Source organism: Microplitis demolitor, chromosome 3, assembly GCF_026212275.2.
Source record: "Microplitis demolitor isolate Queensland-Clemson2020A chromosome 3, iyMicDemo2.1a, whole genome shotgun sequence".
Lineage (NCBI taxonomy): Eukaryota > Metazoa > Arthropoda > Insecta > Hymenoptera > Braconidae > Microplitis > Microplitis demolitor.
In genome coordinates this window covers 16711100-16840509 of record NC_068547.1, presented here as the reverse complement: position 1 = coordinate 16840509, position 129410 = coordinate 16711100, and the positions used below count along the sequence as shown (strand labels likewise).

The window sequence follows — 129410 nt, the reverse complement described above, 5'->3', positions numbered from 1 at the left end:
CCCTCTTCATCTCATCCAGCTTCCATAGTATCCCTTCTCCATCAGCTCTGACACACTCACCACTACTATGACCAACAGTACAACGAATGTGTGCATGAGCACCAACACTGAACCAACGGCAACGCCAACGCAAGTAAAAGAATTCACGAGCTTCGTTCCTCTGTCGCTTCTCTTTCAGTGCGCTATCTGATGTGCTCTGTCTCTGTCGGTGTGCATGTGTGTGTGTGTGTGGTAATTTTGGTGGGGATGCTGTTGCAAATAGTGGGGATAAGTTAGCCACTCCTATTGGTGGTGATACCCGACGAGGATTTAAGTATAAAAGGTAATGGTGTAGTCAGCCCCACTGTAGGTGATATGCATCACACAGCCACTCGATCTCTGTGTATAGTTTTTTGTATTTTGGTAGTGTATATTCAAGTACTCGCCGCTTCAACGCAGAGCTTTTCTGGGTGATGTGTGATATACTTTTTCTATTCCATGATACACCTTTTCTACACAGGTTATATATATTTGTATAAGTTACTTGTGTAGGTATTGAGATTCTCTTATTTTTTTTTTTTTATTTCTTTATCAAGTGTTGAGACAAGGATATGCTGAGGAAAAAAAATATATATATATATATGTATATCTATAATAATATTTTACATATTGTATGTTTATTGTACATGAGGGTAAATATTTTAAAATTGGAAAATAAACTACGAGTGGATTTATTTTTAAAATTGCTTTTATATTTATTTGTTCTTAGAGTTACATATTTCATTTTTAATTTATTTTGAAGCTGAGAAACACTTAAATTGTTATCGAAAATAAATATTCAATGTTTTATTTGATGGTTAAAATTATAAGGGAGGTGTGGAAAAAATATAGAAATGAAAAAATAAATACAATAGTTTAAGTTAAAGGTAAAGGAGATAAAAGATATAAAAATAAAAAGTAAAAAGTAGTGAATGTAAAGGTCGCAGGAAAGCACTCAGTTCAGAACGTGGATTGAGGTAGTACATACGTCAACTCTGAACGTTGACGGTATGGTTGTAGAAGATGAACAAGTACAAAAAGAAGTAACGAGGAAGTAGAGGAAGAAAAGGTTGTAGGAATAAGAAGAAAGTAAGCAAGGTTCACGAGAGACAAATGACAGTAAAGCCACGCCTACAAACCTGCGGGGGCGTTGTTTAACGTCCTCACTGTGTGGACAATTGAGCATGTGTAATATTGTGGGCTTGTGAGGAGTATGTGTGTGTGTGTGTGTGTGTGTGTGTGTGGTGTGACTGAGGTAGGAGAAATACGTGAAGAGGGGAATCGTTGATTTTTTAACAGAGAACAAACTCTAGCCTCGACGTGCTCGTCACTGTATCCAATGTATACCGGGTAGGGTATTTCTTCAATCAATTGTGTGTGTATGTGTGTGTGTGTGTATGGATAGATGTGTATATGGGTATGAGAAAGAGACAGTAACATAACAAGCAAGAGAGATCGTGAGTATGAAGTAGTAAATGTGGGAACGTGCAGAAATGTTCGGTTAACATTGGATTGATGTAGATGATATATATAGTATCAACTAGAGTATATATAGTTATTGTAATTTGATAATTGGAGGATTATGGATTACCTGTATTGGCTTCGTGGTCGTTGATTATTATTGGCTCTTTTGATTCATCTGATCTCTCAAATGTATATATATATATATATATATATTATAATATCAACTGTTTATCAATAGATTAATGTATTATGAATTATGACTACAGTTGTAAAATAATATTTTTAAAACAAACATCAATAAAACAATTAAAATTTAATATATACAATTTTTTATCAAAAAGTTATTTATATATTTATTTTTTTATGATAAATTATGGAAATGTAATTTTTAATTGAAAATTAATTTTAAAAATATGCAAAAAAAAATTTTGTTTTATTATATATCATTTATTTGTTATTAATATCAGCAATCATGTAATTTCTTTGGACAAGTAAACATGTCGGCGAAATGTAGTATCATAAAAGAGTATGTATGTCTATCACCGTCAGCTACAGAAGGTTGTAGATATAGATAGATGTAGATATAGATATAGATATATAGATGTGTATACCTGAAGATCAATTGATGCCGACATGCTCAATTGTGTTTTATTAATGATAGTAGACGAGTATGGAGCAAACAGTATATGCTTTTTTCTTGTAAAACCGCTTTTTTTAGACTCCTATCGAACACTAGCGAAGATAACGTTTTCTTTGTGTCTGTCCACTGTACGATAAAATAGGACAAAGAACTCAAGTACGGATCTCATCGATTGTTTTTTTTTATTATTTATTTATTGTTATATTTATTTATTTATTGTTCAATTGACGGAAATAACGAAGCAATTATTGGCTCTGACACATCGTTTAATATTATTTATCAGCGATCGTATATCATTTTTCATTTTTATTACTTTTTAATTTTTGTTTCCAATAAATATCTATATCGATGTTGACATTTTTTTATTTTAAATATATAGTGTACGCTTTTAAAGATGAAATATTAAACTGAGGCAAGATGGAACCTAGAAATTTTTATAAAATAAATAATAAAAAAATAAAAAACTACAATTGTTTCAGATCAAAAAAGAAAAGGACATTCTGAGAGTACTTATAATTTATATAGAAAAACAACTCCGATATAAATCCTATGAATATCAGCTACGGGAAAAAATGGCATGTTTAGTCGTTATACACGGAGAGAAAATTATGGTAATAGTTCCTAGTACGTTTATGAAATATCATCCTATACCGTTATGGTAATGATTACTTGGGATTATGGGATATAGACCCATACTTTCTGGGAAAAGTTTCCATAAGTATGGGAACAATTCCTATCATTATGGTAACAGTTTCCATATCGCATGTGAAAGAATCATGGTAATGATTACCATACTCATAGGAATAGTTCCCATAAGCAAATAGTAACCGATCCTATAACTACATTGTAATGGTTCCTAAGTGTATATGGGAATAAGCCCTATATATTATGGTAACTATTCCTATAATATTATTGTAAACATAACCATCATATTATGGTAATGGTTACCATAATGTTATGGTAATCATTACCATAATGTATGGAAATTATTACCATGATATTATGGTTACGATTACCATAATATTATGAGAATAGTTACCATAAGAGTATGGGAATGGTTACCATAATATCATGGTAATAATTCCCATAATATTTAGAAATTATAATAATTTTTTTTTTTGTAAGAAGCGTTTTTTTTTGTATATTACAAATTTTAAGTATACAGAAAATACGCTTGTTACAAAAAAAAAATTTTGTTATAATTTCTAAATATTATGGTAACCATTACCATAGTTACATGGTAACGATTACCATGATTCCATAGGAACTATTCCGATACAAAATGGGAATTATACCCATAATTATAGGAATGATTACCATAATATATATGAGTGCGGTTCCTATAATCAACATTTGAAAAAAACCGGTTACTATGCAGTATGGGAACAATTCCCATAACATATTGTAACTGTTACCATAATTTTCTCTCCGTGTATATAGGCGTTAAAATTTAAAATTATTAATACTTATCAGAGCCTAAATACACTATACGAAAGCTTATTTAGGCCTAGAAATTCTACACTATTTATTAGGATATAGTAGATCCTTAGTTTTACCATATTTATTTAAACACTCTAATCATAAATGTGTAGTCGAAATTAACACACTTGCCAAATAACATTGAAACACCATAAACAAAATCTATAGATATTTAATGCACCCTCAAACATGTTTTAAGCGACTACAAAAAATTATACTTTTGCTTATGATCTTAAACATGGAACGCATTTGATGTGTGTTAAAACAATACACTTGTAACACACTTGGTTTTAGAGTGAAACCTATCAATTTAAATTTAAAAAGAAAGATAATGTTTTTCTAATATAGAATCATTTTGTTACACAGTTGAAAATTTTGTGTTCTTGTGTATAAAAATTCAGTGGTTAAATATTTTGTGTCAATTATTTGACACCATCAAGTGTCAATTTAACTAAAGTTGAATGTGTTATCTCATATTAACAAGTTTTAAACCTGTATTATTGCCTGACACAAGTATAATGTGTTAAACTAACACAAAAAATTGAGTGGACCGTTTGGGACATCTGATTTGGGTTAAATTTAACACAAATTTTTCAACTGTGTACTAAGCGTACAGAGTGCTAATAGAGCTTCGTTAGGTCTACCAAAATATTATAAATGAAAGAACAAAGTAAATTAGAATTTAAAGGACTAAATATAGCCGGGTCAAAGATAAAACTTTAGTTAGACTTAGTCGTCTTAAATTGTGACTGAGTACGATCAAGTCTAAATCAAGTTTTATTTTTGACCAAGGTAGGAGTTAGGAATTGGTGATACATAGAATGCTTAGGCTTAATCAGAAATTTACTCTCTAAATCTGAAACAGTAAAAACTACTGATAAATAGTGTATACAAACTATTTCACAGCTATAAGTATATACTTGGTATACTTATAGCTGTGAAACAGTGACTACACTGTTTCAGATTTACAGAGTAAGAATTTATCCTACCAAATGAGAATGAATAGTTTTTGTAGGTTCTAAAAAGATATTAAATTTTGATTTTTTAGAATCCATAAGAGCTAATAAGAGTATAAAGTATGAAAAATACTTATTTAGGTCCACTTAAGAATGTCAAGTACTCAAATTGGTATATTCAAGGATATTGAGTACTCAAAGCGAAGTTATATTTCGACTCGGGATGATATTGAAGGGGTATTTATCTTTCTTAAATTATTTGTCATTTAATTTTGAACCAAATATCATTTTCTTTACGAATTTTTATTATCTCCTTGGAATTTCAGATCGTAATTTCGCCAATTTCACGCGCTCAAAATTCGAATGATACCCATGACTTTACGATCGGACACGATACTAAAATGTGATACGTTTGAATATAAAATTGTTCTATATAATATATATAACACATAATATATTTTATTCTCTGCTGAATGCAATATACTTCATAATAGTAAATGTATTTATTACAGACTGAAAAAATAAAAGAGGTGAGTTAAGACTTTATGACTTATGTAGATGAAACTTTTCGGGAAAAAAAGTGTTTTATTTTTTTAAATCACAACTTTTTTGACCAAGTTAAATAGATTTTATTAAGAATATATTTTGTTGTAATTAATCAACTAAAATTATTAAGAAAATTCAAATAAAGAAAAACGAAGTCAATAGAATTTTTTTTTCTAGTCTATTGACTAAAAATTAAATTTTTCTTAGTCATGTTTTTGAAAAGTCTTGATTAGAAATATTAAGAATTTTAATAAATAATGTCATGAATTTTCTTCTACTGTGATTGAAACAGTTGGTGTCTCTCTTGTTTTCTAGTGTGTCATATCTCGAAAAGTTTTTTCTTTTAGTTATACTGTACATACACAGTAGTAACACAGTAACGTCAGTAGAGTTTTTCCGACCCTCATCTACTCTATATACAGGCAAGCCGCTAGGTCGTTACGACGCTCCGTCTTTACAAATTTTATATCATTTTTATGAGGCATAAAGTCGTCCAGAAGCCGACATTGGGAGAGAAGAAAAAAGGAGTCAAAAAGTATGGGAGAGAGAAACTGAAGCAAGGAGCTGGAATCTGGAATATAAGAGGCGATGAGGGGGTGGGTGATGAAAAAAATGAGAGCTGAGAGAAAAGAAATCTAAAGAGAGAAAAAATTACCAGCAGACAAAGAAAGCCAGTACTTGTTCTGCGCTCTGAAGTCACGTGGCTGGGCGGAGCGGATTTTCATCCCTTCGATGTTACCTTCTAAGGGTATACACACTTTATAAGAGGGTGGAAAACGAAATAGTAGTGGGGTAAACTGTAAGAGTGCAAACTTTTATATACACATATATATTGTATTTTTAAAAATCTTGAATATAATTCTGTGTATCTAACATCAAAAGACAATACATTTATTTGATTAAATTAATTTTTTTGTTCAATTTTTGACAATTCTTTTTCTCAAAAATTTTTAATTTTACTACCCAAGCAAAATTTTTGGTTTAAAAAAAAATATGTTTTTCTTTGCAGAATCTTCGTTATTCAAGACAAATAAACTCTTGAAAAAATAAATGCCAAGTAATCAAGGTTAACTTTTATCATTTTTTAAATAATAATATAAAGATTAAGTCTTAAATTAATTAAATACTTCTGTTATGTTTTACGCGCAATTTCAAAATATATAAACCAACAATAAGTTTTACGTCTGTTTATGAACTACGTCACTTTTAGTTTTATTATTATCTATATATAAATAAACTTGAAACTTTTATGAGCTATTTCTTTAGTTAATATAATCCAGGATGAATTTTCTGAAAGTATTAAACTATTTATTATAGAGCGACTGAAGTAGTCAGTCCAAATAACTCTAGAGTGTTTTTGCCGTATAGTAAAGAACATTATTTTCATTTTTTATGTTACAACAATTTTGTGTTAATTTTTTAAAATCAACCAACACAGAAAAAAAATAATCGATGCTAAAAATGGCAATTTACGGAACTTTGAAATTTCAACTTTTGAATAGACGTCACAATAAAAAGAAATTTAGATTCTAGTACATCGATTTAAATAGATTTATATAAATCTACAAAAGTCAACGAATATCTAATTTAATCGGGCTAGATATCTAAAGTATTTGTTGCTAGCCATAATGTTTTATTGGGCTTACACCAGATTTAATACAATATTCCAAATTTTTAAAATTCAATTGTCAATCAAGTTGTAGAATTTTCACGATTATTCAATTTTGCTAAATACACTGTAAAAAATTGGGAGTGAATTTGAAGTGGTTACGGATTTTACTCCAATCCGAATTCACTCCGTCACTCGAAGTTCAAGAGTTTAAAAAAGAATCACTGTTTTGCATACGGGGTATCTCGAGTCAAAAAAAAAATTTGGATTTAAGTCTCAAAGTTTTCAATGAGATTTTTAAGGATCGATTTAGAATTTTAAGATTGACAACAGTATAAAAAGTTATTCGAGTTTGGTCCTCAAAGAAGTAGTTACGACCCATTTTACCACTTTGAGGACTAAACTGAAATAACATAATCTGGATTAGAGCCTCAAAATACTCAAAACAGGAATAATTTTATCCACATTTGAACTCAAAAGTCTTATTCGACGTATTCTCTCCCTTCCTTTTTTTTATCTAAAGTTTTTCAAAGTCCGAATTACAATGGAGTTTCTCTAACTTTGACTGAGACGAATCGAAAGTTCCAAGAATTAAAATTGTAGAAGTAACCCTTCTTTTTACTAGAAGGCGTGACTTAAAAACAGTGAGTCAGTCGAAACGACCCACGAGTTTTTGAATTTTAAAGGTTAGGATTTTTCCAACATTAATATGTCAATTTTATTGTTGTTAAACTTCTTAAATAGAAAATCGATTCTTCCAGTGAAACTCATTTTCCATCACGTAATATGTTTTTTTTCTTTTTTATAGATTTTCACAATATTAAAGCTTACTTAACTTAAATGTTTATTTACGTACACAAATTTAGGGTTAGAATACTCAGTTTATGCGCAACGCCTATACGCAGAACCGCGCTTTACCTTTGAGCATGTGCAGTTGAGTGATGGTGGGAGAACACTTCCCCTGCTGTCGGAGGAGAAATTAAGGGAAGTCAAAGTTACAGAACGAAAAAGTTATAGAGACTCCACTGTATAACGTTTTATTCGTTGAAGATTTTGAGGTCTTAGTTATAACTTAAAATCGATAAATTATTAGCGTTTAGACCTCATAGTTCTCATTGAAGATTTTAAGTACTCAAGTCGAGATATTTTCTGGGCGGCAAATAAAACATCAAAGGAATTTGAGGATTAAACTATAATTTGTTTTTTGACTCGGGACTAAACTTCTCTTCGGAGTGAATTTTACTCCGAGGGGATTAAATAAGTAAACAGTCACCCACTTCAGATTTACTCCGGGTTCACTCCGCTCATTTTTTACAGTATATATAATTTTTCATACCATAACTATTGCCATGAGGATCAAAAAGTAATTTGAACAATTTTTACAAAAAATAATTTCAAAAATTAGTCTTATCAGCGTAAAAAAAACTGTTCGATGTCATAAATTTGTAATAAAAACTATTTCTAATTTATAATAAACCTTATTTACATATTTTTAGACTTTTATCATAATTTAAAATTTTTTTACGGTTATGAGAAAGTATGAAATAATTATCTTGAGTTTTTAATTAAAATAGAAAAACATTAAATTTTTTTAAAGTCATAACTGCACTATTTTCTTATCATTTTTTTTATTTAGCTGTACTTCCTTAGATATTGGATTATTTTAAGGTGATGCTATAATTTAAGAGACATGTAATACATATTTTGTATCGATATGTAGACTTAAGAACCGCCTGAGAGAGTTGGCTGTTCGAATTTATTCGTAGTTTAACCTGTAATCCTGTTTAAGATGGAAAAGTGGGTGAAAACTTAGCGTGTTTCGCAGTAGACTTGTGGCGATGGAGATGGCTTAGTAGTATTAAACTTAACGATGTTAACGAGTCTTTGATTCTTTGAGATTTATTTGTATTACTTTAACACGCGTTATGTCTAAATACTTAAATATTTACATAAAAACTTAATCTTAAAACTTAAATTATTAATTAAATGCCTACTCAACATCAGTTCAAAAAAAAAAATAATTTTTTTTCTTATTTTAAATTCAAGATATTTTTAGATTATTATAAATGAACCCGAGAAACCATTCCCGTGTCTTACTTGCTTTATTCTCAGCCCCGTTGATTCCACTCCATCAATTTTCAATCACAAAGGCTAACTTTTCCCTATTCCGCGAACTTCTCCTTTACAGGTAATATATACTTGTATATATATATATATATATATATATGTCCCTGTAGAAGTGTGTGTCTATCTGTCTACTTTTTTCTCTTACACTCAGGCCAAAAATAAGGGTAGAGTTTTTTTTTATTATTCTAGCATACCTTTGAAAAAATATATCCTTGAATAATATTTTTTACACGCACACGCTCTAAATTATCATTTCTTCTGACAATAAAACAACTCACGTCCAACAAAAAAAAATTTTTTTTTATTACTTTATTTATTCTTTTTTACTTAGACATAAAAAGTAATTTTTATAAATACAAGATATTTTTTATTGCTTGAGTTATTTCAGCTCCACGTGTTTTAATTTTTCAAACACACAAATAATAATAATAAATTTAAAAATAAAAAGAATTTAATTAAAATAAACTAAAATACTTTACTTGCAATAAGACTATTAAAAAATTTTTTTTTACTGCATACAAAATTAATTCAAATATTTGTTGTATTTTATTTATTTTGAAAAAAAAAAATTACGATAAAAATGTGTAGAGAAGAATTCTTTAAAAAAAAAAAATGAACGCACATTAAAAATTTTTTTTTTTTTTTCAATATTAATTGATCAAGAATATCAATGGAATCTTTAAATAAAATTAACAAATCCCATTAAAATTAAAAATAATTGTTTAGTTGTTGACAAAGTCATTGGATAATACTCTCGGGTTAGAAAACATCTATAGAGAATAACAGATCCGTGTGTTATGATTTGGTGTAAGAGTGTTACGTGTTTAGGTGTGTGTTAGCCCCCGCGAGCCCTCGCATCCGTGAGGCAGTGACGTCACCGCCAATGGAGTCGCGGCTTCGGGGCGGCGCCTTTGACTCAGCCAACATGGCAGCTCGCGACGCCGCCGTCCACCCCGCGGAGCTTGATCACTTACTACTTCTTCACTGGACTTCTCCTATGTTCTATAAACAACCAACCGACGACATTGCATTTCTGTCGTGATCCTGCCGCAGTTATTCAATTCAAATATATATAGATATATGTTCCCTTTTCATACACATATTTTCATTTTTACTATTTATCATTTACTTATTCTACTTTTTATTTTTCATTATAGTTTCTATAAAATAATCCTAATTTAGTACTTTATTTTTAAAATAATACTGACAATTAAGAAATTTATTTAGCAATTAAATTTTGTCGTTTTAAATAATTATTAGTTTTTGGCTGTCTTTATATTCCATTAAGTAAAACGAACAACCTGCAGTCATTATGTGACTGTCCAAGAATTATTGCAAAATTAATTGAATATGATTTGAATTTAGATTATTATTTAAATATATACTCTAAGAATCTTTTGTTCATTTCTGTTATCATTAAATTTTAATGAGAACAATCTCATCATCGACTAGCAAACTGATTGATTTCAATGATCGTATAAAATCAAGTGATTTAAAAAAAAATCTACGCGTTAAATTTTTTGTCATTAGTCATCTAATATATTTTTTTTCACTCAAATTAAATTAAATCTGTTTAATTTTTATAATCATAGGAGACATGGCATAGAGCAATTTTTTTTTATTTTCTTTCAATTATATATACATAACAATTTCATATATTCAATCATATTTAGTGACAGACTAATGAAATATTAATTTATTAAAAATAAATAAATCTGTATTTTTTCCCGCGTAATTTAAATATTATTTGAATGATGAAGATGAGTTGATTTATCTTGATCCTTAGCAACAAAAAAGTGTTTAAGCTATGAAAAGGCACATTTGAATTAGTGACATACTTTTCACTAAAGTAAAGAGTAGGTAAAGAGTGAATAATCACTATTTTCACTATTTCAAATTTAAGAGAGTACACATCTCATTGCTTCGCAATTGGGTTGTGCAATAAATTTCGTATCACAATAAATTTGGTTGAGTTGGTAAATAGGCCCAACATAACTTAACAGATCTGGCTTAATACGATATTACAAATTATTTTCCCACAGTTGGTTTACTAAGCCTACAGTGTTGGGATTTTCTCAGAGTAATTACCCATTCTCATTGATTATAAATTATTACATAATAATTTTAATCAAACAACACTTTTGTGCTGAAATTCAATGAAACCTATTTTAATTATTCATCAATTAATTTTTTCTTAAATTGATAGATAAAAAATTTAATGCGCCATTATGGTCATAAATTTTAGTTGAAGATAATTTAAAAAAAAAATATTGTATGGATAAAATAAAGAAAGTACTTTTTATAGAAATAATAAAATTATTCAGCGCATGACACCTGATTAATCATCATGAATTTAAAATTTTAAAGAGCAGAAAAGTTTGTCTACATTGAGGACAGTTGAGGTCTATGGCGAGCTACAGCGGCAGGAGCAACGAGCCGGCGAGGACGACGAAGATAAGTTAGTTTTACAAAGACAGAGAAGATGATGAAGATTGTATGAAGGTGTGAAATGAGCCACGTGCTCTGGCACCGTAATATATCACAGCCCCTTCCATTCTGTGGGCTCTTTTACAAAAGACTGCGACCACCGCATATCAGCTCACCAATGCTGCCGCTACACTAACAGAAAATGCTCGCTCTATGCTAAATATACCGGGGTGGAGAGTAGTCATATACATATACATATACATATATAACAGGGGGTAGTCTATGAATATTCTCGCGCCTGCCAGGGCAATAGAATGATGAACGACGATCTCGCCTCTCAACCCACTATTATACCCTCTATAGTATACCTCATGTCAGATAACTTCAGCTTCATTGCTGAAAGAATATTTTCCCATTTACTACCACTATACATATATCATATATCATATATTTTTACGCTAATATATAGCTCTTATATATTTTGACACACCTCAATTCATCGTTTAACCATGCGAAACTTAACATCGGTTTCTTAAACTATTACGTAGTCGTTATCGTCATCCTTCTCATAAACTTATTTCTCATATATATGTATATATTTATCCAGTCATTTATCATAATTAAGCTTATACGAATAAGTTTATTCATGAAGCTTTTTGAATTCAACTTCATTTCACGGTAACTTATTTATTATTATTATTATTATTATTATTATTATTATTATTTGAATTACAGTTGGATCAGTATTGTTATTTACATAGTTTATAGTATATATATATATAGTTTATAGTATATTGTAGAGATGAAAATGATGTAATAGCATTGAGCTAATTAATAATAAACATTACATTATTATTACACTTTAAAAAATTAGTGGAGAGAACGTGGAGTAAATCCGGAACGGATGACTGTTTATTTATTTGATCTCCTCGGAGTAAAATTCACTCCGAAGAGGAGTTTAACTTAATATTGGAAATCCGGTTCGGAGTGAAATTTATTCGAAAATAATATTTTATTTTTTAATTGATAACAATTCAATTTAAAAAAAAAAAAAAAATCTAATTTTTTGGAGGGGGGCCTCTCTGTCCCACAAAAAAATTTTTTTCTCCCTTCGTATCCACCAATGATGTGAAATGGAATTTTTCTATATGTATTTTACATAAAAAAAAAATTTAATTTAATGACATTTGATCAACTTTCAGAAATTTTTTTTTTCAGCTTTTTTAAAGAGTACCCCATTTTGCCCGCCAGAAAAGAAATTTTTAATTATTAACGACAGCTAAAAATTTTGTCTATTTACCTTGGATATCATTAAAAACAAAAAGATTTGGCGTATTTTAGTTATTGACAACTTAGTATTTCCATAGGTTCCTCTTTTGCCCCTCCCTTCCCTATAAGCAACAAATATTATAAATAACTGTTCAATATTAATAATATAATATGTTAATTAATAGATCATTGGTCTGAAGATGCTGATACATGTAATCATTGAAATATTACCAATAAAAAAAATTTTTTAAAAGAATCGGATGTGCCAATTTTAATTATTATTATTATTATTTTTATTTTCGTTTTTTTTTTTTAATTCAATTATTGCTATTCATAGATATTAGTATAAGATTATTTTTTTATGTTTTAACTCAACAGAAAAAAAAATTTTATGATTAAACAAATATAATCTATATTGCTCAAGTTATCTTAACAATGTGTTGATATCGTTGGAAAATTCACAAATTTTACTGCGTCGTAAAATGCATTTTTTTTTTTTTTAATTTTTTTGTTATTATTAAGCAAATTGTTAACGCGATTAAGGAAGGTTTGTCTAAAAAATCTAAAGTTTGCTATAGTCTTTGCGCAATAGCTATTATATTAGCAGAATGATACGTTTATATAAATGGTGAAACACACATGTAATGCAAAGCACATGTTACACTAGTAACAATAAATATAAATGCATATAATGATATAAGTTTAAGTTTATGATAAGTAATAGGAGTGATGGGTAATAAAACGTTATCTTTTTGTTCTCAAGTTACAGGCGTGAGTAAACGATACACTTTATAATATATATATGCATACTAATAAATATCACAAATTAAATTTAAAGACAATGATTTTTCCATCAAGTTCAAATTTTTACTAATTAATTATTTATTAATTAATTAAATTAGTCATTTGAAAAGTGGATTAATAAGATGTAACTATAGTATTTTATCAGTGACAATTTAATCATACATTTTCATTGCATCCTGTAGAAGTGGCAATCGAAAATGAAATCCATCTCGGTTCCCTGTCGCTATTCGAGACAGACATTGCAGTTTTATCGCCGTATTATTTTAGTTACCCGCACTTATTCACTCACTCTAGCAAAATATATACAATAATATATACATATATAGTTAAACATGATACCCTAAATTTGTGCCTCATGAAGCACATAATCTTTGATAACGAACGACTGGGATGTAAAAAAAAACTGTGAGCCAAGAGCCAGCGAATATTGTGTGGCACTCTCAGATATGAGACTGTGAGTTACAGTATAGTCTAGTATACGTTATTATTCGATTCACGTGTCTACTATACACCATCATTTTTCTGTCATAATTGTTGTATATGTGCTACACTACCATGCGATACACAGTATCCCCAGCCGAAAAATCTTATGCTTGTGCGAGCAAGCAGTTGAGCATGAGATATTTACGTCACTGATCTAAAGATTATTCTATATAATACTGTCAATCAATTGTCATAATATTTTATTTATTATTATTATGATATTTTTTCTATTTTCAATCCTCTATTCAAACTTACACGAAAAAAAGAGTTTCGTTGTCCTATCAAACGACAAAATAACGAAATTTTTTGCTATAGTAACAGATGAAATTGCATCGTAATTAAGAAGTGAATATGGTATAAGAATACATGATAAAAATTATAAAAATATTGTCGTATTTCAAAACCGGTATTTTTTACTAAGTAATCTTAGCTTATGATTACAACAAATTTTTCCGTATACACTTTATTTTTTTTTAGACAAAAGTAAAGTACGAATTAATATTTGTCACATTTTTATTACCAATTTTACCTAAAAAAAAAAATATATAGAATAGAAATAGCATTTGTAGCCAGTGCTTCATTTTTGGGCATTTAATACTTTATGTAAATTAATGAAAAAATTAAAAAAAAAATTTTATTTTTAAAGGGGGATAGAAGTATCTTTGAACACATTTTCAAAATTGATTATATCATTGCGTCTTTTACAAATTATTTTATTTAAGCTCTTAAGTGTCCAAAACTGGCTCTGAAGTGGCCAAAACCCGTACCTTTATTCTATTTTTTAAATTTTTCAATTGCACTTCAGTTTTTCCGCAATACTCAAAAATTGACTTATTTATAAAAACTGTTTTTATTTATTCTTACAAGTGTCTCGGTGTATTCCAGGTACTTGTTATAATGATAAAAAAAAATTATTTTTTGCCAAATTTTTCGGTCTTCTTCGTGCCCGATTTTCTTTGAATTATATAAAAAATTTGATATCTAAAAAAAAAATGTTTTGGATACTTAAATTTTGAGATTACTGTTGAAAGTACGAATAAAATATTAGTATTATATTTTTCGTTATATATGATAGTTAAACTAATCTTTTTTAAAACTTTTTGTAATAAATTATTGAGTTGACATTTATATTTTTTGAGAGTTGTTAAAAAATAATCAGTGTGCTATGTCATGACGTGTAGATTATACGGTTAGTGACACAAGAATGTATACAGTTAGGTGTAAAAATAAAAATAGAAAAATAGGATGGGATTATAATGTGTAAGAAATATCGACGGGATTATGTTTTTTTAGTGAAATATGTATAAATGTAAAGATAGTAGGGTGTTATTTTAAGTAATCTCAAAACGGCAATGGGAATGCTCGTTGCTTGTTTAGTTATACATACTAACTATACTACTGCGGATGTCGCAGGTTAAGTTGAGCCTAGGAAACAGTGCTACAGATTTACAAGTATAATGTATATAGAAAGCCCTCAAGGTAATCTCTTCTTCTCATTGAAGGGCTGCATTTTGATCCTCTGAGCTTCTGTTACAGCACGCTTTCAAACATTTCATGTCACGATCATCTATTTACTTTATTATTATTATTATTATTTTCCTTTTTTACTCGAGTGTTTGCTCTAATTACATATTATCATTTCCGCTCTATTTTAAATGTCATAATCTTGTGAAAAAATATTTTTAATATAATTATTGAATATATTAGAAGAATTCGGGGTAAAATAGACAAGATTTTTAGGGTTAGTTTTTTTAACCGAGTTTATTGTTATCTGGATTCAAATTAATATTGCTAGTATATCTATACTTAAATAATACACCACAGAAAATTTTTGGTGTGAAAATGGTCCCCGAAGACTTTACACAGTCTGCTTGGTGTGAAATTTTTTTGGTGTAAAATATCAAGACTTTGAACACGGCATGAGTATTTTCTTTTACACTGTTCATTATTATTAGCTCCAAACATTGTCCGATAATATAATCTGTGTCTAAAAATTATAAATTAACTTATAGGTTGTAGCACTAGTATATTATTATTATTAACGTAGAATATTTCAAAATAAAAATTATATATCAAGTGTCGAAGTAACCAAGAGTTTTAAATGAAGAACTTATACTTTTTGCATCATTGGTGTAACTGTGAATGTTAATTCACACAGTTCAAAAATTTAATACCATGTGTTATCTAACTTTCACACTGGCAGTGTTGAACACTTTTACACCAAATTATTTATACCACACAGTGTACTCATAATTTTTTACAATGTATATATATATACCAGCAATAATAATTTAAACCATGTCTAAAAATAAACCCGGTTTGAAAAACTGGTCCTTAGTTAGAAGTTTTTTTTTTTTAATTGAATTATTTTTTTGAATCATAGAAGACTAGAACAGAAAAAAATTTTGAGGTTAACTGAATTATAATAAAAGAAAGAAAAACCCTCTCTTAGGCCGTGTAAATAAAAATTTTAAAAGAAAACAATTTTTTTTCTCCAAATCAATGAGACTTACTTTGGCCCGGATTTTATAATATTATTACATTTTAATTTAATTTTAAAACGACAAATAAAGTTATTCACTGGTAAAGTGGTTTATTGATATGAAAGCCTGATATTAAGATATTATTTTTTTAATGTAGAATTTTGTTTTTGAATACACGTTCAAAGGTTTACTTTAAATTCAATGTAACGAAGCTGCACAAACACTTGAGTGTCAGTCAGTCGGCCGACTGGGTGTGTATTGTGTGGAAAAAAAAAATTAAAACATAAGCCAGAAAAGCTACTTGTGTGAAGGGTAGCTTGATTTTGGTAACATCTGAGGATGATAATAAAAATCACTACCAGTGACTACTCAAAGACTACTTGCTCGTTAGGCGCTCTGAGCTTTTCAAATAAACTTTTATAGACTATATATTCCATTACTTTTAACACTGCAGAATTTATTTAAATTTTTAATTGAAAATAAAATAAAAAATAATCTAGATAATTAATAAACGTTTTTTATGTTAACTTTTGGTAATAAAATAAAAAAATTCAAAATTATAAAATTAATGATAATTATGTCTTTACCCAGCTGACGTTTTACTTCCTGAAGTCAGCTGGACCAATGTCTGAAAATAAAGTGTAAGAAGAGCACTTTAATATTTTACTTGCTAGTAGATAGAATCGAATACTTATTTAAAAACTAAAAATTATTAGACCCGACAACTCCTTAAATCATACACTGATAAAAAAGTTGACTTGATTCAAGAGAAAACATCTTGAACCAAGAATACCATTTTGAAGAAAATAATTTTTTTGAGTCAAGAGAAAAAATTCTTGAGCCAAGAAATTATTCTTGGTTTAAGTAAATTTCTCTTGATTCAAGAAGTTTTTCTCTGACTCAAGAAAATTATTTTCTTCAAAATAGTATTCTTGGTTCAAGATGTTTTCTCTTGAATCAAGTCAACTTTTTTATCAGTGTATAATACGGACGGTTACATTCTAAAACCAAGTGTGTTACAAACGTATTATTTTAACACATATTAAATGTGTTTTATGTTTAAAGCCATAAGCGAAACTATTGTTTTTTGTAGTCATTTAAAACACGTTTCTCGGTGCATTAAATATCTATAGATTGCTTATGGCGTTTCAGTGTTATTTGGTAAGTATGTAAATTCTGACTACACACTTGGTTTTACAGTGTAATAATAATTATAATTGATATAATAAGAGGAAGGGTTAGAATGGCTAGATGACGTCACTTTGGGTCTTCTCGGAGAGTCCCGTCGGAATTCCTCTCCATCCGCCTCAATGTCATTCTTTAGTGGGGGTGAACCTTGTCACAGGCTGAGAGTAGCTCTCGACAAGTAAACGCTCGGTATTGAAGAAAGAGTAGCTTACAAAAGAGTATATTCTTACTTGTCAAGATGGACACATTGTGTATGGTAGGTAACCAATATTTTGAGACGCTGATGTATCAGTTGTCAGCATGTCCTGTGGTAGCTAGAAATGTATATACATTCAGCGTCATAATGCTACTCTGCAAGTATTTTATCACAGCCTTTATCATACATACGGTATCGATAAAACACTATTGCTGCCTTACCTGTCAGAAGATACTCCGCAAGTTGTTGAGAATGTTCGTTGCCATATTTATTGGAATGTGGCATTCGCAACAACTCGGAAAATTGACCACAACAAACCTGATATTGTGCTCTTCAATAAAACCACTCGTAACATTTATTTAAAGAAGAGCACGAAAAACAGATGTATCAGGATCTCCTGTTTGAAATTGGCATACTTCGCCCAGGCTACCGTGTTAGACTTGTTGTTTTCATTGTTGGCGTCGTTGGAAGGATAAAACAGTCTTTTTGGAAAACTAACTTGTTCGTCGATGTAGAAGGCTGTAATCCTCGGATCCCTTGATCTACATAGGCAACGGAACTTGGCCTGCTGCGTTTGCTAACCATCTTGTTGATGGAGCAACGTAGCAGTAATAGAAGGCACTCAGAAGCAGCCTTCGGTAAAGTCGGACTAATGGGGATAACCTCCTGAGCATTTAAACAAACATAAATAATAACAATAATAATAATAATAAAAAGTAATAAGTCCTGAAGAAAATGACCAAATGTGAATGTCATATATATGGAAGACAGTATAATAAAAAAGAAAAAAGTGAAGCTACCCCCAAGAGACTGACGGCGTGCTGCTCGGTGCTGATAAATATAACGTAACAAGTTCAGTAGAATAGCAACTTCATCCCGAAAGGATCAACGCGTCTTTCCAACTACTCGGTTCTATTCTCCTCTATTCTTTTTTCTCCAACACGTCTCTTGTCTCTTTATACACACTACACACTTTACCATTACTATTTTTATACTTATTTCTTTCTGTCTTTCTTTATTTATTTATTATTATTTTTATTTGGATTTATACTTTACTTCTGTGTCCTTTACCGATTTTTTTAATGCAATCCAACTATAGTATAAACTCTTGAGTCTAGACGAACAAGTAAAAGAAAATATGCGGAAAATTCTTGAGGATAGCCAGAATATTGGAACATACAACGCAACCAATCACTCGCTCCCTAACACACCTAAACCCGTTTCTATTTATTTTGGGAATATAGACAGCTATCTTTGTAAAGCCCTCAAAACAGAAGTGAATCTACTCAATCGTTTTTCTTATTTATACTTATAAATATATGTATATATATTTATATCACTACTCTACTGTATAAATAAAAAAATTATTTATATAGGTGTTCGTAACAACAAAAATATATATAAATAAGTGTATAATTTACCGAAAAAAAAAACTCAATCATTACATTTTTTTCTCATCCATGAAAAAATTTGTAATATTATTATTAATTTTCTAAAAATATAATAAATAATTTTTTTTCGATAACTAAATTTAAAAAGTAACTACTGATAATTATCGTATTAACACACTTTTAATTGGAGTAAATACAGTAACAATAATCTCAAAAGCTTAGGAATAAAAAAAAAGAAATTAAAAGTGAGAAAAAAAATTTAACGACTTGCTATTATTCTACACAAGATCCAATTGGCTTATTTTATTTAATCGGCTCAACAGTATAGAAGTATCCTCTCTTTATAATGAAGAAAAAAAAATAAAATTATCTTACAATATAAATTTTATTATTAAGAGAAAGTTGGTGTAGAGTGAAACAGAGTTTAGTGAAAAGTGAAAAAAAAAGGAAAAAGGAAAAGGCGGCTGATTTTATAAAGGTTTGAAATGTATTTGGGTGATGGTTTTCTGGGTGCGGATGGTTGCGGCGAAAGTATCATCAAGATAGGATAGTAAAAAGTAAATTAAATGAGAATTAAATACAAATAAAACCGCTCGGCCAAGTAATTGGCTAGCTCACTTCTTACTTTACCCTCGCGTCGTTTTTCTCGGTCGATTCAAGCGAATAAGAACCCACCACCGCCCCCGTCGCTGTTACTACTACCACCGTCGTCAGCCTGACAAATACTTGCTCACTGTGCCGTAAAAAAGAAATCAATCCCTCTCTCTTTTCTTATATCTATTATGTACCTATTCTTACCCACTGTAAAATACGATCAGTCTTGTCATCCGATGCTCAAACACTCTTTTAAATTCGTCGTAAAGATATTAGATTTATTCAATTATTTCTTTATATATACATAGAATTTTTTTCTTTGTTTTTATACTCTGTAAACATCAATAAGTGAAATCGGTGAAAGTTCACTAATTTTAAGTGTAAACCGAACCACTTTTTAAAATAAGTGGTTCGGTTTGCACTCAGAATTAGTGAATATTCACTTATTCATTTTTATTTCACTTATTCATGTTTAGAGAGTAAAAGATTTAAATCTTCTATATTTTAAATTTCAAAAATTTGAAATCCTTTTTGTAAACTTTTACCAATCAGTGTCAAATTGTATTTTTTTTTATTTCTATCAAAATTTTGAATTAAAATAAAAACAGTCTGCTTTAACTTTTATCAAATCAGATTATTTTAGTTTGAAAGTATAATTTATTTTTTAATTGGAAAATACAATATTAGTTCCCGAATCGAAATCTAAGGCATGCCTTTAACCTAAATGAGCATTGAAAACCTACATTAGACATAATCATTGTAAAAGCTTGAAATAAACAGAATTAGACTTACAAAGGTTTGAATTGAACTTACTTAGACTTGAGGAGGCATGAATTAGACCTACAAAGATATATAACCTGAAACGAACAAACTCAAAATTTTTTAAGTCGACCCTTTGTTGGTCCCAGGCTGCTTCTAGGTCTTATTCCACTCCTAGGTGTCATTGATCTACTGACAAAATCGCTGGATCACTTGCTGCAATTTTTTACCAGCCTTAGAATTTTTTAAATCGACCCTCTGTTAGTCCCAGGCTGCCTGTGGGACCCAATCCGCCCGTGGATGTCATGAACCCACTGGAGAGATGACTGGATTACTTGCATCAATTCTCCAGCAGTCCGCGAATTCAACAATTTTACTTTTTTTTAGTATTCCTTGCAAGTCCTTCCTTCTGTTAAGTCTAGTTACGTTCGTTTCACAATTTATGTCTTTGTAGATCTAATTCATGCCTTTGTAATTCTAAGTAGGTCCATTTCAAGTTTTTACAATTATTATGTCCTAAAAAGTCTAATGTAGGTTTTCAATGCTAATTTAGGTTCAAAATATGCCTTAGATTTCGACTCGGGTTTGAATGTATTGTTAGTATGAATAGATTTTACTGGTAAAAATGAATAAAAATATATGTATATTAATAAGTGTAAAGAAATAAAAATGGCAATATTTGAATATCAATCTAGGAAACTATAAAATGACATAAAGAGATCTCTGTGATGCTGTAGAAAGATGATTGTTAAGGGGATAGAGGTGACTATAATATATCGGGTTAGATGCACAAGGGCACACACGAGCCGTCGTCGTCGTGTCAGAAGGGGTTGGAAAAAAAGTGGGGAAAAAAGATTCGCGAATCGGTAGGGGACAGGGTTCTGCAATCATGGCTGGATTAAGGCTATATATGTATGAGGATAAAATGAGGCCGGAAAATAAGAGTTTTCCGAGTTTGGAGGGTGCAGATAGTACCTTTGTTTCTTTGTCGTATATATATATATATATATATATATATATATATATATATATATATATATATATATATATATATTATTTTACTGGTGGAGCAGAGCTAAGTAAAGTTGAAGCAGAAGCAATCGAGCTCCAGAGAAAAAGTGAGGGGGTCAAAAACCCAAGACGTACGTAAGCGTCACTGGGGTGAGATATTTTAGGGTAAATGATATTCCATAAGCGAGCATATGTGCTTGTGACTGGTTTTGTTATTAGGATATACATATACATATGTGCCTGTGTCTACATAATATGTATATAGATGTGAATTCTCCACCCTTATTTCACCCCGGGATGCTACTTTATTACAAACATGGATTACGATGGTAATGGGAATAATCTTTCTGCGGTCCACTGACTCATGTGTACGAGGGAAAAATTTCAAATCACTTTTATCATTTTTAAATTATAAATCATTACTGTTAAATCATCTGTTTTCACTAATAATTGTCTATAATATTTTTTTTAATTTCAAGAAGAACAAAAAATTTTAATTTCAGTAATAAAATTTTTTTGAACCATCCAAGTAATTTTAATAATTCAAAAAAAATTCATGACACAAATTACCGCGAGCTGGATTCGATCCGTGAACTTGCGGCCTTTAAAACTTCTCATGAATTAAAAATTCAAAAATTAATTTTTATAACAAAATTCTTAAGAATTTTTTTAGATAAAAAAATCGAGAGTGATTTCGGAGTAATTACGGATTTTACTTCAATCCGAATTCACGCCGACACTCAGAATTTCGGAGTTTTTAAAAAATCCGGAGTAAATAGAGTGTTTGTTCTTTCAGCGGAGTGATTTCGGAGTGATCTCGGATTTTATTTAAATTCGCATTCAATCCGATTCAGAGTTTTAATATTAAAAATAACTCCCCTTCGGGGTAAATTTCACTCCTAGGGGATTAAATAAAGAAACCGCCCGCTCCGCATTCACTCCAAATTTACTCCGCGTTTACTCCGCAAATTTTTTTCACTGTAATGATTTATTTTGTTTAATAAAACAAAGCAAATAAAAATTTTTAAAAAGGTTAAATATTTGTTAATATTTATTAGATTGCAGTTGATATTGGCAATGATTCATACATTTAGATACATTAAATATATGATTTCTAGATACCACACTAGCACTGACAGTTTGACATAGAGCCTACTCCCCTGATGGGAATCCCCGATGGCATATGATACAATCTTCCCAAGCTAATTCGTCAACATAAATAGATAACAGCATACTATATAATACATGTTATTACAACGCAATAACGTATCTTTTGATGTCAACACTCACTCATGCATCTACTACCTTCTATAGATAATTCAATTGTTCACATCGGATTACTGACAGATTACTCCAGGGTATTAAAACCTACATCATTAAATATTAAATATATATAGAGTACTATTCATCAATATTTGAATGATGATTTTAATGCATATTCTTTAAACAAACCAACAGATAAACACATTAAATAAAAACAACTTTTATTAAAGTAGTAAATTATAAAAAATAATAAAGATTATAAATATAAAAAAAATTAAATGACTAGACATTAATAATTTAAAGTATATTTTTATATGCTGTAAAATGTTCCATCAGCTTTACGACTGTAGCCAGGATTTGTTAAATCCGTGTGAGGACCCTCGATCGCCAGCTTGAGACTGCTCGGATGAATCCTCTCGATTGCTCGCATTTGTGCCGCGTAAGTCAAACGTCTCTGGTTTTTATCGAGAATATCATCTGACGATTGTGAATATTCTTTGGATTTAACAGCTATGGATTTTTTATCGGCAGTTGCTGCTCGGGATTTTTTACCACTCAGCGCCGAACGGTACTTATCGCTCGGCGAGACTGCTGGTGAATTTATTTTCCTCTGTACACGTATAGTGTCTCGTGTATTTACAGTTACTTGTGATACAGGCATTGCTGTAGCCGTTGCTACATTTGTTCCCATTGACTTAGGCAATATTTTTGACTTGATTGTTTTTGCTGTGGTTGGTTGTTTTGAAGACGGCTAAAAAATACATTTTTTTGGTGATGTTTTTTTTTTATTAAAAGATATTATTATTTACCTCAAGTTCATTACGTAACTGACGCCATGATTGTAAATTCAATGTTTCAGGTTGCATGAAAACATACATTTTTGGTACCATAAAATCTTCATCATGAATGTATATTGACGATAATGCAAAATCTAATGCATCATTTGGTTCCTAAAGAAATATCAGTTATTAAAAACCGCATTGACTACTAGTATAGAGAAAAATATTATATAATCATGTTATCACACAACTCTAAATTTTGAGGTTATATCCATAAGAATTAGGGCTTCAAACGAGATCGAAATTTTTCTGGTCTTGTTTCGTCTCGTTTCAATTTTACGAGACGAGACTGAGACGATACAATTCCAAAATTATCAATTTGACATATTTAATTTTTTTCCGTACATAACAGTAGTTAACGATATTTGACGAAACGAGACGAGACAGACAGTAACGAGACGAAACCGAGAGCGAGACGAGAGTTTGAAATTCTCGCCTCGTGTGAAGCCCTGATAAGAATGCTAAATACACAAAAAATCTTCACTCTAGCTCTTATATATTACGATTCTGATGTAATAAATCGTTGAATAATTTTTTCTTGGACCCAGTCCCAATATTTCCACTATTTTTTCAAAATCAAAAACTCAACGCGACACCGACATGGCCTGGGTTCGAATCCCAGTTCGGGCTATCTATATTTTTCTCAATTTATCTATAAATTTTTTTATTGAGTAGGTTGATTGTAAGTTTAAGTCTCACTATATTTAAAAAATGCATATACATTTTTACGTTTTTAGAAATAACACATTTTTCAACCTGTAATTATTAATTAATTACACGGGTAAAAAAATTTCGAACCAAAATGATAATAAAATTATCACTAATTTCAAAAAGTGGTTCGGTTGACATTCAGAATAAGTGAATATTCACTTATTCATGTTTAGAGAGTTCGACTCAATTGAATATTGCATCAAATATTAAACAAAAAATGATTGACAGAACATTGAAGTTATTTAAATTTTGCAAATAAAATAATTCATCAAATATAATTACATTTGGTCTAATAATACGTTGGTCACGTCGAATACTATTAAGTGTATGATGAGAAAATAGCCTCTCAGCAACGTCTACTTTAGACGACCACGTCCTGTCATTTGCTGATACATTTTTTCCTAAAGCCGGACCCCGTGCAACCCAAAAACCCTCACTGGAAATATCTGGCACTGGATACGGATTTCTTTTGCGAGTCCTTGGAGCCATAATAATTATTCAAGATTTCTGTAATTAAAAATAACAATGATAATTTTTTAAATGCAAGCTAAAAAGTGAAACTCGAATTTTATAGAGGATTCATAAAAAATACTTTCGAGGTCGTACGAGTAATAAAAATTGTGACTGCTTGTCAACAATGTCACTTTATGCACGTATGACGCAGTTGAGTCATAGATATAAAAATTTATAAATATATATACATGTATATACAAAGATATAGATAGATATACATAAATGTGGATTTTTTTTTGTTATTTTGTTTCCTGGTATCTTGTGTAAAGAAATACGACATCTTAATCGTAAAAACCCACACCTAATGAAAGAGATTTACGACTAATTGTTTAGTCAAGTCTTTCAAGACATTGTTTTATTTGTTTGCTCTAAATTATCACGGCCTCGACTTTTTTTTCTCTTTCTCTCTCTCGCTCTCTCTCTTTTTTTTACTCATTTATATTTATAAAAATTTATCAGAAATAATACACGACACGATAAAAATAATTATTTAAATAAAAATTTTTTTTACTTAAAAAATTATTTGAAGAATAAAAATATACGTATTAAAAATAGTTAATTAAAACTGTACATAGCTCGCATTAGATTCTAGGCAATTTAATTCGTGTACACATATGTATATATATGTATATCGTGTAAACGCTCGTAGCATAATTAACACATTTACCGACAAACTATAATCGCATTGAGTATAACCGGTAAACCGTAATGAGATGACCACACTCGTAAATCAAGAGTCGACATCCGGCTTTAACCCGTATCCTATACAACCCATGAAAATTCTAATCTTCACCATATTATAGTACTATCATATATCCCATAAAACTCTACTACTATTACTACTACAAGTACTAATATTCCTACTTTATACTCTAACAATAATAATAATAGTTATGATCATTGAATTAAAAAAATTTTAAACAGACAAAACAACTTAATATTTGAAAAATATGTATATATTTGAAACAAGTCAAGTAACCGACGGAACTTGATACTTATTTTTATATTTTCATTCATAACTTTTTACTACTATTAGATTTCATCCCTTTCATATTTTAGTTTAAGATCTTGCCGACATATCACATTTCGTGAACCGGCAGGTTTTAAAGACAAAAAAAAATCAGAGTAGAGTTGAAAACAGTTTTAGAAAAAAATATGTATTTAAGTTCATTCATTAGGTATATACACTTATTCAAAAAATTGAAGAAACAAAAAAGTTTTATAAATTTTCTAGTGATTTTTGGAAGGCTGCATATTCGTGAAAAATAGTCGTATGAAAAAATTAAAAAAAGTAATTATAGCTCGAAATCTCTAGTTTAAAGGTCTTTTAACAAATTTTTTTAAGCTACGGATAGTGCGTAATCATAAAAAATAGCTGGAGACAAAAATTATCTAAATTTTTTTGTTTTGTTTTTTGTGTCTACGGGGTTTAAATTTTTTTTTTAATAAGTAATATCAATGCAGAACTCAGTTAGAAAATTAATTCAGCTACGATTTGTTTTTTTTCGTTGTCTGTATGACAATTCGTTGCTGAGATATCGGCCTTCAAATGAAAAATGATCCTTTTATCTTTGATTATCGATATCTCAGCAGCCAATGTTCGCACAATGACTTTTTATGGTTTTTTATAGTCAATCAACCGCTACTTTACAAATATTGACAAAAAGGTTAATGTTTCCAGGTGATTTTACAGCACAATATACCCCTAAAAACTTAGTGAGTTTTCAAATCTATCCCTTGAACCGTTTTTCCGTACTGGTAATCAATTCTGCTCCTTTAATTACGTAATCATCATCAAAATCAAAAATTTTTTTTTTCGACTTATCTTAAATTTTTGCGTTAGTAACTCAATAAATATAAGGTAACAAGCAAAAAAAACCAAAAAAAAAATTTTAGCTTTTTTTCTACAAAGTTTCACAAAAAAAGTCTTGAATTTTTCTTTGTTTTTTAACATATATTTTGATTTAATTTTAGATTAATTAATTACACTGAACAGATTTATAAAAAAAAAAAAGTTATGATGATGACCCTTGAAAAATAATTCTAAAGCTTAAGCTTAAGCAGAGGATAAACGAAAATCTTTAAATGATATACACAAACTAAATTTAAATAACAGGGTTATAGTTTTGTGTAAAAGCCAAATTGTAGGTTTATAATATAATAACATGATAGAATATGTTACAGCGATGGTGGCGAGTTAGATTTAACATTAGAAGGTAATCTGAGGCATGTAATGTTTTGCAAAAGCTCGACGTAGTTGACGATGCACATGGATATTAAAGCCACAGTAATTTATGTTAGCACGGGCGTGCATAATGCTGTTTATACAGAGCTACATAGTCACGTGCTGACGCGTGTCAGCGGGTGACCATCCCCTTGCAGTATTCACCGATACGATTGCATGACGTTAGTTCACGTACATCTCGTAGCTCTCTCATTCAAACGGTTTGTCGTTGTCTTTTTCTGTTTAGTTTATGTGGGCACATTTCTAACACCCAGAATTCAGACGTCGCTACTCACGCAGCCCCGATCTGAACACTGCGTGGGATCTTCATTGGCTGTACCTCCGGCAATTTGATTCGTTTAATCGGATTACGTGTGTAAGTAGTTTCTAATACGATTTATTTTTGGTAAATTATTTTTATTGTTATATAAATATATATATTATATAAAATTAGATTATTGTTTTATTGGTTGACAGATAAGTAAAAATGTTTATTGCTTAATTTGCTTGTGAAAAAAATTTTTAAGTAATCACGTCGAAATCTTTTTTTCTACTTCTAAAAGCTGAATCCACGTAATTATTAAATTTAATTATTTAATTCAGGCGATAAATAGGCCACTGAAAAGTGATCATAAATTAAATTTACGAAAGACAAGATCAAAAAAACGTTTTGTAAAATTTAAATGATAACTTTTGGCTTAAATAAGATGACTTGTTGTTTAACCTTTTTTTTTATTGATGGTTTTAATTTTTAGTAAAAAATTAAAATATTCAAATTTTCAATGTACGTAATACAGAAGGAAACTTTTAAATGGGGCCACTAGTAAGAAATTTTGAAAAAATAATTTTTTTTTTTTTTTTTTTTTTTTTTTTTTTGCATAAAAAAATCTCAAGTACATATCTCAAATAATTTTTTTGAGTTACAGCCATCTGAAGAGCAGCTACTTCTCGAATTTCAAAAATACATTTTTTAAAATTACTGCAGTTATAACTCGAAGACAAATTATCCGATAGATTTGATTCGAATTACAGCTTCATTTATATGTTTCTACATACCATGAAACTCCAGTTTTTCGATCGAATCAAAAATGATTCTGGCAGGCCAAAAGTCATCAAATTTTCGCGCACAATTTGAAATTTTTTTTTAAAAATCCACCATTTTGTTAAATTTCATTTTTTTTTTTAGCCCAAGGGTCATGGTACGGAAAATACTTTCTAATTTAATAAACTTTTTAGTTTTTTTGATTTCATGTACTGTGAAGCTCACTATCACTGCAGCAGCGAGGGGACTTTCTTATCGTTGGGAAATTGTGAATAACTCACTGAATTTTGAATTTTTTGGTCTAAAAATTTTTTCTTGTATTCATTATATATCCACAAATATATCCTTAAAACATTAAAATATTCCATACAGTAGTTTTCTTTAAAAAAATTCCCAAAAATCATCTTTTTTTCAGACGGTCACACTAGTGTCCCCCCTTAAAAGAAAAAAAAATCAGAATTTGTATCTTATAAAAAGCTAATTTTTTAATGTATCCACTGATTTCAATCTTCATAGAATATGAATTTAAAAAAAAAATTTTTTAAAAATCTAATTGAGAAATTTTCAAAAATAACAGAAAAAAAAAAGTATTTGGCCATATGTGGATAAAGTGTAATTTATAAATGAGAGTAAAATTGTATAAAAACATAAGAATGACAATTCTTATATCTCGTATATATATGAGGATAAATTTTCCGTGTCATTGGCTGTGCTCACAGAAGCGTCATATATATCCACAAACCTGTCTCGCTTTTTCATTCTCATTCTCTGTCATTCTCTTTTACACTGTCAACCCGTGTAAACGTCTATCCTGCTTCTCCGTGACATTCTCGTAGTACAGCAGTAATATCACGAGCACTAGCACCAGCACTAGCAAGGAGAAGCATAAGCAGAGGCAGAACATCACATCAGAGAACCCCACGTAGAAGAGATGACACGCGTAATCGCGTAATCGTGGCGCGTGCTGGAGTTTGAATCAGGGGAGCTTTACGTTCGTCTACACACAGTATACTAGGCGCACGTGGTGCGACGCTGCACGCCCTAAATCAACAGAGATCCTCGATCTCTCGCTCGCGTCAGTTGATCCCGCGTACAGTCTCTTCTCTGCTTCGTTGATGCATCTGTTATATCGATAAATTTATATACTAGTATTTTTGCTCACAGATTACACTATAAATTTTAAACAAATATACCAATTACCATAACTTCAATTCAACTATTCTCAAAGTTAATTAAAATTTTGAAAGCGCAACAAAATATATAGGGCGAGGGGGGGGGGGGGGGGTGTACTTAAGGAAATACTAAGTTTTCGAGGAATAAAATACGCTAAATATTTTTGTTTTTAATGATATTCAAGGTAAATAAACAAAATTTTTAGCTGGCGTTAAAAAATAAAATTTTTATTTTTGCCGGGCAACATGGGGTACCCTTTAAAAAATTTGAAAAAAAAAAAAAAAAATTCTGAAAGTTGATCAAATTTCATTAAATTAAATTTTTTGGATGTAATATACATAAAGAAAAATTACATTTTACATCATCGGTGGATACGAAGGCAGAAAAAAAATTTTCTTTTTGTGAGGCAGAGCGGCCCTCTTCCAAAAAATGATATGAATTTTTGAATGAATAAATGAATTTTTTTTTTAAATTGCTTTCATCATTAAAAATGTATTTTTTTCTCTAGACAACTATCTTTAGTTTTATAATACTTAAAAAAAATTTGTTTAGGTGTAATAAATCGCCCCCCCCCCCTCGATAAGCTTAATTACTAATTGTTATTTAATAATAAAAACAATTCTATAGTTCTTGTCTGTCATTATTTTGAACCGGGTTTTTTGAATTTCAAATCACAGATTATTTTGAACTATTTAAAGAATTTTATCAATTAAAAAATAAAATATTATTTTCGAATATTTTTAGAGGCCAAATTCCCCAGCTAGAGAAAATCAGCCGAAAAATGGATTCATGTATTGAATTTTTATTAATTCGACGATATAAATATAAAAGAATCATTTTTTCAGAATTTTCGGCTAGTCCATTTTGCCCCAGGTGTCATGCGTAGGGCTGAAAACGCTCAAATATATCGGATTTATAGTAATTACACGAACAAAAAAAAATTTTTTTTTTTTAGAAAATTTCGGGGGTACCCCGTTTTGTCTACCCTTCTCCCTTTTGACCCCCCCCCCTTTCCTATATCACACATCCAGCTTTATATATTTTAAATAAATTAAATTTTTATCTACCAACAAGATCAAAAGGTTAAAGACTTTTATAAAAAGCTTATTCTTTAAAGTAAGTCTTCTTCTCAGTGAACAGAAAACAGAACATAAGAAAATAGACCAGAGAGAGAAAGTTGTTGGAATCATTAAAAGTTGAAGTGATTTCGATTGCCGGATGAGCATTTGGAGAACCCCAAGTACTCGAATGTGAAAAGCAGCGTCGATCTCGCTCAAGGATAAACCCTCACTTCTAACCTAATCCTATAATATCCTCAGCTTGGTATCGCCGGCATTGCTGCTGGAATCGCGCATTCAAATGGACATCAGTGTTCCCACTACACACCAGCATATTATGCTGTTCTATTCTATCTTTCTGACAACGAATGAGACGGAGAAATTGGGACAATTGTCCCTTAAAAAGACAAAAGAGCTAGACCATAAACTAGTTAGAGGTCATAGAATATACTATATATAAAAGTACAATGTTTAGGGGATGATATTGCCAATATTTGATTTGATTCTCTCGCGATCGTGTGTAACTGTTCGTGGGCTGGTGGGCGTACATACTCACAGTAGCCTGTGTACGCGTGCTTTCGCTCCTGGATATTAGACGGCATGCATATTTGCATTTGAATACACAGACCCGTCGCTCGACCTTTGTTAGAGTAGCCCTCATACTACTGACCGCAAATGTATCTGCGTTCGCACCCTTCGCTCCGTACTGACACTTCTTTGCCCTTCGACCTATCCAGCTTTCAAATGATCTAGGGGAGCCTGGGGCACGAAGGCCCCCCTGGGGCATAAAGGCCCTCTTCAAAAATTAGGTAAAATTTTTTTTTTTAGTTTCCGTCAAAGTATGACCTTCATAATGTTTTTAGTATATTTTAAGTCAATACGTGATATGAGGGGCAAAACGGACAACTCGAAAAAAAAATTATAAAGAAAAAATTATTTTTTTTTTATTTTCCGTCAAGTTAATTTTTTTGTGACAATTTTTTTTTTTTAATGGTCCATTTTACCTCATACATCACATACTGGCCTAAAACGTCATAAAAACATTATAAAGGTCATAACTTAACGGAAAATAAAAAAAAAATTTTTGTTGATAATTTTTTGGAGAGGAGGCCTTCGTGCCCCAGAAAAAAAACAAATTTTTTTTTCGATTTTTTGCAAAATTTCTACTTATTCTTTCGATATCGACGGAAAATAAATGAATTTTATGGTTAAAAGCCACAAAAAGAAAAAACCGGCTTAAGTGGGCCGCTATGCCCCGGTCTCCCCTACTATATTTTTTCTATACTAATCCTAAGTTTTTATTTATGCCCTTATGATTTTTTTTTCCAGTATTTAGATAAAAAAATATACTTTTTTTTAGTGTAAACATGAAAAAATATTTTTTAATATGATTGAATAATGATTTATTTTAGTGAATTTGACCTTCTACTTATTTATGTCAATCAGAAGGATATAAAAATGAAATTTTTTTTTACATTCTGCTCACAGAATGCTGCTGTCATTATTTTAATTTTAATTTTTGTAAAAATTTTTTTAACTTCAAAATATGGTTATATTTATTACAGTTCAATTGTATACAAATTAATGAATTAATTTTGAAAATGAGTTTACGAAAAATTATATTTTTGCTTGAGGTATAAATAAATTGAAACGTAAGAGCAAAAAAAAATGTTTCTTATAAATTTCCATCAGTTATATTTTCTAAGAATCTATAAAATTGATTCAAAGTTCTCATTAAGTCTCATATTTAATCATCAATTTACTTATTTATATACAACGAAAAATAAAATTACTACGCAGAAAAAACGATTTTTTGACGCAAATAATTTTTACTTGCCCCCAGAAAATTTTTACTTCTTCCTAGAAATTTTTTTGCATTGTAAAATAAAAACAAAAGTTTTGTTGTAGTTCTGAGTCGAAATCTAAGGCATATTTTGAACCTAAATTAGCATTGAAAACCTACATTAGACTTTTTAGGACAATAATTGTAAAAACTTGAAATGGACCTACTTAGAATTACAAAGGCATGAACTAGATCTACAAAGACATAAATTGTAAAACGAACGTAACTAGACTTAACAGAAGGAAGGACTTGCAAGGAATACTACAAAAAAGTAAAATTGTTGAATTCGCGGACTGCTGGAGAATTGATGCAAGTAATCCAGTCATCTCTCCAGTGGGTTCATGACACCCACGGGCGGATTGGGTCCCACAGGCAGCCTGGGACTAACAGAGGGTCGATTTAAAAAATTCTGAGTTTGTTCATTTCACGTTATATATCTTTGTAGGTCTAATTCATGCCTCCTCAAGTCTAAGTAAGTTCAATTCAAACCTTTGTAAGTCTAATTCTGTTTATTTCAAGCTTTACAATTATTATGTCAAATGTAGGTTTTCAATGCTCATCTAGGTTAAAGCTATGCCTTAGATTCTGACTCGGGGTGTGAAAAAAAATTCTTTAAGCAAGAAAAAATTTTTCTTGCGCCAAAAAATTTTTTTTTAGTCTTTAGAAAATTTTTGTTTTCATTCCATATTGCAAAATATTTCTTGCGCTAAAATATACTTTTTTCGGTATACTGGCCAATGCCTATCACTTAATTTACAATAAACAAATAAATGTTTTTCTTTATATTTACAAATATAGTGTGACGTTTAATCAATCAAAATATTACTCACTAAAGCCCACTATTGTGTGTATAAAATATAAACGTTTTGAATCGAGATACAAAAAAGAATTATTTAAGTAAACAATGTAAAAGTCAAAATGTTAAAATGGTTTTACATGATTTAACGAATTTTATTTGGATATAAATATTATTCTATTGTATTATATATATAAATCGGCTTTTGTAAGTCAGGACAATGGAGAAGACGGAAAATATTGGCACAGCTTTACCTCGAAATGTCCAAACAAACCACATCATGAGACTCTGACTTGATGTATTTCCGATATTTCTACATTTTTACATTCAACGCTATAGCTTTTGATATTTATACTTATATTTAAGGTTAGAAAATCATCAATGCTCAATATAAATATGCAGAATAATAAATAAAAAATAAAATAATGATTTAAATTTCAGAAAACATGATAGTAACAGAAAATGGTATCGTTATCATCATCAATGTGTTTAATATAGTGAAAGAAATCGACAAAGAGTAAAGACCAGTAAATGCGACAGGTGGTCCGTGAAATCAGTGCACAAGTTATTTTATACTTTATTCACCCTCTTACGATGTGGCTCATTAAGAAATTAAGTGTATAATAATAGGGGTTTGGGTGTTACAATTTAACATCCCTAAAATTATTTCTTCACGCTACACTCATTCATTATAAAAGTACTTTAAATATTTGTTAACGTCAATGCACTGTAAAAAATTGGGAGTGAATTCAGAGTGATTACGGATTTTATTTGAATCTGAATTCACTCGGAGGTCTGGAGTTTTAAAAAGAAATCACTTAGCGTGTGGAGTAAATAGGAAGTTTATAGAGAAGTGATTTCAGGGTGATCTGAATTTTATTTCAATCTGCATTCACTCCACTTCGGAGTTTCAATACGAAAATAAACTCCCTTTCGGAGTAAATTTCACTCCAAGGGGATTAAATAAATAAGCAGTCATCCGCTTCACATTCACTCCGGATTTACTCCGCATTTCCGGGTCAAAAATAAAACTTGATTCAGGCTCGCTTCACCTTATTTCATTTTAAAATTATCGATTTGCCGACGATTTTTTGATAAGATCTCGACTTTTTCGACTTAAATTAAATTTTTTTCAACTTTTTTCATCTTAGTTTCAACTTATTTGTATCTTTTGGTATTAGTTTCGAGCACGATAGTTATTCACCTTACTTTTGACTTGCTGAACCAAGTCGAAAAAAGTTATTCATTCGCCCTACTTTCGCCTTGATATATAAAAATTATTTCACCTCAGTTTTGACTTTTTCGCCTTATAATTTAAGTCAGTTAAATCTAAACTAAGTCAATTTCGATTTGATTTCAACATTTTCGTCTTAAATCATGACTAAGCACGGAGAGAAAATGATGGTAACAGTTACAATATATTATGGGAATGGTTCCTATACTGCATGGTAACCGGTTTTTTTCAAATGTTGATTATAGGAACGGCACCCATATATATTATGGTAATCATTCCTATAATTATGGGTATAATTCCCATATGGTATCGGAATAGTTCCTATGTAATCATGGTAATCGTTACCATGTAACTGTGATAATGGTTACCATAATATTATGGTAATAGCTATCATAATATTATGGTAATAATTCCCATACATTATGGTAATAATTCCCATACATTATGGTAATCATTACCATGATATTATAGTAACTTTTACCATAATATTATATAGTAATTGTTACCATAATATTTATAAATTATAATAAAATTTTTTTTTTGTAATAAGCGTTTTTTTTGTATACTTAAAATTTTGTAATATACAAAAAAAAACGCTTCTTACAAAAAAAAAAATTATTATAATTTCTAAATATTATGGGAATTATTACCATGATATTATGGTAACCATTCCCATAATATCATGGTTATGTTTACAATAATATTACAGGAATAGTTACCATAATATATAGGGCTTATTCCCATATATACTTAGGAACCATTACAATGTGGTTATAGGATCGGTTACTATTTGCTTGTGGGAACTATTCCTACGAGTATGGTAATCATTACCATGATTCTTTCACATGGGATATGGATACTGTTACCATAATGATAGGAATCGTTCCCATACTTATGGAAACTTTTCCCAGAAAGTATGAGTCTACATCCCATAATCCCAAGTAATTATTACCATAAAGGTATAGGATGATATTTCATAAACGTACTAGGAACAGTTACTATAATTTTCTCTCCGTGAGTAAGCCAGTTAAGTCTAAACCAAGGCGAAAACATTGTATTTCATATCTCCGTAAACGAAAGTCGAGTTTGTCTTAGGAAAAACGGCTCCAAATTTCGAGTTGGTAAATCAAGTCTAAATCAAGTTTTATTTTCGTCCCAGGTTGCCTCTGCTAATTTTTTACAGTGTGATAAAAAAAATCATTAAAGTTAAAATTAAAATTTTTAGTGTAAAGTGAACTTTGAATGAAATTCGTGAAAATGCATAGAACAGTGCAGGAATATTAGATAGAGCAGAAAAATCTTTTGAAACGAGTATAGCAGTACTATGGTGTGGACATATATACAACGGCGGTATATTTTAACATTTCACGTTTGTTTCCATTTAAATGGTAATCGAGTCCCACAATATAATTGTATTCGCGCGAACGTAAGCCGGGTCTCGACGTGGCGCCTATATCTACTTCACCATTGTTCGCATTGTTCTCTCTAAAGGCTTCAACCACTAACAATGCGTCGCCCTTTTCCAAATCTTGTATATATTTATAACTATACTGTCTATTGAGAATCCTGAAGTTTATTACCATTCGCGTCACTGGTAAACGATTTTTCAGTTGATTATAAAATTTTTAATTTTATTTTACAAGTGATTATTTTATTTTTTCAATTTCAACTACTCAGTATATTTTTTAATTTTTAATTTGCGTTTTTTTTAACCATTAAAAAATTCATTTAAAAAATGTATAATTTATTTATTTTCAAATTTTTAGTTTACTAAAAAATCAGCAGTGAAATATTTACTAAAAAAATACATATTTAAATTTGAATGAATTTTTGACAATAGTATTATTTACAAAACACTTTTATTTTATTTATAAAATGATTTGTGAGATACGGGTATATATATTTAAAGATAAAGGAAATAAAAATGAATTGATCTCGAATCAGTATTATTGGAGTATAGTAGAACCGATAGCCGCAGAGAGCGCCAGCGAGTTGCGAGCTTAAGCCCTTTCGGTTCAGGAAGCGCATTGTTAAACATAGCACGGTGACCCAAGCTGAAATATACAGGATTGTGGCCTGGGGTGTGGTGAGAGAGATCGCTAAAGGGTGACATAGCTTGCTGGGTTGACGCTCGTTACATTCTGCTCTATACTGTACTCTGTCTCTCGTTTGCTTTGTTCACTCTACACATACATATACATATGCATACATTTATCTCGTTTTACTTTCCCTGTTTTCTTTCTCTCTCATGCATATTCATCAAACGCTAATTAATCATCGCACACGATCAATCCACAAATACTTCCCACCTTCTCTATCTCTCCATGACTAAAATTAAACAATCGCTTTGTAGTAAAAAAATTTTTTAGTTTTTTGAATTCTATGGATATATTTTATTTAAAAATATCTCCATTGTAATTAATTTCGACAAATTTACTGTCTCATGAAAAAATATTTTGTTCCCCTGCGTAAAACATTAAAGTTTAAAGTTTGTGTATTTTAAAATTAACATTCACGGGCAATCAATCTACAATGGAATAATAATATGTAATCCTATTTATTATCAAGGTTTACCGTCATCTATAGAGTAACACGCGCACTTGCTCCTCGCCCTTTCATTTCATCATTCTATTCCATTCGGGTTCACGCAGACGGGACGCGTATAATTAGGTATCGTTTATTTTACACCCGAGTCGTCGTTTTAGGGCGGCTCGGTATATATATACAACTACGATCCATACTATTATTATATTACGTAAGGTATACGACCAGAGTCGAGTACAACTACGAGGGGTTGATGCATATAATACAGTAGTAACAGTAGTGCAGACTATGTGCTACACTAAATGCACCATAGGGTATCCCTATACGTTTATTCCTCTACATACACACCCCTCCCGTTTTAAATATATATATATCTACCCTTAAAGTAGAGATAGTCGCTTATAGAACGGTTCACTGGTAATGTGATTCGATCATCGGTTCCCCATCGTCCATTGATATTATATAATGTTCAGGGTGCTAGATATTTGCTCTCCCTTTTTATTATTTTTTTTTTTCTACAACAAATAAAACACCCTCCGCGGGTGCTAAATGTTTTTTAAAGATTAATCTTTTGTTTATTTAAAAAAAAAAAAAAAAATTTAGTTGACTACTATTTTAATTTCGGAGTTTAGAGTTTGAAAATTTGATTAAGTGTCTTATTATCTAATGTAAAAATATATTTTTTCAAAATATAGAAAGGACAAAAGAATAAATTTACATGAAAAAAATTTTTTTTCTAGATTTCGTCGATAAAATATGTGAATAGTTGATGTAAATATGGTGATTTTTTTTAGGACGATATACGAATACGATTTACGAGTAAAGAAGCTATATGGGACATTACCCGAGGATAGGGAAGGGAGTAGGGACAGATGCGGGGGTCCGCTGGAGACATTATATGTTCAACCCTCCGTCAACACAGTAGGTGTCGGCAAACCATCTAAATGTCCCCAAAGGGGCTCTAGAATTTTTTGTCACATACGTTCGTATGTATATAGATATATACATTCATACATAATGTGCTTCGCATCTTCATAACTTGACTTTGAGATGGGTAATCGTTAAACGGATTATTTTTACAATTTTAAATCCCATTTTCATTTTTATTTTAATGCTGACTATTTTATTTTTTTTATAGAAAAAGTTGAAGCTGCAGAAATGAGCTACATTTTTTTTAAATTGAATAGTATACGGAAAAAAATAAACTTTAACATTTAGTATTACCATAACACAGTTGTTTACTTTCAATCTGTTGCTGTCTGGCTTGCGATTATTGTAATTTTTTAACTAGCAAAAAATTTTTTCAATCAAATTGTTTTGGTGGAATAGATATTTACTAAGTTTCTCAGTATAATGGTTGTCAGGTGTCTGACTTTATTTATATCTTTTAAAACGATGAAATCTTTCGGAGTTAACTTTGACACACAACAGCGTTAACCTTAAATGTAAGATTCTTAATGCATATTAGATTATATTTTTGTTAATTTGATCATATTGTTGAATAATATTTTGTTTTCATTTGTACAGTTTACCTGATGAAGTTGTGAAATACAACCAAACGTTGCAACATTTAAAAATCTTGCACTGAATTTTTTCCTGTCCAAATTCCTGATACTCATATACTATTATATTTAAAAATTAGTGCTTGAAATTATAACCCGGAACCCCGATGTCAATATGGGGATTTTTGACATTATAAATAATAAATTTTATAATACGTGCCGTCAATTTTCTAAATATCAGTTATGATTTTTAAAGTTCAAATAGTAATTTTTCTTGTACAAACAATAAATTTTCATACTTATCCTGTAATTATTCACGCTTTAATCATAAATGATAGTATTTACTGATCACTTTATCATTATATTACTGTAATATTTTTTTTTAATTTTTCTGTCCGTTTTATTTTTTTTTAGTATCGTCAGTAAATTTTTTATTAATAATAATGTCTTATTCATAAAAATTTTAATTTTATTATTATGAAAAAAAACATCAAAAAAAAATATATATATATATATTTTAAGAATTCTGTAAGACATCCATTAAATTTTTATAAATTTGTTTTAACTAAAAAAATTTTTCATTTTGTAATTTATTATTATATTGTAAGTGAGTTAAAAAAAGTGTTTAATGTTGATATTGACAAAGTGCGTAGATAAAATAATGAATGATTGGTTGGCAATAGCAATAGCTCATCAGGTAGACAATAACGTTGTTGTCGTTTATGTGTTTTGACTGTGAGCCATCAAATCGCAGCACCAGACAGATTGCGAGCTGACAAATGAGCGGGCTCGCGATACTGCACAAGACATATGGCTCCATAAAAAAGAGATACAAGAGAGAGAGAGAGAGCGAAAGAACCGGGGGTAGGTATATAACTATCATCCCGTCGATCCAATATTAATGGAGACCAAACACCGCACATTTACTGTACACTGTGTCGCGTTTGTCCCCCGAGTGTGTACACACATTGGTTTGCCATGTCTGCAATGCGATACCATGGATAACATAATGTGTGTACACTCCCCTTTCGCACAATAGAATGATCTATAGCGACAGAGGATCATAGATCGTTGAGATTCTAGTCTATTCCTACCTCTGTACCCGACCTAAGTAATGTATCCTACTACACACTGTCCTCCTATTTTTCTTTCTTAATGTTCTCCCGCGTTTACCTCCATAACCACATACTTATATTTATTTATAATACACGTATATATATATTTTTTCTTGTAGAGTTGGATACTACTGTCTCATTTTTATTTGCTTTCTCGAATGACGCGATAAAAATAAGCCGACGTGTGGGCTAACCTACTGAAAATATTAACTAGCCCAAGTATCATCTGCCTTCGTGTGTCAACTCGGCAGAGCATCGTCATGATTTTTTTTTTTTTTTTTTTTTTTTTTTTCATTTCATTTTTTACCCTCGTAAATTTATTCCCATCATCAGTCATAAGTCATAATATGACTATAATTTCGATGATTTATTAAGAAAACTTTTTTTCTCATGTTTCACAAATTAACATAAAAAGTTAGTGATTTTTTCAAAAATAAGTATTTAATATAAAATTTTAATCATTAATTAATTTAAAAAAATTTTTTTTGTGCATACAAAAATTTCTTGATGAATTACTTATATAGCCTTCCCTCATAAAAAAAAATTTATAAAAAAAATATATTAAAAATACATAAAAAATATATAAAACATATACAAAAATATATTTTTAATAGCTGACTATTGGCCGACTTTCATATATATTTTTAATTTATTTTAAATATCAGAATATTTAAAAAATACATTTAGGAAAATATATTAAATATGTATATAAAATTATAAAAAGAATATTGGTATGATGATATAAAAAAAAATATGATAAATAGATATATTTAATATATTTTTCTTATATTTTCATCCATGTATTTTTTATATTTTCTAATATATATTTTCAATGTATTTAAATTACATTTAAAATATATATGAAAATCTACCAAAACTCAGCCATAAAAAATATATTTTTTATACATATTTTAACATATATTTTTTTATAAATTTTTTTCACAGGGGTTAGTTATTGAATATTATTGTTTAATAAAAATCGGAAGTGAATTTTAAAAAAGTTTAAATAAATAATTTGTTAGAAAAAATAAAAATGTTTTTATGACTTGATATCGTACTGTCACAAACATGGACACTATTTTTATATGACGAAAGGTCCACGTGACAACGGGTTAAATTGGATTTCATCACCCTCGGATATTCGTCACGTGTGACTCGATAGTGTAAGGTCGTGCTATGTGAGGGTAAGTGGTTCCATTTTTGCGGCATCAGCAGCACCAAGGGGTGATCTGATGCCAAAACAAGCGAGCAAAAGAGAGAGAGCTAGATATAGCCTGCAATAGGATCAAAGACATCCTGGATATATAGTCCCAACTACTTTGACGTATTAACTAGGAATTGACGTAGACAGTTACGAGCAATTCAGTACCTTGCAAACTTTGATCCAGTTTACCTGAGGGAACTGCGCTCTAATATTTTCCAATCACCGACCAATGTCAAAGGGGATTTTCTCCCACATATATATATTCTCTTTCGTATGTGTCTTATTAATTATTTATTTGATATTTTCATTGTCTTACTCTCCTCAAGTCCTAATTAACGACCACTACTCCATGTATATATGTCAACTATATTATCAAATCAAGCGATCTAATTTATTTCTACAAAATGTATCTACTTATAACTTATTATTTTTTCAATAAAATAAATAATCAAATACCTGAATTATCAGATGAATCAACAATTAACTTGATAAGTTAATTTTAATTAAACTATTTACTTAAATCTATTACACAATATTTACTTTTGTTGAAATATATTTGATGGTAACTATGGAAAATTTAAAGTTGGGTCAATAATTATGAAAAAATATAAATAAATAACTTGCAAAGTCCATCTGTCTGTAAAATTTTATAATTTAAATTCAAAAATAATTATTGACACTCAATAAAAAAATTATTCTGTAAATTTACTGACTGAGTTTATAATTTCCTACTTAACCAGCCGGCAGTGAAAATAGTTTACAAAATTAACTACAGAGAGCAGTTCGAGATCATATGTTTCCCGCCAATTTGAATCAGGTGATCTGTCATTAAACCGATAAATTGATTTTTAGTGCCATAGATCACGACTTGTATTTTTGCAAGGATCATACTAATAAGTATTTTATTTTTTTATTGTTATTTAAAGAAAAAAACATGAGTGTCTTTCGTGTAGATAATTTGAGCAATGCTATTAATAATGTCTTGAATGACGATAATAATCCTAAAAATTTCAAAGAAATGAAGATTAATGATCTAGATGATCTAGGTTATAAACGGTATATATGTAACATATATATTTTTTTAATTATTTATGATACGAAACACTGATTAATAAGAAATCTAATTTGAAATAATTAAAAAAATCGAAATTATTTCAAATTGTATCATATCATAAAATTATAATTTGAAGTAATTCAAAATAATTGCAATATGATCTAATTCAATTTAATTTAAAATGATTCGCGAGTTTAAATCATTTCAAATAATTTCAAATCATAAAAAAATATTTCGTTATTTTTAAATTCAGTATGATTTAAAATAATTCGTTCCAAAATTTATACCCGAAAGCAAAATAATTCAGACAATTGGGAATTATTCAAAATGATTAAGAGTTACGTAATCTCAAATCATTCCAAATTAGATTTCTTAAAAAGGGAAGTTAGCCAACGTCCAATGATTTTTGGATTTTTTTAAAAACGATAAATTATAGAAAAAAAAAAAACTTTTTTTAAATTATACCTGTAATTTTTATAATTTTCTACAGGTACATATTTTATTTTTTTTTTTTTTTCGTAATTAAATTTTTGTGAAACAAAATTCGAAAATTGTTAATTGTTTGCTAAATTTAGAATGATAGAATTCTTAATTGTCTACTTTCAGAATCATATTCACTTATCAGTTTTTGAAATTATTATAAATACTTATGCAAAATTATTTATTTTAAAGGCAAATAGTAACTTATTATGAGATGGATAGAACAAAACGTAACTATGCAATAATATTTAATCACGAGAACTATGATGAAAATTTTTTGGAACCATCATTTAGACGGAATGGCACTAACCTAGATTGTGAAAATTTGACTGATGCTTTGAAGGGTTTATCATTCGATGTTCATGTCTATCAGGATTACACTCACAAATCTATTGTTGAGAAGTTACAAGAAGGTAAATAGTTCATGTTTGTTTTCAAATACATAATATAAGCTACCTTATACTACCAACTCATCACTAGTTTTCACATAGAAAGAACGAGATGGTACTAAGTACCATTTCGGATTATACTCAGTTACATCTGAGGTAAAAAAAAATTTCAGATAGTAACCACTTACATTCGAATTATACTCAGTTCTATTTTAGATTTAACTCAGTTACATCTCAGATTATGCAGCGGTAGATTATACTGGTTGCAATTCCAGATAGTAACCACTTACATTTGAATTATACTCAGTTCTATCTTAGATTTAACTGAGTTACATATCTGAGATGTAACTGAGTTAAGTCTGAGATAGAACTGAGTATAATTCAAATGTAAGTGGTTACTATCTAAAATTTTTTTTACCTCATATGTAACTGAGTATAATCCGGTATAGTAGCCAATACCATCGTCGTCTTTTTCGTGCAGTCTACTTAATTTTTTTAACATTATTGTAGTGTAATACATATACATTAAAAAGAAATTTTTTTAGAAGACAAATTTTCCAGGAGACTGGGCTGAATAGTTTATATATACAGAGTGACTGGCCCAGATAATAAACGTTATTAAATTTTAATGTTAGAACTTATCACCTACATAATTAGACGCACGATTGATCGGAAGAGATTTTGGACTATTTTTATTATTTATTTTGTTTATGTGAGTAGTGTTACAAAATTTAATGCGATTCAAAATTTAACTATCGAATTAAAATAAGTTTGACAAAATTCAATCGTAGAATTGTAGTTAAATCTGAAAATTTTCGGTCAGGAAAATCAGTTACATGAAATTGTGAACTGAGCTAGCGATAAGAAACTGCATAGAAAAAAATTCTACTTCAGAACATGATTGATTGACTTGATAAATAAAATATATAAAAAAATTTTTTTAAGAGAAACATATACTTGAAACAAAAATTGTTAATATTTTTAAGTTTTCTTGAGAAAAAACTAATAACGTTTTTTTAAAAATTCAATTATTACGATAATTTTTATCCCGCAAAACGGCTAAGCCAGTTAGTAATTAATACTAAATTATTGTTTGAGTGACTTCTTAAATTTAAATTGTATTTTTTTTTAATTATACATATAATATGAAAAATAAAAAAAAATATGAGCTTCTATTAAGTGACCAGTCACTCTGTATAGAACAAAATTTTTCATTATTAGCTTCTTTCCAGTAGTTAATTTCATTGAGTTTATAACATAATTATAAAGAAGATACCTTTTCATATTGTAGTAATTATTTAATTTATAACTCATAAAAATAATTAACTATTGAATTACCTGACTACAATATTATTAAAAAATTTTAGTGTAATTCCTATAGAGTTTCATGGCTTCCCATCTACGTTTAGTAATTTTTTAAATTACAAAAAATTTCAACAGTATGAGTACTAATATTTTAATTAAAAATTTATTTTTTAAATATTTAAATTTATTATTTGATTTGTTATTTAATAATTTTTTTTAAACTTGTTTGTTGCACATAAACTTATTTAAATAGTCTTTAAACGTGCTTTAAATTAAAATATTTCTTCAGTTGCGAAAATGGATCATACTCAACATAATTGTCTACTTATCGTCGTAATGACTCACGGAGATCTCGGTACACTTGACGCTTACGACACACCTTATTATGCTGACACCATTTGGCTTAACTTTACCCCAAATAGGTGTCCAACACTTGCTGGTAAACCGAAGTTATTTTTTATCCAAGCTTGTCAAGGTAAACAAACTGATAGTGGTAGTCCTTTAGTAGAGAGGACTGTAATTGATGGATCCACATTCAATTATAATTCATTTCACATTGGAACAGACGTTTTGGTTGCCTATGCAACAATAGCAGGTAATCTTCAATTTATGATTAATCATTATAATTATTATTAATAATGGTAATAATAAAAATTCATTTGGTTTAGGCTATTTTGCATGGCGCAATGGTTATGGATCATGGTTTATACGAATACTTAGCCATGAATTGCGTGAACATGGTACAACTGATAATATATTAACGATCCTTACAAATGTAATTCGATATATTGCCATAAATTTTCAATCTAACACACCAGACAAACCAGAACTAGATAAGAAAAAACAGTTACCCTGTATCATGTCCAAGCTGACAAAGCTTCTTAAATTTTATCCAAAGAATTGATGTGACCAACTTTTATTTGTCAGTGTTAGTAATTTATGAAGATAATATAATGATCAAATATAAATCAAGAACAATATTATTATTGTTATTATTATTATTAATAGACGTAAAGTAAGAAATTTTTTTACGATTTTTACATTTATTACTGACTTCAGAGGTTTGGTAAATAATTATTAAGATTTTTTTTTTAATTTTAAATGATTATTCATTAACTTCTATGAATATTGACAAAATTAGCATAGTATACTATAAAAAATTTGGAGTGAATTCGCAGTGATTACGGATTTTATTTAAATCGGAATTCCGAAATTTAGTAAAAAAAATCACTCCGCATATGGAGTAAATAGGGAGTTTGTCTTTTTAGCAGAGTGATTTTAGAGTGGTCTGCACAGAAAAAAAATATTTTTTGGCGTAAAAAATGTTTACTCCCTCTTAAGAAAATTTTTTGCATTATGAATTGAAAACAAAAATTTTCTTAGAGCAAGAAAAATTTTTTTGGGCAAGAAATATTCTGCATTATGTTCGTATTCATCCAATCCGTATTCATCCCGATTCGAACTTTTAATATGAAAATAAACTCCCCTTCGGAGTGAATTTTACTCCGAAGAGATCAAACAAATAAACAGTCATCCGCTCCGATTCACACCCGATTTAATTCGGATTCACTCCGCTATTTTTTTACAGTGTATCTCTATTGAGCATAATTATATAAAGTAGAGCTTGTTTAGTTCTATAAATACATAGCAATAATTTCGAGAATTATTTTTTTCTTCATATCTATGAATAAGATTTTTATTTTGAGTACTTGAAAAAAGAATTTATAAATATAAAAAGACAAGTCAAGCAATAAACACTTGCTTCTAAATCAAAATTATTATTAATATGAAGAGAAAGTATCTTATTTATTTTCAAATAACTTGTGTATGTTTTGTTGTTTAAATCTGCTGTGAATATTTTATAATAATTTAAAAGCAAGTAATTAGTATAAATTACTTGTCGAAAAAAAAACGAGACTGTCATTTTTTAATTTTAAATGAGTTAATTTAATACAAGGCTACACGAATATCTGAAATATTCAACGGTTAATAGTTTGGTCATTGATGTGGTTAAATTACAGAGAGAAGTCTTCTCTCTGTAAATTATTCCTTAAACTCGGTAGATCAATAGAAAGAGAAAATGATAATTTTTAATTGTCAAGAATTTTAAAACAAAAATGCTGCCAAACTTGTCATAACTTACTTAAAAAATCTGAGAAAATAAATCTCAAGCCATGAAGTATTTCTTGAAAGTTAAAAACAAAGTTATTACCCTACATTTATATAATTATTCTATCAGAAAAGTTTGATATAAAATTAAAAAAAAAAAAATTTATCTAAAGTTTGTTTTTTTTTCACATGTTTAAATTTGTTTTGAATTAAATAATATTAAATATTAAAACACGTGAAATTGTAGAAGTGCAATATTTATTTCTCGTTTCTATTTCAGCATTAAAACCAAAATAAATAGATGCTATAAATAATTTTTTTTTTTTTATCAAATAAAAATAAAATATTACTGAAGTAGAAATCTCAATTATTAGCACTATAATAAGTATATAAAAAATTTACTTATTAGATTTAATCACTAAATTACAATAAGAAAAAAAAAGTTTCTTATTCAAATCACGTGATTTTAAGATGTATAACTTTTTATTGTTACTAATGCTATAAATAAAAATAACTTTATTTTTTATGAGTTTCAAAGAGAATTTGTTTAACTATACACGGAAAAAAATAAACTTTAAAAATTAGTGTTTGAAATTATAACCCAGAACCTGGATGTCAATATGAAGAATTTTCAAATTTCAAATAATAAATTTCATAATATGTGTCGTCAATTTTTCAAGTATCGATTGCGATTTTTTAAAGTTCAAATATGAATAATTGCTATTCAGAATGATAGTATTTACTGATCACTTTATCATTATATTACTTGTTCTTAATTTAAATAGTTCATTTTTTTCCGTAAAGAAAAATTTTTTCTTAGTTTTTTTTACTGTGATGTCATCCTGTTTAATAATTCTGATTCAATTTTATATCAATGCAAAGTTTCCGATTTATTATTATTAAATTTCTATTACAATAAATACAGACTTGGTTGTATATATAAAATTCATCAGAAATTCTCTAATCAAAAACTCCGATTGAAACCGATTGGAAAATTCTAATCGGATTTAATCGAAAATTTCCGAATGAATCCGATTGAAAGTTAATCGGAAATCGAAAAGTTAATCGGGAAAAAAAAGAATTTATTATTTTTCGATTAAATCCGATTGAAATTAAACCGGATACTTTAAACGCTCCCGGACGATTCTGATTAGATGTTCGTTTCTGATTGGATCTAATAGAAATCCAATTGAGTTTTAATCAGATTCAATCGAATTTAATCGGAATTTTTAATCAGGCTCTTAAGCAAGGTAGATTAATTAATTGTTTTTACTGTTATAACGAACAAAATTTTGTAATAAAGACAAAGAATTTTATATGCTCATTTAAATATACCAATTCCTGAAATTATGTATATAAAGTTTGTAATTTATTCTGTTATTTCCATGGAATTCTTTATTAAATTTCTTTTTTTTATTGTAAACAAAAAATAAAATTTTTGAAAAAGAAAATATTCTAAAAATTATATTAAAATATTTATACTTTCTAAAGATCTACAAGGAAGTGAAGTAAATAATTAATAAAGTATCAATAATTGGCTCTGTTACCGGATGTATAATTAATTTTAATTAATTAACTCAAAGTTGTTAAGATATATAAGATTAATTAAATTAAATGAATGTATTTGTGTAATTAAAAATTATAATCTGTGACATTATTGTAATTTTATTTTTAATGTATTAAAATAAAAGAAAAAAAAAGTTTTTTATTTAAATCACGTGATTTTAAAATGTATAACTTTATGCGTTATAACTAACCACAATATTTATGTATCTGAAAAAAAAAAAATAATAATAATAATAATGAAGAATAACACCACAACGTGTTAATGCATGTGACTAATAATTGATAAGCCCGATGTATTTTATTCGCATACGATAATTTGTATCATAACGTTATAATATTATACGAGTCTATAATACGAAAATGAGGGCATGTTATATTAAATTTATCTTTAGACAGATTCAATTACATCTTTTGTTTTTAATTTGTCCCCATTGCTACTAACTCATTGGTTTTAAAAATAATTATCGTTCTGATTAAACTTAGCATAACTAAAAATAAACCGTTTGAACTTGAAACACATATTTATAAAAACAATAATAAAATAAAAAATTCAAAGTTTTTTTAATGAGTTTATAACTTGCTAAACAAATGAGTAATAGTCGTCAACTCAACGACTATAATTATATATTATTAATTCACAGAGCAGTTATTACCACTAGATTTTAATATCTTTTATATTTAATTGTTATTTTAGTAATTTTCCAACATACAAAGCAAAAAAAAAATATTAGTATCAATTATTTTTAATTTAATTGAACCTTTCACTTTTTGATGTTATAATTAATTTTATAGTCAAGATTAACAATTAGATGTATACAATATATACATAATTATTTTATATAAAGAGAAATTGTTTCATATTTTCTACACACATACACGTCTATACCTACATGTTTATGTGTATATATAAGGAAATATTTGAACCGTGATAATTTTTTAGAATGAAAATCATCAAACCAAATTATCAAATTTACAACTAAATAAAAATAATAACTATAATAAATTACAAATGTACCTTTCTCCACATTAATGATAAAAAACAATAATAATCATTATTTATTTTTTAATATGAATATTCATAACAAGAAATATTTCATTTAAGGCCATTCTCAGACAGTGCCCCCCACTTTTTAAAAATATTCAATGACCTTAAACTGTCAACAGTATTAAAATTTGATTAATTAATTTAAAAAAAAAGTTAAATCCTTCATTGAAAAAAGGACAATTTTGTAGATATAGATTTTTAAAAAAACTACTTACAGTTTTTATCAATTAGGAGTTAAACGAAATTTATTAAATAAATTTTAGCCCACAAAATTTAAAAATTTGAATTATAAAATTGACATGAACACTGTACTGAAATTTATTCAACGAGTTTCGTTTAACTCCTTATTGATAACAATTGTAAGTTTTTTTAAAAATCAATATCTCAGCGAAATTGTCCTTTTTTAAATTAATGCTTTAATTTTCTTTTAATTAATTGATCAAATTTTTATACGCTTATGACAGTTGAAAATCATTGAATATTTTAAAAAAGTGTGTATGTGGGGGGGGGGCATTGTCTAATAATTCTGAATTTAACAGACAATTAACAATTTTCGAATTTTTTTTTCAACAAATCGATTCCAAAAAATAATCAAACTACAAATTTATGATTATAAATGTAGCAGGCATCAGACAAATTTAAAATTATTAATTAAAAAAATAATAATTAATAAAATTAAATTAAAAAAAATGCGCATTTGAAAAATTTTGAAAATAATAAGTGCATTTTTTATGAATATTATTTTTTAAATTATTTACTCTATTTATAATTTTAAATTTGTCTGATATCTCCTTGGTTAAGAAAAATGATTTAATTAATGCTAAATCTATACATTAGTCGATTCAAATTGTTTTAAATCATTTTTCTTAATCAGAGCTACACTAACACTCATAAAAATCTCATATGTAGAAAATTAAACAAACTTTAGAAGCAATTTTAAAAAATATTTTTTTCTATACTTTATCATCTTAAATAAAATTCAAAAATTATTAAACGTCGGCTAATTTTAATATCACACTGTCTGAGAATGACCTTAAATACTTCGTTTTAAAATAATAATAAAAAACACTTAGAACATACTTGGCTAATCTGGTCATGAGCAATCTCTCTTTATATTTCTAGCAAAAAGAATAATTACTATTTTTTGCTTGAAAAAAAAAAAAAGTTTCACGTTCTGTCGTAACATTGGTGATAAAAACAACTTACATTACATATATATTTATGCAAAAAATATAATTACAATATTTAAACTCTCACCCACAGAAAAACTTTTACGCGGGGTTAATAGATGGCAGTTTAACCTCAACAACTTCGCACCATTATTTCAAATATGTCATTATCATTTATTTAAAATTGTTTGCTTTAATTCTTTTATCATATTTTCATAATTTTCAAATATCTACTTATTTTTTTTTCATTAAAATAAATTTAAAAATTTGATTATGTTCATACGATCAATTATTTTATTTTTGAATCTCATGTGCGCTTTTAGTGACGTTAGATAACTTCCGATTGGTTACTGGGTAGTAATCTGCAGCTGTCATTATATATAAATATATATGTACTTACACAAAACACTTATGTTTTCATACTTCTATACATATAAATAAGTGTATGAGTAATAAAACATTTGTGTGCGTAGATACAAGTGTATTTATTTATATAGTATACGTATATATAATATATACATGTATATGTACAGACTATACAATTACAAACAATAAAATTCTCTTGACGACTGCTAGTCACTTTGTAAGAACATTCACAATCACGACACGACAGAAAATACTCGAAAAATATTTTAATAAGAACTAATTATTTATTGCCGTTAAATTTTGGTGGTCATATAAATATATATTTAAGTTATATATAAACGTCATATTTATAAGAAGCTAAACAATGTTTGTATTACAATAATTACGTCTTAAATTTACTAAGTGATTTAAATATAATTATTTATATTTAGTTATATTTAAATATATCAAATAATTTAAACATATTTTTTTTTTAGTAATTAGTGCGCATTAAGGAATATACGGAGTTTAAAATGAAGGCGACATTGTTCGCACTTGGTGCGATTTTAGCTGGTAAGTTTATTTTTGTTACGTATATATTTATTTATATATATAATATATATGTTTTTTGTTTATTAGCTTAAAAATTTTCTTTGTTATTGAAGAATTTTTTATTTATATATTATCTGTGCTGTGTTATAAATAACTTTTTATTGAGGTTTCATTCAAACAAAAGGTTATTTTTTTTCTTTTGTTTACGAGTTTAAAATGATTTATGGGTTTCATTTATTATGGTTATAATTATAATTGTAATGATGATTTATTTAATGAATAAATGAAGGAAAAAACTATCAATAAAAATTGAAGCATTTTAGAAGTTTGAATAATTTTTATAATTTGACGTGTGCATTAGTCATGAAAAGAATAAAATTATAAACATGTTGGGTTTCTGATGAAGCTGGATGACTAATTCAAAATCCAGCATATGTGCTAGCGATTCTTGTTTCATTTTACATTTATTTATTTATTCTCAGCGAGTGAATGGTATTTTATTGCACCATTCCAATACTTATCACGGAACTAACTATTGAATGTCATTTTATTTCCACAAATACTTTTATTTAATATTAATATAAAATAAAATAAACTAACAATTTTTTTATCAATTAACTTGAGGCTTCATACCGTAAAATATAAATCAAGTGCGTACTTATTTTTTATTAATAAAATTTATCTAATGTCGTATCTCAGTAGATAAAAAAAATACTTTGTTAAATAATTATTTTTTTTTTAACAGATTTTTCGGACACGTATTTTAATTTTCAATTTTATTTTTCTTATAAATAACAGTTTTATTTATCTAAACAAATTATTCATGAGATATTAAAAGCGGAAGTATTCATTTTTTTTTTTAAATCAAATGATTACATTGTCTGGACCTTGTCCTCTCATGTCTACCTATATATATATATATATATATATATATATATGATAAAAAAAAATTAATAATCTGTTGCATTACATACGTAGGAAGATATTATTTGCTTATAATTTTTTTTCCATTATTCAAAATATTAAAAATACTATTTAGTTATTTATTTAATTGTATAAATAATTAAACAGTTATATTATTTTCTAACAATAACAAGTTATTAAATTATTTAAAAAAGCAGTCGTCGGCTATTTAGCTATGCAGACAATGTTTTAATAATGCTGCGAAAAATCGATACTTATATATACAGCATAAGGTAATTACTGATATATCTGCAGAAAGCTTTTAGTTTAATTTGCTCATAAATTTTACCTGCAAAAAGTAATTCAGATCAACTCAATTTACTTTATTAAAAATTTCGCTAAAAAATGTGTCTTCACTCGAGAGCTTGAGAGTATTATTTTAACGACATGTACCTGAAGATCGGAACGTTTTTCGAGGAACGAAAATGAAAAGTATAAAATCAACTAGATCTAGATTTCTGAAATGTTTCGCATAGGTGCTAGTATATGTCAGGCGAAAATTGCAGGCCACCCCCAATCTCTGGGATTACCTCTTAAGTCAACCTGAAGCAGTCAAATTACGTAAATTTCTTTCCATTTTCGTTAAACGAAAAACGTTCTGATCTTCGGATACATTTTACGACAAACTTATTTTCTAAAACTATTTTATAGAGAGACCTAACAACCTCTTTTTAGTAGATTTCATAGAAATCTAATTATTGTATTTGTCTTTATGACGGAAGTTTTGAAAAATTTCACTACCTCTGGACTCAGCTCGACGAGCCATATGGTTCAAAAGTTTATATATGTATGTACGATAGAACGCGGCTTGTCACGACGATAGCATCCACAATTCATAACTGATCTGAATGAAACTCAGCACATTTTCTACAGACTATTTTCGAAATCAAGTGCGAAGATGAGCAAAATTGGTCAATTAGTTTAGAAGTTACAGCATTTCAAAATTTTCAAAATGTAAAAAATTCATATTTTTACTAATTCTTTCTTCAGTAACTTTTGAATGTGACAACTTATCGAGTTTCTTCAAAATGCATCTGAAAACTCTTTAAATAAGCTTTAATTTTCATGCCTATATATATGCTTAGACCCAAAAAATTACTTATCTTACTACTCATTATACATTTGGCTATACATTTTTAGTAGATTTTATAAAAATCTAACTGTTGTATTTGTCCTCATGACGCAACTTTACAAAAATTTTAACATTTTCTATCTATTTGAGTCAAGTAGGTTCCAAAAATACTGTTGGTGAAAAAATTTATATATGTATTTATATATATATATATATATACGATATAACGCGCGGTTCTCCCACGATAGCGTCCACAATTCTGTACTGATCTTAATGAATTTTTTTTGCATACTCTTTAGCTAAAGAGCTCGGTTCAGTTCGAAGATGAGCTAAATCAGCCGAAAAGTTTAAAAGTTATAGTCATTTAAAGATTTTTTAATTTTTCAAAAAATTCAACTTTTCTTGATTTATCTTTAAATAACTTTTGATCCTAAAGAGATAATCTATTTTTGGTGATTGAATCTTTATGTTCATTCGATTTGCTTTAATTTAAACTATGTTGCTTACTCTTTAGATAATTTTTTCTAATACGTTGATGAATTTCAAAATTTTCAGAAAAATAGAAAAAAAACATTTTTTTTTACTTTCTCATTTAATAACTTTCAAGTAATACATAATAGTTGAATCTTGTTAATATTTTTATGTACTTTATCTAATGAGCTTTATATTTCAGTAGTATTTTTTTATATTCAACGAAAATTACCTATTTATTTATTGAAATTTAGCTGTTGCATTCGTTTTTCCACTTTTTAATAAATTCATGTAACTGTTCCAATTTTGATTCCTGCTGTGTAACACTTTTAAAATCTTAACATTAAAGTATACATAAAGTATTTTTTTTAAATTGACAAGCATAAATATAATTGATCTTATAAGCTTTAGATGAATCTTTAAACGCCACCGCCTACCTTACAGATTTAAATAATTAAATAAACAATGAAAAATCTACTTCCATTTCGGCTGCCGAATGGCCTTTTTTTTTTTTTCTTACAATAAATATGTATGTAGATATACATATTTTAATTCTTAAATAAAACAGATCTTCTTACAATTATACAGCACTTAGGTTTCACGACATCACAGATGTCCTTTGATCGACCAAAGTACTTCAGTTCATAAAAATTTATTTGAAATTGGTTTGCCTTTCTTTCAAGATGAAATGTACATCTTTCGCTTGACATTCAATATTATTTCCAAAAATATACACTTAAATTTTATTTTAAGAAAAAATAAAATATTCACTAAAATTATATAATTAAGTTAAGATTTATTTCTGTACATAATTATTTCCGGTAAATCAACAAGATTCAATTAATTAGGTATTAAAGCATCGGTTAAATTTTTTTTTATTATATTTATTCTTTAAAATATTTGTAGCGGACAGTAAAAAAAATTATTGTACACTAATTTACTATTTAATTTGATTATTAATGATTTTTATTAAACTGTAATTTAATTTTATTGTTTTAGTTTCAACGGCTTACATTATTGATGTAGCTCCAGAACATAAGAAACATTATCATTTACTTGGAGATGAACATTGTACATGGGGTCCTGGATTCTGGTGTAAAAACATCACGTAAATAAATTATTAATTCAATTCTAATTATTATAATTAAGTTTTCTTTTTTCCATTTAATTAATTGATGTAAATAAATGTTTGAATGTAGTAATGCAGCTCAATGTAATGCAACACAACATTGTATTAAAAAAGAATGGGAAGTAATGAAAGTACCTGAAGACCACGACAGTGTTTGTCAGATCTGTAAGGACATGGTTACGCAGGCAAGAGACCAATTGGAGAGTAACCAGACTCAAGAAGATCTGAAAGCTGTTTTTGAAGGCAGCTGTAAACTGATGATAGTAAAAGTAGTTGTCGAAGAATGTACCAAGCTAGTGGATCAATTCGTCCCGGAATTGGTGGAGACTCTCGCTTCACAGATGGATCCATCAGTTGTTTGTTCAGTATCTGGACTTTGTAATTCGCCAAGAATTGATAAATTATTGCTTGAAAATGAGCAGACAGTTAAGAAGGTAAATAAATTTATTTTATTTGATAATTTTCATCTATTTTAGTTATTGTTGTTTAATGTATTGCTATGACGCTTTATTGACGCAGTTTTTTTTATTTTATTTATTGAAAAATAGTAAATGATACACAGGGTAGCTACAAACCGGGAAAACCAGGGATATTGGGAATTATCAGGGAATTTAATGCAACTAGAAAATATCTTCGAAATATCACGGAATTTCGAAAAGTATCCGGGACGTTAATTGCGAGAGAAATTAAAAAATTTTTCAATAATACACTAGTCACAGAATTCAAGGGATATTAAAAAAATTTCAAATTTTTCATTGATTTTCAAGACTGTAACTCGCAGGAAAATGGTCGTACAAAAAAAAAAGACAAATCGTAGCTTCAAGTATCTAGTTTTTTTTTCTTAAAATTGTTTTATTACGCACGGTCCGGGGCTAATCCTGAAAAAAATCATCGAAAAAAAAGTTTTCCAAATTTTTGCTCGTCTTAAAAACGGTCTACGGGCTTAAACAAATTTTTTTTAATAATTATGATTGATTTTTTATTACTCTAGAACCGTGCATAATAAAAAAATTTCAAGACCAGATCAGAAAACTAGACACTTGAACCTACACTTTGTCTTTTTTGTTTTTGTTGTACGATTGTGTTCTTTCGAGTTGCAACCTTTTGAAAATCATTTGGAAATTTGAAATTTTTTAAATATCCTTAAATTTTTATAACTAGTGTATTTAAAACACATTTTAATTATGAAATTTCTTATTAAATATTTTAACTTACATATTTTTAACATCGAATAATCAAAATTAGGCAATATTGATTTGTTTTATTATCATTTTTATTGTTTCTCTCATGATTTAATAATCAAATTTAATTATTGACTATGAAAATATAATAAAAACTTTGCATATCTCAATGATAAGAAGAAAATTTCTGAATCAGGGAAAATGTGAAAAACTTTACTGGAAAACCGGGAAATATCAGGGAATTTTTAAATCATTTCTTTGCTGCTACCCTGAATACAATAGATAAATTAATTTATTTAAATGCTTACAGACTTATGGAAAAGTAATTTCATTGAAAAATGATGAAATTGAACCAGATGAATGCTCTAAATGCTACACAATAGTCACACATATGGAAGATAAATTAAAGAAGACGTCTAAAGATAAATTTGTTGACAGACTACTTGAGATTTGCGGAAACATGGGTTCATTCTCAGATGCATGTTCATCTATTGTTCTTGTTCATTATAAAACACTTTTTGAACGTCTCCAAAGCGAATTTAAAGCTAAAAATATTTGTCATTTGTCTGGTCAGTGCTCAAATATTTTCCATCAGCATGAGGATGAAACCAACCAGGTTTGTTTCATTTTATTCAACTTGACAGAATTTTTTTTTTTGTAATTTATTTTATTTTTAATATTTATTTATTTACTTTACAGACTCCCAAAGTGGAAATTCGCCCGTTATCCAGTGTAGGAATAGTTGATATTGGTGATGATTTACCTTGCAAATTGTGCGAGCAATTGGTAGGGCATCTTAAGGATTTACTCGTCGCAAATACTACAGAAATTGAATTCAAACAAGTGCTCGAAGGCTTTTGTAAACAAACAAAATCATTTGCATCTGAGGTATTTATTTTTATTTAGTAATTGTAATATACAAACTTCGAAGAGGGGGAGTAAATTAATGCACAGAAACTCTTTTATTTAAGTTTATTCTATTAAATTAATTATGATTTTTAATTTTATTCACTTCACAAATTGTTACTGAGATTTACCGTAACTCATAATGGAAAAAAAAATACGGTAATTATTAAAATTCTCACAGGGAAAAAATTGTTGTTAATTGATTTTACCACATTTTTTTTCTACATACGTCAGTAAAAAATCTCATGTTAAAATTTTTGACCAATCGACTAATAACAAACAAAAAAAAGTAATCATCAATATCTACTAAAAGCGTTGATACATTTTTGTATGAACAAAATTTTGTCAATTTAATTTTAATTTAACCCTTCAGCACTCCCGTGTTTTTTAGTGTCTCGCTTGTACCACAACAACATCCTATAATTTAAACCTTGTTCTGTGAGCAAAATGCTTACAACAGGAGTGCTGATGGGTAAAATGAATTAGCTACTAAACTTCGCTTCTTATCAATTAACGCTGAAAAATAGCTTAGAAAATAATTAATTAAATTTTTTTAATTTAGTGCATATCAATAGTCGATCAATATTATCCAGAAATTTACGAATACCTCGTTAATGGATTGAAAACCAATACAGTTTGTGAAATGGCTGGAATTTGTCCAGCACCTGATAAAAAATTGGTAATGATATTTTTTTTTAATTATAATACTTCATAACTTTATAAATACATTTTGTTTTATTTATTTCTTTTTAATTAGGAAGGACCATTTATGCCACTCTTGCCAACCGACTCAGAATCAGTAGCCATTAAAATTTCTCAGGAAAGAAAAACAAAGAAAATGAACAATTTAGGAGAAAATGGAGCGGGAATCAGAAAGTATCCAAAAAGTGAAGCTGACGAGATGCAGCTTCCAGCTGAAAGATTGGGCAGCTCACTTACATTACTCGGTATGCCGAATATGGATGTGAGTGGACAAAAGTCCTGTGCAATGTGTGAATTTGTATTACATGAATTGCAGAAAGAAATGACTCAATCTTCAACAGAAGTACGTTATTTTAAAATAATTAAATTTAAACATTTAATTAATTAATTAAATATTTGTTTTTTTTATTCATAGTCTAATATTAAACAAGCTCTTGGTAAAGTGTGTGATAAAATACCCAATCTCGTTGAAGATATGTGCCACGAGTTTGTAGATCAATATGGTGATGCTGTTATCGCTCTTCTTGTTCAAGAAATTGATCCGTCTATGGTAATTATTCAAATAAAAATATTCACTAAGGGTATTCTTAGACCATCTTGCCATTTTTTTAAAATATTCAATGATCTTGAATTGTCATGAGCATATCAAAATTTTATCAATTAATTTCCAAAAAGTTTAAGCAGTAATTGAAAAAAGAATAGCACAGTTACAATTTCATCGAACCTGATAGCCAAGTTGGCGAGAAACTGGCGTGAAGCTTGTAGTCGCAACTAGATACCAAGTTGGCCGCAAAAGTTGATACTTCCAAAGCTGATAGACACTTTCTGAGAAAGTTGGTGATAAAAGTTGCAAATCCGATAAGTTGACGGAAAGTTGCCTTCAATTTTCTCAGAAACCTGCATCCCAGTTGCGGCTCCATACTGGCGTCAACTTTCTCAGAAAGTTGGCGCAAACTTGTAGCCAAAAGTTGCAAATGCTAAAGTTGTCGACAGCTTGTCGTCAAGTTGATCGCAAACTAACGAATATCAACTTTTGGACGAGAAACCCTGGCTATCAGAGGAGGTATAAACTTTTTAAAAAATTACTCACAGTTGGTATCAATCAGGAGTTAAACGAAATTTCGTAAATAAATTTTAGCCCACAAAATTTAAGAATTCGAATTATAAAATTGACATGAAGATATTACTGAAATTTATTTTCCAAATTTCATTTGACTCTTAATTGATATCAACTGTAAAAAATTTATTTAAAAATCTATGCCTCGGCGAAATTGTAACTGCGATGTCTTTTTTTCAATTAATGCTTTATCTTTTCTTTTCATTAATTATCAAAATTTTAAGACGCTCATTACAATTGAAAGTCATCGAACATTTTAAAAAAGTGTGGGCACTGTGAGAATTTCCGTAATAAATTATTTAAATTTAAATATTTGAAAACTATTTTGTTTAAAGGTTTGTCCAATGGTGCATTTGTGCCCTACACAACAGGCAATAGAAGCTTGGGAACAAATTCCTAAAGAACATATGGTAGAGAGTCAAGTCCAAGACAAACCAAGTTGTCCATTGTGTCTTTTAGCTGTTAATCAACTTTACACTGTTATCAAAAGTAATAAAACTGAAGTAAGTTATTATTTATTTTTAGATAATTACTAAGTATTTTAATTACTTGAATTTATTTATTTATTTATTTTTTTTTTTTTTTTTTTTTTTTTTTTTTTTTTTTTTTTTTTTTTTTTTTTAACAGGAGAATATTATAAGTGAGCTTGATAAATTATGCGCCCATTTACCAAAAGATTTATCTAACCAATGCGTTGAGTTAGTGAAAGTCTACAGTAAAGAACTTATTGACATGCTTCTGGCAGATATGACACCACAAGAAGTTTGTGTTGCTTTAAAACTTTGCGATCCAAAGAAAAATGTTGGTCCGAAAAACCTTAGTCCGACAAACTTTTATCCCACGGATAAAGATGGTGAAATTAGTAAGACATTTATAATTTATTTTTGTAATCATATGCTTGCTTGTAAAAAAAGTTTAAAATTATTTTAATTTAATTACAGTAAGCAATGAAATTCCGTACTTTCCATTAAAATCACCAAAGCCGTTCATTTATGTCAAGGAAACAACAAAATGCATCATCTGCGAGACAATTATGGAGTATTTAGAAAAAGCGATGAGCAAAAAATCAACAAAAGATGAAATTGAAAAATTAATCCATGAAGTTTGTGAATATCTACCAAAATCAGCGGCGAAATCATGCGATAATTTTGTAAATGAATACGCAGATATTGTTATCACACTTTTGTCTCAAGAAGTTAGTCCCCGCGAGATCTGTACTCTTATCAATGCATGCGAAGATAAAATCCAGCAAATAAAGGGTAATTAAATAAATGAAATATGACTTTTTTTTTTTATTTTTTTTATTTCAGTCAATAAATTATTTTGAATCTCAATATTTTTAAATACTTCATCTCGAGAACAATATGATCGAACAATTTTTTAGTATCGATAAGATATAATAGTTAATTTTTTTCTTTTGTCTAGTAGTTACTTTAATTTTTTGTCATATTAAATAATTAATAATAATAATTATAAGTTACAATGTCTACTGTTTATTGTATTTATAATAAAATGTGTAACAAAAATATAAATCAATTATTTTACTGCAAATTATTTTGCTTGCATGCTATATTGTAAAATAATTAATAGATGATATACATATTAACATTTTAATTGATAAGATAATTAGCTTATTAATTTATAAATTATTTAAATTATTACAGAATCGGTATCTGAGTGCGCGTTATGTCAAGCGATTATTTCATCCGTTGATAATTTACTAACAAATCCTAAAGTTGATGATAGACTTGAAGAAATAATTAACAGTGCATGTGATTATATACCACCAAGTAAACACGACAAGGTATGCTTTAATTAGAAATAAATTTATTTTCATTTTTAATTATTAATTGATATTTCTTCACCATACCTGCGCCGAAAGTTTAAATTTTTGTCCTCTTTAGAGGGAAGAATGTCGTTCTTTGCTTTTATGAGATAAAAATTAGCGCGTGCGCCATTCTTCTCACAAACAGGCAGAAATTTAAACTTCCAGGTGCAGATCTGGTGAAAACTCGTATTCACACCACGGAGAAAAGTAGGACGTCCATACCCGCCTTTGGTTCGAGTAGACAATTATACACGCGGATCGGAATGTCCTGCTTCCTTCCCTAGGTGTGTGATATACTATTTTCTGGTCCATCGAAAGAATAATGTTCTGAACATGTAAAAAAAAAATTCTCATCAAAGATGAGCTCTTGATTTTAACTTTAAGTACTCGCTAAATGAATTTGAAATTTTCCCATTTAATTAACATGTAAATTTTGATATTTTTTTTTTCAATTATCTATAGCTCCGTGGCATTGCAAGATATTAAGTCGCTATTAGGCGGAAATAACAGAGAAATCCTTCCTCTTTAAAAGTGCTTGTAGCTAATTTACGTTTTGTAACCGGCCTCACTGGTAAAAAATCTTAAAGCCAATTTTTTCTCAAATTTCATGATTTTTTTTTAATTTACTCGCAAACCACTAACTTTAGAACAAAATTGTACAGGACTTTTTTGGTAGAGAATTTTATTCTCTACAAAAACGTTATTTAGTCCATTACCGTCGAGCTTAGTAGTTTTCGAGATAAATCTAATTGAATGTCTTAAAAATTAAGATATCGCTGTTTTATCCACGATTTTAGTACTTTTTCATAAAATTATGGCCGAGGAAATATATAATTTTCCTGGTTAATATATCATCAAAAATATGTCCAGTAATACGAAACTGTCTTCTATTACACTGACCTCCATCTTTTTTTGGCTTAACCCAAATGTCTTCGTTTGACCATCGTAAGTTTTTTCAATTACTACCTCTCTCAGTACAAAGATAATTGTTTCATACTTTTCATAATTACATATAAATGTGTAATGTGTATTTTCATATTTTACTCTGATAAATGATATGTTTCTTCAGCCATAATTTTATAAAAAAAGTACTAAAATCGTGGATAAAACAGCGATATCTCAATTTTTGAGACATTCAATTAGATTTATCTTGAAAACTACTAGCTCGACGGTAATGGACTAAATAACCTTTTTTGTAGAGAATAAAATTCTCTACCAAAAACTTCCTGGACAATTTTGTTCTAAAGTTAGTGGTTTGCGAGTAAATTAAAAAAAAATCATGAAATTTGAGAAAAAATTGGCTTTAAGATTTTTTACCAGTGAGGCCGGTTACAAAACGTAAATTAGCTACAAGCACTTTTAAAGAGGAAGGATTTCTCTGTTATTTCCGCCTAATAGCGACTTAATATCTTGCAATGCCACGGAGCTATAGATAATTGAAAAAAAAAATATCAAAATTTACATGTTAATTAAATGGGAAAATTTCAAATTTATTTAGCGAGTACTTAAAGTTAAAATCAAGAGCTCATCTTTGGTGAGAATTTTTTTTTTACATGTTCAGAATATTATTCTTTCGATGGACCAGAAAAAAAAAATAGTCATTTCAAACAAAGCACCCTAATACTTAAACAAAATTATTCAAATAGCAAACAAAATGATGCCTCGGGACTGAGGAGGATATAGTGTGCAACTCAGGATGAAACACGATTTCAGACTGCGGGTGATGTCAGCCAACTTTACCCTAGTCTGAAATCGTTTTGTTTTATCCCTTGTGACAAAATATATTATTGTTTAATTACTAATTACTTATACTTTTTTTAAATTGTTTAAAATAACAGTGTGTGATGCTGCTTGAGGTTTACGAGCAGAGTATTATCAACTTATTGAAAATGAACGTTGAAACTAAAGAGATCTGCAAGAAAATGTCTCTCTGTTCTTCGATGGATATGTTCGCTATGACTCACGTCGATTTTCGTAATAATAGATTACAACTTCGTAAATTAAATATTAAATAAATAAAATTATTCAGTTTCCTTTTTCCATGGCTGTCTTTTCATTAGCAAACTTTCGTATCATTTAAGACTATTAAATTACATATAAAAGAAAATTATATTCTTTATTATTACTTATAAGATATACTATTATAATATAATTAAGTGCTTTAAATTTTTGAATTCACCAATAGGCAATTGTGAATGTAATGTATAAATTTTTCATAATGAATAAATGGAATGTAAAGTTATAAGAAAACATTAATTAGAGTCAAGTATTGTATCAGTATCCAGTCTTCCCACATATTTTAAAAAATTTATTTATTTTTTTAAGGACTAGTATAAATTTATTAACAAAATTTATTTATTTTTATTTTCTAATAAAAATAATATTTTAGAAAGCAATTTTTTGAGAGAGCTGAGGGCTAGGTAGTTTACCATAATTGGATTTTTATAATTAATCATTAAGAGTTTATTTTTATTATAAATTTAAAATATGTATTTATATGTAACAGTAAAAAAGTTAATAAATGATAGTGATGAATTAATTTTTTTTTTAATTTCTGGATTATCTAATAATTATAATTCTTTATATCAATGTATAGAATACAAGAATATGTTTTTGAATTTTTTTCTCACTGTATTTTAATTTGCTTTCGTACCTGTTTGCAATAATGTATAAGGTAATTAAATCTAAATCACACACGAATACAAAAAAAAAAAATGATTTGAATAACAACTTAATAGCCCATCATTCCTTATATCACTCTTGCTTAGCACTTATTACTTCCTTCGTTCACTTCGTCCTCTGGTCCACCTTCATTGCATTGTATCTGTGTTTTAACGATTCGTCTTCAGAACTGCACATCCTAGATATACAAACACGAATGATCGGGAACTAGTTCCTTGATCGGGTACTGGGCCTCTTATCTTAATTATGACAAATAATATAAATACTGTTAAAGAAGTCTTGGATAAAAATTATTATAAATTATTTTAAAAGAAGAAACGATGACATAAATTAAAAATAATTACTCTAATTAAAATTAACATGTTTGAAAAAAGTTTTCATCATCATTTCTGGCCGAGACTGAAACTCTCGTAATTTTTTCGAATCTCTAAATTTCCCGACATGACTTTTCTAGTCGGTTCGGAAACTATTCTGAGGTTTAAAAAATTAATATTTAGAATAAGATGCTACCACTGCACTCAATGTACATTTTATGCGTTGATGCTGAAGTTGCAACCCCAAGTCGAGTTCAAAACTTGAAATCCTGTTACTCAAATCTCTTCTTAATTTGTAACTCATATTTGGCAAATATGTATTTACTTACCTGTTTTTAACTCTTTAACTTTTAACTGTTATTTAACAAGATTATAACCTACATTAAAGTATAGAAATTAGTTATACATTTTCGCATGTAGTTTAATTTTTATACTTATCTTGCTTTTACTTATAGACAAACAATATTCATGTTTTGGCAGCCAGTGCTAGTTGAACGAAAAACTCGGGCAGATAAAAAATAAAATATAAATAGTTATTTACAAATAAATTATATTTTTAAATTTATAACATTCAAATTATATCTTTTCTGAGTACTCTCCGATTTTTTTTACCGTCACAATTTTTCCCTAAGGAATAAAAAATCCGTAAAAAAAAAAAAAAAAAGTTTTTCTGCAATAACGTTTTTGTGACTTGAGCTATCGAACTCAGCCAGAACACAAAAGAAGCGTCTTGGTATTCCCAACAAAAATATGTGCATTGCTATACGAAAATATTAATATTTGTTATAGATATGGTCAATTGTTTATAAATTTGCGATTTTGACTTCAACAACTTATTATTTAAACAGTTTTAAATATTTTGGTTTAGACTTTGGCACACAGTTTTTATGATTTTTCCCCTTCAAAATGAGTAGTTTGGACAATCTGATCTGATGAATAGTTTTCAGTTTAGAGCAGTGTCCCTGGTATGCAGACTTTCTGGTCAGAAAGCACTTAATAATATTTAAGAAAATGAAATGACATAAAAACGGGATAATAAGTTTTATTTATTAAACATTAGAAAAATATAAAGATCTACTGAGATCAAGAATTTTCACGCTACAAAAAAAAATATTCCAACATTCTCCTATATATTTTATTCTTCAATAATTTTCAAGTATGAAAATTTCCTTAAATAACGCAATAAATATATTTAAAGTAATAAAAAAAAAAAAAAATAAATAAATAATTTACTCGGACTCAGAATCATTAACATTATTATCAACATTGTTACGTCCAAGGTCATTTTCAACATCATTATCACTATGATATCCATTAGAAATAGGAACATGTTCAACAGAACTGCTGCTTCGTTCACTTTTAGTTGAAGCTGGAGATCCAGAACGAGCGCTTTTACTTGAGCTCAAAGATCTAGATCTAGTTTCTCGAGAGCAAGGTTGCGAGGATTGATCAGAACGTTTGTCATCATCATGTTCATTTTTTTCTTTTTGCTCATTCTTATTAGCTTCACTATGGTCATCGTTGTCTTCAACATCATCAGAAGTCAGGGACTTGAGTTGCCGAGCGCGTGATTCCTGGACCTTCAACTCATGACTATTCAACTGACGATGCTTGACAATCAATTTAGTGCAACTTAGATGATCACCAGCTTGTCTTCTTCTCTTATTCAAACGAACTCTTGTCTCCAGTTCATTATAATACAATCCGTCATCTCTTAAAACCATAAAATAATTCTCTTCATAGCCTTCAGTTGTTTTAGATTTAACGTTCCAGTTGTACTCCTTGTACATTCTGTACTCATAGCTCTCATCATCACGATAATCAAGACCCATTTCCTTGTCTTTTTTGCGCTTCTCAAGAGTCTCGTCAGTCGGTATAAAATACGCAACGAATTGTTCTTCATTTTCGTCCATAACTCCACGTAACATTGCTTGGGACATTATTTCCATCTGCTGGGACAATGAGTACCCAGGCGGTGTGGGATCGGCATCAAATATCACCTGAGCACAAGGATGCTTCCAAAGTTCAAAGTCTGGATAAACAGGCAAGATCTGAACGGGATAAACATTTCGTTTGCTGTGATGTTGCTCGATAGGTTTTTTGCTGTCTTCAAATGTCTTCTCAATGGCTTTTATTTGATTTTCATGATCCAAATAAACGAGACCTTCAGCGATATATTTTTTAATACTAAAACCACCAACTTTAGCTTCCATTTTATCAGCATTCTGTGGCTGGAATCTCGTTGTTTCTGTTGATATATACTCAGTACGACGTAACCATGATACACTTTTAGCATGATTTATAGATCTCTTAGACTCTGGTAGGGTTAAATAATCATCTTCGAGCAACTTTTCATCATCGGGATGCAATTGTACTTCTGATTCTTCACTTTCGTATTGTTCAACATTTGTTAAATCAACTTCTATTCCCATACTATAGTCCGTCAAGAATTCATACTTGTGATTGCGTTCTAACGACGATTGGGTATATTTTGAAAATCTAGATTTTTTTTTTTAAATTTAAAATCAGTTTTGTAATTTATTTTTATTCTATGACAATAAAATTAGAAGATGACTCACAATTTTATAATTTTTAAATAAACAACTTCAATATTAAGGGGGACCATTAGTGTGACCGCCTGAAAAAAACGATGATTTTCGGGAATTTTTTTAAAGAAAACTACCGTATGGAATGTTTTAAGGATATATTTGTGGATATATTATAAATACATGATAAAATTTTTGGACCAAAAAATTCAAAATTCAGCGAGTTATTCACAATCTCCCAAGGCTCCAAAAAAAAGTCCCCCACTGCTGCAGTGATAGCGACCTTCACAGTCCATGGAATCAAAAAAACCAAAAAATTTATTAAACTAGGAGGTATTTCTCGTATCAAGACCCTCGGGCTAAAAAAAATTGAAATTTAACAAAATGGCGAAGTTTTTAAAAAAAATTTTTAATTTTGCACGAAAATTTGATGGTTTTTGGCCTGCTAAAATTACATTGTTGGATGGATCGAAAAACTGGAGGTTCGTGGTACGTAGAAATATTTATAAAAGAAACTGCAATTCAAATCAAATCGATCGGATGATTTGTCTTCGAGTTATAGCTGCAGCCATTTTGAAAAAAGTATTTTCAAGAACCTATAATCGGCTGCTCTTCAGATGGATGTAACTCAAAAAAACTATTCGAAATATGCAATAGAAATAGTAGTATGTTATTTTTGAAGGTATCAACTATCGAAATATTGAAAATAAAAATGAATTGATTTTTCAAAATTTTACACTAGTGGTTCCCCTTAACAGAAAAAAAAATTATAAAATTGTGATCCTGAAGTTAGCAAATAGATAAGAATTTTTGATTTTTTTTTTAATTTATTGAAAAAAAAAAACTTTTAAATATGCACATGTAGAAAATTAAAACATCTATAAGTGCAATAATTTGAAATATTTTTTTTTACAATTTATCGTTTTAAAAAAAGTCAAAAAATTATTAGACGTCGGTCAAATACAGTATCATATAGATGAGTGTGAATGTATAGCAGACGTGAGGCAAATTTAAAATTATCAATAAAAAGAGTAAATAAATAATAAAATTAAATTTTTAAAAAATGGACATTTAAAAATTTTTTAAATTAATAAGTGCATTTTCTATAATTATTATTTTTTTAATTATTTACTCTATTTATTTATAATTTTAAATTTGTCTGATGTCTGCTACATTCACACTCATATCATATAAAATTGTATATCAGATTTTCAAAAGTAGTTTATAAAAGTTAAAAATTTGTAAGCATTTGTATTAACATTTAAATTAAAATTAAAATAATAATTTAATAAATTAAAAATACCTTGCAGATTTGAATGGAAAAATTAGAAATTTCAAATCAAAAGGAATGTCAGGAAGTTTATTAGAATATTGAATACGACACAAAAGTTCGGAATGTTTCAATTCTATTGCAGGTGTTTTTATTTCTGATGGAAATCTACTTATAGCTTCTTGCTCCAGAGGACTTATTACTTCAATGGGTAGCATTTTTTATTCATACCACACACTTTTTATGCATGTTAATTTTTATTTTAGACTAAATTCGGATGATTAACACACAACAGTTACTCGCATGTGTTAGCGTTCCGACAACTGAGAAACAACTGAGATCTACATGTCGTTTTTAGAAGAGAGTTTCATTCGTTTTCCATCCCTTCTACGATTATTAACAAAATGCGCATGTGTTGTAAGTATTTAGACAAAACAACCCGATGATACCCGAAAGATACTTTGTTCTTGGTGCTCTATAAAACTGACGACCGTTTGGAAGAAGAAATGGTTTGAAATTCGAATAACCCAACAAACATTTGAAGTTCACAGTTTCAATTTAGTCACACAATTTCAATTTAAAAATCGTTTAAATGACTTATTTGACAATTATTTGTAATTTAATTTTTATGTCAAATCTTTTAAGCAGATATTTTGCCAGTGATAAAAATTTCTGATCGTTTCGTCACTAGTTTGGTGTCTTAATGACATGTCAAAAAAAAAAAAGCCTAAAAACTGACATCTTATATATGTCACAAAGCCAAGTTTGCAAGTTATAATGAAATTAAGGGTGGGCTCCGTACCTAATAAAATCTCAAAATTTTAATTTTTTCTAACGTTGTAAATATATGTGGGACTCGAATGATGAAAATCTATAATATATACTGATATCAGCCGACGTCTAATGATTGTTGAAATTTTTTGGAAACGATAATCTATAAAAAATAAATATTAAAAAAAAATTGCACTTGTTGTTTTTTACATTTTCGAAAATTGTTTATTGTCTGTTAACTTCAGGATCATGAAAATCTTTTGATGAAGTTCATTTTCTTCTTTTGGTCGGAAGCTAAAAAGATTGCTGTAATGATAATTACTTAATAAATTAATAAAAATATAAAATTCGAGAATTTGTTAGGTACAGCCAAGCCTTAAGCAGTCAAAATGATATTGAAATTTTTTGTCATTATTATTCTTTGCCTCATAATTTATGATAGTGAAGTTAGCCGACGTCTAATAGTTTTTGGATTTTTTTTAAAAAGGTAAATTATAAAAAAAATAATATTTGAAAAAATTGCACTTATAGTTTTTTTAATTTTCTACAATTGCATATTTTTATATTTTATATTTTTGTCATTAATTTGTTGAAAAAAAAAACTCCGAAAATCAACTGTCTGTTAACTTCATGATTTTAGATGTCAAATTATCTCTGTTTAACAAATAAATAAATTAAACTTCGTTCAACTTTATAAATTTAAAAATTTTTTTACAAGGCTTATTTTTCATGAGTGTGAATGTAGCAGACATCAGACAAATTTGAAATTCTAAATAAATAGAATAAATAATTAATAAAATAAAATTTTAAAAAATGCATATTTAAAAAATTTTTAAATTAACAAGTGCATTTTTTATAAGTATTTTTTTTTTTTTTTATTCACCCTATTTATTCATAATTTTAAATTTCTCTAATATCTGCTACATTCAGATTCGTAGCTGAAACTGCTGCAATTTTTTTCTTATGAGATTCATTTTGTCCTCAACATATTTTATAAGTTTTTAAAATTAATAATACAATAATTTTTTTTTAATTCTCTAATACTTATTAAAAAGTTTCATAATAGTTTTGTTTTAACAATAAAGTAAGTAAATAAAATAGTAATATGACTTTTTATAAAATGACCATAAAGTTAGTAGACATTTTAAAATATTTGGATTTTTTTCTAATAAAAAAATAAAAAATTATTTTGGAAAATTGCACATGTAATTCATCAAATTTTTGACATGTGCATTTTTGAGAAATATTTTTTTTTTTTCATAATTTATCTGTTAAAAAAATTTTTTTTTAAATTCAAATATCTGCTAACTTTACTATCATTTTTATAAAATAAAATTCCAAGAATAAAACATTTTAACGTGTCTCAAGTTTCTTTTAGTTTCACTTGCTCTAAAGTTTCTGAGAATTTCATTATATTCATTGAAGTCAAGTGTTTGTGTTATACTATGCATTGGGGATTATGTTCCAAAACAAATAATATAAAGACTGAAGAAGAATTTTTTAAGTGTGTATGTACTCCTAAATGTAAATCGATGAAGATATTACAGATCAATTGCCATTATATCAAACTTGAAACATTATCTACCGAAGATATGTCAGATATAATAAAATGATGCTGCCATCTAGTGTTTCATTTCTTAGAATTATTTCTGCATAATTTTTCATCTTATCTAAAAATAATTATTTATTATTAAAGTTTGTTATAATTATAATAATATATTTAAAAAAAATATTGATGTTGATCAATTTATAAAATGAGAAGAGAAGTATTAAAATTATATAAAGATTTACTCAGGTACGGTGATAACTTAAAATTAACTGATAAAAAATACTATAAATCAAGAGTTAAAAAAGACTTCTATGATAATATTGAGTTGAAAAATTCTGATGATATTCAATTTTATTTAGAGGTAATTATTTTAATTGAATTATATATTTTAATTAATAAAACATAATTAATATTTAAATATTAAATTTTTACAGAAAGGACGTGAGTTGTTACTAAAAAAAAGGATTGTCTAGATTTCCTTTAATTAAATTAAAAAAAAATGTTTTTATTAAATAATCAATTAAAGTTAATAATTAAAAATCAATTACGTTATAAGTCATACAAAAAATATTTAGATTTTTCATACGTACCAAAACTCAATGAAAAAGATTTAGAAGAGCAATGGGTCAAAGGAAGTGGTCCTGGAGGCTCAGCAGTAAACAAAATGAGCAATTGTGTAGTTTTGAAACACAAACCATCAGGTCTTGTCGTAAAATGTCACCAGACACGTGATGTCCATGAAAACAGTAAGATAGCAAGAGAAATCATGATCACAAAATTGGATAATAAATTAAATGGCGAGCAGTCAATCGAGAGCCAAAAAAGACGATTGATGGCCAAAGACTCAGCAAACAGAACACGAAAAAGATCTAAATTATTGGAATTAAAGGAGGCATTCAAAAAACGTGAAGGCATTGATTAATTTTTTAAATTATCTCTTTGTATTTTTTTTTTTTAATTTTTTTTTGTTCATTTAATTAACAAACATATTTTTTTTAATAAAGAAAAATTAAATAAATAATCCAGTGGATCGTAAAAAAAAATTATTTTTATAATTAATTTATCATATCAATTAAATTTTCCTATTTTCGATTAAGATATTATTTCTGTCAGTAATTACCATTGTATTTCATCATTATTATAACATATGCAGTCTTGCGTATACTAATTAATATTATTATAATAAATCATTAATATTATTTTTAATTTATGCAAGTATTTATCCACGAAGCGTGTGATTGTATGATATTTATCATGATTAATTATTACCGATTTAATGATACGTCAACAAACAAAAAAATTAAATTATTTATACAAAATAAACTTAAAATGATTTAAAAAAAAAGTTAAATATGTAATTGATATACTGAAATGTTTTAGCGCGTCGTACATTTAAAATTGCCCGACATCTATACTATTTTTTTTTTAATTTTCTTAATTTTTATCTTTTTTTTAATAATAATACATTCCGAGTTCTACATGTAATGCGAAAATTATTATAAATAGTAGACATTAGAGAAATATTAATTTGTACAGTATTAAGAGTTAATAAATTTTAGAGATTCAAGTCTAAACATTATCATTGTATCACACAATGTTCAGAATCGAACTGATAAAATTTATAAAATTTACAAGTAATTATTATTATTATTATTGTTATTTGTTAATTTTATCATTAATATTATCATTGTTATAGTTAATGTAGAAATTTTATAAATTAATTTCAACTATTTTTAATCCACCGGTTAATTAAACCCTTAGAACGTTTGTATCGTTTAGCGGGTGGTGATGAATTAAGTTTAGGTGAACTAGAACTTCTTAATCGGCGATTACTGGCAACGGTAACTGATAAAATATTGTGATCCATATCAACCTGGTCCTCTATTTTCATTACCCTGACAACTGGTTGAAACTCAATGCTAGACCGTCGTTGTTGTAGTTCAGGTGTTGATACAACTCTTTGTTGCTGTAAAATAACACGTTCTGACAATGGACAGTCCATCTCATCATCATCATCATCATCTGGTTTTTTACAATTTTCATCATCAAAACTCGTTTCCGATGTATTTCTTTTCTTTCGCGGTCTTTTTTTAGTTCGCGTGAGTGCTGGCGTTTGTTTTTTCTTTGGACTGCTGCTGACAGAGTCCTTTCTTTTATAACCACCAACTTGACGAGTTTGAGTATCATCTAGTTGTGATATTACAGACTGCTGAGTTGCCTCATTTACTTGACCATCAGCAGCGACATCAGCACTCGGTGATTCACGTGTACTATTATTCTCACGTTGCCGTCGTTTTGATAAACCCGTAGCAGTTGAATTATTCTTTCTCGATATAATTGCCGTTGAATTTTTTTGCCTACACAAATTATCGTGATTTTCAATTTCAGGATGTGATTCTATTGTCATTGATGAAGATGGTCTAGCATCAAGTACTTGACGCTGTTGCTGACGTTTACGCGTAGATTTTAAATTTATTTTAGTACTTGTACGACTGTCTTGTTGTTTTAAAACATTATCATGATTATTTTCATCATTACCCTCATCACTTTTCTCCTCATCACACTTTTTCAATAAATCATTACTATTAACTTCATCATAGTTTTTATTATTATCTAATTCACTTGGTTGACACGACGATGATTCATTTAAATCATTTAAATTTTTATCTTTGATTCCCGGTAAAATATTTGAATCATGAGACGATGAGTCTGCAGATTCAGTTGCTGATGATTGCAGTCTTTCAATTATTCTCTGTTGATTTAATCTACTTTCTTCATCTTCTTCTTCCTCATCCTCATCCTCACCGTCCTCCTCTTCTTCTTCTTCCTCTTCATCCTCATCGGGATTACGAGTACGCGTACTTTTAGCTGGTAAATTTTCACGCTCAGAGTCAACATCCGGTGTCACTTGCTGCTTACACTGCAATTTTTTTCTTGTTTTTATTCCAGGCCAGCCTGTTCTATTTTTTCGCCTCTTACGGCGTTTTAATGGAGACTCAATAATAACTTCACCACACTCTGAACTAGCACACGATGAATTCTCAAGACCATTAAAATGCTGCCGACAATTATCCAATAATTCAAGTAAATTTGACGGTGGACCAGACGGTTCTGATGCTATTATTAATTGATGACGTGAATCTTGTTGTTGCTGTTGATAATTTTTATAATCTTCTTGATATTCTTCTTCCTCACTAATATTGTCCAATTCAGGTTCAAATGAATCTTCAAAAGGTACATCTGCATTTAACATATCGTCTATACTTTTAACTATTTCTTTGAGCTCAAAGTCAGTACTAGATTTGGCATCTGAATTAATTGTATTTACATCAACTCGAGTATCATCATTTAAAACACTCATATTAATTGACTGTTGCTGCTGTATTTGTTGTATTTGTTGTTGCTGTTGCTGCTGTTGTTCACGTTTACGAATAATTGTTGACATGATAGCCAAAGTCGAAGCATGACATCGTGGACTTTTTCTAGGCGATCGTCCCAGACCATTTGGACCCTGCGCCCGAACTCGTTTACGTGATTCATTTTTCTGACAAAGTTTAATAAGATTTTCATGAAAGTTTTCAATTTCATAGGGCAACAAAAATGGTTTGCGTGAATCAGATTCACTAAAATAGTGCCAAAATTCAGCCCCGTCATCTTGACGCTGATATGTCTGATACCAAGGCTCGGATTTAGGAACAGATTCAAATGAAAAACGCATTTTTTCAATTTCAGCCGATGGTTTGGACGGATACAATTTTTCTTCAGTACTCGGTGGTGTCACTTCTTTACCTTCAGCATCAACTTCTGGTACAACACTAGCCGGTTGTTGTTCAACAACTGCCGGTACTTTATCACATTTATTTATTTCCAGAGGATTATCTTGACTTTTGACAATATCAGCCGGCAAACTTTGAAACCTTAATCTACTACCAGGTGTTTCAAATTTATAATACTCTGAGTTGTCTTCAATTAACGCTTCTGCCTGGGTACGTCTTCTCTTTTTAGCCCGACCAACATTACTCGAATCCTGCGAATCATCATCAACAGCAGGCTCTTCTTTTACGGGTGATGGATCTGGTAGTTGCTGGACATCAGGAACCGGCGATGATGATGGAATAGACGACGAAGATGGTTTATTATCTCCATCACTTGTCTCAGTGTCTTTAGCAACAACGCTGCTACTACTATTACTGCCTGATTCATTATTCCAGTCGGTCGAGTTACTCCACTCATCACGTCTCGAGTCACCAAACATAAAAGACTCAGCTTCATCACTCAATAACGACAACTCAGACTTTCTTACCCGTTTGAATCTCACAACAACCGGCTTTTCACTCGACGGACCCTCATCTTTTTCAACTTCTTTCTCAACTTCTTTAATCACCGGCACACTGTGATTATTGCTGTTCAAATGCGCCGTATTTGATCTCAATTTATTACCTATAACTTCGACTTTGTAAAATGCACGATTGTCTTTAATCAAACGTTCTTCAACAGATTGCCTTCGGCGTGCACGTGATGATCGTCCCGCTATTTTCTTAATATTATTATTGACTCGATTACACTTTGTTTTATTACTCTCCTCCTTGTCATTATTTTCTTCAGATTTAAAAATTTTTGTACTTTTAACTGATTTATCATTAGCATCATCATTAACTTTACTATCCACAGTTGACTTGTTTTTATTATTGCCATCACTACCTACTGTTTCAAATGTCTCAACACTATTGTCCGTTTTTTGTGCCGACGGAATAACTGATTTAACCACCGATCCATTGCAGCGAAAATCTTTAACCGGTAGTTTTTTATTATCATTATTTGTTACTATTTTAACTGGACACTCTTTTTTCTTACCCGATAAATCATCATTTAAATTATTATTGTCTTTAGCATTATTCTCACTAATACTTCTATCAGGACACAAAATACTTTTTTTACTACGATCACGGCGATCATCAAAACGCGAAGATAATTCTTGACTTTTTCGAGGCGTTTGTTCGCGACTGTCTTTATTTTTAACTCTCACATCATTTAACTCACTCAGTGGACTTTTTTCTATAACCATCGTCGTTGTTGTTGTTGTGGTTGATTTATTATCTTTTAAAAGAGGCTCCTTATTATCATCGTCGCCATCATTGTCATCACACTTGTCCGGCGCTTCATCTTCTTCAATCCAAATAGTGCCTTTCGATCGTTTTTTAATGGTATAACGTTCAAGTTTATCAAATAACTTTTCACTTTTATCAACTTCATGCCACGGACTACCTTTTGAACGCAACAGATGACCACTCTCGTGTTTAGCACGGGCACGTAAATTATGAGGTGAACTTAAATTTAGATTGAGCTTACGTCGCGCCCCATTACACTGGACCATTTTCAATTCATCCACACCATAATCCGCTAAATCAGACTTGTTTGTCTGATTAACTTCCTCGTTTCTTATTATGTTGTGAAGATTATCATTCCCATCGGTGTACAAATCTTTTCTGTAAAATAATAAAAAACAAAAAATATATTATACATGTAATTATCAACTTAAAAAATTGTAATTAAAATTTAAATAGGATGGAAGTGTCATTTTTTCCAACTCAGGACCAATTTTTGACAGTTGAGAAATTTAAATAAAATAATTCGTACATACAGATAATTTTTGAATAAAAATTACCCATAGTTTGATACAGTAAGGACATCTAGCCAGTTTAATTTTTACTTTATGTGGAGTAAGATCCTTAGATAAAACTTATATTCTTGATGAAGAGATTGTAGGAACTAAATTCAATTGATATATTAAAGCTATGTGATAATAGGTAGTAATAGATATGTTTGTATTTCTTTGTAGAACGTCTGAAGTGTCAATAAAGACACGAAACGGCGGGAAATAATAGACAATCTTGAGTTGTTATTTTGATCCTACAACCTCTTAATCTACAATTTAAATTTTTACTGGGTTTTTAGTAGAAATTGCACTTAATTTATAATAAATTTAGATATTTACCACATGTCCTTACAGTATCAAAATTTTTGAGTAATTTTTACTAAAAATTTCTCTACGCGTAAAAGACGCAATGGCATACAGTCGGATCTCGTTATAAAACTAGTTCGGGGATGTAGGGAAAAAAATTTTTAGAATTGAAGTTTCCACTATTGTAATTTAGTGTTTGCGTCCAAACCTCGTTATGACTATCGGCCTTTTACGTTTTATTTACGCATTCGGTTTAACTCTGCTCTATTATAAAAAGGAATCTATTTTATAATTAAACAGATTTTTGCCGTTCGTTTTTCTTAACTTATTATGTACCTGAAAATCAGAATGTTTTTCGCGTAACGAAACTGAAATAAATTTATATAATTTGACTACTTAAGAAGTAGTTCCGGAGGTGGCCTAAGATTTTCGGCCGACATACCAGCATCTATAGGCGAAACTGGAATCAGTTTCAGAAATCCAATCATCTTGTGGATTTTTAACTTTCCAATTTTTTTTTTTTTTTTTTTTCATTGCGCGAAAAACATTCTGATCTTCAAGTACATAAGTCGTTATGTAATACCACGGAATTTTAAGTATTCTTTATGAAAATAAATTACTTAATTTATAATCTATATGCATATATATTTTATCTTGATTCTAGTCATATTGTTCGTTAGTCTTATAGCGAAGTTTCGGCGCAAAATTTTCATTAAGTTGTTGATGGAGAAAGCGTTCCGAGAGTTTTAACAAATTGAGGGGAAGAGTTTTATAACACGTAGTCTTATAACGAGGTCCGACTGTAATTAATTGTTAAAATGTATTAAAAGATACTTTTATCCCTCTATTGAAATGGAAATTTTATTTAATACTTGTTGATTAATTAAAATAAAGTATTAAATGTTCAAAAATGGAGCAGTGGCCACAAATGGTACTTCTACTTTAAATAAATAACTTGACTTACTCAACATCATCTGGTTGATTGAGCTTTAAAAAAGCCTCGACATTAGCTCCCGCATTTATCAATGAATCAAGTGATAAAAAATTATCATCATTGCGAACAAATGTAAGATGCTTATCACTCTGCACATGCTTTGTCAGATCCTTGTAGTCACACCGACAAATTTCACAAAAACCACCGACTAGCTGTTCAGATCTTCGAGCACGTGTTGCAGTATTAGCTCGCGGCTTACGAGTCATTTCTTTTTTCTTAAATAAATTATTCATCAATAAATTAAATGATAATTATTTTAATTACATTTAAATAAAAGTACATTGAAAATATCTACCTTATTTATTAAATTATTACTTTGTTTTTCTTCCTCTTTAATCTCTCGTGGTTTGTCAAACGGACAAGTACCTGGTTCACCGTCAAAATTAAATGTCGGCCAGACTGGTAATTCTAGGAAGACTGGTCTTGTATCTCTATATGTAAATATAAATTACTAGTAAATAATAGAGGTATTTAATTAAATTAAAATAATGTTCTTTAGTGGCATTAATTACCTTTTAAAGGATTCAAACTTGACATATGATTTTTTAAATTCTTTAACTTTAAGATCCTTATCAGTATTTATACGATTAACACATTTAAGTGTATTAGTATCTTTTAATGAGGCATAAATCTTATCTAGCCACACTTGTAATTTGTCGGTAGTCCAGATAGGTATGCCCCAATTGAAGGCGTTATCGAGCGGATCTACTGAACACTGTTGTGGTTGTGTCAGAGCACGTTCCAACATTGCATCCACTCGCGATTTCTGTTTTTAAATAAAAAAAAAAAACAATAAATTATTATTTTAAAAATTAAATTTCTATCAATAAAAATAGCAAGTAATAAATAATTATTATTACAGTTCTCTGGGCAGTGTGGCCCCGCGTATTAGTTGAATTAGACAATGGGCATTCACCGTTGAAGGACGGCGTTGGAGGCGTCCAAGTTGACGTTGGGACCTCTACACTCCTCAGCGAGGGAGGTCCCGCGCTCCCTCCACTGGTGTAACCCCATTTTTTTTTATCTGAACTTGCGGCGGCTTGTTGTTGAAATTTATCCGCTCGATCGCTAACAACCAGCGTCACCCTCGCGTCTAAAAATAATTCAATACTCTGAAAAAATAATAAATAAATAAAATAATTAAATTATTATCATAAAAAAAAATACCGACAACTTGAATTTAAATATTATTTAAAAAAATAACACACATGTACACTCATAATTATTACAGTTAATTAATTTTAATTGTATAAATAATAACACAGATTAAATTTTAATTTCATAAACTCACATCTATTGACAACGCCTTATTTTTATAAGTAATTATAAATAATTAATACTAATTACAGTAATTAAAAAATTATAAAATATATATACAAAATGCAAATAGCAACGACTAGTTTAATAATAAAAATAAAAAATAAATAATAATAAGTTAAGTAGAACATGATAAATAATAATGTAACAGTTACGCGAGCAGCAGACTTACGATAAAATTGCTGGAGGAATTGGTGTCTGGGTGATAGTAGATTACTGTCAACCAATATATTGTAATACACAATTCGCTACACCAACATTAACGCAAAACATTCTCTCTCATAATTCTAAAGTTATATACACACATTTATTGTCTTGCGCAGCCGACGCCTTATAATAAAAAAATCCACGGGAGTAAATAACATTTACAAAATAGTTAATTGTTTTATAAATCTATCATTGATCAATAAGTTGATAACACCAGCAAACATGTTATTTATAATTGTTTTAATATTTATGTAAATAATTAATAAATGCAAGAGTACGTTCCCCCCTGTTTAACTGTCACGCACAAAATGGCCATTCGCCGTTAGCAGCTTGCCACTAGCACCTGGAGGCGGCGCTTTTACCTTTATTATTATTTTTATTTACATTCATTCATATATTTATTTATTTATTTATTGTTATTTTAAATAACTTGAGTTCTATTAATATAAATCTATACTTAATGTTTACTCGTATACATGTAACTCGGGTCTTGTCAATCATCAATATTTCAATCGCTTGATAAAATCATTCAGGTAGCTTGCACCAGATGGAGTTTTAAATCCCGGGTTAAAAGCAAGAGATACACAAACTTATGCTTTACATGTGGTATCAATTACTAGTATCCATATATATATGTTTATATATTTGCAAGTGATGTAAATTAGTAGTTGTAAGGATGTCAGTGTGTTAAGTATTAAAATTATGAGTATGAGTGATACAAAAGTTAGCTGACGTCTAATAATTTTTTGATTATTTTAAAAATGATAAATTATGAAAACAAAAAATTTTTTTTAAATCATGAGTGTAAATGTAGCAGATATCAGACAAATTTTGAATTATTAGAAAGGTAAAAGGCCGTATCCCCGCTCACTTTTCATTGGAATAAAAGTAAATCACTCAATATAAATTAATGAATAAAATGAAAAATCATAAATTTTTTTTTGTACTTATTTTTAGTAGTTTTAAGCATTAGAATAATATTGAAGTTTGAAGAATAATGTTGATAATTAGTTATTATTAATTTTTTAAATAAGGTTCTTGAGTGTACCCATAGTCGCTCACTAAAAGTTATCATGTATCATTATTCGCTCAACACATGATCTTATAGTTACTCAAAGACAATATCAATTAAACTATGATAATTTTATCGATTTGGAAAATAATTTATAAATTATACTACATTATTCTTTCGTAATATAAAATTTCATAAATTTTGAAAATATATTTAATAAGATATAGGTATAACGATTCTTAAAAAATTTGACGTAACCTAAATTTAATCTAACGAATGAACGTTTAAGTAAACTATGTTCGGCTGAGCGCAATTTTGAAAACAGTCACTTAATTTAAATTTATCATCTAATATAAAATAATTTGATTCATCATATTTTAATATATTTAGATTTACAAATAATTATTTGTCAATAATAATATTTTTAGTTGATATTGTTTTTTTAAATTACAAAAAAAGCATTAAACAGTTAAAGTGAGTGAGTAATGGTACTCAGCTTACCTTAGATAGAGTAAATAATTAATAAAATTAAATTTAAAAAAAATGGACATTTAAAAAATTTTGAAATTAATAAGTGCATTTTTCATAAATATTATTATTTAAATTATTTACTCTATTTATTTATAATTTAAAATTTGTTTGAGGTCTGTTACATTCACACTCGTAAAAAATCGCGCTAATTGTTTTTTAAAATTACCCAAGCGGCACAAAAAAAATTGTTGAATTTTTGTTAAGTTTAAGGCGAAAATTTGTAATTATGTAACAGAACTTAAATTTATCAAAAATTCAACAATTTTTTTTTGTGCCGCTTGGGTTTATACATAAACATGCTTTTAATTTTTTTTTATAATTGATTTTTTGAAAAAAAAAATCTAAAAAATGTTAATTGTCTGTTAACTTCAGGGTCATTGAATGTAAATGTAGCATACATGCGATAATTTATAAATTTTAATTAAATAAATAAATTAATTAAAACAATGAAATTTAAAAAAAGGCGCGTACTGATTTTTCAATTATCTAAATACGTATTTTTGAATTTTTATTTTACTTAAATTTAATTAATTCATTTGAAAATTTAAAAATTGCCGATTGTCAGGCGAATTCACGCTCAGTAAAATGTACTATCTTTTCAATACACATCGTGTCAACAAACTATTTGTACACAATAAAATATTTACTTTATCATAAATGCGTTCTTCAAATATATGACAGTTTATTTAATACTATTTTATGTCAATACTGATAATTTATAAATAATTTTTAATTGATAAATAAAATAAAAACAAAATTATTTTAATGGGCGGGTGTGTAGATAATTTTAAAGCTCGAACTAAAAATGGCGGGAAGTGAGCATTATTTTTAACTTGTTTATTATTATCGTAATTAATAATTTATATTTATAGAGATAATTACATTTAATTTAAAAAAACAAAATTAATAGTAATAATAACTTACGCCACCAAGTTCTTTTATTCTCGACTCGAATCTAGTTGATAATGAATGATTTTTAATGTCAAGATAAAATCTTTTTTTTTCCAATGGCTTATCACCTCTTTGTAAACGAACATCTGTAATTAATTATGATTATTGTTTGCTTAATTTGTAATTTATAATTAATTATTTTAATTGTTTTTTTTTTGTTAACAAGCTAACAAAATATTATTTTATAAATAACGCGTAATTATAATTAATTTATGAAACATACGTGACTGTTGAATTTTTTTATCTGCCACCAAGGATTTTTGTTTCTGATTATGATTTTTAGAAGGCGATACCATTCCTATTAAATGAACCGCGTCGTAATATTATTTTTTCTTACTACAGCACTTTCCATTCTCACAAGCAATGGCCACATTCAATTTGACGTATTTTTTTTCTCACTTTATTATTATTATTTTTTATTTCATTATATATTTTATAAATTTATTAATAACTCAAGTTAATAAAACATTGTGACAGAATTTATTTATAATAACAATTAAATTATAAACTATAAATCATAGTACACAAAACATTGATAAATATCGAGATATTGCTAATTTTGTTACTAATTTTATTTCAATCCATTGAGATAAAAGTCTACCGACCCATGCTACGAATACAATAAATGGCGCGTGCATTAACTGTATAGGTATGTATATATTTAATATATATTTTTTTTTATTTACTATAATGTATGTAATTTAAATTTTAATTCTCTAGAAACAAAGTTGGTAGTGACAGACAATTGCTGCGGCGTGCCGCAGAAGTATAGCAACTTGGCGCGAAATTTAAAAACTAATTCAAAGACAGTAAAGTTAGCGGACATCTGACAATTTTTAAAACTTTTAAATAATGGAATAAAATTTTTATAAAATAAAAAGTAAAAAATGCACGTTTAGGCAATTCAATAATAAGTACAAGCATTTTTTTTTAATTTATTAATTTAATTATTTAATTTTTTTATATGTAATTTAAAGTTGTCTTATGTCTGCTACATTTACACTGATAAAAATTCAATATTTATTCAGAACTTTGGGCAAGTTTTTCAAATCAGGTATATTTTTATTTGGGTTTGAATTAATATTGCTAGTATGTTTACACATAAATAATATATAGATAAACCAGCAATAATAATTTAAACCGGGATTACAAATAAACTCGGTTTGAAAAACTGGCCTTTATTTAAATGTTAAAAATTATATTAATTACGCGGTCAAAATTAAGAGTGTGAATGTAATCGACAAGTGTAAATTTAAGAAATTTTTAAATAAATATATAAAATGTAACTAGAATATAAATTTAAAAATGCGTATTTAAATCAATGAAAAATCAGTACCCGCCTTTTTTTAAATTTCATTATTTTAATTAATTTATTTATTCATTCAAAATTTATAAATCATGTCTGCTATATTCACACTCATGACAGAATTATGGATTTATACTGTCCTTAGTTACAATTTTATCAGCTAACAAATCTATGCAATAAATTATGTATATATCTATGTTGATTTAAAAAACAATTATGATATAAAATAAATGGATGGAAGAAAATATCGAAGTAATTTTATATGATACTAAAATTAGCCGACATCTAATAATTTTTGGATTCTTTTTATAAAACCATAAATTCAAAAAAAAAATTATTTCAGAAAATTGCACCTATAGTTTTTTGAATCTTCTGAATGTGCATAATTTTAGTTAGTTTTTATTTTTTTAAATTAAATTATTGAAAAAAAAATTCGGAAATTTTCACTTCTTCTAATTTCAGGATAATTTTAATTTAAAATTATTAAAAAATCGAGTAAATAATTAATTAAACAAAATTTTTAAAAAATGCGCTTTTAAAAAATTAAAAAATTAATAAGTGCATTTTTTATAAATATTCTTTTTTAAATTATTTACTCTATTTATTTATAATTTTAAATTTGCCTAATGTCTGCTACATTCACTCGTTAATTTTATTCCGTGAAATGGTTAAATTTTTACATAAATTATATAAGATCGAATTCTCTAGAAAATTTAGTTGGTAGCAAACAAACCTTTTATTTTTAAATTAATAAATAATAAATATCAATTGTAAAAATTAAAATAAAATAAATCCAAAAAAATCAAAAACTACCCTATTTTTGATAAACGTTTTTTTATAATTTGTTTAAAAAAAAAAAAAAAAAAGAAAAAAAAACATCTGCTGTTTTCGTTATAAATTGGTAACACTGTTTGTAGACCAAGCAGACAATCAGATTAAATTCCTAGCCTCCTAGCCAGCTGTTTCTCTGTTTCCTGTTAATTTTGTTGCTTCACAAGATAAATTTCGACGTTTTCACTAAATTTTCAGTATTAAATTCTATACATCAATAATAGTAAAAAAATAAATAAAGCTGTCATTGAGGATTGAAGAATTCTAACTGGTAAGTTTGCTAATTAATATTTCAGGTTAATGCTAACAGGGATTTAAAAAATAATTATACGTATAAGGATAATTCGAATGGAGTTTGTTCGCCATATTGATTAATTAAGTGGTACAGTACGATTTTTGTGTAGTGATATATACCTATATATATTGAGCGTCATGAACTGGTTGGTGAGCTCCCTTAAGTTGGCGGGGGGAATTCGATTTTTGGCAAATTTATTTTAGCATTTCGTTTGTTCGTCGATTGTTCGTCAATGTTCGCTATAAATAATTATTTGTTCGTTTTTTATTTTTTTTTAAATAAATTTTTAAAAATTTATTTGAAGTTAGCGGTGACTGTACTCATTTTCTATCTTTTTTAATTTTTTTTCCATTTATCTTGATTTGTTTGTTAATACCCCACCAAAAATAGCGTTTGTTTGTTTGTTTTTATATTTATAATTAATTATTAAAATTGTAATTATGCCCGTTGATCTAATAGTAGTTGTGCGCATGCGCAAGTGTCTACTCTAGATTTAAAATTTTTTATTGTTTTCATTATTATTTATGTTTTAATTAAATTAGTAATCTTATCAAGTAATTATCAAATCCTGTTGATCATCTAGCACATCGTAAGAGTATTCAGGTATTTATCGGAGAGAAATGTCAATAAGCCACAATAAAATATGAAACGAAAGAGTCCTCAAAGAATCTTAGAAAACCACTTTTAATATTTTTATTATTATCTTTATTTATTTAATACTCAACTAATTATTTTGTTTTATCAATATTAATTATGTATTAAAAATACTGAAAACATTTTAATGTTATTTTCATTTACTCTTTTATAATTTACCGCTCTGTTTTGTAACTTACGTGGTGTGTCACCTATTATCAAGTATTTTAACTTGCCGTTTAACTAGTATTTTTGTGTTACACAGTTGGTCTCATAAATAGTTGGTAAACCAATTACTAAATTACAAGTATCATCGAAGTCAATAATAAATAAATATAATATTGGAGCAGGTTTGTAAAATTAAACTAATAATTAATTATTTATTTAATATTAGAGTAGACTTGTACAATTGAAGTTATTAATTATTCATTTGCGGAATTTTTATAAATTTATATTTTGCGTCTACATTGAGACTCAAAATAACTTAGCCTAAAAAATTTGATGAAAATTTTAATTAATATTTATTATTAAACATCATTTTATAATTAAAGATGTTTTTCTATTTTTTTTTTTTTTTTTTTTTTTTTTTTTTTCAAATATTAAAATTTTTTTTATTTTTCAGTTTTGAAAACAATATTTACAGATATACACTCAACATGGAGCAAATCATTTTTCTTAATCAGGGTACTGATCAAAAAATTTTCAGAGTTCAAAAACTTATTGATAATAATACTAATAATTAATGGTAATATGCTTACATATAAATGAAGGACAAATAATGTTGGAGATTAAATGAAAGAATCACATCCGATTGGTGAAACATTATAGAGTTGAGCTCCATTTTGATAACTGGTATAAAATATTGTTTTCAAAACTGAAAAATAAAAAAAATTTTAATATTTGAAAAAAAAAAAAAAAAAAAAAAAAAAAAATAGAAAAACATCTTTAATTATAAAATGATGTTTAATAATAAATATTAATTAAAATTTTCATCAAATTTTTTAGGCTAAGTTATTTTGAGTCTCAATGTAGACGCAAAATATAAATTTATAAAAATTCCGCAAATGAATAATTAATAACTTCAATTGTACAAGTCTACTCTAATATTAAATAAATAAATAATTAATTATTAGTTTAATTTTACAAACCTGCTCCAATATTATATTTATTTATTATTGACTTCGATGATACTTGTAATTTAGTAATTGGTTTACCAACTATTTATGAGACCAACTGTGTAACACAAAAATACTAGTTAAACGGCAAGTTAAAATACTTGATAATAGGTGACACACCACGTAAGTTACAAAACAGAGCGGTAAATTATAAAAGAGTAAATGAAAATAACATTAAAATGTTTTCAGTATTTTTAATACATAATTAATATTGATAAAACAAAATAATTAGTTGAGTATTAAATAAATAAAGATAATAATAAAAATATTAAAAGTGGTTTTCTAAGATTCTTTGAGGACTCTTTCGTTTCATATTTTATTGTGGCTTATTGACATTTCTCTCCGATAAATACCTGAATACTCTTACGATGTGCTAGATGATCAACAGGATTTGATAATTACTTGATAAGATTACTAATTTAATTAAAACATAAATAATAATGAAAACAATAAAAAATTTTAAATCTAGAGTAGACACTTGCGCATGCGCACAACTACTATTAGATCAACGGGCATAATTACAATTTTAATAATTAATTATAAATATAAAAACAAACAAACAAACGCTATTTTTGGTGGGGTATTAACAAACAAATCAAGATAAATGGAAAAAAAATTAAAAAAGATAGAAAATGAGTACAGTCACCGCTAACTTCAAATAAATTTTTAAAAATTTATTTAAAAAAAAATAAAAAACGAACAAATAATTATTTATAGCGAACATTGACGAACAATCGACGAACAAACGAATTGCTAAAAAAAATTTGCCAAAAATCGAATTCCCCCCGCCAACTTAAGGGAGCTTGGTTGGTGGTGCTGATGGTTGATGTATTCATGTAGCTGGTGCATGTAGCCAAGTTCAAGTCTCAGTTAGTTGAGTTTCTCTACCTTTGTCGTAATAAAGTCTCGTCCGTTACGTCCATCCGCGGAGTGAGATTGTTAAATTATTCCTGACTTGGTACATATATTTATCTCAATCTATATCTATATCTGTCTCTTTACACTCAATAATATAGACAACAGTTTTAAAAATAAATTATTTAAATTTAAATAGTGTGTGTTGTATTTTAGTGGCGTTTGTGTAAACTATTTATTAGCTTTCTGTGTCTCGGTAAGTTTCATTTATTTTTTATTTTTATTTCATTTATTTTAATATTTTTCAGCGTATTGATTGATCCTAATCAGAGTGTAATTTATAGCCAACCGCTAGAGAAAAAATTTAAAGTTATTACATATTTAAATAATTTGTTACTTTTGCGTCGATCACTTATCTTGGACATTCTAGAATACGATATACGGAAATTTTATTATTAATACATACAAATTTATGTTTTGTCGGAATAATTATCATTATAAGTTCTTTGTTCTTTACTTTGTCGTACTTTTTCTCTTTATCTTGATCTCTCATTTTTGCCAATTAAATACTGATTATTATTTAGTGTACTATTGGAGCCGTAAGTTTATTTCCTTTATTAATTTAATATTAATGCTGAATAAAAATTTATTTGGCAATGATTCCTTAACGCAAAAATAAATTAGTCATTTATAAACCTTGAGTTTCCAGTCAGCTACATATTATCTTTATATACAATATATAAATTTTTTCTACAACTCCAGTTTTTTTTTTTAAATCAAATTCAAATCAATCATTTATTTGATTGATTGATTTTATCTTCTAGTGTTATTGACTTTTAAATTTTTACATTGCTCCATTTTTTTTTTAAGTACAAGTACATCAAGGTTTTCTTTAATAGTAAAAAAAAAAAAGTAGTAATGATAAATGATATCAGTTAAGTCGTTACCATGGTACTGGATTAGGTTCGAGTTTATTCGATTATTGCAGTGCGGGCGAACTCCAGAACATTACGAAAGAAAAAAAACTATATCGCGGGTAAAGTAGATAATAAATGTTCTTCAAGTCGTAATGATTAATCATTAATAATTAATGCGTATGCAAGTACAAGTGATTAAATGTTTAATGACGTTTACAGATTAGTCTAAAAGCTATAATGCAATATCATTGTTAGCATTGATTAGCCTTTATTATTATTACAATTATTGTTATTATTATTATTGGTCATTGATGCAAATCCTTGGGGTGTCTCGGTTCAAGGACAGCGTAATAAATTAATTAAAAATATTTTTGAATACAATAGACAAAATATTTAATAGAGTAATAAAAAAAACAATAAATTTTAATTCAACAGCTTTAATTGATAGACTTGCCTTTAATTATTAATTTTGAATAAATTATTAAACTGTTTGATTAAATTTTTCAGATAATCAATGACATGTTGTAAATATTATTTTGGCTGGTGTCCGACTGGTGACATTAAAATAAATTTAATACGGCATTTTGTAAACAGATTAAAGTTAAATCTTTAGATACAAATTTACATTTAGTCGTTGTAATTTAAAAATTTTAGCTTTCATTGGTTTACGATTAAAAATTAAGTAATTCAATCTATTTTGACATTTCGTATTAATTTCCACTGTCTGATATTATTACCCAGGAAGACATAATATACTTAGAAAATTTACAATTCACATACACTGTCAACTATAATGTATATCATATTATTATTATTATCATAATTTATGTAGATACTAGTACGAGTATCTCAAAGTGCGTGGTTTAAAAATGTCACGTTACTTTATCCTCAGTTTCGCTTTCGCAAAAACAATTTTCGTTAGCGCCTACGCAAAATTACTTAACTATTTAAATAAATCAGCAGCTCACTATTTAATTTATTTTTTTTAAAGATAATGCTCGCATGTGATGATGGAAGTAGAGAAGTAAAATTTCCATTGAAAAATATAAAGACAGATATTATAGAGAAGCATAAGAAGCCTGAAATTTGTTGACAATGTATTTAGTAGCTAAATTGATCGAGGATGACGAGATTAAGTGTTTGAGATGGATAAAGTTTTAGTAAAACTTATTGACAGATCCAAGTTTGCTTGATGGTACACCAGCAAATAGTTATAGGTATTGGTATAGTGATTGTAACGATGGTCTGGTTGTTAAAAACGATATCCATCGATACGTTCGCTGGCCAAATATGTATGACTGACGTCACGCATCGACTCGACACCGTTGAGGACGCCCACCTCGCACACACATTGCTCGCTTGCCACATTATATTAAAAAAAAACCCCCTCGTTCTTCTTTCCACTTAACTTATCTCTCTTTTTTCTTTTATAAACGCTGCTACAATAACATATTAGTGTTTTTTTTTTTTTACTTTTCAATTCCGGGACAATCAGCTTGAAGAGTTTTTCCGCTTTTCCTTCCGCCAAACAAAGAATTAAAACCTGTTCTTAAAATTAATTTACTTGTATTCCCATTTATACCTAACAGTGATAAATGACATTGATCTTACCACATTTTATTTGACAAATGCTCGTTTGTCACAATCCACTAACACTATATATTATTATTATTATATTATAATAATATATTATATGGTATAAATACTTATGAGGTACAAACTAGATGTAGATAGATCATCATGTTTCATGTTAGAGCTTCCTTCCTTGAATTTTCTCACGAATGTTAAATATATATATATATATATATATATATATATATATATATATATATATAATATATATAAATTAAAGTTGGTCCGATTGTTGGAGACGCGCCCACAACGACCCACGTGTGAAATCGTCCGCGAATCTATGGTCATGCGATGATGACGAGGACGAGGACAATGAAGCCATCATTTAGGTCGATATCAACAAAAGTTATCACCAAATAAATAATATCATTTTTTTTACTTAATCGCTAATTACCACAGAATAATTACATTTTATCTTACGGTTAAAATTATAATAATTAATGTGAAGGTAATAGAAAACGTTTTTTCTTTCTTGAGTCGTAGTAACGCTACCGTGACCTCCACCTCCGCGTTTCTGTTATTCTAACGTGTTTAAGTTTAGAAATTTCCTTGGCAGTATTAGATTTCGATAGGATTTTTTATATTTTTTTATAAGTTTTTTTTACATCAGTGTTGTTTATTATGTATCAAGAGTTTAAATTGTTAATTATTTTTGCTGTTAGTGGTATGATAAAAAGAGAAAGTTGATATTGCAAAACACATTGTCGGGATTTACTAGAGTTAAGCTCTGATGACGGTATATATAAATATATTCGATGTATCTTTTAAAACTCTAATTAACTATCAATTGTCGTAGCTATTGTAATAATTATATATATAGAACATATATATGTATGTACTGTGTTAGATATCTTTGAGTTTATTATTTAATAGAGGTTAGTAGAGCAAGACCAAGAACAAGTTTGATGTTACTCTATATACTGGTTATAAAAAACAAATCGTGCCGTCGATTTATCTACAGCGATTTAATAACTTTTAAAAATAAATAATAAGTACGTGCGCGGATTTTAAACGACTTAATTTTTTTTGTCTTTAAATTACAGGTGGTCCTGCCGAATAATTCAATAATCGGCTGAACAGACAGAGATCATGGTAGACTATTATAAAGTTCTTGAATTAACGCAGGCGGCCACGGCTGTTGATATTAAAAAATCGTGAGTATTCATTTCTAATTAAATATGAGATTATAAATTTATTTATTTATTTAACACTTTCCGTAATTTAAAAATTTTGACAATTTTCATTCGCGTTATCACAGCCCTGATTAAGAAATCTAATTTAAAAAGATTTTAAAAATCTACATTATTTCATATACTATCATATTATAAAATTATGATTTGAAAAATTCAAAATAATTGTGATATTATTTTCTCATTAAATTTAATTTAAAATGATTCGAGAGTTCAAATCATTTTAAATCAGCCGAGGAATTATAAATTGCGGTATTATTTTCTTATTCAAATTAATTTAAAATGATTCGAAAATTCATATCATTTAAAATGATTTTAAAGAAACCAGAAATTCCAATATTATTTTTTAATTTAATTAAATTCATAACAATTCAACAGTTTAAATAATTTCAAATTATAAAATAATATTTCTTTATTTTTTAATTCAAATCATTCAATGATTCGTTATAAAATTTATACTCGAAAATAAAATAATTCGTGATCTCAAATCATTCAAAATTAGATTTCTTAATCAGGGAATGCGAATAATAAAAAAAAAAAAAGAAATAACGAATGATCTTGAGGAATAGACTACAAAGGAAATAGACATAAGTAGTTATACAGTTTAATTATTCTTAATTATTGGAGACAGTTTTCACTCTATTTTCCATTTCCATTTGAACTGACTTTTTAAATGAGTTTAGAGACCCACCAAAAAAATTTATCGATTTTGAGTAGTCATTGACTAATTTAAAAATTCTATTTCTGGGTACAAAAGGTACAAATGACTTATTGGAGTATTGAACTTCTAAAAGTCTATTTTCACTTCCTCCTTAATCCTAAATCCTTTAGATTTTTATTCGTTATACTGAACTTGATACCTGAAAAAATTTCTGGAGAATCGATCAAATTATTTACCGCCTTGAAAAAAATTAACTCTGTTATAACACGCATTCATGATATATATAATAATGATTATAATTTAAATATAGAGAAATAAGAAAGCTAATTAGTAATTTAGTCAAGTTTTTTTTTACTAATTGGTACACATAGTAAAGCATTAGAGAGTAGTTGCCATGAGGGCAGTCTCGTTAAGAATCTTTGCTACAACGGCCAAGGTTGACATCTCGGCCAAGAGGTCTGTGACCCTGGTGCAACTTAACTCTCACACATGTCCTTTTATTACATTCATTATGGTCCACTAGTTTTTTCTACGGATATATTTATTATTTATCTCTCTTCCTGTATTTTTTATTTAATCTTTTTATCCGTTTGTCGAGTTTACTACTTTGATAGTCATTATTTTTATGAGGTTTTTCCTTTTTTAGATACCGCAAATTAGCTCTCAAATGGCATCCGGACAAGAATCCCGACAATCTTGAAGAGTCGACGAAAAAGTTTAAAGAAATATCAGAGGCTTACGAAGTATTGATTGACGGTGAGTCATCTTTTATGAACTATATACTTATTTTTTTTTTTTTTTTTTTTTTTTTTTTTTTTTTATTTATTAGGAATAATTATTAGTCACTGCAAAATAATCTCGGGTTGATTAACAAGATTAGATAATGTCAACAGGGAAAATAAAATAGATTACAGTTATATTTAAAAAAAAAAAATTTACTTTCTTTATAAAATAATTTATTTGTTGATATTTTTTTATTACAGAGAAAAAGAGAAAAATTTATGATCAGTATGGAAAAGAAGGCCTGCAAATTCCTGGAAACAAACGTAGACATGACGATGACTATAATCCGGTCTTCAATGAATGGTTTGTCTTCAGAGATCCTGAAGATGTTTTCCGAGAATTTTTCCAAGGTTCAGCGTTCGACGATTTATTTGATAGTCAGTACTTAATGTCACTCACTCATAAATTTAACATTTATTTTATTTAACTTGACTTTTTTATTTTTAGTGTTAAATGGAGGCAGTGGTCGTCGTGGAGGCCAAAGACACGGGCATGGACATCCAAGACAAAATAGTTTACATTCACCTTTCGGTACACTCGATCTTAGTCTTTCTTCGCCTTTTGGATTTTTTGGCTCCGGTGCCGATTGTTTCTCTTCGTTCAGTAGTTTCTCAAACGGAGCACCTCTTTCCGGCTCTAGTGTACGAAAAACCAGTACTTCAACGCGATTTGTAAATGGAAAAAAAATTACAACTCACAAGTAAGATAACCATTGGTATTAATTATAAAAAAATATAAATTATCAGTTTTTTAATTTTATATTTAAGGCCATTCTCAGACAATACCCACTCCTACCCAATTGTCATAAGCGTATCAAAATTTTATAAATTAATTAAAAAAAAATTGAAGCAAAAATTACTTACAGTTGATATCAATTGAAAGTTAAACAAAATTTGTTAAATAAATTTGAGTAAAATCTTTATGTCAATTTTATAATTCGAATTTTAAAATTTTGTTGTCCTTTTTTCAATTAATTAATAAAATTTGAATACGGTTATGACAGTTGGGAGTCATTGGATATTTTTAAAAAGTGTGGCGGGAGGAGGGGGGGGGCTTAACTAATTAATCAAGAGTATTTAGACAATAAAATAATTATCCAGCAATCGTTTTATTAAAAAAACATTTTCATTATTGATCAATTATTTTATTATCAGATAACAATAAATTAATTATTGATACAATAAGATTAAAAAAAAAAACTAATTCTATTTTTGTTTTGATTGTTTACAGGATCGTCGAAGGTGGAAAAGAGACCATAACATTTTATGAAAATGACGTTATAAAATCTAGAACCGTCAATGGTGTTCCTCAATCAATAACGTACAGTTAAATTCATTTTTTTTTTACTCCTCATGCTTAATGCCACTTTATTATATTTATTACTTTGAACACAAAATCTATCATCCATCCATCCATCTACTTACACTTGGTTTAAATAATTTCATAATAATTTTATTCAAATTACAAAATTTAACGTAATATTGCTTAATAATTTATAATAATAACAATTACGAATTACGGAATTATAATAACAAGACGCTGGTCGATGCATCCCGTTAGCAGTTTTCATTTAATGATAAATCTAACAATTAACATAATTAAAAAAAAAAAATAAAAATTAATTTGTTAATTACAAAATTATATTAATTTATTTATTTATTATTAGTAATTTTTTTATTGGCCAACTAGCTCATAATAAATAAAAATTTATCTACTTTTCCTTTTTCTGCTCAATTTACTTTAAAAAAAAAAATTTTACTAAGTACAATGAGTAAAACGTGTTATACATATCTTGTTTGTTAGGTTGAATGAAGCATCGACGAGTCGTCAAGTGAATGACAAAACCGTCGACACATCATCAACGGGAAACAATACTACCGTTCGCGGTAGCCCCAGTGCTAAAATACCGCATACCGAGAACTTGAATAGGGTAAAAAATCATTATCATCATCCGCACACAAGTATCAAGCACGAAAAAAGTAAACGAAAGTGATAGTAAACGTTTAAAATAAATAAACAGTTGATTTGGTTATTATGACCTGTCACACTTTGACTAATTAATTTTTTTTTTATTTTTTATTTTACATTAATTAATAAATTAAGTAGCTGTTATTTTATAAAAAATCATCTCTTACCCTCTTTCTTTCATTACCATCGGCTCATTGTTTATTTTGTTACGTTAAATATATATTTTTAGCTTTTAAATTACACTCACACTTTATAGCGACACTGTGACTGCATTGAATAAAATTAAAAGTAATATTAATTATCCCGTGTAAACTTCTGAGCCGACTCATCATTTATAATTATTTAGTAACTTTATTTATTCATCGCAATGATTAATATTATTATTAATATTATAATATTGATTTGCATACAAAATGATTCGGTGGATTTATTTAATGTATTAAAGTATGTCTAGTTTGTTAAAGTTATCGTTGTTGATATTAATTTTCGAATAGTAAATTATTTTTAACAACAACTTAACGACAAAGTGAAAGCATCAGTTGATATGGAACCGAATCTATTTATTTATAAGACACTATATATTTGCTACGCTATTTTAATTAGATGTCTGTATTCACATAGATAGAAATTAATTATTAAGTTTAATATTATCACAATGATAATTATAGTTATTATTATTAATTAATAAATTAATGTTATTAAAAAATAAATAACTGGGAAATTATTCAGTTGATGATAAAAATGTTGTCTGAAAATATAGTCTGATATTGATTTTATCGATTGATTTTCAAGTAATTATTCATTGTAATATCATCATGCTGTAGTCAAATTTACTTTTTAATTATTATTATTATTATTATTATTATTATTATTATTATTAATTATCTATGTGTATATAAAGATAAGACAATTTAAGTTTAAGATTAAAAAAAAATACACTTCATGATATAATTATGGTTGATTTATTTATTATACATCCATCAATTCCTTTAAAAAAGCTAGGCGAGACTGTAAAATTGTTACAAAAATAATCAAGCTAATTGTGATAAGATAACAAAACAATTGATATATATTATATATATATTTATATATTTTTTAATAATTGCACATTAAACTAATTAGAGTGATGTAAAAGTAGATTTTTTTTTTATAATTGTAATAGCACATTTATAATTTATTATAAATTATTTTATGCAATATATATTTGCGCGTAATTCCTTGGTGATTCTATTGAGATTCTAGATGTTGGTCGTGATTGTTTAGTTTAATTATAATGATAACATTATAATTAAATAATTAAAATCACTTTTTCCCAATAGATTCAATCAACTCGGCTACTTTGCTGATGTACTTTTCTTTAGCTTCGTCTTGACTCATTCCTTTTTTTGAGTTCCAAGCTTCCCATTTTGATTTACCTTTGAAATCAAAGAAACCTGGTTTCTCTGTAAAAAAAAAAATTTTTTTAATTAATGAACAGTAGTAATTAAAATTTAAAAAGTATATCATTAGTATATATGTGATTAATTGACTAATTAAATTGATAATGCGTGTTTTCATTTCCTGACAATATCCCCGATATAATTTCCACAATTTTCCTGAAAAACAAGCACCCAAATTAGGTGTAAATAGTACAAACATTTAAATTTTGGCGGTGGAATCATTGATACACATTATAGTTCTTTTTCAGTAATTCTTAGTTATCAACTCATATTATATTATTATTTCGATAATTGATATATGTCGCAATGTTTAATATTTGGCTCATAATTAAATGTATTTGTATAATTCTATAGCTATGATATATTTTTTTTATAATTAAGCTATTGGAATAGAGTAATGTAAAAGTTATGTTAATTTTGTTCACACTAAAACACATAAAATTTCATTCTGTATAACATTGATATTTTTAAATTTTCATGTTTATTTTAGTGCTTATGACGGTGGGGGTTATTTTGGCAAAGGATGTTTTGCTGAGGATATTTTGTCGAGAGATGAAAACGCGCGGAGTCAATTAATAAATTATTATGTTATAATTAGTAAAAATAATTACCAGTATTACAATCTCCGACAGTAGCTTGTTTATAAAAAGCATAAATCTCCAACAAGTCTTCGTTGGATGGTGTAGTTGCCAATTCTTTTATTTCTTCAGCAGCTTTTTCAAATCTCTATAAAAGTTTTTAATTTCATTAGCATAAATTCATTGAATTTTATTTAAAAAATTTCCATTTCAATAAACATTGTTTTTGCTTTGTTCAAAAATTAATTAGAAAAAACAATTAAATTATTGTCATGACAAAGAAACAGACTAAGGTAAAAGACCTTATTATCTACAGGATACCAAATATTAATACTTAATTTTATTCAATTATTTGCTCAATTTTTATGAGCATTTTCAAAAGTTCATAATATTTTAAAATATTTTTTTTTAATGTATAACTAAAAAATTAATTTGTGAATGTAGCAGACGAGACAATTTATAAATTTGAAATAAATAAATAAATTGATTGAAAAAAATGCGCGTAGGGATTTTGAGTTCATTTAAATATTCATTTTTTAATTTTTACTCTGCTTACATTTTATTCGTTTATTCTAACGTTTAAAAAATTAATAATTGTCCGCTACATTCACAATCATCTAAATACGCATTTTTATGAGTATGAATGTAGCAAGTTTGAGACAAATTTTAAATTACAAATTAAAAATATAAAAATGAAAAAAATGCACATACTGGTTTTCAAATTTCATATATACGCATTTTTCAAATATTATTCGAATTACATTTAATTCACTAATTTCAAAATTTTTTAAATTATTAATTGTCTGATACATTCACATTCATGTATTTTTTCATTTTTATTCTAGTTACATTTTATTTATTTATTTAAATATTTTAAAAATTCCCACTTGTCATTTACATTCACACCCATATTTGTGGTTTGCTATACAAGATTAGAAAAAAAAAAATTAAACGAAATGGCATATCAATAATTGTTACATTTAAGTAATTATATAATTTTTAATCTATCATAAATTTATTCAAAATAATAAATATCTGAAAGTTACTAAACTTGATAACATTCTAGAATTTTCAAGACGTGACTGAACTTCTGAAGGTCATATTAACAAAAACAATTCTAAATTAAAAAAAAATTTACATATGAATAAAATAATAAATATTAAATATGGAGAATCATAAAAAAAAATAATAAATTTAAAAATCAACTCCACGAATCTTAAATATATTTATCAACAATCACTTAAAAACAATAACAATTGTAAATCATAAAGAAGTGAATTAATTACCAAACAACAATTAAAAAATAAACATTCATCATTAAATATTGATTAAACATAATTCACGTGTTATATAACCTTGAAATAACTTAAATAATACATCAAGTATTGACATTGTTACCAAGTTATTCGTCATATGTTTTATAATTTAAAAGATTTTCATCAAATTTCTCAATTCCATAGTTTAAAAAAAATCGAATATGAAAGATATTTGTGTTAAAAAATATAGATTTATATTAAAAAATATTTACCTCAGTAAGTGACATGTTGGTTTAATTTTTTATGATCTTGCAAAAATCTTCTATTTATTATTTCTGATAATTATTTATCACAACTTAACTATTTATATGTTTTATTAAAGTTTTTAAGTAAACTATTAAATTAATCAAGATTAAATAATAGAATTTTTTAATTATGTATATTATATAAATATGATATATATAACAGTAGTTTTTGGAGTACAAAAAACGTGGCAGACCAGAGATATATCTAAGGTTTGAACCGTTTGAACTTTTACATGTATTGTATACACTTATAGATATATATGCATATATATGTTATGTGTGTTTAAAACGTGTATGTCAGAATAGCGGAAAGATCTGATAATAATATATGTGATGTGTAATGACCACAACTCTACACTACACTATCGTAAAATAAATATGTGTAAGTGTGTATACATACACTGTACATGATAGCAAATATATAAAGTATATGTGGATTCATATATATAGCCAACTACAAGTATATAATATATAAATGTGCGTTCATATGTACATGAGGATATTCATGTATATGTCCATATTATAACACATTAACACAGTAGATTTTACCATACCAGCAGACAAACCAGTCTTATCTTTAAAAAATAAATTATTTATAAAATGTGTATATATATATTTAATTTGCAGACTTCGATGATTGGTAAAATTTAATTTTTGATAGACATTAAAAATTTTTGTGATATAATTTTTTGACAACGTTTTAGAGATGTAAAACTCTATTATCCTGAAGTGACTAGACAATTTAAAATTTTCCAATTTTTTTTCCAACAAATTAATTACAAAAAAAAAAGAAAAAAAAATATGCACGTGTAGAAAATTAGAAAAGCTATAGGTGAACTTTTTTTAAATGTTTCTTTTTATATTTCATCGTTTCCAAAAAAAATCAAAAATTTACAATTTTTGGATTTTTTTTCAACAAATCAATTACAAAAAAAAAAAAAAACTAAAAATATGCAAATGTAGAAAATTAAAAAATCTATAAGTGCAATTTTTTGAAATATATTTTTTTTTTTTATAGTTTATCGTTTCAAAAAAAAAATCCAAAAGTTATTGGACGTCAGCTCACTTGAGTATCATAAAATCTATCACTTTTGTATTTCTAAATGGTGACTCAAATTGTACCATAAAAAAAAAATACTTTTATTAAAAAATATTACAATACTCGTCATCAAATTTTTATAAGTTGATGCGACTGATAAATTGTCAATTTAAAGTTTCATAAAAAACTCATTAAGGAATATACGAAATATTCATATACTCTTGGGTCAATAGTATATTATATTATTGTATATATTTACGTATATAAATTATTTTTTACTATGTTTTTAACAACGCGAGCTTCGAAGAATGATAATATGAATTTAAAAGCGATAAAAAAAATTTATCATATTCAGAATTGAGAAGTATTATAATTTTCACAGTGATTCTTGTAAGTGAATGTCTTAGAAATAGATTTGCGAAAATTTCAAATCAGACCTTTTCTGTAAAACATTCAATTCACTACTAAAACATGTTTTGGGAATTTCTTAACTCTCATTAATTGACATGTTATGAAACTAAGAATGAGCAAAAACAAGTTCTTTGAACTGTATCAAACTTTGACCTTCGATATCTTTTGAATGGTCCAATTTATGCAAAATTCATAAGAAACCTTTTTTGTAGAGCAGTACATTTGATATAAAATCTTTTTGTAGAATTTTTTTATATCTTTATTTGTATGAAAGTTATCAATTTTTCACCACGTTACTGAATAAAAAATAGAAAATTGTTAACAGCCACCTTTTAATATCAATATTAAGAGCTCAAATTTTAACTGGCACTATGTTCCAAAGTACTCTGTTGATTTTTTATATTCTTAAAATAAGAGTCCCTTTATTTGAAACAGTCTAACATATATGTAAAATTGGATTTGCTTAAAAAAAACTTTTCTTGATTCAAAAAAATAGTTCTATCAGTGTATGAATAAATAAATAAATATTTGAAACATCTCTCCTTCAAAGGTGAATACTGATATTTCTACTTAGTATCATCTGTACATTACTCAATAATTTTTCTGCATGACTTCAATTTTTCTCAATTACTATTACAGAGTAAAATTAATGAAAAAACTGAAAGTTTTATTGGTTAAAAAAATTAACGAAGAGTTTGTTTTATCCAAGATATCCAAAGTGCTTTTGATTTACGCTGGAGAATTTCACAATAATCAATTATCAAGAAATCGTATGTATAATAATCACTTATAACTTATAAGCGTTCCATTATAGACATAAGAAATATCAAAGTATCTGATTATTAGTAATGGAATTTTCTAATATAAAATATTATGATGAGCTAACAATTTACGTTATTCAAAAAAATCTAAGTATAAAGATTTTAAATTATAAATTTACTTGGATGCAATTAATTTTTTATGTAAATATTTATGTCGACTTATAATTACATCGAGTGATTGAAGCTGAACGTTGTCTTTGACTCTATTAACTTTTATAAATTTTTTTTGTTAATAAGTTAATGATAATAACGGATTATAATTTTTAATAAATAATTTATATCCAAGCTATCTATTAATTTATTCAATTATAAAAATATAAAACTTAATCAAGCGTATATTTTTTTTTTTGCTAATTAAGAACTTTGCTGAGAACTGATTAGAATTTTTTCACAAAGTTTTTTTATAAATTTGTGTACGCAATTTAATTATACTATTTCTAAGATCGTCATATAATTTATACAATATATTTATAAGAATGTATAATATTGACAAATATGTACATAGATATAGATATGATTATATTAGTTAATATCGATATAATCATGAAAGTAAGAATTTTGTTATCAGTTATCAATAAATATAAAAATCGATGCTTTTATCAAAATATTTTTAAGGAGATTAAAAAAAAAAGATTTGTTTATTGGTAATTATTTGTTTATTGATAAAAATTATATAAATTATCAATACTTTTTAAAATCAATCACATAAAAAATTTGAATTAATATATATCATAATGTATATTTAAAAAGTTTTGTTTATAAGAATTTAGAATTAGAATTAAGTAAAATAATTAAAGCGTGATGTATACATTAAGATGTATAGTAAAAGTATAATTATTTATTTATATGTTGCGAGTAATCCCATTGCATAAGCAATGTATGATTTTTTAGCGTCGGTCTTTGAAATTCCTTTCTTACTATTCCATCGATCCCATTTAGCTTTGCCTTTTAGATCCAGCATTCCCGGACGAGCTGGACAATTTTTAAATATTTATGCATATATAAATATACAAGTATAGGAATATATATTATTAATTATTATTTATTAAAAGTAATAATTACTTTTTTATAATATTTCATTTACAAAAAAATCAAACTAGTTTAATAAATGCAAATAAAATTTATAAAATCATAAATAATTAATTTATGACATGATTTTTTTTTACTTACCAGTATCAACGTCACCAACCGTAGCCTGTTTAAAAAGTCCGTATAATTCTAACAATTCATCGTCTGATGGTCGTTTAGTCAAAGATTTAATATCTTCGGCAGCTTTTTCAAATTCCTGTAAACAATTTTTTTATAATGAGTGTAAATGTAGTAGACATTAGACAAATTAAAAATTTTTAATAAATAGAATAAACAATTAATAAAATAAAACTTTAAAAAATGCACACTTAAAAAATTTTGAAATTAATAAGTGCATTTTTTAAAAATATTATTTTTGCAATTATTTATTCTATTTATTTATAATTTAAAATTTTTCTGATGTCTGTTACATTCACATTCATTTTTTTCAAACTATTAAATATTAAATACAAAAAAAAATAATAAATAAATATTTTTAACGTAAAATGTAAACAATTACACGGTCGATTATTATGAAATCCAAGTAAATTAAATAATAATTTGCTGATGATAAAATTTTATGAGCGTGAATGTAGAAGCCATCAGATAATTTACAAATTTTAAATAAATAAATTTATATAATGAAATTTAAAAAAATGCGCGCGTTGATTTTCCAATTATTTAAGTACACATTTTTTCATTTTTTTTCTCACATTTTATTTATTTACTCAAAAATTAAAAAAATTCCCACTTGTCAGTTACATTCACACTCATAAAATTTTTTACAAAAAAAAATGTAAGATTGTCTTATTAAAAATTTATGAAGTTAAATTTTAAATAAAATAAGAGATACCTGATCTAGTGACATGTTGCTTTAGTTTGAAATGTAATAAAATATTCACGTATAAAATATAAGATATGATTTTAGATAGACAAGTGTAGAGTAGACTCTTCTTTGTTGGCTTGGCAATAATAACTGTCGGGTTTGATGCAATCCAGTATAAAGTAAACTCTGCTGCTACGCTTCGCGACCGCTAAGTGTCAAAGTCCTATTAAACCCAAGTAATAAAACAAAGCTATTAAGAAGCAAAAAAAAAATATAAATAAAGCAAGAAGGAACTGAGTCAAAGGTGCGCGTCTAATTAACTCATCAGTCAAACTATTCCTTTATATTTTTACAAAACATTGCATACTAAAGTACTCCAATGAATCTTTTATCTCGATACGTGACTATCATGCCAATGAAATATCAAGCCCCATGCAATCTTAATATTTATCTTTAATAAAATGACATTGAAAAAAAAAAAAATGAATTCCTGAAGGCAATTAAAGAGTATACGCAAGTTATGTATCATAAAAAAATTGCGGTCAAAAATCCGGGTGTTGAATGAGGCCAATGTACAGCCACATCATTGGAATCTCCGTTCTGCCGGTCATCAGCAATCAGGTATCACCTGCGAGGCTGTGGCTAAGAAATTCTTAAAGGTGACTCAGTCTCTTTTAACTTCCTTTCATCTTCCATCTATCCGTTTTTAAGCAATACATTCAAATATAGGTTTATAATTCCAATATTTCCGATACCAATACCAGTATCAATACTAGTACAGTGATACCCATATTATTTTTTAAAATCAGTATTCCATAGTTTTGAATTGCCGATTGCTTACAAGTTTATCTCCAACTCCAAAGCTATCAGCGTATCTAAATAATAAGTAAAAAAATAAAAAAATACCAGTCTCCATTTAAGTTTGAACAGTAAAAGCAGTAGCGCCTATCAACTTATTAATATTTAATAGATCATCAATCATCATATTTACTATTGAATGTTGACAGTGGGTTTATCTCGAATGTTCAGTTATGTGTCGTAAGTGGTACAGAAAAGCAACAAGTTTAAAAATACGGCCCTGAAATATATGTGACCGAGCTAGACCGAAGGCTCACGATCCGGCAACGAAGATTGTATCTGAGTATTTGCTGTTCTGCTCTGTTCTCTCAAGTATCAAACGTCTTTCCACTCCATTGAAGGGGCTCTTGTGATGACTTTTAAAGATTTCTGTCAGTTCCCAGTTCACTTATCTCAGTAACTTACAATTACTGAGCAATCGTGCTTGACTTGTCTGTAACTTAACTGTCACTAAGTTATTAAACAACTTATACATACTCTTGTACTTGGATTTAAATTTAAATTCTTCCAAGAATTCATTACAAGTGCACATACTGGTTACTTATAACTACGTACTCTAATTAATTAATTAAATAGATATTCATCATGTCGTGTAAAAGTAAACAGTTAAATTTAAGTCCCAGTTGCGACTCAGTTCTCAGTTATAAATTCAACTTTTTATTATAGAAACGGCAATATATTTATATGTATGTATTTTACCATTGTTATATTATTCTGTTGGCGCGCATTCCTTGTAATGTTATTATTATTATGTAGTAAAATGGTCTTTCCACTCCAATACGACGTTCACACACGTGTCTGGTGTCAGTCGGTACCAAGAGACGATTCGTAACACCCGATTTATTTCTTCGCATTTATTATACTTTATTTAGATTTATATAAATCGTATAAATATATATTAATAAATATAATTCATACTTGCTCAGTAAACTCAGTTACTTGTAATTACTTTTAATTATTTAAATTTAAATTTTATTTTAAACGTCAGTTAATTATTTGTGGAAAAAAGTAAACCGGAATTTGTAATTGTGATGTGAGATTTAAAAGATTTAAATCTAGCGCGCGAAGATTTTTTAAAATTTAAATGCCCATGCCGGTATATTTTTATCCCTGGTGTTTGATTGACAGTTTTAATGGGTTCGATTAGTGGCACTTGTGCTTGTTATTAAAACATTTTGTTATTTTTTTCATAGTTAATTAGTTTTTTGAATGAGTAATAAATGACAGTGTTGGTGATGTAAATATGAGTTTGAAAAGGAAATGCTTTTTTATCGTTATCAACAAATGATTAATATGTGGTAAATTTATCAGAGTTTATTTTATTTACAATTATTATTATTTTTATAATTATTATTTATTTTTTCATGCCGTGGAATAATTTTATTTAAAAAGTAATAAGCAAGTGAGGTTATGCAGCTTAAACGGGCAGCAGACGTTACTACGGGTAGTAATCATGATAAATTGTTAATAAATAATAATACTGCGTGCAAGACAATGGGAAGTAGGACAATTAATTCTACGGTATTACATAATCCGAGTTTTCTTCATGGTGACATTGTTGTTGTCGGTGATGATAAGCATGTCAGTAAAAATACTATTGATAGTTTGGCACTGAGAAGAGCCAGTTTACCATTACAGCTGGTCCCCAATGATATTGTTTGCATTGATAATAATACAGATCTAATAATTTGCGACAATGAATCTGCTGTTTCACTGTCACCTGATGACAATTCTTCAATTGTTTCAGAAAAAAATTCAAAGGTTTGTATTTAGTTTTTAAATTCGTTTTTTTTTGCTAGTAATTTTTTTTTATACTGCGGTTACTTTTAATCTATTGATAAAGTTATTTTTTTTACGATAATTGATAAGAAAATCGTTTAAAAAATGATAAGGGATCAATAAATTTTTTTAATATATGAAACGTGCATTTTATTTATTTTAATGTTTAAAAGTATTTTTTAAAGTTTCTTATTCTTGATTAAAAAATTTGACTTAAAGTTTAACGAATTAAATCACAAATTTATAATTTATTTTATTTCTGATAGTTTTCATGATTCTGGAGTTAACAGACAATTTACAATTTTCGGATTTTTTTTCAAAAAATCGATTACAAAAAAATAAAAAATAAAAATATGCACATGTAGATGATACTGAAATTAGCCAATGTCTAATAATTTTTGTTTTTTTTTAAAAACCATAAATTAAAGAAAATAATAATTTAAAAAATTGCACCTTTAGTTTTTTTAATTTTATACGTATGCATATTTTTATTTATTTATTTTATTTTTTTTTTTAATTAAATTTGTGAAAGAAAAATTCAAAGATTTGTAACTGTCTGCTAACTTAAGACTCATATACGTAGAAAATTTTTAAAAACTATTGGCGCAATGTTTTTTTTTTGTAATTTATCATTTTCAAAAAAGTTCAAATATTATAAGACTTCGGCTAACTTCAGTATTATTATTTTTCTTTTTTATTTTATTAAAATTTATCTTCAAAATTTTAAATGGGATGGAATTAAAAAATAATTCAATTTTCGGGCATTTTTTTTTACTCCGATTAATATCATTTGAATTTTTCAGTTTTTCTCACTAAAATATTGTATTTTTGTTAATAAATTTTCCTTGTTTTAAATAAAGATGAAAAAATTGTATGATAGTGAAAGCAGCAGACAAATGACAATTTCTCTGTTTCTAAATAAAAGATTAAATATTATTAGAAAAAAATTTTTTTTAAATCCATACGAAAAATTTTAAAAATTCGGCCAATTTTTAGAAACAATATAAAATTTATTAACAATATAAGATTTTTAAACAAAAAACATGCAAAGAAAAAAGAAATAATATAAAAACTGTTCAAAATTTCTTAATTACAATAACAAAAACAACAAAATATAAAATTCAATAAATTTATGACCTGAGGATGCGAGTATTGGACTCGTGAAATAGCACCAAATAAAGGAATATATTTTAAAGAGATCGGAAGTCTGCCAGTGAATTAAAAAAACAACAATTATAACAGATCAAAAAGATATACATTAGACTGTCATAAAAAATTTTTTCTTTTTCAATAATTCAATTTTTCTGAACTTTATAAGTCTGTAACTTTCTTTCTTTGAGCTCTATTAAAACGACTCTAAGTACGTTTTTCATAGATAATTAAATTTTCTATAAGAACTTTAATTGCAAAATAATAAAATTTGCCAGTTAACGAATAAAAAACAAAAAAATTTTTTTCATTCTAAAAATTCGAGTTTTTCCTTCTCATTTTCAACCTCTATAATTTTTTTTCAATCAACTTTAAGTTTATGACATAACATACCTTTTTTTGTAGAGAATTCAATTTTGTACAAGATCGGAAAATTCAGGTATCGTAAAAAAATTTTTTTGACAGTTATTTACAAAATAGGAAAAAAAAAATTTTTTTCTGACAGCCTAATTTACAGATATATTGAAATTTTTTTTTTTAAATAAACAAAAATTCTAATATTGGCTATTTTCAGTATCATAAAAATGTTAAAATACCGTTAGAAAATATTTAACATAAAAATTAATAAACATTTGATGTATCGATGGTGAAAAATTATAATTGGAAATATAAAACTTTCACTATTTATTTTATTTAACTTGATACTTGACAATCATTCAAGGTTTCCATTCGACGTGATTAAATATTCAGAAGACTTGAGACCGGATCCAATGGTGTATGTTAAAATGTCAACAATTATTCATTGCATCCGATTGAGCATGCATTATTTTCTTTATTTTATTTCATCATTGTTGTTATTATTATTGTTTTTTCTTCTCAATGTCTTTATTTTATTTACATTTATGTTAATAAGTGTGCCAAAACAATTTTATAATTATACTCTTAATCATTAATAACATTATTTATTCAATGCCAATAATTACTCATAATAATGAGTAATTAATTGTAATATTATTATATAATAAACATATTTTATTTATTTACTTTAGGAACTGGCGTGTATAGAAGACAATGAAGAAAGAATCTCAACAGAGTTTGTTAAGCCTGTAGTTGAATATACTGCCACAAATAAAGCGGACATTGACTTAAAAGATGATGTACATCACAAAAATGTCGATGTTTCGTGGGAAAATAAGACTGAGACAAAGCTAGAGGATAAACTAACAATAACTCGTCCAAAAAGATATTGCCCGTCGTCGAAATTTGGATGCAATGGTAATAAAAAGTTTATTGTCAAACCAAAATGGATTTTCGCACGTAATGTTTTACATTATGTCCCTAAACATAAACGTACTAGGAAATTAATTAACAATATATTGCCCATAAATAAAAATAAAGATAAAGATAAAAATATAAATAATATTAATGACGAAAACAATTGGCCAAGACGTAATGTATCATTACCATCAAATTTTGTTCATGTAGCAGGTGCTAGACGCTGGTCTTGGTTGCAAGATATCGATGATAATGATAACTCACGAATTATCATTAATCACAAAGAAAAATGTGCAACTTTAACGTTGACAGGTGACAGAAAAACGAGGATGCAAATTGATGATAATGATGAGGTCATTTACAAAAGAAGCTCATCAGCAGAAACTCTAGTTGAAGAAAATATAAAGGAACCTGTTGAAATTGTCAATAAAAGGCAACCAACGGTATCTATGACTTGGAGTTCAAGGAGACATTCTGACGAACAACTTGCTAAGACAAACAACGGATCGCTGGTTTATTTATCTAAACCTAAAGCAAATGTTAGTTTTTTATGGAGCAGCATTGCTAAATGTTCTAGTAATGATAATAATAATAAGAAACTGGATAAACTTGATGGAGTTGAACCAGGTGATCATGATGAGTATGATGACGTTGGATTACCTTCAATAGATTCTCTCGTAAGTTGCTTATAATTTATGACTTAATTAAACTTTTATTCATGTATCGATATTTATTAATGAGAAGGTGGTGAACAAATATAACCTTTTTATATTTATTTATAATTAAATTAAGGTCATTTACAGACAGCTCCCCACTTTTAAAAAATTTTCAATTACTCAACTGTCATAAGTGTATGAAAATTTTATCAATTAATTGAAAAAAGACAATTTCGCTATGATTTAGATTTTAAAAAAACTTACAGTTGATATCATTTGGGAGCCGAACAAAATTTGTTGAATAAATTTCAGTAAAATCTTCATGTCAATTCTATAATTTGAATTTTCAAGTTTTGTAGGCTAAAATTTATTTGAAAAATTTCGTTTAGTGCCTAATTGATAACAACTGTAAGTAATTTTAAAAAAATTCTGTATCTTAATAAAATTACGACTACGTTGTCCTTTTTACAATTAATGCTTTAATTTTTCTTTAATTAATTAATAAAATCAGTAAATATAAATTAAAGTTATCAGTTAGATAAATTGTCTAACGGCTTCTTGTATGAATATATTTGATTATAATGGAATGTTTGTGAAAAATAAAAAATAAAAACTAATGGTCAAATATTTTATTTAGCAGGATGACACGTACGACGATGTGGGCGTACCCGAGTTATGTGTAAATGGATCGGTGAATTATGAAGACGAACAAGTTTATGATGATGTTATGCTTGTACGTGCTTCTTTGCCAGCTAAAATATCCGTAATTGAGAAAGAAAATGATAATAATAATAGTAATTGTAGTGGAAGTGAACATGACAGGAATGCTGATAAACTCTTGACAAATAAAGAAATAAATGTAAATGAAAAGAATGTTAATGAATTTAAACAAGAATTTATATATATGAGAAATGATTATTCGACAGTGGATGAGGATGCTGATGATGAGGTTACTGTTTATGATGATGTAGGTGTTGTTTTATGTGAATCTCGTGTCAATAGTATTTATGCCGGTTCTATCAATATCGGCCAACTTGATCCGTCAAAAGAATCAGAGTGGGAAGACTTGGATGAAAATTTATCTGTAAATGGATTGTCGAAAAATTTACAAGCATTGTAAGTATATTTTATTATTATTTTTTATAAAATTGTCTTGTTAGCAAAACGTTAAATTGAAGTAAAAATAATTTCATTATTAAATTTCAATGATTTTTTTAATACACTGCAAAAAATTGAAAGTGATTACGGATTTTATTAAAATTCGAATTTACTCCGTTACTCGGAAATGCGGAGTTTAAAAAAAAATCACTCCGCATACGGAGTCAATTATGATCTAGATTTTATTTAAATCCGCATTCACTTCGAATCAGATTTTCAATATTAAATTAAACTTCACTTGGGAGTGAGTTTTACTCTGCATTCACTCTGCGTTTACTCAGCTAATTTTTTAGTGTATAGTTTAAAAATGAAATGAACGTACTTAGTATTTTGTTGAGAAAATGATAGCCGTAACTGGAGTAATAACGTTTTGCTACAATAAAGCGGAAAATGAAATTCTATAATAATTATTTATTTAAATATGCAGATTAAGAAATTCATCTGAAACACAGAGTGCATGGAGTAATAAAAAGAAATCGGGACAAAGACGTACGAGGAAAGTGCGTCGTCAAAGATCGAAAGCATCGCGAAAGAATTCAACACGCTCGGCCAACCGAGTGTCTCGACAGTCCACTGTTTCTGGTAAGTATGTATCGCGTAATATGTATGTTTTATTTAAATCCAACGTATGATGTATACATTCACTTGATGTATCCTCAGAGAAAATAATATTTTTTCTAATAAAAAGATATATGTCGATTGAAGAAATTTATTACTATAATTATCTAGGGTAGAGGTACCGTTTTTGGTCACTTTAGGGCCATTTTTGGACACTTGAAAATTTAAATAAAATAATTTGTAAAAAAACGCAATAACATAATTAATTAAAATGGAAATTTTATTTTACACTTTTACATTAATTAAAATAAAATATTAAATGTTCAAAAATGGAGCAGTGGCTACAAATGGTACTTCTACTATATATTTATATTCTTATCTCAAAAGCTCATAAATGACAGAGTTCCCTGTTTAAAAATATTGATTGAAAAGAATTAAAAATGATGGAATTCGAATTTTTTTCAATAATTTCAATTATTTTCAATTCTTTTGCTTGTATATATAGGTATACAAGTGTGTATGGAGTGACCGCTTCTCAATTCTTTTCAATCAGTATTTTTAACCAGGATTGATTTGAATTTAATTTGAATTAAATAATTCCTATTTCAAGATTTTATATTCTGATTCATACTTATAAAATTTTTATAAAAAATTATAAGAGCCAATCAACTCGTCAGCATTCGAAAAAAAATGGAAAATATTTTTTTTTAATACATTTTTATTAAATCCTATAGATCTTTTTATATAAGAATTTATCAGAACTTTAAAAAATGATATTTTCATTTTTAAATTACATTTTTATAAGAAAAAAAAGAATTCAACATTATTTCATTATTTATTCTTTTAAATTACAATAAATGCGCAACTTGTACTTTCCTTTCAAGCGTCGAATTTCCCTTTCAATTTTGTATTCAATTCCGATACAATTTTTTAACTTCCCGCTATGAAAATTTAAATTTTTCAAAAAAAGTGAAATTATTAGTTTTAGTCTGACTTTCGAAAATCGTCTTTTCATCAGATCTTCATGTTTTAAGATCTAGATGAACATCCGTCCACCTGCGCGCGCACGTGTGTGTGTGTCATGTAAATTTTTTTTGTCCAACGATATTTTTGGAATGAATCCAAGCAATTTGAACGTTTTGGTGGCAATTGAAAGGGTTCACCAAGATTTAGAACTGATTAGATTTTGAAGTCAATCGGTCGAGTAGTTTACGAGTTCTACATGGAGAAAAATGTTGGCTCGAAACCTACCAATTTTTATTATGCTGTCGATCAAACTTGAAACAGGAAGTGGAACATCCAAAAAATTATTATGCTCATAAGAAAAATCATTATGCTGTATCACAAGATTTACTACGCACGAGAAATTCATCAATAAGCTTTAATAACAATCATTTTCATACATTGTAATAATTGTGATGCGGCATAATAATTTTTTATAAAAGCATAATAAATTTTTGGATACTTCACTTTCTGTTTCAAGTTTGGTCGACAGCATAATAAAAATTGATAGATTTCGAGCCAGCATTTTTCTCCGTGTACGAAAAATAAAAATAAAAATTTGTTTTTTTTTTGAGATTTTTTTTGTAAAACTCTTAAACTACTGGCCTAATTTGCCTCAAAAATCTTAATTAGCCTGTTTGATTGCCGCCAAAACATTCAAATCGGTTGATTCGTTCCAAAAATTTCATTGGACAAAAATTATATTTTTCCAATTTAACAATTTCTTGAGCTCGAAGAGTTTTTCGAATTCTCTGAGCTTAAAAAAGGCGGGAAGTTCTGGGATTACTTCACAGGATTGAGCGTTCTTCAAATTTTTTTTTTTCAGAATCTATTAAATTATTCGAACAGAAAATCGTTGATTTATCCGAAGTTATATAGTGTAAATTTTCTTGTGTTGTGAAATTTGTTTCTTGTTCAAAATACTTTAGTATAAAAAATGAACTAAAAATAATTTTTAAAACGAGAAATTCTATTCTGAGTAATGATATTTATCGTTAGAATAAAAAAGAAAGGATTTAAATTTGACATAACAACTTGAAATATGTGCTCGAGTGCATCACATTTAACTGTAAGTGAATAAGTATATACATATATGAAAATATATCTAATTATTTATTATGAAAACTACAACTATTTTCTTGTTTCATATTATGGAAGCATATTTTTCTTTGAGAACAAGAACAGTTTTATGAGCATGTAATAATTGTTCTTAACGTGATCACACGGTAACTTAATAAAGTAAAAGTTTTCTCCGTAAATTATTGTTATTAATTCAACATATTTTGTTATTATAATAATAATTATAATTACAATAATCATTGTTTGTAAATAAATAATACAATTATTAATTATCTTAAACAAATGAACAATAAATCCGATGAATATATTTACAAAAATTAACCATTAATTTTTTAATTGTAACCAATCGTTAAATTTAACCGACCGATTAATTTGTATAAAATGAAAATTATGTCCGATTGTTTTTTACGATTACATAATAGCGATTAAATGTCGGGCAAAAAAATTTCAAATGTAAAAAGTGAATTCGCAGAAGATGATATCACGTTTTGGTGGTGCATTTATCGGTCATACTATTCGATTGGATTGTGAATGGAATACTAATAAACTTGGGGAAGAGAAATTTTAATGAGAAATTAAAAAAGTAACAGCAAGAAGTTTACCAAGAAGTCCTCAAGCAATTAACGAAAACCAAAGTTAGTAAATAAAATTTATTGGAGTAAATTTTAGTAAAACTTTTTTCAATAAATATATTGATGGTAAATAACATGATAATTAAAATAAATGAAGATGAAGGAAACTTGGAGCTGGATATGTGGTATTGAGTATGGAGAGTACAAGAGTGACTGGCTGGAAGTACTCGCAAGGTGAAAGCTTATATTGCGTGTTGGTATATCCAACGTTCTCACTCTCAGTCACGGGCGAGCCGGCAACGGCACCCGCACGTCTTTAATTCTTCTCTTTACATACAAATAACAACAATTAAGTTACACTAAGGTATTTATTACGCGTATTAATGATACAGATAATTTGAATAATTTAAACTTTGTTGGAATTCGTAAACAAGTGACAGCAAATTAACAAAATGAGATCAGGCTTAAAAACTCTGTCACGACGTCCCAATACACAAGGTAACTATTGGTAACTACTACGTCATACATATTATTATTTTTTAATCCCGTGACTAATAAGAAGGTCATTACTAGATGAACAATCTGTTGGTTTTTTTTTAAATTATAAAGCAAGTAGTTTATTACGAGATAATTATTTATCTTTAGTGTAAAATGGATTTGGTAACATATTTAAAGGAGACATATTTAAAGGAGAGATTTTATTGACCTTGAGAATGATTTTAAGTGGCTGTCAGCCTTGGGACGGGATCGGTTCTCATCGTTGGACCAGCAGCGAGTGGGGAAGATACGAATCCACAGCCGTGGAGGGATTGTGGACCAACGAACCTCAAGGATGTCAACCATCTAAAATCAACGGCTGCTAAAGATCAACTAAACTCAACAACAACTTGTACTTATGCTTCTACAACAACAACTACTACTACTACTTCTGCTAGTAAAAATGCTGCGGGGATAAATAATACACAAGGATTGGTACAACTCAGAACTGTTGAAAGAGAAGATGGAGATGAAGCGCTCGTTGACATACAGGAGACATCGTGCTACGTTCTTGAAGGTTTCCTCGAAGGAGATTCTTCTGCGAGTAGAATAGAAAAAAATAATAATTAAATTCATTAACTTTTTTATTATTAATTAATTTTTATTAAGCCTTTACTATATTTTTTATTATCTATAATATAACTTTTTACTCTATAATGTAAAGGTGCTTATTAAATAAAATATTTTCATCATAATGTCTCTTTAATTAAAAAAAAAGAAATCATAACTGCCTAACTTGTTTTTTAATTTATTGAATTGATTATTAATCTATTAATTTAATACTAATTTTTTTTTTAATTTAATTTAAAGATAAAAATATTGATAAAATAAATTTATCAACAGATACGTGCTCAGACGATTCAAACTACGAGACTTTATATTCATTTGAACCGTACGAATCGAATCAAGTGGATCCAGTTGATCAGATTGGGAGTAAATTATTTAATTCATCAGCGAGTAAAAGTATAACGAGTGATTTAATTGATGAATCTACGAGAGAACGTAATTTGGGAGCTCCATTGAGACCAGTTCCACCCCCGCCGAGAGAATCCAGTCTCACTGGAACGTTTGGTAAACGTATGAAAATCCTGAAACGTACTTGGAGTATAACTAAAGGCAGCTTAGGACGCATGAGAAGAAGAACTTCCGGTTCTACGGAAACAGATTCAAATGCTGATGATTTAAACATTAAATTGGGTGTCGATGATGGAAGGAAATCAAGTCAAGTCTTTAGTTTTAAAAAACATTTTCAACGTTCCAGTACAACGTCAACATTTTATCTTGACAATGATAATGATACAAGTGTGAAGAATAATAATAATATTAATAATAGTGCTAGTACTAGCACTAGTTGCGACGACATTTATGAAAATAGCAACTGGATTAACGCTAATTATTCAAAACGCGATACCAATACAGGTGAGAGTTTTAATTTCAAATTACAATTATTATTTTAATAATTTTTATTTTTCCTTTCTAATTTTATCTGATGATAAATTTATATACGGGTAAATTTTTTAATATAGTTGTTAAACCGTATATGAATTTATGCGACAGAGAAAGTGATGAGTTATTTTCACTTTTAAATCCTTAATTGTATTTATAGTTTTTAGTAATTATAATTACATTAGTTAATGATAATTTATTTTATTTTATTTTACTTTATTTAGTTGATGATTATAATATACTGGCGGAAGAACCCTTGTATCAATTTTATGCTGCGTCAACATTTCGTGGTGCTTTTCAATCTGATTCGGACAGTTATGGCGACACTGAAGATTCATTACCGTCAGCTTCTGAGCTAGGTAGACCTGGTTATAGGACACTTTGGTCTCAGACACCACAGGTTATTAAAAGTGGCTTACTCGGTAAGTTTTATTATTTTAATTTATAATAACACATACATCGTAAAAAAAGTAGTGTTAAACTGAAATAAAACCGGTGTAGGCGGTGTAATTTGGCGGTGTTAAATTGGTGTAAAAAAAAAAGAAATTAGAAAAAAAAAATGTATTACATATAAAAAAAATTGAATGAAAAGCATCTGGAGGAAATTTCAATTTTATTATGGACTTACACTGTAAAGATTGGGAATAAATTCGGAGTAATCACGGATTTTATGTAAATCTGAATTCACTCCGCATACGGAGTAAATAGGGCGTTTGTTTGTCCAGCGGAATGATTTCGGAGTGAACTGAATTTAATTTAAATTTCATTCACTCCGATTTGAAGTCTTAATATTGAAATAAACTTCAATTCGAAGTGAATTTCACTCCAAAGGGATTTAATAAAATACACAGTCATCTCCGCATTCACTCTAAATTTAATCCACGTTCACTCCGCTAATTTTTTACAGTGTATTTAAATAATTATGTATGTTATACGTAATTTATTTAAAAATTACACAATTTTACGCCCACTATTTCAATCACCAATAATTTTATTAATAAAAGCACTGTCTAACTGTAGTAATCGATTTAATAAAAACATTCACAAAGTTAAATATTTTCAACACCGAAAAAAAATTTTAACATCTGGAAATTTTTCAAATACCGGTAAAAAATATTTTTACACCGGCAAATTTTAACATCTACACCACCTGGACTTACTCCGGTTTTTTTTTTTACAATGTATAAATATATAATTTTTAATAAAATATAAAAATAACAAGAATTAAATTATTTACAGAACAATTAACAAGCGATGAAAAAAAATTACAAGAAGCTAAATTTGAAATAATAACATCTGAAGCATCATATTTGAATTCCTTAAGAGTATTAGTTAATGAGTTTCTGATAAATCATGAGTTAGTTTACGAAGCACTGTCAGCAACAGACCGTGAAAAATTGTTTGGTAGTGTACCGAGTGTGTTGATTGCATCGGAAAGATTGTTGGCAGAATTAGAGAGTGTATGGCGTGGAGATCCGATGCTAAAAGGTCTTCCGGAAGTGTTGCTTAAGCACGCAGAACGGTGTTCGAAAATATACATCGACTACTGCTCAAACCAAGTCAGCATTGATTTGACTTTGAAAGAACTGCGTTCGAAGAAATCATCAAAATTTATTGAAACTGTTACTCGTATCGAGTCACATCCAGCTTGTCAGAGTTTGACGCTCCATTCGTTTTTAATGTTGCCAATGCAACGTGTTACGAGACTGCCATTACTCGCGGACGCGGTGCTGTCGAAACTATCAACGGAGCATGAAGAACGGCTTGATTGGGAAAAAGTATTGTCTGTACTTGGTAGAGTTGTTACCGAGTGTAATGAAGGTGCACGAGTTGCTGGAAGACAAATCGAAATGGCTTCTTTGGCGAAAAAAATTGAGTACACGACCAAAGTACCGCCTATTGATTTACGTGATAGGTATCTGGTACGAAGTGGTTCTGTTACACAGATACTCGCTAAGCCTGGTGCTGAGTATGTACTGACATTTAGAAAAAAGTTTAACAAGACACCGCTTTATCTTTTGTTGTTAACGGACCATTTACTTATTGCTAAATTAAAGACCAAGTAAGTTTCATTAGTTTATTTAATACTTAAGGGGGACCACTAGTGTGATCGCTTGAAAAAACGACTATTTTTGGGAATTTTTTTAAAGAACATTACTACATGGAAGATTTTTATGTTTTAAGGATATATTTGTGAATATATAATGAATACAAGATAAATTAAAAAATTCAAAATTTGGCGAGTTATTCAAAATCTCCCAACACTAAAAAAAAGTCCCCTCACTGCTGCAGTGACCTTCTCAGTGCATGAAATCAAAAAAACCAAAAAGTTTATTAAACTAGAAGAGATTTCCCGTACCATGACCCTCGAGCTAAGAAAAAAATTAAAATTTAACACAATGGTGGAGTTTTTAAAAAAAAATTCAAATTTTGCGCAAAAATTTTATAGTTTTTGCTCTGCCAAAATTACATTTTTGATTCGATTGAAAAACTGGAGGTTCATGGTACGTAGGAAACATATATAAAAGAAGCTGCAGTCCGAATCAAATCGATCGGATGCTTTGTCTTCGAGTTGTGGATGCAGTAATTTTAAAAAATGTATTTTCGAGAACCGTTGAGCGTCTGCTCTTCAGATGGCTGTAACTCAAAAAAACTTTTCCAAATATGCACTAAGAACTGTAGTATGTTATTTTTGGAGGTATATGTATTGAAAGCTATTGAAATATGCAAAAAAAAAAAAAAAAATGAAATGATTTTTCAAAATTTCACACTAGTAGTGCCCCTTAATAGGGATCTGCGAATAGTATTTTCAGTTTTAAATTTGAACCAAATAATTCAAATTTTTCTACCCAAGTAGCACAGAGACAGTTTTAAGGTGTCTTTGAAAAGGACAAGACAAATTTTTATTTGTCTCAAAACTACGTTTTTTTTAATAAATAAGATGTACAGATGTTGGTTCTAGAGTCATAGAAAATTTATATTTTTTTTTTCCCGCCTTCAGAAAGTAATTTCAATTAAAAAATCGTTTAGATGATGATTTATTGGACAATTATTTGTAATTTACTTTTTGTCGTCATATTTGTCAAATTTTTTAAGTAGATATTTGTCTGATGTTATAAATTTCTGATTGATTTGTCAACATTTCGATGCCATATCGTCAGTCCTAAAAAAAGATTCAAAACTTCTATCTTATAGATGTCACAAAGTCAAGTATGCTACTTGGGTAATTATTTGAAAATTCAAATTTTGAATCGAATATTGATATTTAATTCGATTTAAATAATTTCCACGCATAAATTATTAGCACACGCCTAATATTTAAATTCAAAAAAATATTTATTATTCTTTAAAAGAATCTAAAGTGTATTAAATTGTTTAATTATAGTAATCAAGATGAAGTATATTCAGTTATTGATTCATGTAAGAGAAGTCTTATTGCATTAGAAAAAGTTCCTGATGATTCGCCTTTTGCTGGACGGTATGCCATGATTTTAACACTACTAGATAATTATTGTAGTCGACATGTTGAATATATTCTATCATGTCAAAATGCAACCGAGAGAGAAAGATGGCTTGACGCAGTTTCACCACCAAAACCAAGTTTAGTTGGTGAAACTTTGTATGAAACATGGGATTGTCCGCAAGTTATGGCTTTGTATTCTTATACTCCAGTACAACCGGATGAATTATCACTTCAACCAGGTAATTATCTTTATAAAAATAATTAATTTTTCATATTAGAGTATACTCAGATAAAGATTATTGATAATTATGAATTATAATCAATAAATTATTGATAAAAATATTAATGTAGATTATAATTTTGTTGATAATTAAATAGGTGATGTAATAAACGTTCTCAGAAAAATGGCTGATGGATGGAACCTTGGTGAAAAACTTGTAGGTGGTGAGCAAGGCTGGTTTCCTGGTAATTATACTAAAGAAGTTGCTTCTGAGCATGTACGTGCTAAAAATTTGAGACAGAGACATCGATTGCTTGCACTCAGTGAGAGCCTTTTGCAGCAATACGCTAAACAATCTGTTTGTATTAATCGATAATGTGATATATTGTTCGTTGCTTAATTTATATAATTGTATAAAGTATACAAATAATTAACTTGAAATTTTTTTCAAGTACAAATTTTGTTACTCTATTGAAATTGTGAAAAATATTTTTTTAAAATTCGTTTTGTACATAAAAAGTATAAATTTATATAATATATATGTTTGGAAATATATAAATGTTAATATTTGAGATGTTAAATTACTTTTTTATTTTTATTTTTAATACAACTATTGTGTAGATAAAATTACATTGTATATAAAAATAGTTTAATGTACAGCGAAAAAATTTAAATAGATGAAATTGTGATGATTCGCAACAAAAAATATATATTTATATATGTTTATATTTATAAAATTCACATTTGAATTATTTGAAAAATATATTATAGTAAGTAAGTAATCAAATAAAGATATAATTATTTAAAATGTAAAAATATGTTATAAACATTCAGTCATTTTGTATAAATATAAATCAATATCAATAGTCAAATGAGTATATTATATAATTTCTTTCATTGTTTTTTTTGATAAAAATAAGTAATTGAAATAAGATAACTGTAAATAAAATAATAAAAAAATTGTAATAATCTAGTGATAAAAAAAATCAAATGCGAATTTTTGACGAACCGGTTGGTCGTTCTTGGAATAACTTTTTAACAAAATATACTTGTAATACCGTTGTTGCAATAATAACAATAATTTGTACAATAGACCAGTTTTGTACATAAGAATTATTATCAGTTATTAAATTTAAATCACGTGCTTCACGACTTCTACTTATAGCTTGTGTGTTTAACATATTATTTATGTTTTTTTCAACATTAACAATCGTACTCTGTAAATAAAAAAATATTTTTTTATATTAACTGTTAAAGTTTTTTAAATATTTTATTGACTTTATTTATTTGTTTAACCACTAATCTGTTATTACATTTATTTAAAACTACTAATGCGCAATGTTGTTTTTAATTTTTATATTTTAAGTTTTGCTGAATTTATAAGTTATTAAAAAATGTCAGAAAATTATTATGAAGAATTAAACAATAGTACGCCGAGTAGAATTGAATTACTAATCTCATCTTTTAAATATATATATATATATATATATAATAGATTGATAATTTATTTAGATAGAATACAATATCGTCAAAGTAAAAGTCTTAATTACTGACACTATAAAAAGTATGTTAGAAGTTTTCATATATATGTGTTTTTAAATAAGGTAAGGGACCCAGTACCCGATCAGGAAACTAGTACTTGATCACTCATGTATTTGTATATCTATATTTACAAAATGTTACTAAATATAGATATACAAATACATGGAGTGATAGAGTACTAGTTCCCTGATCGGCTACTAGGTCTTTTACCTTAATATTGATGATAGATATTTATTTTTTATGCTCCTACTTTATATTATTAATTAGGAGTGCAGTTACTCTACAGAAAAAAAGGATTTCTCGACGCAAGAAAATAAAAAAACAAAAATTTTCTTAAAACTAGAAAAAATTTCTTGGTGCCAAGAAATCTTTTTTTTTTCTGTGTAGAGTTTAACATACGTCAAATTTATTTGAAATTATAACTCTCAAAGACGGCGAAGGATATTAAGTAGATAATAAAATACCCTGTCAATAACTAAGACTTTTACCTCAATAGTAATTTAAGGTCACGTCCAGTAAATTTTTTTATAAAACCATTGTAATGAACTAATAAATTAATTAATTTAAAATTATTATACAACTGATTACAGTTATTATGACAAAACTATCGATGTGATTTTCTCGTACAAATAAATGATAGATCATAGATAATATACTGAAAAATATAAGATGAATACAATAGGACTTCGTTATAAGACTACTAGTTTCTCTCTCAAACTATCATGATACCTGGTTTATAAAAAAATGGTAAATAGTCTTATAACGAGGTCTGACTGTATATAATATTATTCGCCGCGAAAACATATATAAGGTAAAAGACTTAACACCCAATCGGGTATTTTACCTTATAAATGTTATATATGTTGTTGATACTTTCAAATCTATATGTTATACTAAAGGCTGAATTGTTTTAAAAGTTTTCCTTAGTAAAATATTTGAATTAATTTCACTATAACAATAAATTAAATGATTTGTAATTAAATGCTTCTAGTTATTGATCACGAGTCATTGTTTTGTCAAAATACCTATAATTCATCATGAAATAATTTAAAATTGTACTATTCATAACTATTAACCTAATTTCGTATAATAGGATTGTAATACATTAAACAAGATTATAAAGTCAATATGATACTACTTCTGGTGAGTTACTTTATATAAATAAAAATAGTAAATAAAAATTTTACCGTAAAGTTTTCAACTGAGAGATTCAAATCTTCTAATTCTTTAGTAAATTTGTCCCACTGATCATACCTAAATATTAAATAAATAAAAAATTATTAGATAAGATACGTTCTGATACAAAATAAAATAGAATTGATTAAAAATATATTTACCTGATAACAGTTATATATAGATTGACTAATTTACCAGCAAAACGTGAAAATTGATTATCAACACATACGCTGTAGTAACCACCGGAACCTGACTGGTCTTGATAATCAGCATTAGCACGCCATTGATAAGGAAGTACGATTTCACCTGTAGGGTTTCTTACAGCGAATCCAGCTTTTCCATCACCACCTCTCAGTACCTAAAAAATTTTACTTTATTACTTAAGTTACAGTCGTCAATCTTTTTTCTTATCACTCATGTCATTAAAAAACTTAAAATAATTACAAATAATAATTAATAATTATAAATTAAATTATAGAAATGTATTCTATAGTTATTTTATGTTTAAAAAAAAACATATGGTGGAATATTTAAACTCATGACGTGGCAATTAACATAATAAATAATTTAGAGTATTGTAATTAATAAAATAATATATTTTAATGATAAGATAATGAATAACAATATGCTGAGATTAATATAATAATTAAATGAGTTAATGAATATATAAATTACCTGAAAACTAACGAAGAAAGTTGCACCGGGATTGACGTACTGGAAGTAACAGTCCTCCTTGCCGGCATCGATGTGGACTTTGTAGTCCATCGCAACAGCAGGAAGAGTTTCATACCAAGGTCTCGAATCATCGCAGTTTGCAAGGACAATAAAGGTCCCGGCAATAAATAAATAACTCACTAAATTCATCGAAATTGTTTTCTTATTATTTCATTGGTGATATGGTAACAGTTTATACCTGAGTTAATAATTAATCAACACATACACTGACATGTGAGCACGCACACAAAAGAATGTGCTGTTAAACTGGTGTGCTGTAACTTGGGTATCAACCAGCACAGCCGTTATTTGGATCTGGAGGTCCAGCCAGAGAAAGTATTAAAGTATTATTTCCTCCCTCCTTACCTTTCATTCCCTCCTCGCAGTAAAGACGGTAAACAGTATACTCTGATAATCTTATGCTAAATTATTATTATATTTAATTTTAGCAATTTTGACACATGAATCTTCATTTTTTTATCTATTGTTTTTGTACTCATAACCTATTCTGTTTTGTAATGTTGTTTACAAAATTATGATTATCAATTATTGTTTTGTTTATTATTCAAATAAAAAAAAATGTATAGTCGATTTTCATTGGAGAATTACAAGTGACAAACAAAACAACATATACTACTGATGAAATAATTTATTTTAACTCACATGGAGCTTGTAGAAATTTATTTTATCAGCAATTGGTCGCAATTGTATATGATGAAGTTATTATGAGTGTAATATATATTTATTTATAGTTTTAAATTTGTCTGATGCCTACTAAATTCACACTTATGATGAAGTTAACAGACAATTAACAATTTTTGGATTTTTTTTTCAACAAATCGATTACAAAAAAAATAAAAACTAAAAATATACAATAAATATACTATAAGTGCAATTTTTTAAATATTTTTTTTTTATAGTTTGTAGTTTTAAAAAAAATACAAAAATTTATTAGACGTCAGCTCCTCAGTATAATTATAATGTATGAGTGTGAATGTAACTGACAAGTGGGAATTTTTTAAATTTTTGAATATATAAATAAAATGTGAGAAAAAAAAATGAAAAAATGCGTATTCAGATCAATAAAAAATCAGTACACACATTTTTTTAAAATTCAGTATAATTTATTTATTTAAAATTTATAAATTGTCTCATGTCTGCTATATTCACACTCATCAAAAATTATAAATAATACTGAAGTTTACCGACGTCTAATAATTTTTTGATTTTTTTTGTACAATAAATTATAAAAAAAAAAATATTTGAAAAAATTGTACTTATAGATTTTTAAACTTTCTTTATGTGCATATTTTTAGTTTTTATTTTTTTGTCATTGATTAGTTGAAAAAAAAAATCCAAAAATTGTTAATTGTCTGTTAACTTCAGGATTATAATTATAATCTAATATTTATGTTAATTAATTTTATTATAATTCAAATAAAAACAAATATATTAAACTTAAATTCTTTTTGAGATTATTTATTAAGTATAAAATTTTTAATTTGTGAATTTAAATTTAGGCGGGAAAAAGTAGAGTGGTGGGGATAACAATAAGGTGAGAGATGGTGGCGCGTCAGTTGGAGTCAATTGTCGCTAAAATATTGTGACCTGAGACGCGATCGTTTTTTATTTCTGTTTCGTAGATTTAATGAATAAAAATAATTAATAATTAGTAAAAAGTATACGAGTGAATAGTGAAAAATAAATGAATTAATAGTGAGTGATAAATATTAATAATAAAATCTAGTTGGAGTTGATATGAGGTAAATAATAAATTTATTTAGACATGAAAATAGCAGGTCCGATAATTTTTTTTTTTTTTGTTATAAGTAAATTATATATGATTAAAATAGAAAAAAATTCCCAAAAATATTTATTCAAATGTTGCTTTAATATTTAATGTGTTTATTCTAAAATAAAAATTTTTAGTTGTCTGCTGTTTTCATTGTCATAAAAATGGCGGCTAGTTGGATTTAAATTTGATGTTAATTTTTTTTTCCGAGAATTGATTTGATGGATTTAAATATAATAATTTAGTGAGACAGTTAAAATATTCGCAGTTTAGTAATGAATTATATTTATATCAGTTCTATATTTTTATGAGTTGTATTTGTTTTAATGAGTTGATGATATTTTAATTGTTCTTTCGTATCGTTATTGAATAATACGAATATATCAGACATTTTAAATAATGGTAATAAGTGAACAAGTGATGTGATTTTTATGGTGCATTGTGATGTTGAAAAAAAAGTGAAGCTATTGTTTCCAGCGATCTTGAAAATTTTAAATTTATTTTGAATCAAGAATCTAACAAATTTCCATGGGGCGCTGCTATCGGTAAGTCAAATTTCACTCTTATCAAATGATTGTATTTACCGATTGGTATTTTGTGAAATATTCGATCGTCGATAAATTGATATTCTTTAGATTTTAATTTTAAAAAATGTCTCTGATAGCCACTTTAACCGTAAGTTTCAACTTCAAGCTACTGCCATATTCTGAAGCCAACTTAAAAGAAAATGTTGGAGAGTAAACAGTTACGGTTAAGTTTACACAGTAAATTGTCTGTAACTTGACTTCAATTTGACTACAAGTGTTACTGTCAGACAATGACATTAAGTTGATTGAAAGTTTCACTTCAAATTGACGGCAAGTTCTTCTGTCAAATTACATTCAGATGACGGCAGTAAATTTGCATCAACTTGCACGCAAGTATTTTCCCGTCACGGTTTACTAGAAACTTGTCGTTAGGGGGGCATCTATTAATTACGTGAGCTATTTTTCGATCAGTTTAGACTCCCCCCCACCCTTAGGTGAGATTGACGCTAATAATATTTCAAACTGAATTTATTTTTACTATTCGGGAAAATAATAAACCGTTCAGGTAGGGGAGGAGAGGGGGCAAAAGGAGGTAGGGCAGGCAAAACGGGGTTCCCTCAAAAATTTTATAAAAAAAACAATTTTTTTCTTTTCGTCTAATTACTATAGATCCGATATATTTGCGCATTTTTACCCCACGCATGACGCCTGGAGCAAAATGAACCAGCTGAAAATTATGAAAAAATGATCCTTTCAAATTTCTACGTCAAATTAAAAAAAATTTAATATATTTCCGCATTTTTAGCTTTACCCATAACACATGGGGCAAAGTGAACCAGCTGAAAATTATGAAAAAATTTAATTTAATGAAATTTAATCAACTTTCAAAAATTTTTTTTTTTCAACTTTTTTTAATGGTACCCCATTTTGCCTGCCACAAGCAAAAATTTTATTTCTTAACGGCAGTTAAATATTTTGTCTATTTACCTTGAATATCATTAAAAACTAAAAGATTTAGCGTATTTTAGTCCTCAAAAACTTAGTATTTCTTTAGGTACCCTCCCCCCCCTTCCCTATACTATAGTTATTTTATTTAAATTATGTAAAATTCAAAGCAAAAAAAACACTTTCTTAAAATTTTCACTCTATCCATGGAGACTCGTGTACTTCGATTGAAATAATTTATCATTAATAACCATGAGACTTATGTTTTATATAATAATATTAATAAATAACAATTAATAGCCATGAGATTTATTTTAGCGGCCAAAATAAACACAGTAACTTTTTTTTAATATCTGTAATATTTTATATTTTTTGAAGTTGAGGTGAGATTTTCGATTATCCCCCCCTCGGTTTAAATGAGATTTGCTGAGATTTCATTGGACCCCCCCCCCCATTCTGAGCTCACGTAATTAATGGATGTCCTCTAACGTTAGTCGCAAAAGTTTCACTGCAGAACTTTTTGAGCAATTATATTTAGAGTGTGGCTATCAGGGTAATAGCACAGTTAGCTTTTGCAAAAGTTTATTTACAAAAGTTTCCTTGAATTTTGCTTCAAATATCCGTCAACTTCGGACTTTTCCGTTTTTGACGATAATTTGTTAGCAACTTGCTAATCAATTGGACGTAAATTTACTGCCTGAATTAGAATGCAAATTCACCTCAAAAGTTCATTAGAAAATAGTTGTCGTCAATTTTCGATAGTTATCGGAGAAGTTTTGGTTCCAAGACGGTCTTGTTGATGGTCTTAAAACCCTTAATACCCTGTTCAAATGCAAAATGACCGTTATAAAATTTTCGGTCACGAATTAACGCTTGCTCATAAATATATCAGTCAAAACTGGGCTAGATGAGATTATAAATATGTGTATCAAACTTGAAATTGTAATTATAAGTGAGATTACAATTTTTAATTAATTAATTAAACGTGTTTCTGGGTACAATCCACAAAATATAATATAATATGATAAATTGATTTATAAGATTCTAGACAATAAGTATAGATAAATTTATTCGATCTGTACTTAAATTTGAAATCTTTAATTCAATTTAAATGCTAATCTCTTGACATGCCGATTGTTGGTGGTTATGATTGATATAATGTTTTGTCGCCGCCTCAATACTAGCAAAAATTGGGATTTAAATAATTTAGGTGTACAACAGTTATAAACGCGTCTGTAAGATGTTACTATAATAATGGCAGTTCGTCATTTTATAAATGGTCCGCTGACGGTTGTGACCAAGACGTGACGAATAAAACTGCCTTGACCGGTCACATTTGCATCACTAAATTTGATGGATTAAACAAAGAATTATTTAGCCAGTAATTATTCAGATATTATTTGTAATATTAAAATTTATTTTTCATTTAAAAATCAGTGATAAATAAATTTATTAAAATATATTAGAGTTGATGTCGATACAACTCTAGTATAACGTGTAACTCATGATTTTATTTTTTTATTCTGAATCAGATGTATTTTTAAAAATCTAAACTCAATGTTTAGAATACATAAAAAAGAAAAAAACATTTTTTATTCACAATTTAAAGTATTTATGTAAAAGGGTTGAGTATATGGACAAATCATAGATGTAATGAAAATTTAAATCGAGTTCTATATGCTGATAATCGCTACTGTAAATTGAATAATACTTCAGAAGTTGTGTTCACAGTTAATAGATGTTATTAAAGATTCGAAGAATTCATTACGATAAAATATAAATTAACTTAATTATGATAATTAATTTTTTCATAAAAGTACTAAAATTGATCAATAGTAAAATTTATAAATTTTGTTATTCAAAAATATCCGTGTAAAAAAAACATTAATGTTCAAACTTCAAATAGAGTTTCTTTATAAAAAAATATGTACCTAAAAATTGGAATGTTTTTCGCTTAACGAAAATAAAAAAAAAAGAAATGAAAAGTAAAAAATCTACTGAATCTAGATTTCTGAAATGTTTTGCAAGTCAGCCGAAAATTACAGGCCATCACTCAACTACTTCTTAAGTCGGCTTTAGAGTCAAATTACATAAATTATTTTCATTTTCGTTGGGTGAAAAACGTTCCAATGTTCATCAGGTACATAAAGAAATAATACATTTTCTTCTTTGTAATTCTTCACTTCTTAAAATATTGCAATTAAAAGTGAAAGAAAATTAAGGCTTTCAATGAGTATTCAGGTAGAAATTGAAGGTGCCTCAAGAGGGAAGGCAACTATGCTTTATAGTCTATTCATTTACGTGTTTAATGTATGGTAATGTACATAAAGATGTATATGATTCATCACCATTGTCATCTCCATGGCACTAGCTTGTAAACCTAGTAGATTTAAATGTACTTGGGAAAATTTTAAGAACAATTTTATTTTAAAATCCAGTGCAATAAATTTTAACGATGACGTAAAAGACGACACTTTATTTCTTAATTGTAGTTTCTAGGTCTTGGTTATAAGTTATCTTCGAAACTTTACGCACTTTCGTACCAATTATGTTTACTTATAAAATTTCTTTTGTCATTAGCAAAAATAATGAAAATAATAATAAAACCAATCCATTCCTAAACTCTGAGAACAATGAGTAGCATATTATAATATTTTTCTTTCTGTAACGTCTTGCCGTATAAAACCAAAACTTATTACAAAATTTCGTAGATTTATTTTGAAATTTCAAGCATAGTCAATTTGAATTTTAAAATTATTATCTTGGAAAAGAAAATAAAACAAAAAATTATTAATTTTCAGAAACATTTATTTATTAATTGTTTCAAATTTCGAAGCATTCTAATTTTATAGTTCTAATATTTTCATTAGGATGATTCCAGAAAAAAATTCTTTTTTTTTTTTTGCTCTGGCTCTCTGAAACGTTAGTGGTTGCCGAGAAAAAAATCTCCCCAAAAGACGGGCTCTCTAGCTCAACTTTAAGATGTCGCTATTTTAATTTTAATGTCGCATCTAATAATTAACATTAAAAAAAAATTTTTTTTTTTCATTAAAAAGTTAATCACTCTTTAGCTGCTGAATATTTCTAAAATTTATGCACAAGTCTTTAAGCTGATTCTTCAAACTTTCTAAAACTCTATGAAAAGTCATAATTATTATTATAAAAATGCCCATTGAAGCTAATGATAATAACAATGTTTTTTTTTTTTAATAAAAAAAAAACGATACTTTTCAGATACCTTCCATTGTCGTTTTTATTATAAAATAATCATGACTTATTATAGGGTTTTGGAAAACTTGAGGAATTAGCTTGAAAGATCTATGCATAAATTTCAAAAATATTCATAAGATTACGAGTAATTGAACTTTTAATGACAAAGTAAATGTATAAATGTTAATTAGATGTGAAATTAAAATTAAGATATAGCGACTTCTTAGAGTTGAGTTTGAGAGCCCGTCTTTTCGAAATATTTTTTTTCGGCAACCACTAACGTTTCAGGGGGTAAGATAAAAAAAACAAAATCAAATATTTCTTTTAACCACCCTGATTTTCATACATTAATAAAATAAATATATTTGGAAGCAGATATATCAATAATACTTAAAATAAGTTGACTTTGTTAGAAATACTGTTGACATAAAAAATATTTTCCTTCGAGATTGATTTATATATCTTTCGGCAAACGTTTACCTTAAGCAAAGAGCTCATTACAAATTTTTTCAACACATGGACACCACATAAGGGCATAAAGTTCTTTGAAGATCGTGGATGTCAGTTGGTGAGCTTAAACTATAACGACTGCCATCTATTTTACAAAATCGACTTCTATATACCTAACAGTCGGCATTTTTTGGGCTCTACAGGGGGTGAACTTTGATCAGACCGATGTCAATCTGCTGACGGGATATAGAGCGAAAGTATAAATGTATTTTAGCTTCTGATGATTTTTTATACTTTTCAAAAAATGAAACCATGTTGATTTTTCTAATGTCTACTTCTTAGTATATAAAAATCATGAGTTACATATTTATTTACTCTTATATTAATAGCCTATCATTTTTATTCTTATTTATTTTTACTTGGAATTATAATGTCGATGAACTTTTAGTATGTATGTAATAAATCTTGGTTTCGAACCTTTTTTTTTATTTTTTAAAAAATAATAGCGTTCGTAAACAAATTTCAACGCGATTGGAACTTTGAAATAAATTTAGTCAGGTGAGATTTTTACGAGATTTTCCATGATCTTCATTCGTTATGGGTCATTTACGATGCGGGAGGCCTGCGTTTCTGTCTCGAATAGTTTGATATAAATTTTGAATTAGCCTCAGACAATAAAATTACGAGAGGTTGTGTAGTTTACGGTAAAAAAAAAAAAATAAAGAAAAATCTTTGAATTACTGACCCATACATGGAAAACTTTGACATTAATATTATATATAGTTTTTTTTCTTTTTAGTTTTTATTTTATAAATTTAGACATAATTTACATGAGGATATACATCTATTATCCTGAGTAAAAATTTTAATATTCATATAAACTTTAAGGAAAACTAGGGCAAGGGTGGCCTACTTTTTAAACCCCTAAAATTTTTTAAATTTTTCTTTAGTTTTAAGTTCATTATCTAAAGCAATTTTCTACATTTTCTAAATTTTTATATTTATTTTTGCTTATCCACCGTATAATAAGTAATTATCAGTTTGAAATAATTAGCAGATAATTAATTTGTTATTGAGAGGTAGAATACATATTTATTGGAAAAACAGATTTATTTCTTTAAATTTAATCTTCTATCAATTGATAAAATAATATATTCGAACAATTACATTAAAGATATGATTTTATTGAGGAAAGGGCTGGAGAAAAATAAGGAAACAAAATAATTCTGCTGTTCATTGAGCTTAATATACGCTAATTTAATATCAGCTTACATTGAAAGACTATATGATAAAAAAAAATTCTATAATTAGTTTTGGGAGAATAATTTCTCAGCCTCTGTTTTAATTGAAAATTATTGTAAAGGGAAAAAATTTGAAATCGATGTAATAGTTGACTGAAATTTTACTTTTAGATATAAACCCCATAAAATCTATATTTGCTCATCTTTCCAAAAATTATTAGAAATAACTTCAAATAATTATTTTAAGAGTGAAATTTTAAAATAGAATAATTTTTAAGATCAATAGCCATATAACTTCTTCGGTTTTTAGAATTCTCATTTGCTCGGTCATTTTATCTGCACAGAAAAAAAGTGTTTCTTGGCTCAATAAAATTTTTTCTCCAAGAAAATTTTTGTTTTCAATTCATAATGCAAAAAATTTGTTAAGACAGTTAAAATTTTTTTTGAGTTGAGTAAAAATTTTTTGCGCCAAGAAATCCTTTTTTTCTGTGTGGTCTTTTTAATTTCGAAACTTATCAATTGTAAATGTCAAAAAACTTATTTTTGAAATCGAATGACATGAAGGTTGACAGTTAAGTTTATCTTCTGATTGCCTTGCGTCGGTCATTCCTAAATTTTAACAGTAAAATTTAAATTTATTGAGATTATTTATTTGATGCTCAATTGCACAGAGAGTTAGCAAATTAATTGAATTTAATATGAATCTAATGATAATAGAAAACAAAAATTTAGATGATGGTAGTAGTGATGATGATGGTGATGATGATTTAGACACTTGTCCAGTTAAGAAAATTGTATGTCCATTTGACGTAGGATCAACTACGCTGTTGGAGTCAAGATGAATAAACGAGGCCGTTGAAAGATAAAACCACACAATACACCACAGGTCTCGTAGCTCCCTTGCCTTTCTCGGAAATCTTCAGTTGCGATGTCAAAAAATTTTTACTTGTCAAAAATTTAACTATTGTCATATTGTAATCGTGTATATATTTCCACATACAAGCGGAACGAACAACAATTTTTATTTTTATAACTCGAGAAAAAATATTAACTAAGTATTTTAAAATAAACAAACAACGTTAAAATTTTTTCTTCAATATTTTAAAAAAAACTTGTCTCTATTTCATTCAAATAACAAAAAAAAATAAACATGTTATCAACTATATTCATTGAAAAAATTAAAAAGGCAATTTTAAGTAAAATATACCTTATGGGAAGCTACGTCATCTTTAGCATCGTTATAAGTATTCGAAAAATTGTTCGAAAATTTATTAGAGTTGCCCAAAATTTCTGGTATATCTATATATACACATAATAGTATCCATACATATTTTTTAATCGCAATATTTTATCATACGCAAGATGAAATCCGTGACGAGCGTAACAGATTCGTTAGTTTAATATCAAAAGGCTTTACGACCGTACCTGGAACTACTTGGGTCTCTCGCGGTTCGCCAACAAGCAATTATATCCACTTTAATTTTTCCGTCGACTTGACGTGGGACAGAAGAACTGTTTGATCAGTCCGACCTTGCTTGGTCGTTCCTCGAGGTCTTCGATCTTCTTCTATTCTATTTTATTTATATATACACATATATACGAAAGATAAAGCTATATGCCAAACCAAAACTGAATAAATGTCGGTCAATTCTCGGAGCTTGATACACAAATCACTATCTTTTCGGCATTCGAGTTTTTGTTTTTATTTTTTTTTTTCATAATATTATTTTCGATGATGTATACATATACAGATATTCTAATCACTTTTTCTTCAGGAGTCCTTTCTTCACTAACTAATCCGTTAGATCACACAAGCGCCACTTTTGTAACAAATTAGCTTAGATCTATCTAATTAAAATAAAAGCCAATAAGATTTCTTGCTTTTTTTTCTGCAGACTCGAAATTAGATTCTAGCGTTTTAAATTAATTAAAAATATACTTTATATATTCTTATGAGTTTAGATAATTACTATGAACAAGATTATCTAATTGTTGGAGAGAAAATATTTCGAATTTTTTTTTTTTTTCAAGAAAATTAGAAAAAAATATAAATAAGATTAATCTTATTAGATGCGGT

At 27.7% G+C, this 129410-nt stretch overlaps 12 protein-coding genes across 23 annotated transcripts; 6 read left to right on the top strand and 6 right to left on the bottom strand.

The window, feature by feature from the left end:
- Positions 1–22525: 22525 nt before the first annotated feature.
- LOC103572114 (uncharacterized) lies at positions 22526–50081 on the bottom strand. 3 transcript variants are annotated; one of them, XM_053737223.1, is made up of 4 exons: positions 49694–50081; positions 24540–24764; positions 23517–23657; positions 22526–23458 (listed from the first exon to the last, which is right to left on the bottom strand). In XM_053737223.1, exons 2-4 carry the CDS (start codon positions 24744–24746, stop codon positions 23018–23020), a joined length of 789 nt encoding a protein of 262 aa, XP_053593198.1. In that variant the 5' UTR covers positions 24747–24764; positions 49694–50081; the 3' UTR covers positions 22526–23017. The 3 variants fall into 3 exon arrangements, with proteins under 3 accessions (XP_053593198.1, XP_053593199.1, XP_053593200.1); XM_053737224.1 differs by having other exon boundaries at positions 49711–50081; XM_053737225.1 differs by lacking the exon at positions 49694–50081 and adding an exon at positions 49534–49573.
- LOC103572120 (caspase-1) lies at positions 41352–44713 on the top strand. The gene is made up of 4 exons (XM_008550571.1): positions 41352–41561; positions 42232–42452; positions 44023–44328; positions 44402–44713. Exons 1-4 carry the CDS (start codon positions 41440–41442, stop codon positions 44635–44637), a joined length of 885 nt encoding a protein of 294 aa, XP_008548793.1. The 5' UTR covers positions 41352–41439; the 3' UTR covers positions 44638–44713.
- Positions 50082–50205: 124 nt separating the features above from the next.
- LOC103572103 (prosaposin) lies at positions 50206–62144 on the top strand. Of its 2 annotated transcripts, none has more exons than XM_053737221.1 (14): positions 50206–50354; positions 50465–50540; positions 54025–54133; positions 54225–54588; positions 55646–55951; positions 56035–56223; positions 56804–56920; positions 56999–57286; positions 57359–57493; positions 58396–58563; positions 58688–58922; positions 59002–59319; positions 59725–59864; positions 61727–62144. In XM_053737221.1, the coding sequence occupies exons 2-14, from the start codon at positions 50501–50503 to the stop codon at positions 61901–61903; spliced, it is 2586 nt and encodes an 861-aa protein (XP_053593196.1). In that variant the 5' UTR covers positions 50206–50354; positions 50465–50500; the 3' UTR covers positions 61904–62144. The 2 variants fall into 2 exon arrangements, with proteins under 2 accessions (XP_053593196.1, XP_053593197.1); XM_053737222.1 differs by having other exon boundaries at positions 50206–50390.
- A 1528-nt stretch (positions 62145–63672) lies between these two features.
- On the bottom strand, positions 63673–67040 carry LOC103579803 (RNA polymerase II-associated factor 1 homolog). The gene is made up of 2 exons (XM_014441169.2): positions 66734–67040; positions 63673–65383 (listed from the first exon to the last, which is right to left on the bottom strand). The coding sequence occupies exons 1-2, from the start codon at positions 66916–66918 to the stop codon at positions 64114–64116; spliced, it is 1455 nt and encodes a 484-aa protein (XP_014296655.1). The 5' UTR covers positions 66919–67040; the 3' UTR covers positions 63673–64113.
- A 1876-nt stretch (positions 67041–68916) lies between these two features.
- Positions 68917–69942, top strand: LOC103572366 (mitochondrial translation release factor in rescue). Its single transcript, XM_053737413.1, has 4 exons — positions 68917–68975; positions 69267–69381; positions 69455–69461; positions 69596–69942. The coding sequence occupies exons 1-4, from the start codon at positions 68917–68919 to the stop codon at positions 69940–69942; spliced, it is 528 nt and encodes a 175-aa protein (XP_053593388.1).
- Positions 69939–80629, bottom strand: LOC103572090 (uncharacterized protein PF3D7_1120600). 2 transcript variants are annotated; one of them, XM_008550503.3, is made up of 7 exons: positions 80218–80629; positions 79968–80080; positions 76837–77088; positions 76489–76742; positions 76272–76407; positions 75947–76191; positions 69939–74506 (listed from the first exon to the last, which is right to left on the bottom strand). In XM_008550503.3, exons 1-7 carry the CDS (start codon positions 80288–80290, stop codon positions 70744–70746), a joined length of 4836 nt encoding a protein of 1611 aa, XP_008548725.1. In that variant the 5' UTR covers positions 80291–80629; the 3' UTR covers positions 69939–70743. The 2 variants fall into 2 exon arrangements, with proteins under 2 accessions (XP_008548725.1, XP_053593343.1); XM_053737368.1 differs by lacking the exons at positions 79968–80080; positions 80218–80629 and adding an exon at positions 77599–78007.
- Positions 80630–82237: 1608 nt separating this feature from the next.
- Positions 82238–93192, top strand: LOC103572071 (dnaJ homolog subfamily B member 6). 4 transcript variants are annotated; one of them, XM_008550482.2, is made up of 7 exons: positions 82238–82402; positions 88682–88792; positions 90136–90245; positions 90473–90649; positions 90720–90972; positions 91503–91592; positions 92076–93192. In XM_008550482.2, the coding sequence occupies exons 2-7, from the start codon at positions 88728–88730 to the stop codon at positions 92263–92265; spliced, it is 885 nt and encodes a 294-aa protein (XP_008548704.1). In that variant the 5' UTR covers positions 82238–82402; positions 88682–88727; the 3' UTR covers positions 92266–93192. The 4 variants fall into 4 exon arrangements, with proteins under 4 accessions (XP_008548704.1, XP_053593346.1, XP_008548696.1 ...); XM_053737371.1 differs by lacking the exon at positions 82238–82402 and adding an exon at positions 84266–84357; XM_008550474.3 differs by lacking the exon at positions 82238–82402 and adding an exon at positions 85057–85345.
- Positions 93186–96144, bottom strand: LOC103572038 (acyl-CoA-binding protein). The gene is made up of 3 exons (XM_008550426.2): positions 95786–96144; positions 94291–94405; positions 93186–93682 (listed from the first exon to the last, which is right to left on the bottom strand). Exons 1-3 carry the CDS (start codon positions 95798–95800, stop codon positions 93543–93545), a joined length of 270 nt encoding a protein of 89 aa, XP_008548648.1. The 5' UTR covers positions 95801–96144; the 3' UTR covers positions 93186–93542.
- A 2591-nt stretch (positions 96145–98735) lies between these two features.
- On the bottom strand, positions 98736–100303 carry LOC103572046 (acyl-CoA-binding protein homolog). The gene is made up of 3 exons (XM_008550439.3): positions 100011–100303; positions 99260–99374; positions 98736–99061 (listed from the first exon to the last, which is right to left on the bottom strand). Exons 1-3 carry the CDS (start codon positions 100023–100025, stop codon positions 98928–98930), a joined length of 264 nt encoding a protein of 87 aa, XP_008548661.1. The 5' UTR covers positions 100026–100303; the 3' UTR covers positions 98736–98927.
- A 131-nt stretch (positions 100304–100434) lies between these two features.
- On the top strand, positions 100435–116228 carry LOC103572063 (uncharacterized). Of its 3 annotated transcripts, XM_008550461.3 has the most exons (11): positions 100435–102139; positions 102234–102602; positions 104819–105044; positions 105255–105721; positions 106338–106816; positions 107286–107440; positions 111451–112026; positions 112278–112475; positions 113293–114115; positions 115439–115755; positions 115895–116228. In XM_008550461.3, exons 2-11 carry the CDS (start codon positions 102252–102254, stop codon positions 116110–116112), a joined length of 3810 nt encoding a protein of 1269 aa, XP_008548683.1. In that variant the 5' UTR covers positions 100435–102139; positions 102234–102251; the 3' UTR covers positions 116113–116228. The 3 variants fall into 3 exon arrangements, with proteins under 3 accessions (XP_008548683.1, XP_053593344.1, XP_053593345.1); XM_053737369.1 differs by having other exon boundaries at positions 104819–105721; XM_053737370.1 differs by lacking the exon at positions 100435–102139 and having other exon boundaries at positions 102147–102602; positions 104819–105721.
- LOC103572055 (uncharacterized) lies at positions 110335–111302 on the top strand. Its single transcript, XM_008550450.3, has 2 exons — positions 110335–110568; positions 110795–111302. Exons 1-2 carry the CDS (start codon positions 110523–110525, stop codon positions 111175–111177), a joined length of 429 nt encoding a protein of 142 aa, XP_008548672.1. The 5' UTR covers positions 110335–110522; the 3' UTR covers positions 111178–111302.
- A 391-nt stretch (positions 116229–116619) lies between the features above and the next one.
- Positions 116620–119775, bottom strand: LOC103572020 (transmembrane emp24 domain-containing protein 5). 3 transcript variants are annotated; one of them, XM_008550409.2, is made up of 5 exons: positions 119535–119775; positions 119130–119308; positions 118616–118812; positions 118466–118532; positions 116620–116953 (listed from the first exon to the last, which is right to left on the bottom strand). In XM_008550409.2, exons 1-5 carry the CDS (start codon positions 119539–119541, stop codon positions 116723–116725), a joined length of 681 nt encoding a protein of 226 aa, XP_008548631.1. In that variant the 5' UTR covers positions 119542–119775; the 3' UTR covers positions 116620–116722. The 3 variants fall into 3 exon arrangements, with proteins under 3 accessions (XP_008548631.1, XP_008548637.1, XP_008548626.1); XM_008550415.2 differs by lacking the exon at positions 119535–119775 and adding an exon at positions 119395–119528; XM_008550404.2 differs by lacking the exon at positions 119535–119775 and having other exon boundaries at positions 119130–119528.
- Positions 119776–129410: the final 9635 nt, after the last annotated feature.

What these genes read in the sequence shown, in the direction of transcription:
- LOC103572114 (XM_053737223.1), bottom strand. Translation starts at nt 24,746, where the DNA reads ATGGCTCCAAGGACTCGCAAAAGAAATCCGTATCCAGTGCCAGATATT. An exon ending in AACGTATTATTAGACCAAAT is followed by an intron (nt 23,658 to 24,539) that starts GTAATTATATTT and finishes ATATTTCTTTAG; the next exon opens with GAACCAAATGATGCATTAGA. An exon ending in AGTTACGTAATGAACTTGAG is followed by an intron (nt 23,459 to 23,516) that starts GTAAATAATAAT and finishes TGTATTTTTTAG; the next exon opens with CCGTCTTCAAAACAACCAAC.
- LOC103572120 (XM_008550571.1), top strand. Translation starts at nt 41,440, where the DNA reads ATGAGTGTCTTTCGTGTAGATAATTTGAGCAATGCTATTAATAATGTC. An exon ending in TGTTGAGAAGTTACAAGAAG is followed by an intron (nt 42,453 to 44,022) that starts GTAAATAGTTCA and finishes ATATTTCTTCAG; the next exon opens with TTGCGAAAATGGATCATACT. An exon ending in TGCCTATGCAACAATAGCAG is followed by an intron (nt 44,329 to 44,401) that starts GTAATCTTCAAT and finishes CATTTGGTTTAG; the next exon opens with GCTATTTTGCATGGCGCAAT.
- LOC103572103 (XM_053737221.1), top strand. Translation starts at nt 50,501, where the DNA reads ATGAAGGCGACATTGTTCGCACTTGGTGCGATTTTAGCTG. An exon ending in TAAAATCCAGCAAATAAAGG is followed by an intron (nt 59,320 to 59,724) that starts GTAATTAAATAA and finishes AAATTATTACAG; the next exon opens with AATCGGTATCTGAGTGCGCG. An exon ending in CACCAAGTAAACACGACAAG is followed by an intron (nt 59,865 to 61,726) that starts GTATGCTTTAAT and finishes TTAAAATAACAG; the next exon opens with TGTGTGATGCTGCTTGAGGT.
- LOC103579803 (XM_014441169.2), bottom strand. Translation starts at nt 66,918, where the DNA reads ATGCTACCCATTGAAGTAATAAGTCCTCTGGAGCAAGAAGCTATAAGT. An exon ending in TTTCCATTCAAATCTGCAAG is followed by an intron (nt 65,384 to 66,733) that starts GTATTTTTAATT and finishes AAAAAAATCTAG; the next exon opens with ATTTTCAAAATATACCCAAT.
- LOC103572366 (XM_053737413.1), top strand. Translation starts at nt 68,917, where the DNA reads ATGCATTGGGGATTATGTTCCAAAACAAATAATATAAAGACTGAAGAA. An exon ending in ACTGAAGAAGAATTTTTTAA is followed by an intron (nt 68,976 to 69,266) that starts GTGTGTATGTAC and finishes AGATTTACTCAG; the next exon opens with GTACGGTGATAACTTAAAAT.
- LOC103572090 (XM_008550503.3), bottom strand. Translation starts at nt 80,290, where the DNA reads ATGGTATCGCCTTCTAAAAATCATAATCAGAAACAAAAATCCTTGGTG. An exon ending in GCCACACTGCCCAGAGAACT is followed by an intron (nt 76,743 to 76,836) that starts GTAATAATAATT and finishes ATTTAAAAACAG; the next exon opens with AAATCGCGAGTGGATGCAAT. An exon ending in AAGTTTGAATCCTTTAAAAG is followed by an intron (nt 76,408 to 76,488) that starts GTAATTAATGCC and finishes ATTTACATATAG; the next exon opens with AGATACAAGACCAGTCTTCC.
- LOC103572071 (XM_008550482.2), top strand. Translation starts at nt 88,728, where the DNA reads ATGGTAGACTATTATAAAGTTCTTGAATTAACGCAGGCGGCCACGGCT. An exon ending in AAAAAAATTACAACTCACAA is followed by an intron (nt 90,973 to 91,502) that starts GTAAGATAACCA and finishes GATTGTTTACAG; the next exon opens with GATCGTCGAAGGTGGAAAAG. An exon ending in GGTGTTCCTCAATCAATAAC is followed by an intron (nt 91,593 to 92,075) that starts GTACAGTTAAAT and finishes CTTGTTTGTTAG; the next exon opens with GTTGAATGAAGCATCGACGA.
- LOC103572038 (XM_008550426.2), bottom strand. An exon ending in TGTCGGAGATTGTAATACTG is followed by an intron (nt 93,683 to 94,290) that starts GTAATTATTTTT and finishes TTTTTTTTACAG; the next exon opens with AGAAACCAGGTTTCTTTGAT.
- LOC103572046 (XM_008550439.3), bottom strand. An exon ending in GGTTGGTGACGTTGATACTG is followed by an intron (nt 99,062 to 99,259) that starts GTAAGTAAAAAA and finishes AAAATTGTCCAG; the next exon opens with CTCGTCCGGGAATGCTGGAT.
- LOC103572063 (XM_053737369.1), top strand. Translation starts at nt 102,252, where the DNA reads ATGCAGCTTAAACGGGCAGCAGACGTTACTACGGGTAGTAATCATGAT. An exon ending in AAAACGCGATACCAATACAG is followed by an intron (nt 112,027 to 112,277) that starts GTGAGAGTTTTA and finishes TACTTTATTTAG; the next exon opens with TTGATGATTATAATATACTG. An exon ending in TATTAAAAGTGGCTTACTCG is followed by an intron (nt 112,476 to 113,292) that starts GTAAGTTTTATT and finishes AATTATTTACAG; the next exon opens with AACAATTAACAAGCGATGAA.
- LOC103572055 (XM_008550450.3), top strand. Translation starts at nt 110,523, where the DNA reads ATGAGATCAGGCTTAAAAACTCTGTCACGACGTCCCAATACACAAG. An exon ending in ACGACGTCCCAATACACAAG is followed by an intron (nt 110,569 to 110,794) that starts GTAACTATTGGT and finishes AATGATTTTAAG; the next exon opens with TGGCTGTCAGCCTTGGGACG.
- LOC103572020 (XM_008550404.2), bottom strand. Translation starts at nt 119,318, where the DNA reads ATGAATTTAGTGAGTTATTTATTTATTGCCGGGACCTTTATTGTCCTT. An exon ending in CTTTCTTCGTTAGTTTTCAG is followed by an intron (nt 118,813 to 119,129) that starts GTAATTTATATA and finishes AAAATTTTTTAG; the next exon opens with GTACTGAGAGGTGGTGATGG. An exon ending in TCTCAGTTGAAAACTTTACG is followed by an intron (nt 116,954 to 118,465) that starts GTAAAATTTTTA and finishes TTTTATTTACAG; the next exon opens with AGTACGATTGTTAATGTTGA.